The following is a 144,179-nucleotide window of genomic DNA, read 5'->3' as shown; positions in this document are numbered from 1 at the left end:
AGCTTGAAGTGCCCACCTTCATTATTACTGGTGGTTCCTAGAGTCACAGCTTCAATGTCAAACGTGACAGTGGACCCAGAAGTAACTGCGGGTAACTGATTTGTCATTTCTTTTCCATTGACAAAAACTGCACCTAAAATGTTAAGGTAAAGAGTCATTTACATGTGAGCAATAACTAAGAGATCTGAAATAGTTTCTAGATTACTGGTAACACAGCTCATTTCCTAATTCAGATTTTAAAAAATCAGGAATGCCAACTGGACATAGATTTTAAGAGTTCTGTCCAGGGTTGTACTCTTCCAGCAGAGACTATGAGTTTCCCATATCAATGTCATCAAAAGAAACTTGACAGTGTTACAAAATTACCTCCTGTGAAATAGCAAGACTGTTTCTTATGGAATAAACGAGAAAGAATCTTGTTCTACCGAATTCTTGACTCACCAACACAATTTTTTTTTTTTTGGAGACAGAGTTTCACTCTTGTTGCCCAGGCTGGAGTACAGCGGCATGATCTGGACTCACTACAACCTCCACCTCCCAGGTTTAAGCAATTCTCCTGCCTGAGCCTCTCGGATTACAGGTATGCACCATCACGCCCAGCTAATTTTTGTATTTTTAGTGGAGACGGGGTTTCACCATGTTGGCCAGGATGGTCTCGATCTCTTGAACTCGTGATCCACCCACCTTGGCCTCCCAAAGTGCTAGGATTACAGGCGTGAGCCACTGTGCCCAGCCAACAACACAAAATATTAACATGTCTTGCTAGTGAATTTTTTTTTTTTTTTTTTTGAGACGGAGTCTCACACTGTTGCCTGGCATGATCTCGGCTCACTGCAACCTCCGCCTCCCAGGTTCAAGTGATTTTCCTACCTCGGCCTCCCAAGTAGCTAGGATTACAGGCACCCGCCACCACACCTGGCTAATTTTTTGTATTTTTAGTAGAGACGGGGTTTCACTATGTTGGCCAGGCTGGTCTTGAACTCCTGACCTCGTGATTTGCCCACCTCGGCCTCCCAAAGTGCTGGGATTAGAGGCGTGATCCACTGTGCCTGGCCTCTGGCTAGTGATTTTTAAAGAGCACTAGGGATGTAGACTGAATGATTTATTATTTGTAAAGAGTTTAGAACAATGCCTGGTACATGGTAGTCACATAAATTATGTCATTAAGACCAAAACTTTCAGCCAGCCAAGGTGGCTCACGCCTGTAATCCCAGCACTTTGGGAGGCCAAGGTGGGAGGATTGCTGGAAACCAGGAGTCAAGACCCACCTGGGCAACAACTTATCTTTACAAAAAAGTAAAAATAAAAAAAATTAGCCAGTTACGGTGGCATGCACTTGTAGTCCTGGCTACTTGGGAGGCTGAGGTGGGAGGATGGTTTGGGCCCAAGAATTTGAGGCTGCAGCGAGCTATGATCATGTCACTGTACTCCAGCCTGGGTGATGGAGTGAGACTTCATAATAAAAAAAAAAAAAAGAAAAAGAAAAATACCTAAATTTTCTCATCTCCTACTAAAAATGTATGAAACTGGAACAGATTCATATATTACTAAAATAATTCATATATTTCCAAGAGAATGACAGTTATTTATCTTACCATTTGTACTAATGCACACAGCTTGATCCCGCTGCAGAGAGTCATATCCATCCTGTTTTTCTGCACACACTCCTATACTGTCTCTTCTGTCTGGTTGTCCCACAGTTTCAACTCTGTAAATGAAGCAGAAAGGTCATTTCATACTTTTAAAAATATAACATGAATGATACCTAACAGCCACCAGCTTAAAAAGAGCAATCTCACCACAATTGTTTTTTTCTAAATAGTAACAGCAACCATGATTGAGTTCTTGCTATACTCCAGGCACTGTTCTAATTATTTCATATCTATCTATCATTCTTACAGCAATCTATGAGGTAGGTGCTTTTTCTTTTTTCTGAGATGGAGTCTCGCTCTGTCACCCAGGCTGAAGTGCAGTGGCGCGATCTTGGCTCACTGCAACCTCCGCCTCCTGGGTTCAAGCAGTTCTCTGCTTCAGCCTCCCAAGTAGCTAGGATTACAGGTGCCCACCACCACACCCGGCTAAGTTTTGTATTTTTAATAGAGATGGGGTTTCACCATCTTGGCCAAGCTGGTCTTGAACTCCTGATCTTGTGATCCACCCGCCTCGGCCTCCCAAAGTGCTGGGATTATAGGCATGAGCCACTGCGCCCAGCCGGTAGGTGCTATTTTTAACATACCAATTTTATAGGTGAGGAAAATGAGGCACAAAAAGAAAAAAAGATTAAAAATGGCTAAATAACCTGATCCTGATGACCTGGCTGATGACTGGTGGAACCAGGACTCAAACCCAGGCATTCTGACTCTAGAATCAATCAATCAATCTATCTATCTATCTATCTATCTATCTATCTATCTATCTATCTAATCTAATCTAATCTAATCTAATCTATCTTTTTGAAATGGAGTTTCATCCTTGTTGCCCAGGCTGGAGTGCAATGACGCATCTCAGCTCACTGCAACCTTTGCCTCCCAGGTTCAAGCGATTCTCCTACCTTAGCCTCCTGAGTAGCTGGGATTACAGGGATGCACCATCATGCCTGGCTAATTTTGTATTTTTAGTAGAGACGGGGTTTCACCATGTTGCTCAGGCTGGTCTTGGAACTCCTGACCTCAGGTGATCCACCCTCCTTGGCCTCCCAAAGTGCTGGGATTACAGGAGTGAGCCACCGTGCCCGGCCTAGAATCTACATTCTTAACCATTTGTAGCCATAATGGCACACTTCTATTTTATATTCTAGCTCTAGACACATAGAAAGTTTGTCATAGTTGACATTACAATTTATGTAACTATTGCTGCCAGCGCCTAAATCTTCCATATAAGAATTTGCAATGATTTGATTACTATTTGTTAAGTAAATAAAGCATTTAAAAAGAACTATTATAATCCTAAAAAAACCCATTATGGTTATGAAGACACTATTCAAGCTTGAAGAACTTTCTATGTGGCAAGTTTAAGCTTTTCCTTTTGTGTTTTCATTTCAGATGTCAATACTTCGTGTGCTCTTGAAATAGGAAACGTACAGATCCCTATTGCCAGACACATCATTCTCTCCATCCAGAAAGCCAACTTTGCAAGGACCAAAAAAAAAAAAAAAATTAGTGTGAAACAGAATGTGGCTTTTCCAAAGACAGATGTGATTATTTATAGTCAATGTGGCTTCAAAATGTCATTGATTGTGAAATAGCAAACATGCAGGATCATAATAAATATTTGGGTAGGTTTCTGAAGTTATTTCATATCTGAGCAGTCTAAAGAAGTATGGGGAGGAGGGGCCGGGCGTAGTGGCTCACACTTGTAATCCCAGCACTTTAGGAGGCTGAGGCAGGTGGATCACGAGGTCAGGAGATCGAGACCATCCTGGCTAACACGGTGAAACCTCGTCTCTACTAAAAATACAAAAAATTAGCTAGGTGTGGTGGCGGGCACCTGTAGTCCCAGCTACTTGGTAGGCTGAGGCAAGAGAATGGCTTGAACCCGGGAGGCGGAACCTGCAGTGAGCCGAGATTGTGCCACTGCACTCCAGCCTGGGCGACAGTGAGACTCCATCTCAAAAAAAAAAAAAAAAGGTTTTGGCCGGGCGGGGTGGCTCAAGCCTGTAATCCCAGCACTTTGGGAGGCCGAGGCGGGTGGATCACGAGGTCAGGAGATCGAGACCATCCTGGCTAACACGGTGAAACCCCGTCTCTACTAAAAATACAAAAAATTAGCCGGACGTGTTGGCGGGCGCCTGTAGTCCCAGCTACTCGGGAGGCTGAGGCAGGAGAATGGTGTGAACCCGGGAGGCGGAGCTTGCAGTGAGCTGAGATCGCGCCATTGCACTCCAGCCTGGGGGACAGAGCATGACTCCGTCTCAAAAAAAAAAAAAAAAAAAAAAAAAAAAAAGGTTTTATGGGGAGGAGGAAGACGTCAGCAAGAGAGAAGAGGAAGTCTCTCAGCCCTCGTTCTCCCACAGAAACACTGATTTAACGTATACAAACCTAAATACTTTCATGAGAATTCCAAAATCTAGTTAAAAAGTTGCACTTCCCAGCTGGGCGTGGCGGCTCACGCCTGTAATCCCAGCACTTTGGAAGGCTGAGGTGGGCAGATCATTTGAAGTCAGGAGTTCAAAACCAGTCTGGCCAATATGGTGAAACCCTGTCTCTACTGAAAATACAAAAATTAGCCAGGCGTGGTGGTGGGCGCCTGTATTCCTAGCTACTCAGGAGGCTGAGGCAGGAGATTCCCTTGAACCCAGGAGGCGGAGGTTGCAGTGAGCCAGGATCACGCCACCGTACTCCAGCCTGGGCAACAGAGCAAGACACTGTCTCAAGAAAAAAAAAAAAAAATTTGCAGTACCCCAGACAAGCAGAAAGCCAAGCACGGCAAATTGACACAGGTAACAATAATAATTTTAACTTTCTCGATTAACCCCTCCCCCACACCAGCACAACTCATGGCCAGGCCAGAACACCTGAGCTTATGACTTCTCCCTCAGGAGGGAGGGAGAATAGCAGAGCATGGCGACTGGTGTTCTCGCTCTCCAGAGGGCTGGCTGAGACTCGTTTATGTCTTGCCTTTCTTGGAGCACTGATGGAGCTGGCAAATTTTGGATCCCTGAGGGTTGCTGAGAACAAGGAAAAGTGGGCCACAGCTTGCTGCAGCCAGCATGACTCGATGAGGCTGACAAGATCTGGAGAAGGGGCACAACTTGAAGTTTCAATATCAGGAGAGCGAGACGGTGGAATGTGCATCAGGCTCTCTAGCTTTCCAGAAGACTGCCCGAGGGACTGGTAGCTTTCTCACATGACTTGAACTGACAGGGAGCCAGCATACTTTGGATACCTGGTGGCCACTGAAAATGAGAGCGGGGTGGCTTGCTGCTACAGAACCAAAGAACTTGTAGTGCCACAGACAGACACCAGAAGGAACAAGAAATTACAAACTTCCGAAAAAGAAACTACCTAGCCTCTTGAATACAGAAAATGCAGGCAGAGGCCCAGAGAAATCATACCTGCCAAAAAAATTTCAGAGACCCCCCAGAACATCCAATTGGGCTGACTGGTGAAGGTGACTGATCATACAGAGACTTTCCCAGTACAATGCTAGTCCATAAACACTGGGAGAGATAGCTATTCTTTTTAAATTTTTTAAATTATACTTTAAGTTTAGGGTACGTGTGCACAATGTGCAGGTTAGTTACATATGTATACATGTGCCATGCTGGTGTGCTGTACCCAGTAACTCGTCATTTAACATTAGGTATATCTCCAAATGCTATCCCTCCCCCCTTCCCCCAACCCACAACAGGCCCCGGTGTGTGACATTCCCCTTTCTGTGTCCATGTGTTCTCATTGTTCAATTCCCACCTATGAGTGAGAACATGCGGTGTTTGGTTTTTTGTCCTTGCGATAGTTTGCTGAGAATGATGGTTTCCAGCTTCATCCATGTCCCTACAAACGACATGAACTCATCATTTTTCATGGCTGCATAGTATTCCATGGTGTATATGTGCCACATTTTCTTAATCCAGTCTATCATTGTTGGACATTTGGGTTGGTTCCAAGTCTTTGCTATTGTGAATAGTGCCACAACAAACCTACATGTGCATGTGTCTTTATAGCAGCATGATTTATAATCCTTTGGGTATTCTTTTTTAATTTTTAAAATTTTTATAGAGATGGGGTCTCACTGTGTTGCCCAGGCTGGTTTCAAACTCCTGGAGTCAAGCAATCCACCCACCTCAGCCTCCTAAAGTGCTGGGATTACAGGTGTGAGTCACTGTGCCCAACCTGATAGCTATTCTTTCAAATGTGCAGGCCAGGTGGGGTGGCTCATGCCTGTAATCCCAGCCTGTTTTATGAGAATTATTAATAAGTATGGAAGGGTCTATATTTTTAATATTTTGGACAATTATTTTGAGAAGAAATCTGGACAAAAATGACCTCAAAGAAGTCTAGAATTTTGCTAGGCATGCTGGGCACAGTGGCTCACGCCTGTAATCCCAGCACTTTGGGAGGCTGAGGCAGGTGGATCACGAGGTCAGGAGATTGAGACCATCCTGGCTAACACGGTGAAACCCTGTCTACTAAAAATACAAAAAAATTAGCCGGGCATGGTGGCGGGCGCCTGTAGTCTCAGCTACTCGGGAGGCTGAGGCAGGAGAATGGCGTGAACCTGGGAGGCTGAGCTTTCAGTGAGCTGAGATTGTGCCACTGGACTCCAGCCTGGGCCAACAGAGCGAGACTGTCTCAAAAAAAAAAAAAAAGATTTTTGCTAGGTACAGTAGTACATGCCTGTAGTTCCAGCTACTCAGGAGGCTGAAGTGGATCACTCGAGGCTAGGGGTTTAAAGTCAGCCTGGACAACACAGCGAGACCCCGTCTCTTTAAAAAAAAAAGGATTTTACAAGATGTTGCAGAATATAGCTATTATCAGTAAGTAGAGAATTTTATAAACCTCTAACAAGCATCATTCAATTTCCTCTTTCTAATGATTTGACTACTTTAGATACTTCATATAAGTGGAATCATGCCATATTTGTCCTTCTGTGACTAGCTTATTTCACTTAGCATCATGTCCTCAAAGCTTATCCATGTTGTAGCATATGACAATCAATAAATGAATGGGAAACAAACAATCCAAAAGAAAAACAGGTGAAGTATATAGTCAGGCAATTCATAGACACACAAACCAGTATGGCCAAGAAATTCATGAAAGATTTATGACCTCACTGAAAATGGGAAAATAACAAATACAATGAGATGCTATTTCCCACCTACCCAGACAAAATTTCAAGAAGGACCACCCTTACATACTTCAGTAAATGGCAATTCTATCCTTCCAGTTACTTAGTCCAAAAATCCTGAGGTCATACTTGACCCTTTTCTCACATCCTACAAACAATCTGTCAGTAAATCCTGTCAGCTCTTCCTTCCAAACATATCCAGATTTTGACTGGAAGCAGTGGATCACGCCTGTAATCCCAACACTCTGGGAGGCTGAGGTGGGCAGCTCAGGAGTTCAAGACCAGCCTGGGCAACACGGTGAAATCCTGTCTCTACTAAAAATACAAAACTTAGCCAAGCATGCTGGCATACCCCTGTAATCCCAGTTTCTAGGCAGGGTGAGGCAGGAGAATTACTTGAACCCAGGACACAGAGATTGCAGTGAGCTGAGATCGTGCCACTGCACTCCAGCCTGGGTGACAGAGTGAGACTGTCTCAAACAAACAAAAAACATATCCAAATTCCGACCACTTACCATTACTTCCACTGCACCCTTCTGGTCCGAGCCACCATCGGGTCTCACCAAGATTATTACATAGCTTCCTAGTCTCTCCACCTGTATGTGTATCTTTTTACAGGCTATTTTCCACACAGCAACTAAAATGACTTGCAAAATGTCAGATGATGTCATTCATTTGCTCAGTATCCTCCAATGGCCTCTCATCTCACTCAGAGTCAAAACAGAGTCCAAACAGTCCAGACAGTCAAGATTTGAATCTCAGCATCACTATTCATGATCTATGTAACCTCAGACAAGTTGCTTATTTTTATTTATTTATTTTTTATTTGAGACAGAGTCTTGCTCTGTCACCCAGGCTGGAGTACAGTGGCGCAATCTCAGCTAACTGCAACTTCTGCCTCCTGGGTTCAAGCGATTTTCTTGCCTCAGCCTCCCGAGTAGCTGGGATTACAGGCACATGCCACCACGCCCGGCTAATTTTTGTATTTTTAGTAGAGATAGGGTTCCACCATACTGGCCAGGCTAGTCTCAAACTCCAGACCTCGTGATCCACCCGCCTTGGCCTCCCAGTGCTGGGATTACAGGTGTGAGCCACCGCGCCCGGCCTAGTTGCTCAATTTTTAAATTTTTTCTTTTCTTTTCAATACAGATAAAGTCTCAGCATGCAACCCAGGCTGGTCTCAAACACCCCAGCTCAAGTGATCCTCCTACTTTGGCCTTCCAAAGTGCTGGGATTACAGGCAGCCACCATACCTAGTTATTAACTTTTAATTTTTTGTAGAGACAGCATCTCACTATATTGCCCAGGCTGATCTCAAACTCCTGGCGTCAAGCAATCCTTCCATCTTGGCCTCCCAAACCACTAGGATTACAGGCATGAGCCACGGAGCATGGTCTGGTTGCTTAATTGTTTTATGTCTGTTTCCACAACTAAAAAAATATGTCTGACTCATGAGACTGTAATAAGGATTTACAAGCATTAACTTAGTTAAGTACTTGGAACTGACACATAGTAGGGCTCAAAAAATCCATCTGGCTGATATTATTTTGCATAGTTTAACTTTATGAATGCATGAGAAGTCACATACATAGGATGACCCCTAAAACTATGAAAACTGATTTAGTTTTACTTGGTGAGGCTATTGAGCCTTTCGTCAGGGAAAAAAAATGATCTCTGTCTCATGGCACCTCAGCTGGGCAAAAAGAAAAAATGAAAGATTTCTGTATGTGGTATCAAATGTCCCCCTTATAAGTGGGCATAGGTGACCTCCAAAAGAGGTATTTCCTTCAGGAATTGAAGAAATATACACAGCCTGTCCAGAGAACATCCTACTTTTCTAGGTTTCTCTTCGACTTTACTCCTTGTCTCTATTAACCCCATCCAGACTCAGTTCTTGCTGTTCTTTGCAAATTTTTTTTTTTTTTTTTTTTTTTTTTTTGAGACGGCGTCTTGCTATGTCGCCAGGCTGGAGTGCAGTGGTGTGATCTCAGCTCACTGTAATCTCTGCCTCGTGGGTCCAAGCCATTCTCCTGCCTCAGCCTCCCGAGTAGCTGGGATTACAGGTGTGCACCACCACACCCAGCTAATTTTTGTATTTTTAGTAGAGACGGGGTTCCACCATGTTGGCTAGGATGGTCTCGATCTCCTGACCTCGTGATCCGCCTGCCTCAGCCTCCCAAAGTGCTGGGATTACAGGCATGAGCCACCGCACCTGGCCATGCATTTTCTCTATCTCCATAACTTTGGTTCCTGCTTTTCTGGCCCCACCAACTGTCCTTTCCAGCTCCACTTCAGATAAAGACTTCACCAATTGTTGATCTAGAAGTAACCTTTCCTTCTTCTATATTCCACAGCAGTCTGGATCTTTCTTACATTAATTTACAAACTGCTTATTTGCTATTGAGCCAAAGGTTCTGCTTTTTTTTTTCTCTTAAACTTTGCATTCCCTACAATAGCAGGTACTATAAATACCACCTGCGTGGAATAAGGGTTGAACAAAACAATCAGCTTCATGCAAAGAGAAAAGATTGGAGTTAATGAGGAGAACTGTCCTTACATTTTAGAAAAGTAGTTTTGGGCCGGGTGCAGTGACTCACGTCTGTAATCCCAGCACTTTGGGAGGCGGAGGTGGGTGGATCATGAGGTCAGGAGATCGAGCCTGGCCAACATGGTGAAACCCCATCTCTACTAAAAATACAAAAATTAGCCAGGCGTGGTAGCAGGCGCCTGTAATCCCAAGGAGGCTGAGGCAGGAGTATCGCTTCAACCCGGGAGGCAGAGGTTGCAGTGAACTGAGATCGTGCCATTGCACTCCAACCTGGGCAAGCGAGACTTCATCTCAAAAAAAAAAAAAAAAAAAAAAAGTAGTTTTGACTGGGTGCAGTGGCTCATACCTGTAATCCCAGCACTTTGGGAGGCCAAAGCGGGCAGATCACCTGAGGTCAGAGGTTTGAAACCAGCTTGGCCAACATGGTGAAACCCCGTCTCTACTAAAAATACAAAAATTAGCCAGGCATGGTGGCGGGCCCCTGTAATCCCAGCTACTCGGGAGACTGAGGCAGGAAACCACGTCAACCTGAGAGGTGAAGGTTGCAGTGAGCCGAGATCATGCCATTGCTTTCCAGCCTGGGCAACAGAATGAGACTCCGTCTCAAAATAAAAAAATAATAAAATAAAATATAAAATAAAATGAAATGAAATGAAATGAAAATGAAATGAAAATGAAATGAAATAAAATGAAATAAAATAAAACAGATATGATAGAATACTAAATCAGTTTCCAGTCCCAGGTTTAAGAAACTGGCATCTTATACTTCCTACCTCTTAGCATGCTCATTTTTGGAGTCCAGTCACCATGAGGTAAGAAAGCCCAAACAGCCCACAGAGAGGCCCACACGGAGAGGAACAAAGAATCAGAACCAATCTGCCAGCCATGTGAGTGAGCCATCTTTGAAGCAGACTAGAAGACTAGTCATCTCTAGTTAAACTACTCCACCTTATAACCACATGAAACAGAGACGAGGTGCCTTCACCAAGTTCTGCCCAAACTGTAGTTTCCTGAGCAAAATAAATGCCTATAGTTCTTCTAAGCCACTAAGTTACGAAGTACTTACACAACAATAGGTAACTGGAACATCAACTTTTTAATGTCCGTTGAAGGAAAAAGTTAATGAAGAATAGCCTTATTCTTCCTTTGATTTCCCACCTAACATTGTTAGTGAGAGGTAGGTAACACAGTGGTTAAGAGCACAGACTTTGGAGTTAGACTGCCAGGATCTGAATCCTGACAAGCCACTTAGTGTCTCTGCTTTCATTTTTTCATCTGTAAAAGAAAGACAGTAACAGCCTACCTCCTAGAGTATTAGGATTAAAGAAGGCTGTTAGCACCTAAAGCACCTTCCTTCTTTTTTAGAGACGGGGCGTCACTGTCACCCAGGCTGGAATGCAGTGGCACAGTCTTGGCTCACTGCAGCCTCTGCCTCCTGGGTCAAGCGATCCTTCCACCTCAGCCTCCCAAGTAGCTAGGACTACAGGCGCATGCCACTTGTAACGACAGGCTTTCTCTCTCTCTCTCTTTTTTTTTTTTCGAGATGAAGTCTTGCACCGTCGCCCAGGCTAAGGGGCAGTGGTGCGATCTCTGCTCACTGCAACCTCCACCTCTCAGGTTCAGTCAATTCTCCTGCCTCAGTCTCCTGAATAGCTGGGATTACAGGCGCACACCACCACACCCAACTAATTTTTGTAGGCTTTCTCTCTTTTTTAGAGAAAAGCAGTGGTAAAGAGAAAGTAAAAATATGGTTAAAAAATAAGATTGGCTGGGCGCAGTGCCTCACACTTGCAATCCCAGCACTTTGGGAGGCCGAGGTGGGCAGATTACTTGAGGTCAGCCTGGCCAATATGGTGAAACCCCCGTCTCTGCTAAAAAAAAAAAAAAAAAAAAAAATTAGCTGGGCATGGTGGCACACACCTGTAATCCCAGCTACTTGGGAGGCTGAAGCAGGAGAATCGCTTGAACCCGAGAGGTGGAAGTTGCAGTGAGCCAAGATTGTGCCACTGCACTCCAGCCTGGGAGTCACAGTGAGAGTCTGTCTTCCAAAAAAACAAACAAACAAACATATATCAGGACCAGGTGCGTTGGCTCCCGCCTGTAATCCCAGCACTTTGGGAAGCCGTGGTGAGCAGATCACTTGAGCTCAGGTGTTTGAGACCACCCTAGGCAACATGGTGAAACCCCATATCTACAAAAAATACAAAAATTAGCTGGGTGTGATAGTGGCTCCTGTAATCCTAGCTACTCAGGAGGCTGAGGTGAGAGGGTCACTTGAACCTGTGAGGTGGAGGTTGCAGTGAGCTGAGATCATGCCACTGCACTTTAACCTGGGCGACAGAGCGAGACCTTGTCTTAAACAAAAAGAGGGGGAGAGCTGGGGAGGGGAATGAGAAAGAAAATAGGCCGGGCGCAATGGCTCACGCCTGTAATCCCAGCACTTTGGGAGGCCAAGGTGGGTGGATCACGAAGTCAGGAGATTGAGACCATCCTGGCTAACACGGTGAAACCCCGTCTCTACTAAAAATACAATAAATTAGCCAGGCGTGGTAGCAGGCGCCTGTAGTCCCAGCTACTCAGGAGGCTGAGGTGAGAGGGTCGCTTGAACCTGAGAGGTGGAGGTTGCAGTGAGCCAAGATTGTGCCATTGCATTCCAGCCTGGGCAACAGAAGGAGACTTTGTCTCAAAAAAAAAAAAGAAAGAAAGAAAGAAAGAAAGAAAATAAACCTTTAAAAAAAATCAGAAAATCTTAGAAGCAAGGAAAGAGCAGGAATGTTCACATAGGAAGTGAGGGAGACCTGGAAGGAGGGGGTTGCTAGCAGACCTGGGCATCTAATGAGAGTGGGTCTGGAGACTGTTACAATCCAGCCAGTATCAGAGGTTTCTCTGGCTTCAGCAGCTCCAAGCCTTCCAGAAGCTTCAGCAGGGACTGACTGGGATAAATAACAAAGTAGTGCCTTCTTTTTTTTTTTTTTTGAGACAGCATCTCACTCTGTTGCCCCGGCTAGAGTACAGTGGTGCAATCTCGGCTCACTGCAACCTCCGCCTCCTGGGTTCAAGCGATTCTCCTGCCTCAGCCTCCTGAGTAGCTGGGACTACAGGCACGCACCACCACGCCCGGCTAATTTTTGTATTTATAGTAGAGATGGGGTTTCGCCATATTGGCCAGGCTGGTCTCGAACTCCTGACCTCGTGATCTGCCCACCTCAGCCTCCCAAAGTGCTGGGATTACAGGCGTGAGCCACTGCGCCCGGCTAAAGTAGTGCCTTCAAGAGTATAGTCTCCCTTCTAACTACTAGGCCCTTAAGTACCCTCAAAAAACTAAATATTGTTTCTCTTGATTCAAGTAGGCCCACTTGCTCCTCCCTTATGCCCTTATGCATGGAGTCCCCCTTGCATTCACATCTCTGGCTTCACTGCTGATGCCTGAAATTCCTTTAGACAAGGGGAGAAAACATTTCATTCCACAAAGAAAAAAATGACAAAAATGCAAAAGGTTGGCTACGATTATATTGAGTTTAACTGAACTTCAGTTAATCACCCTGCCAAGTGGGGCCTTGTGATGCATCTTTAGGAGAGGCCAGACAGACTCAACAGTTTATTGAGACCTAATGTGTCTTTCACATCATGGTCAGCAGAGGTGAATTTAAGTCAATTTGTATAATTTCCAATGTCTTAATAAATATTTACTGAATGACCTAAGAAATAAACCTAACTATGCAATCTATCAGACATTACTCTGTGTCCAAGGAGGAAGAATTTAAAAAGCAGGAGAGCATCAGATCAAGTGGTAAAAGGTCCTAAGAGGTAAAAGTTAAAGAGCTAAGGACACAGTAATAGAGAAACTGTAGACTTCAACACTAACTAGAATTGTGTCAACTCTCCCATGAAAAAGATGAAAAAGAAGCAATACAGACCAGTCTAGAGTCGAACTGCCTGGATTTAAACCCTAGTTTTGGCATTTACTAGCTGTGTGACACTGGGTAAATAACTTCTCTATGCCTCAGTTTCCTCATCCCTAAAATAAATAACATCTATCTCACTGGGTTACTATGAAAATCAAATGAGTTAATACAAGTAAAATACTTAAGACAGTACATGGCACATAGTAAATACTGTTTAAATATTAACTGCAATTATTATTATTATTATCATCATTATTGCAGTCTGAGATATCTGGCCTGAATTTATCAAGTTAGGAAGCTCTGTCATTGCACAGAAATACCTTGTTCTCAGGAGAGTCACTAACTGAAGTGTTTCTGTAAACAAGGGATGTAAGCAGAGAAGGGGTATGTAAGTACAGAAAACTCATGATTACCTGGGGAATAATTAAATAGATTTTAGGTATTGGTCTTTTTTTTTTTTTTTTCCTCTCTCTCTCTCTCTCTTTGTTGGTATTTTTCTGTTTACTGAGTCATTCTTTCTTCATTAAGAGGTGAGAAGAGGTGTCAAAAATTAGACAAAACATAAACTAGTATAATCTGACAACTGCTGACAATTCAAATTACTTAGCTGGAAAGGAATACAGCAACACTGGCTTAGATAAAATATTCAGATATTCTCCATGCCTTAAATAATAAGGGCCTGAGAACAACAGGAACTTGGGTCAAGCATTCACAATAAAATCCCATCTCAAGACTTAAAACTTAGAGGAGAGCTTGTTACACTAAGGTGAGTATGGTGAAAATCAGGCAAACTTTACTTCTCTAAGTCAAAACTGGTCTTTAGTTTCTACGAAGAGCTATTCAGAAACATGACTATAAAGAATACATCTCAGATAACATGAAAACAAGAAAAAAGAAATGGGTAGAGAAACAACATTAATTAGTGGTAGGGGAGGCTTGCTTTCAGTTTTACTTTAGAGAGTAGCATATACATAATATATTTACAGCGTTGTCTCTTACAAAGACTTGCTGTTAATGATTCACAAACGACAAAACAAATTCTTGGCCGGTAAACTTTTTTGCTTTTTTTTTTTTGAGACGGAATCTCGCACTGTCTCCCGGGCTGGAGTGCAGTGGCGCGATCTCTGCTCACTGCAACCTCCACCTCCAGGCTTCCAGTGATTCTCCTGCTTCAGCCTCCCAAGTAGCTGGGACTACAGGCGCACCCCACCACACCCAGCTAATTTTTAGTATTTTTAGTAGAGACGAGGTTTCACTATATTGGCCAGGATGGTCTCGATCTCCTGACCTCGTGATCTGCCCACCTCACCCTCCCAAAGTGCTTGGATAATATGCGTGAGCCACTGCGCCCAGCCCATGCTTTTTTCTTTTTTTTGAGACGGAGTCTCGCTCAGTCACCCAGGCTGGAGTACAGTGGTGCAATCTCAGCTCACTGTAACCTCCGCCTCCCAGGTTCAAGCAATTTTCATGCCTCAGCCTCCTGAGTGGCTGGGATTATAGGTGTGTGCCACCATACCCGGCTAATTTTTTTTTTTTTTTTTTGAGACAGAGTCTCGCCCTGTTGCCAGGCTGAAGTGCAATGGCTCACTGCAACGTTTGCCTCCCGGGTTCAAGTGATTCTCCTGCCTCACCCTCCCTAGTTGCTGGGATTACAGGTGTGCGCTACCACATCCAGCTAATTTTTGTATTTTTAGTAGAGATGGGGTTTCACCATGTTGGCCAGGATGGTCTTGATCTCCTAACCTCGTGATCCACCCACCTCAGCTTCCCAAAGTGCTGGGATTACAGGCGGGAGCCATTGCGCCTGGCCTAATATTTGTATTTTTAGTAAAGATGGGGTTTCACCATGTTGACCAGGCTGGTCTCGAACTCCTGATCACAAGTGATCCATCCGTCTCGGCCTCCCAAAGTGCTGGGATTACAAGCGTGAGCCACTGCGTCCAGTCTCTTGGCCTCTAAAATTTTTTTTTTTTTTGAAACAGAGTCTCGCTGTGTCGCCCAGGCTGGAGTGCAACGGCGTGATCTCGGCTCACTGCAAGCTCTGCCTCCCAGGTTCACACCATTCTCCTGCCTCAGCCTCCCGAGTAGCTGGGACCACAGACACCCACCACCATGTCCAGCTAATTTTTTCTATTTATAGTAGAGATGGGGTTTCACCGTGTTAGCCAGGATGTTCTCGATCTCCTGACCTGGTGATCCGTCCGCCTCAGCCTCCCAAAGTGCTGGGATTACAAGTGTGAGCCACCGTGCCTGGCCAGGCCTCTAAATTTTTAAGATTTACTTTTTAATTTTGTGTGTGTGTATATATATGTGTGTGCGTGTGTGTGTGTGTGTGTTTGAGACAGAGTTTCGCTCTTGTTGCCCAGGCTGGAGTGCAATGGCATGATCTCAGCTCACTGCAACCTCTGCCTCCTGGGTTCAAGCAGTTCTCCTGCCTCAGCCTCCCAAGTAGCTGGGATTACAGGCATATGTGCCACCATGCCCGGCTGATTTTGTATTTTTAGTAGAGATGGGGTTTCTCCATGTTGGTCAGGCTGGTCTCGAACTCCCGACCTCAGGCAATCCACCTGCCTCGGCCTCCCAAATTGCTGAGATTACAGGCGTGAGCCACTGTGCCCAGCCTAAGATTGACTTTTGAGAGATATTCTATTTACCTCTACTTACCAAGAGGAAAAGAGATATAAACATATTAAATAACAAGCATTTTATATACATTTCCCAGTTAATCTACGTAATAACCCTATGAATACAGATGAGAAAACTACAGCTACAGGAAATAAAGAAGCCTTCCCACAGTAACACTGCCTATAAATGACGGAATAAACTCCGGATGTTTTGAATTCAAAGCTCATGTATGCTCTATGCACTTCACTCTGCTTCCTGAGGCAGGTGAGATGTTTTAATATCTACTTGCCTGAATGTTAATGTCTGCCCACAGAAATAAGTCGGAGCTCTGGAGTAGAGAACACCCGATGATTCAGAATCGTTCCGGAGTGCTATATTTCTTCGACTGCTCAGACTGTACCCCTCAAAACCAGCTGTCCACTCTTTTTCAAAGCAAAGATATTGAAAACTGTTAGAATCTCTTGAGGGATATCTTCAATACAGACACGTTAAATAAAATGTGGAAATGGGAGACTACTCCTGGGGCCATGGTCAAGTTCAATAAAATAAAAGATTCCATTAACAGGGTATCATGATCAGTCCCACAAATTACAAAAAAGATTTTAGTATATTCCTGCATAATTTTGACATAATAAACAAGTGTTATCTCTTATCTAATAAAATCATGGTACAAGCATAATTGCTTGAACTTATTCCAACCTGATAAAAATCTAATTAATAAATGAGTCTACATCTTCTAAAAAAGAATGCAGGAGAGAGATCAATTTCAAATCATAAGACTTTTTTTTTTTTTTTTTTTTTTTGAGACAGAGTCTCGCTCTGTTGCCCAGGCTGGAGTGCAGTGGTGTGATCTCGGTTCACTGCAAGCTCCGCCTCCCAAGTTCAGCCATTCTCCTGCTTGAGCCTCCCAAGTAGCTGGGATTACAGGTGCCCCATGCCTGGCTAATTTTTGGTATTTGTAGTACAGACAGGGTTTCACCGTGTTAGCCAGGATGGTCTTGATCTCCTGAACTCGTGATCCGCCTGCCTTGGCCTCCCAAAGTGCTGGGATTACAGGTGTCAGCCACCATGCCCGGCCCTCAAATCATAAGACTTTTAAGAAAATGTCTCTCTCCAGGTATTTTTTGAGGGTTTGGAAAATCAGCATCAGCTGGGCACAGTGGCTCACGCCTATAATCCCAGGACTTTGGGAGGTCAAGGCAAGAGGATTGCTTGAGCCCAGGAATTTGCGACCAGCCTGGGCAACATAGCAAGACCCAGTCTCTACAAAAAAATAAAAAATTAGCCAGGTGTGATGTGCATGCAGGCGGTCCCAGCTACTTGGGAGGCTGAGGCAGAAGGATCTAGAGGTCAGGCTGCATGATTGCACCACCACACACCAGCCTGGGCGACAGAGTGAGACCTTGTCTCAAAAAAACTAACTAAATAACATTAAAATATACAAAAAAGAAGAAGAAAAAGGAGTATCAGTGTCCTACGTAATATTTTCAATCTTTGGTTTTCAGTGAGGCTAAAAATCTTGTCCAGCATTTTTTTTGGACTCTGAAGATAAGAACTGATGAAAACAAAAATCACATGAGGTAATCTGAGTAAAAGACATGGTGCATGTTGTTCTTATCAATTCAGCATCTATGCTTAGAATAGCTGGTTGTCAGTGTGCTGCCCTTAGCACAGAATACAGGTATTCTAATATATAGTTAGGCTTCAGGAGAGAAAAGGTTAGCAGCATACCATGAGGCACCAATGTGGAATGACCTATCTGGGGGACACTCCAAGGACTCCACTCCTGTCGGCCATCTCCTCGGGCGCAGACTCTGAACTGGTAATCAACGTTGGGGTCTATGTGCAATACTATGAATTCAGTTTCAGAACCTACATATACATCCTCAAAATGATTTGAAGTACATTTACGAAACTGGAGCCTGTAATCTTGGGCTGTAAAGTCATCATCCACCTAGGGAGAAAAGCTTTATGTTAGGTAAAAAACAGAAAATGACTTCTCTCAGCATCACTGCTTAAAAACTTTGAACAGAGCCATTTTGGACCAAGCAGACAGGCCCACATGCTGAATATGGGGTATTCTTGGGAAGGCCATAGAAAATATGCCATCACATCATTATCTGTCTTCTTTTTTTTTTGAGACAGGGTCTCACTTTGTCACCCAGGCTGGAGTGCAGTGGCGTGATCTCGGCTTATTGCAGCCTCCACATCCCGGGTTCAAGCCATCTTCTTCCTTCCACCCCCCAAGTAGCTGGGATTTCAGGGGCACACCACCATGTCCAGCTAATTTTTTGTATTTTTTATAGAGACAGGGTTTCACCGTATCTCAGATCTTTAACTCCTGAGCTCAAGCAATCTTCCCGTCTCAGCCTCTCAAAGTGCTAGGACTATAGGCGTGAGACACTGCGCCTGGGCTCCCTTCTTTTCTTTATTGAACCATGTGTTCTATATTTCCCACTCTGATATAAAAAAGTCTGCCTCCTTTGAAGAAATGGCATGTTTTTTAATCAATGCCAAAGATAAAACATTCAAGATTCAATAAGGTTCCCACAACCATACGTCATTCATAATAACCAAGAGATAATTAACATACAGTATACAGAACCCCCATTAATTTTTAGGGGTCCTGCATATATTCTGTATGTTAATTAGCCACCCAATAGAAAAATGGGTAAAAGACATAAATAAGCATTCTACAGGAGAAGAAATATAAATAGCCAAAAATATATATTATAAATATTCAACCTAATTTATAATATGGCAAATACAATCTAAAACCACAAGGCCAGACATGAAGGCTTATGCCTACAATCCTAACACTTTGGGAGGCCAAAGCGGGTGGAGCACTTGAGCCCAGGAATTTGAGGCCAGCCTAGGCAACATGGCAAAACCCCATCTCTACAAAAAATTACAAAGCTGGCTGTGGAAGCACATGCCTGAAGTCCCAGTTACTTGGGGGCTGAGGCGGGAGGATCACTTGAGCCCAGGAGGTTGAGACTGGAGTGAGACATATTGTGCCACTGTACTCCAGCCTGGGTGACAGAGTGAGACCCTGTCTCAAAAACAAACAAACAAATAAATAAAATAAAACCACAACAAGGTGCATTTAGGCAAAAATATAAGGTCTCACAATGCCAATTATTGGTCAACATATGGAATAACAGAAACTCATATACTGTTTGGAAGGCTAAATTGATACAATCATCTTGTGGAAAGTTTGTTATTACCTATCAGCGTATGGATCCAATACTCTTAAGAAGACCTCATAATTTTACAGCTAGGTAAATATTAATATTTTACAAACTTCACATATGTCCATAAAGAAACACAAGTAAAAATACTTATAGCAAAAAACTGGAAATAACTAGGTCCACTGATAGGAAAAATAATAAAAATGGAATGACAGTCCCGTTAGGAAATAACAACAGCACGTTTACAAAAAAAGAAAAAAAAATTTTCCTTTTAAGAAAATCTCAGCTGGGCACAGTGGCTCACACCTGTAATCCCAGCACTTTGGGAGGCCGAGGTGGGCAGATCACCTGAGATCGGGAGTTTGAAACCAACCTGACCAACATGGAGAAACTCCACCTCTACTAAAAATACAAAAATACTAAAAATACAAACTTAGCCAGGCGTGGTGGTGCATGCCTTAATCCCAGCTACTTGGGAGGCTGAGGCAGGAGGATTGCTTGAACCCGGGAGACAGAGGTTGTGGTGAGCCAAGATCGTGCCATTGCACTCCAGCCTGAGCAACAAGAATGAAACTCCGTCTCAAAAAAAAAAAAAAGAAAATGTCAGCCAGGCGGAGTGGCTCACACCTGTAATCCCAGCACTTTGGGAGGCCAAAGTGGGCAGATCACCTGAGGTTGGAGGTTGCATCGCTGCACTCCAGCCTGGGCGACAGAGCAAGGCTTCATTTAAAAAAAAAAAGGCCAGGCACGGTGGCTCACACCTATAATCCCAGCACTTTGGGTGACCGAGGCGAGTGGGTCACCTGAGGTCAGGAGTTCAAGAACAGCCTGGCCAACATGGTGAAACCTCGTCTCTACAAAAAATACAAAAATTAGCCAGGTGTGATGGCAGGTGCCTATAATCCCAGCTACTCAGGAGGCTGAAGCAGGAGAATGGCTTGAACCCGGAAGAAGCGGCAGGCGGGGGAGGGCATGCAGGTTGCAGTAAGCCGAGATCACGCCACTTCACTCCAGCCTAGGCGAAAGAGCAAAACTCTGTCTCAAAAAATAAATAAATAAAATAAAAATAAAACTGAAAGAGCTACCTCAGTGTTCCATGTGACTTCATTTTAACTGTAAAGTAAAAGAGATTTTTGTTTGAGAAGAAAAGAATGTATTTAAAAGTAGTCAACGAAAAAATCTGAAAGGCCCCCAAATCTCAAACCCATAATGTGGAAGTCATTTCTAGAATTCTGAATTACATACCTTACACCATCGTACAATGATGCCTCCAGGTTTCTCTATTAGTTCTTCTATCTGTACTGGTGGGCGAGATGCTACTGTTCCATGCTTAAAAATGTGGTCTTTCACTATGTTAAGAATTGAGTCATCCAACTGAGCAGATAAACAAGGCACATCAACCAGTAAAGGTACTTCTGGTAAGCTGAGGAAACAAAGCTCATGTGTTATGACACCTCTAACTGAGAGTTAAAAAATACAAGAAATATTTTAGAGCAGTCACATGCTTGAAAGATCTTGAAGCCCCCAGTAAGTAATTCTCATGGCAGTAGGGGATTTGCAAGATGTTACACAAAGATTCTCTTTTCAAATAAATATAAGTAAGACAGAAAATTGGTAGGATCATAACTGTCCAGTTTATGCCAAATGATCTGGTTTACTGGAATATGACTCCGTTTCAACAATACATTGAGAATTTCTAAAATTTAACAATTCTTTTATATATTGGATTGAAAAAATGTGTAGTAATACTATACCAAGGATTATAATCACAACTATTTCATTAGTAACAGTGGTAGTGGGCAGTGAAACGCTTTTTTTTTTTTTTTTTTTCAGACAGAGTCTCACTCTGTCCCCTAGGCTAGAGTGCTGTGGCACGATCTCAGCTCACTGCAACCTCCACCTCCCCAATTCAAGTGACTCTCTTGCCTCAGCCTCTCGAGTAGCTGGGACTACAGGCACACGCCACCATGCCCGGATAATTTTTTATTTTATTTTATATTTATTTTGAGATGGAGTCTTGCTCTGTTGCCCAGGCTGGAGTGTAGTGGTGCAAACTTGGCTCACTGCAACATCTGTCTCCAGGGTTCAAGCAATTCTCCTGTCTCAGCCTCCCCAAGTAGCTGGATTACAGGCATGCCCCACCATGCCCGCCTAATTTTTATATTTTTAGTAGACACAGGGTTTCAACATGTTGGCTAGGCTGGTCTCACAACTCCTGGCCTCAAGCGATCTGCCCGCCTTGGCCTCCCAACGTGCTGGGATTACAGGTGTAAACCACCACGCCCGGCCTGAAAACCTTGAAATATATATTCTCTATCTCCCTTAATCAGAATATTGAACAGAGGGAGGAAAAAAGCAGAGTTTAAATGCTTAAAAGTAAGTCCAAAAGGCACAAACTCTTTCACCTGTCCAACTGAATGTGCGAGGCCTTTTTGGTAAAGCTCCACAGTTTCTCATTCTCTTCTCCCACACCACCAAGCATGGCGATCTCACCTACAATCAAGAATAAGAGAACTAGAACAGTGAAAATGGTCACATATAAAGTAATCAACACAACTCCTGTCTGGGTGGGTCTCTAGTGCTCTTGCAAATAGTTCTTAAGTGATGCCACAGTCAAATTCCCAAAAAGTTAAAGTAGAAACTATTTTAGAAGTGACTCTAAGATCAAATCCAAGAGGAAAAGGGATATACAGTGGCAACATTTTGCCAGAGATGAAAAATCTATCTACTCTATACAAGGAAATCAACCAATTTTAGGCAAAGCAGAAAGCCCAGGGACTTCTTTCCATCTCTCCTACAGAATCATTATGAACTTCAATACGAGCCAGTACAAAATATTGTCCTGAGAGGAGCAATAGGGGATAGGGTGCTTTTTTTTTTTGAGACTGGGTCTCGTTCTGTCGCTCACGCTGGAGTGCAGTGGTAGGATCATAACTCACTGCAGCCTCGAACTTCCAGGTTCAAGCAATCCTCAGCCTCCCAAGTAGCTGTGACCACACGTGCATGCCACCATGCCCGGCTATTTTTTTTTTTTTGGTAGAGACGGGGTCTCACTATGTTGCTCAGGCTGGGCATAGGGCTTGAAAAGCCAAATGATGCATCTGTGCTTTCCTAAAAGAGTATCATATATCAGATTACAAATTATTCAACAACAATAAAAAGAAAATGTCAGGCTGGGCACAGTGGCTCACGCCTATAATCCCAGCACTTTGGGAGGCGGAGGCAGGTGGATCACGAGGTCAGGAGATCAAGACCATCCTGGCCAACATGGTGAAACCCTGTCTCTACTAAAAATACAAAAATTAGTTGGGTGTGGTGGCGGGCGCCTGTAGTCCCAGCTACTAGAGAGGCTGAGGCAGGAGAATCGCTTGAATCCAGGACGTTGAGGTTGCAGTGAGCTGAGATCGTGCCACTGCACTCCAGCCTGGGCAACAAAGCGAGACTCCATTCCCCCCCACCCAAAAAAAAAAAGTTACATAGAGGCATATGATATGAAAATGACCAACTTCTATTGTCCTTCCACAGCCCTGAAGAACACTGCCAGAACTCTTTTCCATCTGAATGTACCCTGTAGTTACTCAAGTTTTTTGAGACCATATGACCTTCTCCTTCACCAAAAGAAAAACAGAGACATGGCCGGGTACTGTGGCTCATGCCTATAATCTCAGCACTTTGGCAGGCTGAGGCTGGTGGGTCACCTGGGGTTGGGAGTTCAAGACTAGCTTGGCCAAAATGATGAAACCCCATCTCTACTAAAAATACAAAAAGTAGCTGGGCATAGTGGCACACTCCTGTAGTTCTAGCTACTAGGGAGGCTGAGGCACTAGAATCGCTTGAACCCGAGAGGTGGAGGTTGCAGTGAGCCAAGATCGCGCCACTGCACTCCAGCCTGGGCAACAGTGTGAGACTCTGTCTCAACAATAAATAAATAAATAAATAAATAAATAAATAAATAAATAAAATCCTCAAAATTCCGTAAGTTTCTATCCCTCAGGAGAATAGGAAAGAGTTTGACATTAAAAATATTCCTGAAGTTTCCTTCTGCTGCTGAGATGTATAATAATTTTTTTTTAATTAAAAAACATAGGCCAGGCACAGTGGCTCACGCCTGTCATCCCAGCACTTTGGGAGGCTGAGGTGGGCAAATCACGAGGTCAGGAGTTCCAGACCAGCCTGGCCAACATGGTGAAACTCTGTCTCTATTAAAAATACAAAAAATTAGCTGGGCGTGGTGGCGGGTGCCTATAATCCCAGCTATTCGGGAGGCTGAGGCAGGAAAATCACTTGAACCTGCGAGGCGGAGGCTGCAGCAAGCCGAGATCGTGCCACTGCACTCCAGCCCAGGCAACAATGCAAGACGCCATCTCAAAAATAAATAAATAAATTAATTAAATTAAATTTTGGACATACAAAAACGTTCAAGTATCAAATGCTATAACACTCACACTGCCTCAAAGGGATTTTTTCTTTTTGAGACGGAGTCTCACTCTGTCACCCAGGCTGGAGTGTGATGTATACTCACAGCTCACTGCAACCTCAAACTCCGGGGCTCAGGGGATCCTCCCGCCTCAGCCTCCCAAGTAGCTAGGACTACAGGAATGTGCCACTATGCCCAGCCAGGATTTATCTTTTTTTTTTTTGAGATGGAGTCTCGCTCTTGTTGCCCAGACTGGAGTGCAATGGTGCAATCTCAGCTCACTGCAACCTCTTGCCTCGGCCTCCCAAGTAGCTGGGATTACAGGTGCCCACCACCACGCCCAGCTAATTTTTATATTTTTAGTAGAGACAGGGTTTCACTATGTTGGCCAGGCTGGTCTTGAACTCCTGACCTCAGATGATCTGCCCACCTCGGCCTCCCAAAGTGTTGTGATTACAGGCATGAGCCACCACGCCCGGCCAGGATTTATCTTCTAAAATAAAAACAAATGATCAGTCCTCAGGATGATGAGTATACACTCCTGGCCCGTGGTGCACTGCTTCTGGGTTTGTTTCCAAATGCAAAGCCACCAAGGAAAGACATTTCATGGTACTGCTAGAATTTTCTCAAAAGCACTGTTATGGTCAGTGGCAAATAAACACTTCTCAGGCCGGGCACGGTGGCTCACGCTTGTAATCCCAGCACTTTGGGAGGCCGAGGCGGGCGGATCACGAGGTCAGGAGATCGAGACCACGGTGAAACCCCGTCTCTACTAAAAATACAAAAAAATTAGCCGGGCGTGGTGGCAGGCGCCTGTAGTCCCAGCTACTCGGAGAGGCTGAGGCAGGAGAATGGCGTGAACCCGGGAGGCGGAGCTTGCAGTGAGCCGAGATCGCGCCACTGCACTCCAGCCTGGGCGACAGAGCGAGACTCCGTCTCAAAAAAATAAAAAATAAAAATAAACACTTCTCATTGAAGACAAGACAAAAATGTAACCAGCAATGTCAAGATAACACCCGTACTATATTCTAAGTGGGACCAAAAGAAGATTAACTTCCAGGTGGAGTGACAGCCTTGTGAATCATCCACACTTTTTTCCCACACCACTCCCAGCACTCATTCTGCAGAAGGGATGGAATTCAGTCTCCTTCCTTAGCTCCTTTTCCCTCAATTGACTTTTAAATGTTGGTGCCCCTTAGCGTTCTAATCTCTTTCATCTGCTCTTCTCACATGACACAGTGTCCCTTGATGATTGTACTTATTCCAGTGGATTCAGATTTGATATATATGCCATTAACTGCCATACTGACATCTCCTGGTATGATCTCTCTCCTAAGAATCATACCCGTATTTCCACCTCAAGCACCTCAAACTCACCATGCCCAAGCCAAATGCCTAACTATGTACTAAGCACCCGCCTCCTCCTTCAATTCCTTTGTCAAAAACAGCACCACTATTTACTCAGAATCCAAAAGTAGGCTGATTTTTGTCATCACAAATCCTTTCCTTTCCCCTCCATCACATATGTAAGTAATCATCTACAGATAACAGTCACTGCTCAGTAAAATCATCCATAATTCTATATCTAAAAAAAAACAACAAAAAACTCTGTCTTGTTTTTTTGCTTTTATTTTTAAGAGACAGGGTCTTGCTCTGTTGCCCAGGCTGGAGTGCAGTGGTGCAATCATAGCTCAAGCTCTCCCACCTCAGCCTCCTGAGTAGTTGGGACAACTTGTGTGTGCCACCATGCCTGGCTCATTTTTTTTTTTTTTTTGAGACAGAGTCTCGCTCTGTCGCCCAGGCTGGAGTGCCATGGCACAATCTCGGCTCACTGCAAGCTCCGCCTCCTAGGTTCATGCCATTATCGTGCCTCAGCCTCCCGAGTAGCTGGGACTACAGGCGCCTGCCACCATGCCTGGCTAATTTTTTGTATTTTTAGTAGAGACGGGGTTTCACTGTGTTAGCCAGGATGGTCTCGATCTCCTGACCTCGTGATCTGCCTGCCTCGGCCTCCCAAAGTGCTGGGATTACAGGTGTGAGCCACTGCGCTCAGCCAGCCTAGCTAATTTTTTTAAAAAAATTAGAGACAAGGATCTCACTATGTTGCCCAGACTGGTCTCGAACTCCTCGTCTCAAATGATCCTCCTCTCCTGTCTAGCCTCCCAAAGTGCTGGGATTACAGGTGTGAGCCATTGTGCCTGGCTCAAAATCTCTTAAAATCAGCCCTGCCTCATCTTTACCAGCCACCACCTTTACCATTCCTACCTGGATTACTTTCTAATAACTTTTTTTTTTGAGATGGGGTCTCATTATGTTGCCCAGGCTGGTCTTGAACTCCTGGGCTCAAGTGATCCACCCGCCTCAGCCTCCCAAAGTGCTAGGATTACAAGCATGAACCACTGTGCCCAGTTTCTAATAATTTTTTTTTATTTTGAGACGGAGTCTCGCTCTGTTGCCCAGGCTGGAGTGTAGTGTTGCGATCTTGGCTGACTGCAACCTCCGTCTCCCAGGTTCAAGCGATTCTCCTGCCTCAGCCTCCCAAGTAACTGGAATTACGGGTGCCCACCACCACGTCTGGCTAAATTTTGTATTTTTAGTAGAGATGGGGTTTTACCATGTTGGCCAGGCTAGTCTCAAACTCCTGACCTCAAGTGATCCTCCTGTCTTGACATCCCGAAGTGTTGGGGTTATATGTGATAGCCTGGCCTCAGCCTCTAGTAACTTTTTAATCAGTCTCTTTTCCCTCTAGTCTTATAATCTCTAACGGAGTCTCCAAATAGGCAGGGTCATTTTTTTTTTTTTAAATGCACATCTGATCATGTCACTCTGCTGCTTAAAATGCTTCAACTAATCCTTGAATATGCCATTCACTCCACTTATGATAATGTTACTTCTGCTTGAAATCATGCTGTTACCTCCTCTTTTTCCTGTCTGCTTGATGAATTGCTTCAAGCCTCTGTGGAACTCTTCCTACAGAAAGCTATCCTACACTATTCCAGACAACTAGAACTTCCTCCTCTATGCTCCAATAAGATCTTGATCCCTTAGCATGTATCTCTCTCTCACTGGGCTCTGAATCCCAAAGGAAAGAACTCTCACCTATTTTATTCTTTTCCTTTTTTTGAGAGGGAGTCTCACTCTGTCACCAGGCTGGAGTGCAGTGGTGCGATCTCAGCTAACTGCAACCTCCGCCTCCCCAGTTCAAGCAATTCTCCTGCCACAGCCTCCCGAGTAGCTAGGACTATAGGCACGCGCTGCCACGCCCGGCTATTTTTGTATTTTTAGTAGAGACGGGGTTTTACCATGTTGGCCAGGATGGTCTTGATCTCGTGACGTGATGATCCGCCCACCTCGACCTCCCAAAGTGCTGGGATTACAGGCGTGAGCCACCGCGCCCAGCCTTTATTCTTTTTCTTATTTTATATTTTTTGAGACAGGGTCTCACTCTGTCACCCAGGCTGGAGTGCAGTGGTGCGATCATGGCTCACTGCAGTGTCAATCTCCTGGCCTGAAGGGATCCTCTCACCTTGGCCTCTCAAGTAGTTGGGACTCCAGGTGCATGCCACCATGCCCAGCTAAGTTTTTTTTTTTTTTTTTTTGTAGAGACAGGCTGTTGCCCAGGCTGCTCTTAAACTCCCGACCTCAAGTGATCCACCTGCTTCAGCCTCCCGAAGTGCTGGGATTACAGGTGTGAGCCACCACACCTGGCCTCCTTGTTTATGTTATGTGCCTGACAAAGATCTCTGTTGAAGGAAGGTGGTAGAATGAAGAAAGGAAGGCAGCAGGGCATGACTCAATGGAAATAATTGGCAAAGATAGGAGTAAACACCAATCACATTTTTTTAAACTTTCTAAATAAAACAATGGAGACTGTAATTGTGGTGACTCTCGCCTGTAATCCCAGCACTTTGGGAGGCCAAGATGGGAAGATTGCTTGAGACCAGCAATTCGAGACCAGCCTGGGCAACATGGTGAAACCCTGTCTCTACTAAAAATACAAAAATTAGCCAGGCATGGTGGGACGCGCCTGTAATCCCAGCTATTTGGGAGGCTGAGGTGGGAGGATCACCTGAGCCAGGGAGGTCAAGACTGCAGTAAGCTCTGATAGTGCCACTGCACTCCAGCCTGGGCAACAGAGCAAGACCCCTGTGTCAAAAAAAAAAAAAAGTATAATTTGAATGTTTGTAACACAGAAGATAAATGCTTGAGAGGATGGATACCCCATTTTCCACAATGTGATTATTACACACTGCATGCCTGTATCAAAACATCTCAATGTGCCCCATATCATTTATTCTTTCTTGTTTTATAACTAATTATAACTAACACTTCAGCTGCACTTGCCATGGGATACCTAACTGTATATCTGTCATCCTATATTACAAACTGTCTCTAGGTAAGAACATTCTAAGAACCCCACAGCTGGCAAGATGCCTGCTGCTATCCTGAGAAATCAGCAAAATGTCAATCTGAACAAACCACATTTAACCTGTGATATAATTTGGCTCTGTGTCCCCACCCAAATCTCATCTCGACTTGTACTCCCATAATTCCCATGTGTTGCAGGAGGGACCTGGTGGGAGATAATTGAATCATGGGGGCAGTTTCTCCCATACTGTTCTTGGTAGTGAGTAAGTCTCATGAGATCTAATGGTATTTTAAGGGGAAACCCCTTTTGCTTGGCTCCCATTCTCTTCTCTTGTCTGCCGCCATGTGAGATGTGCCTTTCACCTTCTGCCATGATTGTGAGGCCTCCCCAGCCACATGGAACTGTAAGTTCATTAAACCTCTTTCTTTTGTAAATTGCCCAGTTTCGGGTATGTCTTTATCAGCAGTGTGAAAATGGACGAATGCACTAATGCAACAGGCTCCCTGGTCTCCCACCTTCTCGGACTAAGTCCTCTGCAGTGTTGACTCCGTGTTCTATGAGCTTCTGGCAGTCATCTAGTGGTTTAATGGTCTCCTGTTCAATGGTATCCACCTCTTGCAAAAGGGTCACCAATCGCTCATCCAGGAGCTTTCCGAGGGTTCCCTTTAAATCATTAAAATGCTGTTTGAGAACATCCCTTGTCTGTGATGCACTTTCTTTGATCTAAAAAGAAATAACAAAATACTCAAAATCAGAATCTTTAAAAAAGGCTAATCCAAAGGTATAATTCACATTAATCTAAAAGCACTGTATAACCATCATCTTCAATTTAGTAAAAAAAGATTAATTGAAATTATATTTAAGGTGTGATATTTTGATACACATATACATAGTGAACTGTTATTATAGTCAAGCTAATTAACATGTCCATCTCTTTACACGGTTACCTTTGTGTGTGGTGAGAACACTTATGATCTCTCCTAACACATTCCAAGTATACATTACACTATTATTAACTATTGTCCCTATCCTGTACTTGAGCTCTCTAGAATTTACGCATATTAAATAACTGAAACTTTGTACCCTTTGACCAACATCTCCCCATCCCCAACTCCATCCTTGGCAAGCACCATTCTACTTTCTGCTTCTATGACTTCGACCTTTTTAGATTCTACATATGAGATCATGCAGTATGTTTATTTCTGTATCTGGCTTATTTCACTTAGCGTAATGTCCTTCAGGTTCATCCATGCTGTCACAAATGACAGAATTTCCTTCTCTTTTAAGGTTGAATAGCATTCCATTGTATATATACATCTTCCATTCATTGATAAACCAAATGTGATTCATTTGCACAAACAGGCAGAAGTACACAGAATTGCCCTTCAAGTCAGATAGAATAAGCCAAATCTTGGTTTCATCATTCACAAACTATGTCAATTTGGTTAAGTTAATTAAGTATTCTGTGCCTCAATTTTCTTATTTGTCAAATGAGCATAATAATAGTTATTTCAGCCGGGCGCAGTGCCTCACGTCTGTAATCCCAGCACTTTGGGAGGCCGAGGAGGGCAGATCATTTGAGGTCAGGAGTTCGAGACCAGCCTGGCCAATGTGGTGAAACCCTGTATTTACTAAAAATACAAAAATTAGCTGGACGTGGTAGTGCGGGCCTGTAATCCCGGCTACTTGGGTGGCTGAGGCAGGAGAATTGCTTGAACCTGAGAGACGAAGGTTGCAGTGAGCCAAGATTGCGCCATTGCACTCCAGCTGGGCAACAAAGTGAGACTCTAAATAATATTTACTTCATGGAGTTGCTGTGAGGATAGGTACTACAGTGGGTAAAATAAATGGCACATTGTTATACTCGATAGAAAAAGTTATAAATTATTATTATCTATACAAAGTTGTTCTTGAAAATTGTATGTTTCAATACTAAAAATTGTTTAATTATGAGGGGATTAAAATTCATTTACTGAAAAGCAGCAAAGAAATGGTAGATTAAAAAGCCATGGTCAGCTGGGCATGGAGGCTCATGCCTATAATCCCAGCACTTGGGAGGCCGAGGTGGGTGGATCATGAGGTCAGGAGTTCAAGACCAGCCTGACCAACATGGTGAAACTCTGTCTCTACTAAAAACACAAAAAAATTAGCTGAGTTTGGTGGTGCGTGCCTGTAATCCCAGCTACTTAGGACGCTGAGGCAGGAGAATCGGTTGAACTTGGGAGGCGAAGGTTGCAGTGAGCTGAGATCGCGCCATTGCACTCCAGCCTGGGCAACGGAGTGAGACTCCGTCTCCAAAAAAAAAAAAAAAAAAAAAAAGCAAGCCATGGTCAGGTGCAGTGGCTCACACTTATGATCCTTGCACTTTGAGAGGCTGAGGCAGGAGGATCACTTGAGCCCAGGAGTTTGAGACCAGCTTGGATAACATGGAGAAATCCTGTCTTTACAAATAATACAAAAATTAGCCAGGCATGGTGGCACATGCCTGTAGTCCCAGCTACTTAGGAGGCTGAGGTGGGAGGATCACCTGAGCCCAGGGGGTCGAGGCTGCAGTAAGCTGTGACTGCACCACTGCACTCTAGCTTGGGTGACAGAGACCCTGTCTGTAAATAAAAATGAAAAGCCACAATACAAACAAACAAACAAAAAAACTCATGGATAAAATGCCCTCATTATGCTAAAAGAAAACCAAAAATTATTTAAAAACCAAAGAGGCCTGTAGGAGGCAGAGCTGGGACAATGACTTAATCCTTTTTGAATCATAGTGCTCTTTGTCAATCTAAATGAGAGGTTTATAAAGCCTCTTCCTTTCAAAGTTATTGAAAGAGAAGAAAAAGCCTCTTCCCCCAAAAATAAATAATCTATACCCAAAAAAATTATTCAATTTCAGAAGTTTACAAATTCTCGCAGAGCCAAACCATGGCTTGCCTGGAGCAGTAATTACGAAACTTTGTTTGCAGAAGAATCATGTAGGCTACTTGTTATAATTCAGACTGCAGACTTCCATCCCAGACCTACTGAACCAGAAAATGACAGCAGGGGCTAAAGGAGTGTATGGATGGAGTTCTCATTTTTTCCAAGCACACCTGTGATTCTGTAGCCCACAATTTGAGAAACACTGCCCTAAATCTACAGATCTCAGATTAAGAATCCATATTCTAGGGGATATGACAGGAAAATCTTCACGTCAAATATATTATGAAGATAAATAGGTTGTTTATACAGACACCAGATTTTTCTTATTTTATTTCGGAGACAGGGTCTCACTCTGTTGCACAGGCCGGAGTACAGTGGCATGATCCTAGCTCACTGCAGCCTTGAACTCCTGGGCTCAGGTGATCCTCCTGCCTCAGTCTCCTGAGTACCTGAGCTTATAGGCGCGGGCCACCACACTTGGCTAATTTTATTTTTTACTTTTTGTAGAGACGAGATCTTGCTATGTTGCCCAAGCTGGTCTTGAACTCCTGGCTTCAAGCAATCCTCCCACCTTGGCCTCCCAAAATGCTGAGATTACAGGAGTGATCCACTGCACCTGGTCCAGATTTTTATTTTAAAGACTTCAGATAACAGGCCAGGCATGGTGGCTCATGCCTGTAATCCCAGCACTTTGGGAGGCCAAGGTGGGAGGATCACCACTGCAACCTGACCTGGGCAACAGAGCAAGGCCCTCTTCTCAAAAAACAATTCAGGTAACATATAATTCATTTTCTCTCGTTTAACGGGAAAATTCTAACTATAAGCCACTCTGATAAGTTAAAGCAAAAACATACTTTGCTTTCCAGATATTATTATCTTAGTTTCATATGACATATTGTTTACCACCATAACCCTTTTGTTAACTTTATCTTACCAAGAAAGTTTAAAGTATAAGAAAAATCCACCAAGAAAGAACATATCGAAATATGAATAAAGGACAATATTTCAACAGTTAATAGAGAGATTTAAAAACTTTCTATTTATTCTCTAAATTCTCTCTAAATTTAAAAAGCAGAATACAATACTGTTTCCCAGCAATGTTCACAACCATGTAAAAACAAAAAATGCTCATGCCCAAGGACTAAAACAGAAAAAGAGCAGTATCATTTACTGGGTGGGCAGATCATAGAAACAATTTTCTTTCCTTTTTTTTTTTTTGAGACGTAATTTCACTCTTGTGGCGCAGACTGGAGTGCAGTGGCGCAATCTCGACTCACTGCAACCTCTGCCTTCTGGGTTCAAGAGATTCTCCTGCCTCAGTCTCCTGAATAGCTGAGATTACAGGTGCATGCCACCACACCTGGTTAATTTTTGTATTTTTAGTAGAGACAAGGTTTCGCCAAGCTGGTCTCGAACTCCTGATCTCCGGTGATCCGCCCACCTTAGCCTCCCAAAGTGCTGGGATAAGGCGTGAGCCACCTCATCCGGCCCTTTTCTCTCCATTTGACATTAAATATTTATGCAGTTAGTAAAATAATTCTTTAAATCACAAAGAGAAATCCTAAATTAATTGTTAACTAATTTCTGTAGTTACCAAAGAATTTCTGTGAAATAAATCCAAGTAAAAATTTTAAAAAGAAAGAAAGGAGATAAAACCAAATTGCACATGATTCGGCTCACCATTCAACTATGAGATCTTTGCAAACTGGGCCCTCATCTACATAGCATCTGGCAAACAAATGCTGTTGAGTGAAAACACAGTTAATCATGTGTGTTTCAAAAAACTTTCTAAAAGAACCAAAGAGAGAATACCTTATGATTTTAACACAACCCCGGGATACTGTTAGAAATTCAGAATCTCAGGCCCCACCCAGAACTGCTAAATCAGAACACGAATTTTTTTTCTTTCCTCCTCCTCCCCTAGAACCTGTATTTTTTTTTTTTTTCGAGATGTTTTGCTCTTGTTGCCCAGGCTGCAGTGCAATGGAGCAATCTTGGCTCAATGCAACCTCCATCTCCCGGGTTCAAGTGATTCTCCTGTCTCAGCCTCCTGAGTAGCTGGAATTACAGGTGCATGCCACCATGCCTGGCTAATTTTTGTATTTTTAGTAGAGATGGGGTTTCACCATATTGGTCAGGCTGGTCTCGAACTCCTGACCTCAGGTGATCCTACTGCCTCAGCCTCCCAAAGTGCTGGAATTACAGGTGTGAGCCACCGCACCCAGCCAAACCTGTATTTTTTTTTTTTTTTTTGGAGTCTCGCTCTGTCGCCCAGGCTGGAGTGCAGTGGTGCCAACTCGGCTCACTGCAACCTCTGCCTCCTGGGTTCAAGCAGTTCTCCTGCCTCAGCCCCCCAGTAGCTGGGATTACAGACATGCGCCACCACACCCAGCTAATTTTTTTGTATTTTTAGTAGAGACAGGGTTTCACCACTTTGGCCAGGCTGGTCTCGAACTCCTGACCTTGTGATCCGCCCGCCTCAGCCTCCCAACGTGCTGGGATTACAGGCATGAGCCACCGCACCCGGCCAAACCTGTATTTTTAACAGGACCCTCAGTTGCTTTGTATACATATTACAGATACCAGAATAAATGAAGACCTTGTGTCAGAATGCTGTAATACATTTCGAATGGCCAAGAGGAAATTCTGCAGTTCAGCACTGTGCCTCTGAGGTCCTGTCTTGCTCTTTAGCGGATACAGCATACACAGGAAGTGCATTGGTTAGGTAAAATCAATTTCCTCTTTAGAAAGAATTCAAAAGCTCCTTCAGCTGTTGCAGAGCCTATGTTTTGTTTTTGTTTCAGAACCTCAGAAAAAAGGAAGTATGTGAACACAAAACAGAGAGAGGGCTAAAAAAGTGCGACTCGATTTCCAAATTCACCTCCTGTACTCTCATTGTAAATTTGGTCCCTTTTGCTCATAGAATCCCAACCACTGCCATTTCAAACTTGATACTACCATGGGATCATTTTCTTTTCCTTGAAATATTTCATGATTTAAAGCCTAGTCACCTTTAATCCAATCATGTAATTAATCAAGTTCATTTGCTTGACTTTATGAAACTAATTTAAAAATGCAGCTCCACTGCTGAGTGAATTTCTTCATATTTGATGTGGTACCAATGGTTCCATGTGTTCACTGTTAACTCAATAAATCTTCACAGTACAGTTTCAGAAATTGAGGACCAAAGAAGACAACTTACCCAAGGCTTCGCAGTGCCAGAAACAGTCTAACTCCAAAGACTATGCTCTTTCATTACACCATGCCGTACCTACAGGACACTTTTTTTTTTTTGAGACAGGTTCTCATTTGGTCGTCCAGGCTGGAGAGCAGTGGTACAATCACAACTCGCTGTGGCCTCGAACTCCTGGGCTCAGGTGATTCTCCCACCTTAGCCTCCTAGGTAGCTGGGACCACAGGCATGTGTCACTACACCCAGCTATATTTTGTATTTTTTGTAGAGACGGGTTTCCATCATGTGGCCCAGGCTGGTGTCGAACTCCTGGACTCGAGCAATCCTCCTGCCTCGGCCTCTCAAAGTGCTGAGATTACAAGCATGAGCCACCACGCTCGGCCATAGAACACTATTTTAAAAGAGCTCCCAGATAAATCTGTAAATTATGTATTGGCTAAAGACAGTTCTTGGTATAACACGTAGTATTTCCTGTCCCTGTGTAAAGAATTGTGTGGTGGACAACCAATCAGCTTGAAATGCTACCTAGCCATTCAAGGCAAAAACAACTGTGGTGATTTGTAACAAAATAGATTTAAGAATACAAATGACAGACAAGATTTCAAAAAGGAAACTGTAATATACATTGTTTATGTTGGTTAATAATATTTTGAAATAATCTGCCACTAAAACCTTTAATGTAACAGACCATTAAAACTTACAAAGTTTTGGCCTGGGCCCATTGGCTCATGCCTGTAATCCCAGCACTTTGGGAGGCCGAGGCAGGTGGACCACGAGGTCAGGAGGTCAGGAGTTCGAGACCAGCCTGGCCAACATGGTGAAACCCCATCTCTACTAAAAATGCAAAAATTACCCAAGCGTGGTGGTGCACGCCTGTAGTCCCAGCTACTTGGTGGGCTGAGGCAGGAGAATCACTTGAACCCGGGAAGCGGAGGTTGCAGTGAGCTAAGATAGTGCCATTGCACTCCAGCCTGAGCAATAGAACAAGACTCCACCTCAAAAAAAAAAAAAAATAATAATAATAAAAAACAAAACTTACAAAGTTTCCACTACAGCTGAATATAACCCCAAACCAACTGTTTTAAAATTTTAACATGATTAAGAGCTCACAAAATGCCAAAAATTCATCAAGTTTGTATTTCAATACTAAGCCACCCAAAAGCTTAGGGAGTATTTCCTTCACAACCCTCCAAAACAATAGTGACTGATATATTTTCCTTCAGAGTTTAGTTACTAAAAAGACATATGTAGAGGCCAGGTGCGGTGGCTCATGCCTATAATCCCGGCACTTTTGGAGGACGGATCACTTGTGTCCAGGAGTTCAAGACCAGCCTGGGCAACATGGCAACTTTGTCTCTAGTAAAAAATACAAAAAATCAGCTGTGTGTGGTAGCATGGCTTGTAGTCCCAGCTGCTTGGGAGGCTAAAGTGACAGGATCACTTGAGCCTGGGAGGTTGAGGCTTCAGTGGGTGGTTTTTGCACCACTGCCCTCCAGCCTGGGTGACAAAGTGAGACCCTGCCTCAAAAATAACCAAACAAACAAACAAAAAAGAAAACCACATACATAAAACACAAAACTATTTGCTAACAAGAACATACTGATTAAAAACTGGCCAGGCGCAGTGGCTTACGCCTGTAATCCTAGGATTTTGGGAGGCTGAGGCAGGTGGATTGCCTGAGCTCAGGAGTTTCAGACCAGCCTGGGCAACATGGTGAAACCCTGCCGCTACTAAAAATACAAAAATTAGCTGGGTTTGGTGGTGCCTGCCTATAATGCCAGCTACTGGGAGGCTGAGGCAGCAGAATCATTTGAGCTCAGGAGGTGGAGGTTGCAGTGAGCCGAGATCACGCCACTGTACTCCAGCCTGGGTGAGAGAGCAAGACTCAGTCTCAAATAAACAAACAAACAAACAAAAAACACCACAGAAAAACATATTTATCAAAAATAAAAGACAGCCGGGTACAGTGGCTCATGCCTGTAATCTCAGCACTTTGGGAGGCTGATGCGGTCGAATCACGAAGTCAGGAGTTCAAGACCAGCCTGGCCAACATGGTGAAACCCTGTCTCTACTAAAAATATAAAAAAATTAGCTGGGCATGGTGGTGGGCAACTGTAATCCCAGCTACTCGGGAGGCTGAGGCAGGAAAATCGCTTGAACCTGGGAGGCAGAGGTTGCAGTAAGCCGAGGTCGTGCCACTGCACTCTAGCCCAGGCGACAGTGCGAGACTCCGTCTCAAAAAAAAAAAAAAAAAAAAAAAGGCCTGGTGTGGTGGCTCATGCCTGTAACCCTGGCACTTTGGGAGGCCAAGGCGGGCGGATCATGAGGTCAGGAGATTGAGACCATCTGGCTAACATGGTGAAACCCCGTCTCTACTAAAAATACAAAAAAATTAGTCGGGCTTGGTGGTGGGCACTTGTAGTCCCAGCTACTCGGGAGGTTGAGGCAGGAGAATGGCATGAGCCCGGGAGGCGGAGCTTGCAGCAAGCCGAGATTGCGCCACTGCACTCCAGCCTGGGTGACAGAGCGAGACTCTGTCTAAAAAAAAAATAAAAATAAAAATAAAATAAATAAATAAAGACAAAGATAAAAAAGTCAACTGAAACCGAAGACGCTAATCAACATATTTTTTCTCAGTTTCTGTGAAATGTATACTACATTAGCTATTTGTCTTTGTACTGACACCAAGACATCAGTCATTAGTAATAATGGAAACAGTAACAATACAGCAGCAGCTATCATCTACTGAGTACCTGTATGCCACATAAAACTGTACCTATGGTCTCATTTAAACCCTACCAGAACCCTGTGAAGAGAATCTGTGTAGATGAGTAACATGGGAGTCAGAGAGATGAAACTGGCCATATCACAAAGTTACTGAAGTGGCAGAGATTTTGAATTCGGTCTGACTCAAGAATGGACTTGTAAGCACTGCTATGTTTCTCCTTGTTTCTCTTACACTTAAGACTTTTTTAGAAAAAAAAAAGTGCTTATTTGAGAACTTTCAAACAGAAAATGTATATTATATGATTTGGTAATCTGTTACAATAGTGGCCCCCAATGAACCAGGAATTCACACTTCCAGCTACTCGTGGCCTTGTGTGGTCCTCTCCCCTAGAATCTGGGTTGGGCCTGTGACTAGCAATGCAGTCACACGTGCACAGCAATAGAGTGAAACTGATCCTGTGCCAGTTCCAGGCCTCATCCTTCAGAAGACCTGTCAACATCTGCTTTTTGGAGGCCACCATGAAAGAAGTATGCCTATCTTTCTGGACAGGACAAGGGGAAAGAGACAGGAAGGTGAAAAGGCAGGAAGGGAGGAAGACAGGGAGAGAGATTGGCACCAAAGCCCAGGTATGCCAGTGTTCCAACTGAGACTAGCTAATACTAAGTCTCCAAATATAAGTGAATGTTCTCTGTCAGACATTCCAGCCGCAACTGCAACCACAAGAGTGCTGCCAAGCAAAACCAGGAGAACTACCTATCTGAGCCCCAGTCAACTTCCAGAATTGTAAGCAAATAAAATGGTTGCTTTTTAAGTCATTAAGCTTTGGCACAGTTTTATTACGTAGCAGTAAATAAATCATATAAAAAAATACACGTTTAATTCTTGATTATCTATACTAATAGAGTGCACATCATCAAGACCAAGACGATCGAAAAAAGAATGTCTGCCAAATTACACCCACAACATTCATAAAGGCATTCATTCAACATTTATTGAGGCCTAGTATGTGTCAGAAATTAGGGTTATAAAGATGAATAAAGCATGGTCTTCATCTCAAAAACTCTCATTCTGGTAAGGGGGATGGCAAGCAAAAGTAACTATAATGAAATGAATTATGTTCCTACATATCTGGGGCAGCCACAAACTGCCATCAGAGCATAAAAAGAGCATTATGATGGGAAAGAGAGTAGGAGACATTTAAAGAATAAGTTGTCAGTTGGAGGAGCAGGGGATGTCACCTTGAATAACAATAATATTTAGTATTATCATGGCCGACATTAATCAAGAATGTCCTATGTCCTAGGCACTGTGCTAAGCGTTTTTTTTTATAATTATTATACTTTAAGTTTTAGGGTACATGTGCACAACGTGCAGGTTTGTTACATATGTATACATGTGCCATGTTGGTGTGCTGCACCCATTAACTCGTCATTTAACATTAGGTATATCTCCCAATGCTATCCCCCCCTCCCCCCTCCCCTCACCCAGTGCTAAGCATTTTAAATAAGTTTCTCATTTTAATTCCCACAATGGCCAGGTAAAGCAGATACTATCCTTATGCTCATTTCACACAGAAGGAAACTGAAGATTAGGAAAATGTAGTTTCTCAAGCTTTCATGGCTAATAGGAACAACTAAAATAACTGCAAATATTAGTGACTCACTGATAGCCCTCAATAATAAAAAAAAAGGCTGGGCGGGGTGTGGTGGCACTTTGGGAGGCTAAGGCAGGCAGATCACCTGAGGCCAGGAGTGCCAAACCAGCCTGGCCAACACAGTGAAATCTCGCCTCTATTAAAAACACAAAAATTAGCTGGCCTTGGTGGCGCACGCCTGTAATCCCAGATACTCGGGAGGATGAGACAGAAGAATTGCTTGAATCCAGGAGGCAGAGGTTGCAGTGAGCCGACACTGAGACACTGCACTCCAGCCTGGGTGACAGAGCAACATTCCGTCCCGAAAAAAATAATAATAATAGTAATAACAATAAAAGGCTGTCCTATATTTGTTTGACTTTTAAGATGACAAATTAGTCATATTCTTTACCAGATTTATAGCAATAAGAATAGTTATCGGCCAGGAGCAGTGTCTCATGCCTGTAATTCCAGCATTTTGTGAGGCTGAGGTGGGCGGATCACCTAAGGTTAGGAGTTGGGAGACCAGCCTAGCCAGTATGGTGAAACCCTGTCTCTACTAAAAATACAAAAAAATTAGCCGAGCGTGGTGGTGGGAGCCTGTAATCCCAGCTACTCAGAGGGCTGAGGCAGGAGAATCGCTTGAATCCAGGAGGCGGAGGTTATATTGAGCTGAGATCGTGCCACTGCACTCCAGCCTGGGTGACAGAGCAAGACTCCACCTCAAAAAAAAATAGTTCTCTATCAAAATTATATACATTACAATCTACACTAAAACAAAATCACCGGGCATGGTGGCTCATGCCTGTAATCCCAGCACTTTGGGAGGTCGACGCAGGTGGATCACCTGAGGTCGGGAGTTTGAGATCAGCCTGACCAACATGGTGAAACCTCATCTCTACTAAAAATACAAAATTAGCCGGGTGTGGTGGCGCATGCTTGTAATCCCAGCTACTCGGAAGGCTGAAGGAGGAGAATCACTTGAACCCCCGGGAGGCAGAGGTTGCCATGAGCCAATATTGCGCTATTGCACTCCAACTTGGGCAACAAGTGCGAAACTCTGTCTTTAAAAAAAAAAAAATCTACACACAAAAATATACCTCTATAACATTCACACACATTTTTTTCTTTTTTTTTTTGAGATGAAGTCTTGCTCTGTTGCCCAAGCTGGAATGCAGTGGTGCAATCTCGGCTCAGTGCAACCTCTGCCTCCCAAGTTCAAGCAATTCTCCTGCCTCAAGCCTCCCGAGTAACTGGGATTACAGGCACCTGCCACCATGCCCCGCTAACTTTTTAGGGTTTTTTTCTTTTGTTTTGTTTTTTTGAGAGAGAGTCTCGCTCTGTCGCCCAGGCTACAGTGCAGTGGTGCAATCTCCAGTCACTGCAACCTCCACCTCCTGGATTCAAGCGATTCTCCTGCCTCAGCCTCCCGAGTAGCTGGGATTACAAGCAGCCACCACCAGGCCTGGCTAATTTTTTTATATTTTTAGTAGAGACAGGGTTTCATCATGTTGGCCAGGCTGGTCTTGAACTCCTGACCTCAGGTAATCCACCCAACTTGTCATCCCAAAGTGCTGTTATTACAGGAGTAAACCACTATGCCCGACCAGAAAATGGCTAGTTTCTTTTTCTTTTTTTTTTTTTTTTGAGATGGAGTCCCACTTTATTGCCCAGGCTGAAGTGCAGTGGTGCAATCTCGGCTTGCTGCAACCTCCGACCCCCAGGTTCAAGCAATTCTCTTGCCTTAGCCTCCCGAGCAGCTGGCATTACAGGCGCACCACCACACCCACCTAACTTTTTTGTCTTTTTAGTAGAGATGGGGTTTCACCATGTTGGCCAAGCTGGTCTCGAACTCCTGACCTCAAGTGATCCGCCCGCCTCAGCCTCCCGAAGTCCTGGGATTACAGGTGTGAGCCACCGAGCCTGGTCAGAATGGCTTGTTTTAATTCTCCTTGACCTCCTTCTATATTTCCGAGGAGTTTTAAACTTAACCAGCAGCTTTCAGAGTACCATCTTTAAAGATGATTTCTGTACATCGGTGTTGTTCAGGAAATAAAAAGTTAAAAGAAAAAAAAAATTTGTAGGCCGAGCATGGTGGCTCATGCCTGTAATCCCAACACTCTGGGAGGCCAAGGCGGGCAGATCACGAGGTCAGGAGTTCGAGACCAGCCTGGCCAATATGGTGAAACCCCGTCTCTACTAAAAATAGAAAAAGTAGCGGGGCATGGTGGCATGCACCTGTAGTCCCAGCTACTCAGGAGGTTGAGGTGGGAGAATCACTCGAACCCGGAAGGCAGAGGTTGCAATGAGCCGAGATCGCGCCACTGCACTCTAGCCTGGGTGACAGAGCAAGACTCCATCTCGAAAAAAAAAAAGACAACTTGTGAAAAGATTTATTGGTGAAAAGATTGACTCAAAAACCAATGTAAATATGTGGTCTTTTGCAAACAAATACAGTCAAGCATCACATAACGATGTTTTGGACAATGACAATCACACACATAATGGTAGTCCCATAAGATTATATTACTATATTTTTATGTTTTTACTGTATCTTCTTTCTTTCTTTTCTTTTCTTTTTTTTTTTTTGAGACAGGGTCTAGTTCTGTTGTCAAGGCTGGAGTACAGTGGTGTGATCATGGCTTACTGCACCCTCAGCCTCCTGGGCTCAATAAATCCTCTTACCTTTGCTTCCCGAGTAGCTGGGACCATAGGCATGCACCTCCACACCTGACTAATTTTTAATTTCTTTGTGGAGATAGGGGTCTCCCTATATTGCCCAGACTGGTCTCAAACTTCTGGGCTCAAGAGATCCTCCCGCCTTGGCCTCTCAAAGTGCTGGGACTACAAGTGTGACCCAGCATGCCTACTGCACCTTTTCTATGTTTAGATACACACTTACAATTATGTTACAACTATCTACAGTATTCAGCATAGTAACATGCTGTACAGACTTGTACCCTAGGAGCAATAGAATATACCATATAGCCTAGGTGTGTAGCAGATGATACCATCTAGGTTTGTACAATGACAAAATCGCCCAGTGACACATTTCTCAGAATATATCCCTGTTGTTTTTTTTTTTTTTTTTGAGACAGAGTCTCGCTCTGTCGCCCAGGCTGGAGTGCAGTGGCGCCATCTCTGCTCACTGCAAGCTCCGCCTCCCGGGTTCACGCCATTCTCCTGCCTCAGCCTCTCCGAGTAGCTGGGACTACAGGCGCCCGCCACCACGCCTGGCTAATTTTTTGTATTTTTAGTAGAGACGGGGTTTCACCGTGGTCTCGATCTCCTGACCTCGTGATCCGCCCGCCTCGGCCTCCCAAAGTGCTGGGATTACAAGCGTGAGCCACCGCGCCCGGCCATCTCTGTTGTTTTGACTGTATATGTGTGGCTTTTATTTTTACCCCCCTATTTGCAATTAGTTTTGCTTCCAGTATTTTGGGGTGCCAGAATCAATACATTGCAACTTACTACCAACAAATGTTCCTTTAAGTATCTACAATAGACTCCACCTCTGTATTAAAAATGAGGCTGTGGGACAGGCGCAGTGGCTCACACTTGTAATCCTAGCACTTTTTGAGGCCGACGTGGGTGGACAGCCTGAGCTCAGGAGTTCAAGACCAGCCTGGGCAACATGGTGAAACCTCCTTCTACTAAAAATACAAAAAATGAGCCGGGTGTGGTGGCATGCACCTATAATCCCAGCTACTCGGGAGGCTGAGGCAGGAGAATTGCTTGAACCCAGGAGGTGGCGGTTGCAGTGAACCAAGGTGGTGCCACTGCACTCCAGTCTGGGTGACAAAGTGAGACCGTCTTCAAAAAAAAAAAGCTTTGCCTGGGAAAATATTCTTGTAAATGCTTATGATGTTACCAAAATTCTTATAATGCTAACAAAATGCTTATAATGTTAATAAAAATTAAAAATTGATACAAAGTTGCATATACAGTAGTCTCTCAACTTTGCAGAATAATATGTATAGAAAGATACATCAAAATGTTAACTGCAGGCCGGGCAGGGTGGCTCAAGCCTGTAATCCCAGCACTTTGGGAGGCCAAGGAAGGTGGATCATGAGGTCAACAGATCGAGACCATCCTGGCCAACATGGTGAAACCCCATCTCCACCAAAAACACAAAAATTAGCTGGGCGTGGTGGCAGGTGCCTGTAGTCCCAGCTACTCAGGAAGCTGAGGCAGGAGAATGGCTTGAACCCAGGAGGCAGAGGTTGCAATGAGCCGAGATGGCGCCACTGCACTCCAGCCTGGCGACAGAGTGAGACTCCATCCCCCCTCCCCCCAAAAAAGAAAAAAGTTAACTGCAGTTGTCTGTAAGTAGTAGAATTATAGGTTATTTTAAAATTATTTCATCTGGGCTGAGTGTGGTGGCTCACGCCTGTAATCCCAGCACTTTGGGAGGCCAAGATGGGCGGATCACCTGAGGTCAGGAGTTTGAGACCAGCCTTCACCATGGTGAAACCCCATCTCTACTAAAAATACAAAAATTAGCTGGGCGTGGTGGCGGGCACCTGTAATCCCAGGTACTCAGGAGGCTGAGGCAAGAGAACTGCTTGAACCTGGGAGGTGGAGGTTGCAGTGAGCCAAGATTGCGCCGTTGCACTCCAGTCTGGGCGACAAGAGTGAAACTTCATTAAAAAAAAAAAAAAAAGATTTCATCTGTTCTTGGTTTTCCCTGTATCTGGATTTAACCTTATCTTAGAATACTATAATAGGGACACTTTAAATACTACTACTGTAACAAATTATACTCAGATTTTTGTAGTGTTTTGAAAATGGGTAACAGAAGGGGAAGTGGGAGACAAAAGGAGCAATAACAGCTTTCTTTTCTTTTCCTTTTTTTTTTTTTTTTGAGACAGTTTCACTCCTGTTGCCTAGGCTGGAGTGCAGTGGCACGATCTCGGCTCACTGCAACTTTTGTCTCCTGGGTTCAAGCAATTCTCTTGCCTCAGCCTCCCGAGTAGCTGAGATTACAGGCGCCCACCACCACACCCAGCTAATTTTTGTATTTTTAGTAAACACAGGTTTTCATCATATGGGTCAGGCTTGTCTCAAACTCCTGACCTCAGGTGATCCACCCGCCTTGGCCTCCCAAAGTGCTGGGATTACAGGTGTGAGCCACTGTGCCCAGCCACCAACTAGTATCTTAATTAGGTACCAGGATCTTACCATTTGCTCTTGAAGGAGCAGAGACTTGCTTTTGTCAGTGTCCTGAGAAATACTGAATCAGAATACCAAAAGGTACATGAAAGCCAACATAGTCATTTTATAGTGAACTAGAACACACAGACTAAAATACTGGCATTTCTCACTGTAGACACCTCCAGTACCTCAACTAATTCCCCTCTGATAATGTACAAAGATGAAGTTTTTGGACTTACAAAGCTTAAAGACCAGGCCCTGACTTTGGCAATGTCATCAAGGTGGTGCCACTCTGTGAGGCCTGAGTGGCCAGCTGACATCACTACGTGACATTTTGATCAATTATCTCTACTTATGTTTTTGTTTTTGAGATGGAGTCTCGCTCTGTCGCCCAGGCTGGAGTGCAGTGGTGTGATCCTGGCTCACTGCAACCTCCGCCTCCCTGGCTCAAGCAATTCTCCTGCCTCAGCCTCCCAAGTAGCTGGGACTACAGGCGCCCGCTACCACACCTGGCTAATTTGTATTTTTTTAGTAGAGACGGGGTTTCACCATATTGGCCAGGCTGGATCTCTACTTATAACAAACAGAAAGGCCAATGCTGTAGAAATAGGACAAGTGATGAAAGACATAATAGAAGTGAAATCTAAAAATGAATACACAAATAGAACTTATATTTTTCTTACTTGTTTTGTTTTTAGGGGTAGTAACCTAAGTATCAGCCACCAAAGGAAAGAGGAAAGCATAAATCCATGAGGGCAGTGATCTATTTCCTTGAACACAGAATCTAGGACCTAGAAGTTTCTCAGCCCTACAGTAGGCACCCAATAAATATTTATTGAGTGAATGAACAAATGAATATTTAAGGACAGTGGGAGTTAATTTCTTTGGTATTTACGTCTTAGTACCAAGGACTCCAGCGAGCTATAGAGAACTATTCTTAATGATTTCAACATCAGCTAGGCCAAGTTGGCTGTAAACATTATCTGATTTCCTGAAGACAATGAACAGCTTTCTAGCCTTTAACTTATTCAAACATTAAGAGTTACAGACAATCCTTGCATTCCTACACAGAACTTCCTTTTCTCTGAAAACAGAGGGTAGAGCCCAAACTTAACCACAAGAGGAGAAACTGCTACATTTTGGCAGTTTTGACAGAATAACTTAAAAACATTTTTATTCTTCTTCCTTCTAAATGTTCATACAACATGATTTCTCAACACGAGACAAATTTCATGCTAGAGTTTAAAGGATAAGAAACTAAAGCAAAGATAAAAGGTAGGCCGGATGCAGTGGCTCACACCTGTAATACCAGTACTTTGGGAGGCCGAGGCAAGAGGATTGCTTGAGCTCAAGAGTTAGAAATCGGCCTGGCAGCTGGGCACGGTGGCTCACCCAGGCACAGTGGTAATCCCAGCATTTTGGGAGGCTGAGGTGGGCAGGATCACCTGAGGTGAGGACTTCAAGGCCAGCCTGGCCAACATGGTGAAACCCTGTCTCTAGTAAAAATACAAAAAGTAGATGGGCATGGTGGCAGATGCCTGTAATCCTGGCTATGCGGGAGGCTGAGGCAGGAGAATCTCTTGAACCCAGGAGGCGGAGGTTGCAGTGAGCCTAAGGTTGCAGGGAGCTGAAGGTTGCAATGAGCCAAGATTGTGCCACTTCACTCCAGCCTGGGCAAAAGAGCAAGACTCTGTCAAAAAAAAAAAAAAGAAAAAGAAACCGGTCTGGGAAACACAGGAAGACATCATCTCTACTAAAAAAATCAAACAAAATTAGGCAGGCGTGGTGGTGTGTACCTAGAGCCCCAGCTACTTGGGGATCTGAGACAGGAGGATGGCTTGAGCCTAGGAAGTCGAGGCTGCAGTGAGTTCTGATCATGCCATTGCACTCCAGCTTGGGTGACAGAGCAAGACTCTGGCTCAAAAAAAAAAAAAAAAAAAAGGCTGGGTGCGGTGGCTCAAGCCTGTAATCCCAACACTTTGGGAGGCCAAAGTGGGTGTTCATCTGAGCCCAAGAGGCTGGACAACATGGCGAAACCCCATCTCTACCAAAAATACAAAAAATTAGCCAGGTGTGATGGCACGTGCCTGTAGTCCCAGCTACTCAGCACACTGAGATGGGAGGATCACTTGAGCCTGAGAGGCAGAGCTTGCAGTGAGCCGAGATTGTGCCACTGCACTCCAGCCTGGGTGACAGAGTGAGGTCCTGTCTCAAAAAAAAAAAAAAAAGTATGCCAAGAGTTTCTGAAAAGGTTAAACAAAAAGTTACCATGTGATCCACCAATTCCTAGCTATATTCTAAAACAACTGAAAACATGTCCACACAAAAAGTTGTCTACAAATTCTTTATAGAAGCATTATTCATAATAGTCAAAAGTGGAAATAATCCAAATGTCCATTGATGAATGGATAAATAAAATGTGGTATATCTACATAACAATTATTCAGCCATAAAAAGGTCTAAAGTACTGTTACATGCTACCACATCAATGAACCTTGAAACATTATTCTAAGTCAAAGAAGTCAGTCACAAGGGGCTACATACTGTATGAGTTCATTTATACGAAATGACCAGAATAGGCAAATCCATAGAGACAAAGTAGTTTTGTGGTTGCCAGGGGGTATGGGAGTGACAGCTAAGGAGTTCTTTTGGGGGTGATGAATATATACTTGAATTAGACACTGGTGATGGTTGGACAACTCTATGAATATACTAAAAACCATTGAATTGTAAACTTTAAGGCATGACTTTTATGGCATGTGAATTATATCTCAATAAAAAAGTCACATGCCAGGTAGCACAGTGGCTCACACCTGTAATTCCATCACTGGAAGGCTGAGGTGGGAGGATCTTTTGAGCCCAGGAGTTGGAGACCAGCCTGGGAAATGTAACAAAACCCTGTCTGCACCCCACCAAAAAAAAAGAAAATAAATCATATGCCAAAAAGATATAAAATCAGCAAGTAAAAAATACAGACAACAGGTGGCATCCCTTACTCTCTGCTCTTCTCATGCTTCTCCCATGCAAAATCGTTGACTAAAGTGCCATATATTTTACATAGTTATTTTGAAAATGACTGGAACCCTAAAAATATCCAAACCACCAAACAAAAGCAGCTGCTTATTTTGATAATATTTTTGTACCATAGACTTTCCTTAAAATGCAAGTTGACAGAGGACTTATGCCACAAACCCAAACATGCACAATCCACTACAGTTAGCTTTGAGAGATGCTGTTGTAACTGCCACTGGCACAAAAGACATTCCCAAAGGAGACTCACACTCACAAAAGAGAACTACATTATTACTCAGTCTAGTCAGAAGGCAATGTCATCAGAAACCTAATTGTGATGGATGTTCATTTAGTGTTTTCTGTCTCAAGCCCAAGACAATTGGCCTCAAAAACAAAACAAAACAAAACAAAGCTCATAATAAACTAAACTACAGAAAAGCATGTCCTGTATTTAAATTGTTGGATATAAAACTGAAAAAAAATGTAGGTTTGAAAATTGAATACTGAACCATCTAGGGTGTAATCACATGGTTTTTTTTAATGCATCCAATATCACGAGAAATTAATTACTCCCAGGTGCTAAACTCACTCATTTAGTGTCAACTCTGATTCTTAATTGCTAATACAAAAACAATAATCATGGTCATATATAATACATCTTAACTGACTGAAATGTTAGACGGTATTTTAATATCTTTCTTCTTATACAATGTCTTACATCTAGAGTCCCTATTTCAAAATAGCAGAAGGAATAATGCAGATATTTTCAAAGAGAAATAGAGATGGGTGCATTGAAAGGCCTTGAAAAGTATTCACCAAATCAGCATAATCATATCTAGATTCTGCTTCCGGTTTCGCTACTAAAATACAAATGATGTCTGGCCTACACTGGCTTTACAAATATTTTTAAATATATAAAACCTGGCCAGGCGCGATGGCTCACGTCTGTAATCCCAGCACTTTGGGAGGCTGAGGCAGGTGGATCACGAGGTCAGGTGTTCAAGATCATCCTGGCCAACTTGGTGAAACCTCCTCTCTACTAAAAATACAAAAATTAGCCGGGTGTGGTGGCGCAGACCTGTAATCCCAGCTACTCAGGAGGCTGCGGCAGGAAAATCGCTTGAACCCGGGAGGCGGAGGTTGTTGCAGTGAATCGAGATAGTGCACTGCACTCCACCCTGAGCGACACAGCGAGACTCCGTCTCAAAAAAAAAAACAGATTATATATATACATACTTATATATGTTTGTATATGTTTTATATATATATATATATATAAAAAACCCAAAACACGTTGAGTCCTTAATGATGAGAATATCCAAAGACGCTGTTAGCACAGCACTTTTCTACCATTTTCAGGTTCTATGCAGCAAGGAAGTGCTAAGACGACCATCTAGATTAATATCAAGTATGACCCAGAGAAATTCAGATGGAATCCCACTCACTCAAAAAGCATTTATTAAGCAGCTGCGTTAATAGTAGCCTGAAGATTATCCGTCCTATCTCCAATTGGCAGCGGGTTATATCTTTTTCTATATATGTTCGAGGGTATAGAGAAACCATATGGCTTTCCTGTATCTTTGATAACTCTTGCCCTGTGAAACAGATAACTGCACCACTTGAAAGTATATTTAGCTTTTCCTTTCAGCACTCCTCTCTTAAAATCTATTTTTCCATTTCTCTATACCTTTGTATTCCCTCTCAAGGAAAATGAAATCATTTTCCTTCTGCTCTTCCAACATAGCTTCACCTTCACCTTAAATTTTAAACCTTCTAGAACGGGATTACTCTAAATGATTTTTTTAAAAAGCATTCAAGATCGTATGACATATTATTCAGGCATTAACCGCATTTATTTAGTGTCAACGCTACTGCTTCTCAATCCCTACCTCTCCCTCACTCTCGCCCCTTAGTCCTCCCCTTCCAATATCCATTTTGTCTCCACTTTCAGCTCTTCCAGGTCACTGTCCCACCTTTTCCTCAGACTCTCTAAAATCAATGTCTACCCACCGCAGGTTTCACCAAATAGTCTCCTCCTCCCCCGACTCATCACTACCCGCATGACCCCCTCGGATTCTGCTCTGGTCCCTCACTCTCCCAAACTTCGGACGCCACCGCTACTCCCATCGCTGCCCCACAGTTTAGTGAACGCTCCTCACACCCTCCCTCCACCCCCAAAACTTCCCCTTACGACCTCCCCAACTCCCACTTTCCCCATTCCCAGACTCCACTAGGTCTTCTTTCAAATGAATGCCTCTTCCCTCCTCCAGAGTTTTCGGACACTCCCACCCCTCAAAGCCCTCCCTGCCCTCGACCGGCACCCGCGCCACCCCCGGGCCCACAGCGCCCCTGTGGGTGTGGCCCTCCGACCTGCCTCCGCGCCTCCCGCAGCCCCTCAAGCCGGTGACCCAGCTCCCGCCGGTAGCTCTGCGCTGCCTCCACGTTTTCGCGGGCCTCCTGCAGCAGCAGCTCAGGCTCCAGCTCCATCGCCCCCCTCATCTGGCCGCGCGGCCGGTGACACCTAGCGCGGGTTCCCGACTGTGCCGAGCGCCTCCGAGCGGCCCGGCGCTGCCTCGCTCAGGCGGAAGCACCGCCCCGCCCCGCCGCGCCACGCCCCACGACGACCTTGATTGACGGTCGCACGACGGCGCCTCGCGCGGGTGGCGTCCGGGTCCCAGCGCCGCCCGCCCCAAAGCTCACCCCGCCTCTTCCGTGCTGCGGCACAACGCCGCTGGCTGGGCCTCTTTGGGAAACGTGCTGAGGACTGGCAAGGTTGATAACCAGCACCTTGCCAAGTGCTTCTCACAGCTCATCGCATTCTTGCCTGACCTTCAGCCCTACCTGTATCTCCATTGCTCAGACGAGGAAATTGAGGGATAAAGGGGGGAATCGGCCCGGCGCGGTGGCTCACGCCTGCAGTCCCAGCACTTTGGGAGGCCGAGGCGGGCAGATCCCTTGAGCTCTGGAGTTCGAGACCAGCCTGGGCAACACGGCGAAACCCTCTCTCACCAAAAATACTACTACTACTACTGCTACTACTAGCAACACGTAGTGGAGCACGCCTGTGGTCCCAGCTAGCTACTCGTGAGGCTGAGTTGGGTGGATCGCTTGAGCCCGGGGGCCGAGGCTGTAGTGAGCTGTGATGGAGCCACTGCACTCCAGCCTGGGCGACAGAGCCAGACCCTGTCTCTAAATAAAAAATACTTTTTTTAAATTAACAATTTTAAAAAGTAGCGAATCGACTTTTCCAAGCTGCAAGATTTGAGCCCAGATCTGATGACAAAGCCCCGGTCCTTAAGAGCAGAGCAGGCCTTAGGGGAGGTTATTAAGACCCAGGTGTCAGCGGGGAGCGGTGGCTCACGCCTGTAATCCCAGCACTTTGGGAGGCCGAGACGGTGGATCACTGAGGTCAGAGGCTCAAGAGCAGCCATGGCCAACCTGGTGAAACCTCATCTCTACTAAAAATACAAAAATTAGCCGGGTGTGGTGGTGGGCGCCTGTAATCCCAGCTACTCGAGGGCTGAGGCAGGATAATTGCTTGAACAGGGAGGCAGAGGTTGCAGTGAGCCAAGATTGTGCCACTGCACTCCAACCTGGGCAACAAAACGAGACTCGGTCTCAAAAAACAACAAAACCCACTTGTCACCACCCAGAAGCTCGTGGACGAATGAGGGATCCAAGAGAGAGGCCCAAGAGATGACCAGCAGGACAGCAATTCTGGCACAAGTCCAAGAAGGGTGTTGGCAGGTGTTATCTGTAAGGACCGTAGTGAATAAGCTGGGCTTAGGCTTGCCAGACCAGAAGGTATCTGTCACAATACGTGTGACTGTATGTAATAAAACCTTATGGGCAGGGCGTGGTGGCTCACACCAGTAATCTTGGGAAGCTGAGGCGGGAGGATTGCTTGAGCCCAGGAGTTTGAGACCAGCCTTTGCAATATGAGGAGACCTCATCTCTACAAAAAGATTTAAAATAATAATTAGCCGCGTGTGTGGCGCCCTCCTGTGGTCCCAGCAATTCAGGAGGCTGAGGTGGGAGGATTCCTTGAGCCTAGGAGTTAGAGACCAACCTGGGTAACATAGCAAGACCCTATGTCTACAAAAATAAAAATAAATAAATAAGTAAAATTACAAGGAAAACTTCCATAAAACCAAGACACGAATCTTGGTCTCATTCAACTTTGTTTTCTTAGTCTGATGGAAGGCAAGAAGTGTGTATCTAATATATCTACACTATACCCAAAAACAAAACAAATAAGAAAATTGAAGGAAATATTCTAAAACTGCTTACCCCTAGACTTGACATTTTTAGATGCATTGTTTTTAAATTTAGAGCATGAGTTCCTAAAGAGTAAATGCTCTCGTCCGTCACAGAGAGGAAGCTGGTTTAGAAGTAGATGTCAGCTAGCCATATACAGAGATATCTCCATGGCATCACATTGGTCTAGAACTGACTTTTCAAGTGTACCCAGAGGATTCCAGGGGACAGCCTCTTGCTAATAGGACTCACAAGAAACAAACTAAGCAGCTTGCCAATTTATTTATTTACAATAGGAATATAATTGTTGAAAAAATCACAATAGCTGGAAAATCAAGTTATAACCAGGGAGTTGGATTCAGATCAGAATACATTGGTCATCTGGTCAGCAAAGGCTTTTTCCCTCTCCTGTCTCCAGCCTCTTCTCAGAAAGCTCCTAACTGGGCTGGGCGTGGTGGCTCACGCTTGTAATCCCAGCACTTTGGGAGGCCGAGGTGGGTGGATCACGAGGTCAGGAGTTCAAGAACAGCCTGACCAACAGGGTGAAACCTCATCTCTACTGAAAATACAAAAAATTGGCCGGGCGTGGTGGTGGCATGCACCTGTAATCCCAGCTACTCAGGAGGCTGAGGCAGGAGAATTGCTTGAACCCAGGAGGCAGAGGTTGCAGTGAGCTGAGATAGTGCCACTGCACTCCAGTCTGAGCGACAGAGCAAGACTCCGTCTCAAAAAAAAAAAAAAAAAGAAAGCTCCTAACTGTACTGGACACATAGTTGACAATTTTTTGCTCTCTGACTCCACCTTTCATTCCAGCTTTTTTTTGAGACAGGGGCTCGCCTGTCACCTGTCACACAGGCTGGAGTGCAGTGACACAATCAGGACTCACTGCACCCTTGATCTCCTGGGCTCAAACGATTCTCCCACCTCAGTCTGCCTAGTAGGTAGGATTATAGACACCTGCCAGTAGACCCAGATACTTTTTAAATTTTGTTTGTTTGTTTGTTTGAGATAGAGTCTCCCTCTGTTGTCCAGGCTGGAGTGTAGTGGCACCATCTCGGCTCATTGCAAACTCCACCTCCTGGATCCAAGCAATTCTCCTGCCACAGCCTCCAGAGTAGCTGGGATTACAGGCGCCCACCACTATACCCAGCTAATTTTTGTGTTTTCTTTTTTTGTTTTTGTTTTTGTTTTTTTGAGATGGAGTCCTGCACTGTCACCCAGGCTGGAGTACAGTGGCACGATCTCGGTTCATTGCAACCTCTGCCTCCCGGGTTCAAGCGATTCTCCTGCCCCATTCTCCTGAGTAGCTGGGATTACAGGCACTGGCCACCACGCTTGGCTAATTTCTTGTATTTTTAGTAGAGACGGGGTTTCACTATGTTGGTCAGGCTGGCCTTGAACTCCTGACCTTGTGATCCGCCTGCCTCAGCCTCCCAAAGTGCTGGGATTACGGGCGTGAGCCACCACGCCTGGCTCTAATTTTTGTATTTTAGTAGACATGGGATTTCACCAAGTTGGCCAGGCTGGTCTTGAACTCCTGACCTCAAGCAATCCATCTGCCTTGGCCTCCAAGTGTTGGGATTACAGGAGTGAGCCACTGCACCCAGTCTTAATTTTTTTTTTTTTTTTTTGAGATGGAGTCTTGCTCTGCTACCCAGGCTGGAGTGCAGTGGCACGATCTCGGCTTACTGCAACCTCCGCCTCCTGGGTTCAAGCAATTCTCCTGCCTCAGCCTCCCGAGTAGCAAGGACTACAGCCGTGAGCCACCACTCCCATTAATTTTTGTAGTTTTAGTAGTGATGGGGTTTCCCCATGTTGGCCAGGCTGATCTTGAACTCCTGACTTCAGATGATCCACCTGCCTCAGTCTCCCAAAGTGCTGGGATGATAGTCGTGAGCCACTGCTCCCGGCCTCAGCCTTAAAGTTTTTTTTTTTGTAGAGGCAGGGTCTCTGTATGTTTCCCAGGCTGATCTAGAACTCGTGGGCTCAAGCAATTCCCTGCCTTGGTCTTCCAAAGTGCTCTGATTATAGGCCTGAGCCACCATGCCCCACCCATATTTTTTCTTTATTTTCTTCCTTTAATTTTTTTGAGACAGAGTCTCACTCTCATGTCATCCAGGCTGGAGTGCAGTGGTGTGATATTGGCTAACTGTGACCTCTGCCTCCCGGGTTCAAGTGATTCTCAGCCTCCTGAGTAGCTAGGATTACAGGTATGTGCTACCACACCCGGCTAATTTTGTATTTTTAGTAGAGATGAGTTTTTCACTATGTTGGTCAGGCTGGTCTCGAACTCATGACCTAAGGTGATCCGCCTGCCTTGGCCTTCCAAAGTGCTGGGATTACAGACGTGAGCCACCCCGCGCAGCCAACAATAACGATTTTTAAAAGTAGGTGTTAGACAGATGGGGAAGATAATCTAAAATGACATGGGCACTCTGTAAACTGAATTGCTTTACAATGTGAGAGTTCATTTAGATTAAAATTGATAAAAGCCATGAGCTCCTAAATAAGGGTTGGTAAAATACTATGTATCTAAAAATACTCAGTGGAAATGCTTAACAGCTTAATGCAGTTTAAATGCTTTGTAACTCAGAAGAATAAAAAGCACTAGAGAATACCCTGTATAACCCAACAATCCAATTTCTAGATGTGAATCCTAGAGAAACATTACATGTGTTGAAGAAAACATGGACAAGACTGTTCATTGCCTCAGCATTTGAATAACAGAAAATTGGAGACAATTTAAATATTCATCAGTAAGGAAATGGATACAGGTGGCTCACCTGTAGTCCCAGCACTTTGGAAGGCCAAAGAGGGAGGATTGCTTGAGCCCAGGAAGTTCCAGACCAGCCTGGGCAACATGGCAAAACCCTGTCTTCTACAGAAAATACAAATATTAGCCGGGCATTATGGCGAATGTGTTATCCCAGCAAATTGGGAGGTTGAGGTTGGGGGATCTCTTGAGCCAGGGATGTGGAGGCTGCAGTGAGCAGTGATCGTGCTACTGCACTCCAGCCTGGGTGACAGAGTGAGACCCTGTCTCAAAAAAATAATAATAATACAGCCTGGGCAACATGGCAAAACCTCTTCTCTACAAATACAAAAAATCAGCTGGGCGTAGTGGCACACTCCTGTAGTCCCAGCTACTTGGGAGGCTGAAGTGGGAGGATTGCTTGAGCCTGGAAGTTTGAGGCTGCAGTGAGCAGAGATCATGCCACTGCACTCAAGCTTGGTGACATAGTGAGACCCTGTCTCAAACACAAAAACAAAACAACAGCAACAAAAATGATAATAATAAGGAAATGAATAAATAAAATGTGTTGCATAGATAGAATGCTCAGGAAAGAAAGGGAATGAATCAAATCTATATGTATCGTGGATGGCTTTTGAAAAAAATGTTGAGTGAGGCTGGGTGTGGTGGCTCACGCCTGTAATCCCAGCACTCTGGGAGGCCCAGGTGGGCAGATCACGAGGTCAGGAGTTCAAGACCAGCCTGACCAACATGGTGACCCATCTCTACTAAAAATACAAAAAAAAAAAAAAAAATAGCCAGGCATGGTGGCACAAGCCTGTAATCCCAGCTACTCAGGAGGTTGAGGCAGGAGAATTGCTTGAACCCGAGAGGTGGAGGTTGCAGTGAGCCAAGATCGCACCATTGCATTTCAGCCTGGGCGACAGAACCAGACTCCGTCTCAAAAAAAAAAAAAAAAAAAAAAGTTGAGTGAAAAAAAGCAAATTGGCCGGGCACAGCGGCTCACTCCTGTAATCTCAGCACTTTGGGAGGCCAAGGCAGGTAGATCACCTGAGGCCAGGAGTTCCAGACCAGCCTGGCCAAGATGGTGAAACCCTGTCTCTTAAAAATACAATTAGCTGGGCGTGGTGGTATGCACCTGTAGTCCCAGCTACTTAGGAGGCTGAGGCAGGAGAATCGCTTGAACCAGGGAGGTGGAGGTTGCAGTGAGCAGAGATTGAACCACTGCACTCTGGCCTGGGTGACAGAGCCAGATTCCATCTCAAACAAACAAACAAACAAACAAACAAAAAAGAAACCCAGCAAATTGCTGGTGGGGCGCGGTGCCAGACGCAGTGGCTCAAGCCTGTAATCCCAGCACTTTGGGAAGCCGAGTTGAGCGGATCACCTGAGGTCAGGAGTTCGAGACCAGCCTGGCCAACATGGTGAAACCCCGTCTCTACTACAATACAAAAATTAGCCCCGCGTGGTGGCACGCGCCTGTAGTCTCAGCTACTCCGGAGGCTGAGGCAGGAGAATCGCTTGAACCCGGGAGGCGGAGATTGCAGTGATTTGAGATCGTGCCACTACACTTCAGCCTGGTGCAACAGAGGGAGACTCCGTCTCAAGCAAACAAACAAACAACAACAGCAAAAACGATGCACTCAAATGTAACATGCTATATTTAATGTATTTGCAACTTTAACGTGAAAAAAAAAGAGCTGTTTTACCAAGGACCCGCCAACATGGGGCGCGTTCGCACCAAAACCGTGAGGTAAAGAAGGCGGCTCGGGTCATCATAGAAAAGTACTACGTGCGCCTGGGCAAAGACTTCCACACGAACAAGCGCGTGTGCGAGGAAATCGCCATTATACCCAGCAAGAAGCCCCGCAACAAGATAGCAGGCTATGTCACGCATCTGATAAAGCGGATTCAGAGGGGGCCAGTGAGAGAGAGGTATCTCCATGAAGCTGCAGGAGGAGGAGAGAGAAAGGAGAGACAATTGTGTTCCCGAGGTCTTAGCTCTGGATCAGATCATTGAAGTAGAATCCTGACACTAAGGAAATGCAGAAACTTTTGGACTTCGGCAGTCTGTCCAACCTGTAGGTCACTCAGCCTACAGTTGAGATGAATTTCAAAATGCCTCTGGGAGCTGTTTGAGTCTTTCTGTAATGCTGTAATATTTTCAATAAACCTGGGACAATGAAAAAAAAGAAAAAAGAAAAAGTAAAGGCTAATCAAACCCATGAAAACAATGCAAATGATGCATGAGATCAGAAACCAGCAAACTACTGGTAGGTACCCTGCAAGGGCTGAACGCAGGCCAAACAGATGAAGCAATGACTCGGCTGTTCGAGAGGACGAAATCCACAGAAAGAAATGCCTCCTTAGTCGAATAGGTACTTCGACTTGTATAGGTATAAAAGTCGAATTTCGGATCCTGAGAGGACGTATATTGAGGTAGAAAGCTCGCCCAAATGTTAGCATTTTATTGTGCATGGTAACAATGTAAATGAATTATTTCCTTTTTCTGCATTTTTCAAATTTCGCCTTTAAAGAGGGGCTAGCCTAGGGCGTTAAAAGTCTAAATTTTAATTCTGTCAACAACTGACTAGGTGACTTAGTGAAATCACGTCCTCAACGGTGAAACTGATAGGACAGAAGTTCAAATTTCCAAATTCCCGGGTTGGCTTTCAATTCCACGGTGCAATGGTTCCGCCTCCCGCGAGTTCTCCAAGGGAGTCATTTTGGCCCTCTCGGCTCACCGTCCGCGCAGCCTCATGAAGCAGCCGTAAACTCCGCCCCTTGCGCTCAGGACGGCGCGAAAACCCAATTGACAAGAATTCCCTCCGAATCTCTGTGGTCCGATCTGCAGTCCACTTGCTTTCCCCGCCCGGGCCCGGTCCCGAGCGCTCAGCCTGAAGCGCTGCTTTCGAGGGCACCTTGCATACCCTGGCCGCGCCTCAGGGATCTCGCTGCCCGCGCTTTCTCATTGCCTCTTTCCGTGTTCGACTCGGCTGATCTGGGCCCAGCCTCCTCTCCCGCTCTCTGTCGGTGGGCGCGGGGGAATTCGAAACGGCTCAGCAGAATCCCAGCAGCTTGCTGCTACTGGAGCGGGCCGCCTCCATGGCCTCCATGGCCTCCAGGCAGGCCGGGCTGGACCGCGTAAGGTCCTAGGAGACGGGATTCCGGGAAGCGGGGAGTATGGTGGGGGTCCTGGCCATGGCGGCTGCAGCTGCTCCCCCTCCCGTGAAGGACTACGAGATTGAGGTGAGGTTGAGTCGAGGATCTGTTGAGTTCCTTCCTCTATGTTTTGGGGGATTGGAAGGTGGGTCTTGGGGGAAGGTGATCCTGACTTTCCCTCTGTAAGGGGGAAGGTGGGACATTGTGAGGACCCACAGCTGTGACACATTGTTTGCAACAGTTACCAGAGTGTGTCGTTTTTTAGAGTCGTGACAAGTCCTGATAAACATTTGGATTGTGAGATATTTGCGGGGTCACAGTAAATTGGGGACTTAAGATAACACGGCCAGTTCCCAGATGCCGAAATGGTGGAACGTGATGTTTTGGACTTCCGACATGTCATAGAGGATCCCAGGGTCAAGTTCTGGGTTCGTGATACGGAATCACTGAACTTTAGCGCTGAAAAAGATCTAGTTCAACTAGTTCATACATCCACCTGTGCTTGGAATGCCACTTTAGAATGTCACTACAGAAATCAAGCAGGGTGCTTAAAGAAAACAGTTTCTCACGGCTTAGTATCTGCGGTTAGGAATCGCAGTGTAACATGTTCTTTTGGGTTTATCAGGTTTCAGTGACAGGCACTAAGCGGTCATTATAAAGAGATTCTAATGCCATGAAGTAGTGGGCTAGCATCTTAAGGTAGACTTGTTATATTTTACACCTTTTCATCTCGGACTAGCATTCTAACTGAAGCATGTGTCTTGGCGTCCTTGAAGAGAGTTTAGATGTATGCATGCTAATTTAACTGCGACCAGTTTTTTGTTTTTTTTTTTTTTTTTTTTTTTTTTTTTTTCAGAATCTACTGACTTGTCTACTTAGTTTTTTTTTTTTTTTTGTCTACTTAGTTTTTATGCTGATATTCCTTTGCTAAATCAAGGCAGTTAGTTACTCAGCTTGTCTTCTGGTACTTGATGTACACAGTTCCTGATTTCTATGTGGTCTGTTATATCAATCTTTCCGATACAGTTTCTGGTTTTGGTGCCCTAATGCTAAGAAATGCTATTTCATAATAACAATACTTACCATTTAATATGTTAAGGGTAAGAACCTTAAACACATTATTTTGCTTAATAGCAACCCTGTGATCTATTGTCTGTATTCTACAAATGAAAGAAGGTAAGAAGTAGCTAAAAGTAAGTTAAATTTTTTGAAAAAGTAAATGGAAAAGTTAAAAGTAATTTGCTTAACATTTTACACCAGTAAATGTCAGAGCCACCATTTAACTTAGATTTGCCTGACTCCAGAGCCTATGTATGTTGCCTTTGATACAATTGCAGCTTTATAAATAATAACTTAATGGCGTTTTTCTAATACATGTATGATTTCTTTCTTTTTTTTTTTTTTTGAGACAAGGTCTTGCTCTGTCACCCAGGCTGGAGTGCAGTGGCACAATCTTGGCTCACTGCAACCTCTGCCTCCCAGGTTCAAGTGATTCTCCTGCCTCAGCCTCCAGAGTAGCTGGGATTACAGGCGTGCACCACTACACTTAGCTAATTTTCTGTATTTTTAGTAGAGACGGGGTTTCACCACGTTGGCCAGGCTGGTCTCGAATTCCTGACCTCAAGTGATCCACCCGCCTTGGCCTCCCGAAGTACTGGGATTACAGGCGTGAGCCACTGCGCCTGGCCTGGTTTAACTTTAAAGCTTATTTTCTTTCTAATATATCATGTTTTTCACCTAAAGGAGGCTTCCTTTTTTTAATCCTATTACGTAAACTATTAGATCCATGTTTAAAATTTATATTCTGTATTATATTGCTTGAAATAAGTGCCTTTTTCTCTTTTAAATTGCCAGCCATGCAAAAAGCGAAAGAAAGATGATGACACATCTTCCTGCAAAACAATTACAAAATATTTATCACCATTAGGGAAGACTAGAGACAGGGTTTTTGCTCCACCAAAACCTAGTAATATTCTGGATTATTTTAGAAAGACTTCACCCACAAATCAGAAGACACAATTGGGGAAAGAGTGCAAGATAAAGTCATCTGAATCAGTACCTGTTGACAGCAACAAAGACTGTACGACACCTTTGGAAATGTTCTCAAATGTAGAGTTTAAGAAGAAAAGAAAGAGGATTAATTTATCTCATCAACTAAATAATATTAAAACTGAAAATGAAGCTCCAATTGAAATTAGTAGCGATGATAGCAAAGAAGACTATAGTTTAAATAATGATTTTGTGGAAAGTAGTACTTCTGTTTTACATTACAAGAAACAAGTAGAGGTACTTGCAGAAAACATTCAAGATACAAAAAGTCAACCAAATACTATGACCTCCCTGCAAAATTCTAAAAAAGTAAATCCTAAACAAGGGACCACAAAAAATGACTTCAAAAAGTTGAGAAAAAGGAAGTGCAGAGATGTAGCAGATCTATCTGAAAGCTTACCCTTGGCAGAGGAACTAAATTTGCTTAAAAAAGATGGTAAAGATACTAAACAGATGGAGAATACTACAAGCCATGCAAACTCTAGAGATAACGTAACTGAAGCAGCCCAGTTAAATGATAGTATAATAACTGTCTCCTATGAGGAATTTTTAAAAAGTCACAAGGAAAATAAAGTGGAAGAGATACCAGACTCTGCAATGTCAATTTGTGTTCCTTCTGAAACTGTTGAAGAAATAGTCAAAAGTGGTTATATAAGTGAATCAGAAAACTCTGAAATTTCCCAGCAGGTACGCTTTAAGACAGTTACTGTTCTTGCACAGGTTCACCCTATTCCACCCAAAAAGACAGGGAAAATACCCCGAATTTTCTTGAAACAAAAGCAATTTGAAATGGAAAATAGTTTCTCTGATCCCGAGAATGAACAGACAGTTCAGAAAAGAAAATCTAATGTGGTTATACAGGAGGAAGAATTAGAATTGGCTGTTTTGGAAGCTGGAAGTTCTGAAGCTGTGAAACCAAAATGCACTCTAGAAGAAAGACAGCAATTTATGAAAGCATTTAGGCAGCCAGCATCAGATGCACTTAAAAATGGAGTTAAAAAGTCTTCTGATAAGCAGAAAGACCTCAATGAAAAATCTCTACATGAAGTAGGAAGAGATGATAATTCTAAAAAAATCATGGAAAATTCTGGTATCCAAATGGTTTCAAAAAATGGCAATTCACAGTCACACACTGATAAAGGAAGTTTTCTGAAGGAGAACAATAAAAAGCTAAAGAAGAATAAGAAAACATTAGATACTGGGGCTATTCCAGGCAAAAACAGAGAGGGAAACACTCAAAAGAAAGAAACAACCTTTTTCTTAAAAGAGAAACAGTATCAAAATAGAATGAGTTTAAGACAAAGGAAAACAGAGTTTTTCAAAAGCAGCACTTTATTTAACAATGAAAGTCTTGTTTATGAAGATACAGCAAATGATGACCTTCTAAAGGTTTCCTCTCTGTGTAACAATAATAAATTGTCAAGAAAAACCAGCATACCAGTTAAAGATATTAAGCCTGCACAGTCTAAAGCTGAATCTGAAGCCAGCTTGCTAAATGTTTCTACGCCCAAGTCAACCAGAAGATCTGGAAGAATTAGCAGCACACCTACTACAGAAACCATTAGAGGTATTGATTCTGAAGATGTACAAGATAATAGTCAACTAAAGGCTTCCACTCCAAAAGCAGCCAACTTACCGGAAAAGCACAGCTTATATACAGCAGAATTAATAACAGTACCCTTTGATTCAGAGAGCCCTATTAGGTAAGGTTTGTTTTTGTTCTAACATTCTAGTATTCTGCATGTATTATTAGCTGGGGACAAAAATGCTTCAAGTATTGGAGGGTATTTTTTTTTTTCTAGAACACAGCTGTTTAAAAGAAAAAGAACTGGATTTCTTTTTTTTTTTTTTTCTTTGAAATGGAGTCTTGCTGTGTCACCCAGGCTGGAGTGCAGTGGGGTAATCTCGGCTCACTGCAACCTCCACCTCCCAGGTTCAAGCAATTCTCTTGCCTCAGCCTCCCAAGTAGCTGGGACTACAGGCACCCGCCACCATGCCCAGCTAATTTTTGTATTTTTAGTAGAGATGGGGTTTCACCATGTTGGCCAGGCTGGTCTTGAACCCCTGACCTCAAGCAATCCACCCACCTGGCCTCCCAAAGTGCTGGGATTATAGTCGTGAGCCACTGCACCTGGCCTGGAAGAAAAAGAACAGAGCTTCAAAAATGCTTCTTTGTTTGCCACATGTAATTAAAATTTTTTTTTAATTTTAATTTTTTATTTTATTTTATTTTATTTTATTTTATTTTGAGATGGAGTCTCACTCTGTTGACCAGTCTGGAGTGCAGTGGCACGATTTCAGCTCATGACAACCTCCACCTTCTGGGTTCAAGTGATTCTCGTGCCTCAGCCTCCTGAGTAGCTGGGATTACAGGTGCATGCCACCATGCCCAGCTGATTTTTGTATTTTTAGTAGAGACGGGGTTTTACCATGTTGGCCAGGCCAGTCTTGAACTCCTGACCTCAAGTGATCTGCCTGCCTCGGCCTCCCAAAGTATTGGGCTTACAGGTGTGAGCTACCACACCCGGCAAGTTTGATTACTTTTGAATCAGTGGTTTGAAACTGATGGAAATTATTTTTTTCCTCCTGTTTCAGAACATTCCAAAAATTGGAGCCCTAGTTGGTTCTTACCTATCTATTTATCTGTCTATGCATCTCTATCTATGTATCTGGAAACAAGTTCTCACTGTGTTGCCTAGGCTGGTCTTGAACTCCTGGGGTCAAGCAATCCTTCCATATTAGGGTCCTGAGTAGCTGGGATTACATGCAGATGCCACTGCACCAGCTCTATTTTATCTATATTTAATTGAGATTCTTGTGTATGTTATAATCATGAAAATGTTTCTGAATACTTTATTTTTATTTCAGAATGAAATTCACCAGAATTAGTACTCCCAAAAAATCTAAGAAAAAATCTAACAAAAGATCTGAGAAATCTGAAGCAACTGATGGAGATTTTATTTCTCAGACTAGAAAGGTAATTAAAATATTAGGGAGTCCTATAAGTGCCATTCTGTTTCCTTAAAAAACAAACAAAAAAACCCCACATTACTATGGGAAGTAATGAGCCAAAATAAAATTCATGTGTTTCATAAATTGGTTAACTACAACCCTATGATATGTTTCACTATTATCCCATTCCTCTAGTTAATTAAGATGTCTTATTGTGAGGTGAAAGTAATTGATAAAGGCAGAGTATAATTTACTTATAAAAAGCTTTCTTAGTGAGTTTACATCGTGATCATTTTCCCTAACACTGCCGATCTTAGTTTGGGCTCCTGTAACAAATTACCATAGACTGAGTGGCTTAAACAACAGAAATATATTTCTCACAGTTACGGGGATTGAGAAATGCATGATCAAAGCATCAGCTGATGCAGTGTCTGGTGAAGCTGTCTTGTTGTCTCGCATGGTAGAGAACAGCTAGAGAGAGGGGGCGCCACCCTCATGACCTAATCACCTCCTAAAGGCCCTACCTCCTAATACCATTACATAGTGGGTTAGGATTCCAACATATGAATTTTCAGGGGATATATTCAGTCTGTAACACTGCCTATAGGTCATGATTGAATTTTTCATTTATTTCTATAGATTAGAGACGGAAAAGCAGTTTCTCAACCTTGCTATTATTGACATTTTGGCTGGATAATTCTTTGCTGTGGAGGGCTGTCCTGTGCATTGTAGGATGTTTAGCAACACTCTGGCCTCTATCCATAAGATGCCAGTAGCACCCAACTAACTCCTGTATAATGACAACCAAAAATGTGTCCAGACATTGCTAAATATCCCCTGGAGGGGAAAATAATCACTTCCACTTGAAAAACTACAGCTCTAAAGGGAGAGATAAGATATATAAGAATGGTTTAGTTGTTTCTGCAAAATAAGCTCCTTGTCCCCACCATGGCAGAATTGGAGTAGGTACAGGTATATGTGTTTCGAAAAAGCCACCAAGGTGACTCTGAATTAATCCTTGAGTGAAAACCACTGCTACATTGGTGTCTCCTTTGATTTTATTTAACAGCTGTCATTTTTTGGCATCTTACCACATTCTAGGCAGTGTGCTTAGTACTCACATCATTAATCTCATAAAGTAAATATTATTTAACCCTTTTTTATAGATGAAGAAACTTGCTGTTAGTTCATAGGGTGAGGAAACGTTTTTATTTGTGATTCTGGGAAGTGTCTTTCCTAGAGTTATACAACTATAAGCAGTTAGAAAGATGGTCTTTAGTCTGTTGGAAAACATGCGAGATTCCAGCTGATTGTACTACAGCTAAAGGTTAAAAGTCTCTGTGATGAACTTTGTCCCACATATTTTATTCTTCTTGATTTAATTCTAGAGGACAGCTTCAATTTTAATTTTTTTAGACATGATTACACCTTGGTTTGCCTCATGTACTACTTAAAATTGGGATTTAATAGTAAATTTTCCAGCAAGAGAAGTCTCAAAATTAAATGTGTCCAAATTGGGACCTTTATCCAAACTTACTTAGATCAGTTATTTTATCTCATACTGTCAATGAACCTCTTACCACAGGGCCCTTGTTGTTCACTGAAGACTTATCCAGGCTTGTGTACTAGCTCTAGGGGAAAATCTTAGTAATTTTGGGGGTGAGATTTTTCTTTTTTATTTCTTTTTTCTTTTCGTTTGTTATTTTTGTAGAGACAGAGTCTTGCTATTTTGCCCAGGCTGGTCTCGAACTGCTAGCCTCAAGCAATCCTCCAGCCCTGGACTCCCACAGTGCTGTGCTGGTATTATAGGCATGAGTGACTGTGCCTGGCCAGATTTTTAATGTTTCTATGAGAATAAGGAGTAAACTGGTTCTCCTAAGAGCCCCATATTCATAACAGCTTATTGTTTTTGCTTTCAGATAATAGTTTAATAGTTAGATTTTTTTCTCTCCAGACATTTTTTCTCTGCTTAAATAGATATATCTTTTTTTTTTTTTTTTTGGAGACGGAGTCTCGCTCTGTTGCCCAGGCTGGAGTGCAGTGGCATGGTCTCGGCTCACTGCACTCTGCTTCCCGGGTTCACGCCATTCTCCTGCCTTAGCCTCCTGAGTAGCTGGGACTACAGGTACCCGCCTCCATGCCCAGCTAATTTTTGTATTTTTAGTAGAGACAGGGTTTCACCGTGTTAGCCAGGATGGTCTCAATCTCCTGACCTTGTGATCTGCCCACCTCAGCTTCCCAAAGTGCTAGGATTACAGGCATGAGCCACTGCACCCGGCCATCTTCTTTTTTTTTTTTTTTTCGAGACAGAGTTTCCCTCTTGTTGCCCAGGCTGGAGTGCAATGGCACGATTTTGGCACACTGCAACCTCGGCTTCCTGGGTTCAAGCAATTCTCCTGCCTCAGCCTCCCAAGTCGTTGGGATTACAGACACCAGCCACCAAGCCCAGCTAATTTTTGTTATTTTTAGTAGAGACGGGGGTTTCGCCATGTTGACCCAGGATGATCTGGAACTCCTGACCTCAGGTGATCCACCCACCTTGGCCTCCCAAAGTGCTGGGATTAGAGGCGTGAGCCACTGTGTCCAGGCTCGCTCTTCTTTTTCATATATAAGAAGCTTGAGGCTGGGTGTGGTGGCTCACGCCTGTAATCCCAGCACTTTGGGAGGCTGAGGCAGGCAGATCACCTGAGGTCAGGAGTTTGAGACCAGCCTGGCCAACGTGGTGAAACCCCATCTCTACTAAAAATACGAAAATTAGCTGGGTGTGGTGGTGTGCGCCTGTAGTCCCAGCTACTTGGGAGGCTGAGGCAGGAGAATTGCTTGAACTCGGGAGGCAGAGGTTGCACTGAGCCGAGATCATGCCACTGCACTCTAGCCTTGGCAGCAGAGCTAGACTCCGTTAAAAAAAAAAAAACAACAAACAAACAAAAAAAAACCTTGAGACCAAGGTCCATGTATTATAATACTGTTTTCTTTATAGTATCCAGCCTAGAGCCATTCATATAGTAGGCTGGGTAACTGTTTGGATTTGGAAAGTACTTTGCCTGAATTTGGTGACTAAAATTAAAAAATAGATTGCCAAGTCTATACTACAGACATCCTCTTGGGTGTTTTGCTCACATGTAAATATATTTACCTGGATGATTTCAAGTAAGAAATAAAGGCAAACTAATAATAACTAGACACATTTCAATTTAAGGTCCCTGGTAAGTTTGAATAACCATTTCTTTGTTGATTATTTAATGTGATTTGTGATTGTATTTTTTTCTGTTGTTAAATATAAAATATTTTCTTGTGATGTAAATTAATATTTCAATTTTTTGTCTAGGCAAGCAATGCTTCAAAAAACATATCAAAAGCAAAACAATTGATTGAAAAAGCAAAAGCTTTACACATCAGTAGGTCAAAGGTGACTGAAGAAATAGCGATACCCTTAAGGCGCTCCTCTAGACATCAGACACTTCCTGAAAGGAAGAAATTGTCAGAAACAGAAGTAAGTATTATAAATATCTGTTGGTATAAATTCTCTCCTATTTTGCTGTTTGGAGTGGGAGAAGGAAACCATTATAAAGTTATAAGGTAGGTTTGTGTGATAGCTTGAAGTGGTAGAGAGAATATCATTTTCAGTTTTGCTTTAAAAGCCTTCTGCTTTTTTTGTCTGCAGAATACAGTTTGAATCCTTCTTAAGTCACTCAAGATCTTTCATAAGCTGAACTACCTCTTCCCTTTTTTTTTTTTTTTTTTTTTTGAGACAGAGTTTCGCTCTTGTTGCCCAGGCGAGAGTGCAATGGCTGGATCTCGGCTCACTGCAACTTCTGCCTCCTGGGTTCAAGCGATTCTCCTGCCTCAGCCTCCCAAGTAGCTGAGATTACGGGTGTGTACCACCATGCCTGGCCAGTTTTGTATTTTTGGTAGAGACGGGGTTTCACGGTGATTGGCCAGGCTGGTTTCTAACTCCTGACCTCAGTTGATCCACCTGCCTTGGCCTACTAGAGTGCCGGCCCTCTTCCCTTTCTTCAAAATGACTCTTTGCTCTAGTCACACAGAATTGTTCATTTCTCCCTAAATGGTGCAGTTTTCACGGTATTCGTTTTATTGTTATCAGCTTGAAATACACGTTCCAGGTACTCTCTTCTATGTGAGGAATTCCTACTTAAACTTTGAGATCCTGCTAATTGTCAGTACCTCTTTCTTTTTTTTCTTTTTTTTTTTTTTTGAGACGGAGTCTCGCTCTGTCGCCCAGGCTGGAGTGCAGTGGCACAATCTCGGCTCACTGCAAGCTCCGCCTCCTGGGTTCACGCCATTCTCCTGCCTCAGCCTCTCCGAGTAGCTGGGACTACAGGCGCCCGCCACCACGCCCGGCTAATTTTTTTGTATTTTTAGTAGAGACAGGGTTTCACCGTGTTCTCGATCTCCTGACCTCGTGATCCGCCCGCCTCGGCCTCCCAAAGTGCTGGGATTACAAGCGTGAGCCACCGCGCCCAGCCGTCAGTACCTCTTTCTAATACAATAGTTTGAGATATAATTCACATATATGCATTTCACCATTTAAAGTGTACAATTCAGTGACTTTTGTATATTGACAGAGTTGTGCATCCATTGCCATAGTCAATTTTAGAACATTTTCATTTCCCCAAAAATAGACTCTTTTCTTCTTGGTTGTCACCCCCCAATCCCCTCATTCCACCAGCCATAGCTAACTACTAACCTGCTTCTGTCTCTGTAGATTTGCTTGTTCTGGACATTTTATATCAATGGTATCGTATAGCATGTGGTTTTTTGTGTCTGGCTTCTATTACTTAGGATGTGTTTTCAAGATTTATGTTACAGCCTCGGTATTTCTTTTCTTTCTGTTGCCAAATATCCCATTCATCACCTGATGGACATTTGGGTTGTTTTCACTTTTTGGCTATTCTGAACATTTTACCTCCTCCTCTTCAAAGCTGTGCTTGTATTCAAGACTATTCTGGTTGAATATATAAAAAGAAAAACTGAAAACAAATTAAAAAAATAAAATAATGGGATGGGCACAGTGGCTCACACCTGTAATCCCAGCACTTTGAGAGGCCGAGGCAGGAGGATCACGAGGTCAGGAGTTTGAGACCAGTCTGACCAACATGGTGAAACCTCATCTCTACTAAAAATACAAACATTAGCCGGGCATGGTGGCGCAAGCCCGTAATCCCAGCTACTCAGGAGGCTGAGGCAGGAGAATCGCTTGAACCTGGGAGGCAGAGGTTGCAGTGACCCGAGATCGTGCCACTGCACTCCAGCCTAGGCAACAAAGCTAGACTCACAAAAAAAAAAATGGCTGGGCACTGTGGCTCACACCTGTAATCCCAGCACTTTGGGAGGCCGGGGTGGGTGGATCACGAGGCAGGAGTTCGAGACCAACCCGGCCAATATAGTGAAACCCCATCTCTACTAAAAATACAAAAATTAGCTGGGTGTGGTGGCAGGTGCCTGTAGTCCAAGCTGCTCTGGAGGCTGAGGCAGGAGAATCACTTGAACCCGGGAGGCGGAGGTTGCAGTGAGCTGAGACCACACCATTGCATTCCAGCCTGGGTAACAGAGTGAGACTCCATCTCAAAAATAAATAAATAAATAAATAAATAAATAATAAATAAAATAAAATAATGAAAACTGTGCTTGCTGATGCCTTCAAGACAAATATTTTCTTTTCTGATACGAACTTTTGTATATTTTTTTGTGTTGATGGTGCACTCACCATGCCGTATTATAACTAGTTAAACTGTCTGCTCATGGGCTAGCTCTCCCTCTCTCCCCTACATTCAGATTAACATTTGATGCCAATTCTTGAATTTTGTCTGTGTATACATTTCTAGGATGTACAGTTCCAACAGGGCTATAACCAGACTTTTTATAGCTTGGTCATATTGACTGTTTTATTTGGAGTACAGTCTGTTAGTTGCTTTTTAAAAAATTTCTGCATATGAATACCAGGTCGTATGTTAGTTGCTTTTTTTTTAGATAGAGTTTTGCTTTTGTTGCCCAGGCTAGAGTTAATGGCGCGATCTCGGCTCGCTGCAACCTCCGCTTCCTGGGTTCAAGTGATTCTCCTGCCTCAGCCTCCGGAGTAGCTGGGATTACAGGCATGCACCATCACACCCGGCTAATTTTGTATTTTTAGTAGAGACGGGGTTTCTCCATGTTTCTCAGGCTGGTCTTGAACTCCTGACCTCAGGTGATCCCCCCCGCCTTGGCCTCCCCAAGTGCTGAGATTAGAGGCGTGAACCACCGTCCCGGCATTAGTTACTTTTTCAAAAAAGAAATCCCTTTTGGGCCTGGTGGCTCATGCCTATAATCCCAGCACTTTGGGAGGCCAAGGTGGGAGGATTGCCTGAGCCCAGGAGTTCGAGACCAGCCTGGTCAACATAGGGAGACCCTGGCTCTACAAAAAACACAAAAATTAGCCAGGCGTGGTGGTGTGCACCTGTAGTCCTGGCTTCTTGGGCAGCTAAGGTGGGAGGATGGCTTGAGATCGAGAGTTTGAGGCTGCTGTGAGCCATGATCATGTTACTGCACTCCACCTTGGGTGGCAGAGTAAGACCCTGTCTCAATTTAAAAAAAAAAACATGAGGCCAGGCGCGGTGGCTCACTCCTGTAATCCCAGCACTTTGAGAGGCCGAGGCAGGCGGATCACCTGTCAGGAGTTCGAGACCAGCCTGGCCAACATGGCGAAACCCCATCTCTACTAAAAATACAAAAATTAGCTGGGCGTGGTGGCACGCACCTCTAATCCCAGCTACTTGGGAGGCTGAGGCAGGAGAATCACTTGAACACGGGAGGCGGAGGTTGCAGTGAGCCAAGAGTACACCACTGCACTCCAGCCTGGGCAACAGAGAGAGACTCCATCTCAAAAAAAAAAAAAAAGAATAAAAATAAAAAAGAAAGCCCATGGTTATAATAAATGTACCCTGATACCATATAAACTTGTTTGATGTAAGCATGGACTCCTGCTATTCTATCGTGTGTTTTCTGTTTCAATGAGATAATATCTGATGGGAGGTGTATGGAGCTGCTAATTATGTTTTCCATGGTTTCTATCACTGTGATTCTTTTGAAATTTCAATGATATTAATTATATGATTTAATTAAATTTTTTTCCTTATTTTGTCTTAGGATTCTGTTATAATAATAGATTCAAGTCCTACTGCTTTAAAGCATCCAGAGAAAAATCAGAAGAAACTTCAGTGTTTGAATGATGTGCTAGGAAAAAAACTTAACACATCCACTAAAAATGTACCTGGTAATCAGATTTAATAATATTTATGATGTATATTAGAATGTTTTGGGGTTTTTGTTTTGTTTTGTTTTTGTGTTCTGGGGTATTTATTTATTTATTTTTTATTTTTTTGAGACGGAGTCTTGCTTTGTCGCCCAGGCTGGAGTGCAGTGGCAGGATCTTGGCTCACTGCAACCTCCACCTCCCAGGTTCAAGCAATTCTCCTGCCTCAGCCTCCTGAGTAGCTGGGACTACAGGCACCCACCACCATGCCCACCTAATTTTTTTGTATTTTTAGTAGAGACGGGGTTTCACCTTGTTAGCCAGGCTGGTCTCGAACTCCGACCTCGTGATCCGCCTGTCTTCGCTTCCCAAAGTGCTGGGATTACAGGCGTGAGCCACTGCGCCCGGCCTGTGTTTTGAGGTATTATTCTGAATGTGCTCATGATTGAAATTTAGTATCTTATGTAAAATTTTAACTGTATTATATTTCTATTTTAGTAAGTAAAGCTATGGTATAGAGAAGAGTTTTTCTTTTTTTTTTGTGACAGAGTCTTGCTCTACTAAAATACAAAAATTGAGCTGGGTGTGGTGGCAGGTACCTGTAGTTCCAGCTACTCGGGAGGCTGAGGCACGAGAATCACTTGAGCCCTGGAGGCGGAGGTTGCAGTGAGCCAAGATCATGGCACTGCACTTCAGCTTGGGCTACAGAGTGAGATTCCGTCTCCAAAAAAAAAAAAAAAAAAAAAGAAAGTAGCTGAAGGTGGAGGTGGTAAACATTGATACTAACCTAAGTATTTATTTTTCTAAGGAAAAATGAAAGTCGCTCCTTTATTTCTTGTCAGAAAAGCACAGAAAGCAGCTGATCCTGTCCCTAGTTTTGATGAAAGCAGGTCAGTCCAATACAAATTTTTAAATGCCAAAATATTTTATGGAATGTGTTTGTATTGATGTGTTTACTTTGATGAGAAAGCATGTGAATTATCATTTGAAGCTCTAGTAAGTCAGTCCAGTTTCAAAGTTGACAATATTGACAATGCTGCAACTGCTATTTGAATATCTTGGTTTTTTGCAAGTGCTTTGGCCATTGCTAGACAAAACAGCATAATAAGCAAACCAAAAATACAAAAAAGCTGATAATGAATTTTATTCAGTAAATATTTAAATACCTACTAGTATGTACCAGGCACTGTTTTTGGTATCAGAGATATTATGGGGATAAGACAGGACACATTCCCTGTCCTCATGTGGCTTAAGTGGAGATGGAAGATGGTCTATGATTAAACATTCATTGGGCCAACAAATGAAAAATTGCAGTTGTGCTAAGGAGAGGTATAATTCATATTGAGGAGGTTTGGTCTGATTAAAGAAGACTTCAATGAGGAAATGATGTCTGAACTGAAGTCTGAAGGATGAGCAGAAGTTCATCGGGAGGAGGAACTGTGTTTCAGCCAGAGAGAACTGTCTATGTAAAGTCCCTGTAGCTGGAAGGAGCTTGCTAAATACCAAAAACTGATAGAATGCTAGTGTGACTAGAGCACAGAGAAGGGTGAGAGGTGGGTGCCAGCCAATGTAGGACCTAGGAGGCCATGTTAAGGGATTTTATCATTATATTCAGAGCAAATAAGAAGCAGCCAAAGGGTTTTAAACATAAATATAGACCTAAACAGATTTGGATTTTAGAAGTTTAATTGGCCTGCTGGATAAAGAATGGAATGGAATGGAAGTAGATGTAGGAGTCCAGGTATTGTGAGGTGATGGAGGTAAGGACTAGGTTGTTGGAGATGACATACAAAAGGATTTTAGGAGATGAATTAAAAATCCCTTGATGATTAATGAGATTTGTGGGGGTGAGGGTGTGGGAGAGGAAGGTATAGGATGACATGTAAGTTCTAGTTTATGCGCCTGGGTGGCATGATGGAAGATCAGGTCTAGGAGCAACATGGGTTCAGATTATCTTTTTTTTCTGTTCAAGTTTTACTGAGGTGTAATTATATATTGTTAAGCACACACATCTTAAGTATGCAGTTTTGACAAGTGCATCTTATCAAGAAATAACAATCTTCCTTTTAGCTCAGAAAGGTTTTGTGTCCTCTTTCCTATTATCCCCACCATCACCATCACCACAAGATTACCAAAATATTCTGATTTCTATTTCCATCAATTAGTTTGATTTCTATTACCATAGATTAATTGTGTCTATTCTAAAACAGCACATAAACTTCATATATATATTCTTTTGTGTCTGGTTGCTTTTGCATAGTATACACGCCCACAAACACATGCACACATACATATTTTGAAATCAACTTCATTCAGATATATTGTCCATATAATAATATGTGCCTATTTTAAGTAAACAGTTTGAGGTTTTTTTTTTTTTTTTTTTTTTTAAGACAGAGTCTCACTCTGTCGCCAGGCTGGAGTGCGGTGGCGCGATCTCGGCTCACTGCAACCTCTGCCTGCCGGGTTCAAGCGATTCTCCTGTCTTAGCCTCCTGAGTAGCTGGGACTACAGACACACACCACCACGCCCAGCTAATTTTTGTATTTTTAGTAGAGATGGGGTTTCAACATATTGGCCAGGACTGTCTCGATCTCTTGACCTTGTGATCCGCCCGCCTCGGCCTCCTAAAGTGCTGGGATTATAGGCGTGAGCCACTGTGTCCGGCCAACAGTTTGAGTTTTATTTTCTCTCTCTCTCTCTTTTTTTTTTTTTTTTTTTTTTGAGACAGAGTTTCGCTCTTGTTGCCCAGGCTGGAGCGCGATGGTGTGATCTCGGCTCACCGCAACCTCCACCTCCCAGGTTCAAGCGATTCTCCTGCCTCAGCGTCCCGAGTAGCTGGGATTACAGGCATGCGCCATCACGCCTGGCTAATTTTGTATTTTTGGTAGAGATGGGGTTTTTCCATGTTGGTCAGGCTGGTCTCTAACGCCTGACCTCAGGTGATCCACCCCCCTCAGCCTCCCAAAGTGCTGGGATTACAGGCGTGAGCCACCGTGCCTGGCCCACAGTTTGAGTTTTAACAAATATATATATCTGTAATTACCACCACAATAAAAATATAGAACATTTTCATCACTCTCAAAAAGTCTTCTTGTGCCTCCTTGCAGTTAATTTCTGCCCAATCCCATGCAATCTCTTATCTGCTTTCTGTTGATATAGACTAGTTTGCCTTTTCTAGACTCTCAAATAAATGAAATCCTGCAGTAGATATACTTTTGTCTCTAGTTTCTTTGGCAAGGTAGCATATCAGTTGTCTGTTCTTTTTTGTAGTTAAGTAGCACTCATATGAATATGCCGAGATATATATATATATAAAATTATTTTTTTCTTTTTTTTTTTTTGGAGACAGAATCTTGCACTGTCACCCAGGCTGGAGTGCACTGGTGCGATGTCCGCTCACTGTAACCTCCGCTTCCTGGGTTCAAGCAATTCTTCTGCCTCAGCCTCCCAAGTAGCTGGGATTACAGGCATCTGCCAACACGCCCAGCTAATTTTTTGTATTTTTAGTAGAAACGGGGTTTCACTATGTTGGCCAGGCTGGTCTTGAACTCCTGACCTTGTGATCCGCCTGCCTCGGCCTCCCAAAGTGCTGAGATTACAGGCGTGAGCCACTGTGCCTGGCCTACTGCAATGTTTTTTATTTATTCTTTATTAATGGGCATTTGGGTTATTTTCAGAATTTGGCTGTTATTAAATAGACTGCTATGAACTTTTTTTTTTGAAATGGAGTCTCACTCTGCCGCCCAGCTGGAGTGCAGTGGTGCAATCTAGGCTCACTGCAACCTCTGCCTCCTGGGTTCATGCCATTCTCCTGCCTCAGCCTCCCGAGTAGCTGGGACTACAGGCGCCTGCTGCCACGCCCAGCTAATTTTTTTGTATTTTTAGTAGAGATGGGGTTTCACCGTGTTAGCCAGGATGATCTCGATCTCCTGACCTCATGACCCACCCACCTCGGCCTCCCAAAGTGCTGGGATTACAAGCGCGAGCCACTGTGCTCGGCCTGACTGCTATGAACATTCTTATACACATGTACAGACAAGTGTTCTCATTTTTCTTGGGTAAATAAATACCTAGAAGTGGAATTGCTTTGTCATTAGGGAGGTACATGTTTAACATTATAAGAACCTGGCAAACTGTTGTCCCAAGTGGTTGTTCGGTTTTACACTCCCACCAGCAATGTGTAAGCGTTCTAGTAGCTGCCTATCTTTGCCAACACTTGGCATTATCAGGCTTTTTTTTTTTTTTGAGACGGAGTCTCACTCTGTCATCCCCAGACTGGAGTGTAGTGGTGCAATTACAGCTTACTGCAGCCGTGACCTCCCAGGGTCAGGTGATCCTCCCTCCCACCTCAGCCTCCCAAGTAGCTGGGACTACAGGCATGTGCCACCATGCCCAACTAATTTTTTGTATTTTTTTTTTTCTTTGATAGAGACAGGGTTTTGCCATGTTGCCCAGGCTGGTCTCAAACTCTTGGACTCAGGTGATCTACCCACCTTGGCCTCCCAAAGTGTTGGGATTACAGGCGTGAGCCACAAGCAAGGTCAATTCTATCAATTCAAAGTGTGTATTTTGGTGAGCTTTGTAAGTTGTACACACAGTGAAACCACCATAATCAAGATACCAAGTTATTTCCATTACCTGCCTCGGACTTGTCATGCTCTTTTGTAGTCCGTTCTCTATGTGGCCCCAACCCAGGCAAATGCCAGTCTCTTTTCTTTATACTAATTTATATTTTCTAGAATTTTATATTAATGAAATAGTATATGCTCTTTTGTGTCTGGCTTCTTGTAGTTGGCATGATGATTTTGAGATTTATTCATGTTGTCAGATATATCATTAGTTTTCTTTTTCTTTTTTTTTTGAGACAGAGTCTCGCTCTGTCACCCAGACTGGGGTACAGTGGCATGATCTTGGCTCACTGCAGTCTCTGCCTTCCAGGTTCAAGTGATTCTTGTGCATCAGCCTCCTGAGTAGCTGGGACGACAGGCCTACCCCACCATGCTCGGCTAATTTTTGTATTTTTTGTAGAGACGGGGTTTCACCATGTTGGCCAGACTGATTTTGAATTCCTGACCTCCAGTGATCTGCCTGCCTCGGCCTCCCAAAGTGCTGGGATTACAGGTGTGAGCCACCATGCCTGGCTATATTTTTGCTTAGTAGTATTCATTGTATGGATATACCACTTTTTGTCTCTCCATACACCTATTAATGGACACCTGGATTGTTTCCTTTTGTCTTTTCCCTCCACTATAAGAGATGGAGTCTTGCTGTGTTGCTCAGCCTGGCCTTGAACTCCTGGGCTCAAGCAATCTTCCTTCCTCAGCCTCCTGAGCAGCTGGGACTCAAACGTGCACCACTGCACCCAGCTGTTTCCAATTTGAAGTTATTGGGAATAAAGCTGCTATGAACTTTCATGTATAAGTCTTTGTGTGGATATACATCTTCATTTCTCTGTCTTTTTAATTTTATCTATTTGAATGGCTATGTAGGCATATCTCATAGTTTTAATTTACATTTTTCTCATGTCTACTGATGGTGAACATCTTGTGATTATTGGCCTTTTGTATATCTTCCTTAGGGAAATCTTTTGCCCCTTTTCTTATTGACTTGTCTTTCTTTTTGTTGAGTTGTGAGGATTCTTTATATATTCTGACTACATGTCCTCTGTCAGATACATGTTTTGCAAATATATTACCTTGCCTTTTTATTTGTTGTGTCTTTTGAAGTACAGAAGTTTGATGACGTCCGGTTTATGGGTTTGACAAGCCTAACATTTAAAAGACACAAAGAACCTAGAATAGACAAGATAATCTTGAAAAAGAAGAAAAATTTGAAGGCCTCTACACTACCTGATTTCAAGACAATGAACAAACCTACAGTAATAGAAGTGTGTTGTATTGGTATAAAAACAGAAAAATACCAGCCTGGGCACCATTGTGGGGCTCCATCTCTTTAAAAAAGTCAACAACTAGCCAGGCATGGTGGTGTATGCCTATAGGCCCAGCTACTTGGGAGTCTGAGACAGGAGGATCACATGAGCCTGGGAGGTCATGGCTGCAATGAGCTGTAATCATGCTACTGCACTCCAGCTTGGGTAACAGAGCAAGACGCGGTTGTTAAAAAAAAAAAAAAAAAATTTTTTTTTTTTTGCTCTTCTTCAAAATTTGAAAATATATAATAAATTTTTGTTTATTATGGTGACCATATAGTACTGTAGAACACTTGAAGTTATTCCTCCTATCTAGCTATACTTTTATATCTGTTAACCAACCTCTGACTATGTCTCCCTCTCCCCTCCCCTCTCCTACCTCTATTAACCACTATTCTACTCTCTACTTCTATGAGATTTCTTTTTTTTTTTTTTTTTGAGGCAGCAACTTGCTCTGTTGCTCAGGCTGGAGTGCAGTGGTGCGCTCACAGCTCACTGCAGCCTCGACCTCCTGGGTTCAAGTGATCCTCCCATCTCAGCCCCTCAAATAGGTGGAACCACAGATGTGCACCACCATGTCCAGCTAATTGTTTTTTTAGTAGAGACAAGTTGTTGCTATGTTACCCAGGCTAAGGTTAACTTTTTTAGCTTCCACATAGGAGTGAGAACATGGGGTATTTATCTTTCTGTGTTCAGCTTATTTCACTTAACATAATATCCTCCAAGCTCTAAGACATCTCTTATTAGAGGTCCTGGATAGTTCAATTAGGAAAGAAGAATATATAAAAGAACATAAAGGTTTGGAAGGGGAGAAGTAAAACTATCCTTATTTGCAAATGATATATTAAAAAATCATTATTTTAAAGAAATTATTATTTTAAAATATATATATATACATATATATTTTTGAGACAGAGTCTTGCTCTGTCAGCCAGGCTGGAGTGCAGTGGCACGATCTCGACTCACTGCAACCTCTGCCTCCCGGGCTCAAGCAATTCTGCCTCAGCCTCCTGAGTAGCTGGGATTACAGGGGTGTGCCACCACGCCCAGCTAATTTTTTTTGTATTTTTAGTAGAGACGGGGTTTCACCACATTGGCCAGGCTGGTCTTGAACTCCTGACTTCAGGTAATCCACCCGCCTCGGCCTCCCAAAGTGCTGGTATTATAGGTGTGAGCCACCGTGCCCAGCCCTAAAAATATATATTTAAACATTCTGAGCCGGGCGCGGTGGCTCACACCTATAATCCCAGCACTTGGGAGGCTGAGGCGTGTGGATCATGAGGTAAGGAGATCGAGACCATCCTGGCTAACACGGTGAAATCCCATCTCTACTAAAAATACAAAAAATTAGCCAGGTGTGGTGGCGGGCACCTGTCGTCCCAGCTACTTGGGAGGCTGAGGCAGGAGAATGGTGTGAACCTGGGAGGCGGAGCTTACAGTGATCCGAGATCCCATCACTGCACTCCAGCCTGGGTGACAGAGCAAGACTCCGTCTCAAAAAAAAAAAATCCTAAGGGTAGGCCAGGCATAGTGGCTCACACCTGTAATCCCAACACTCTGGGAGGCCGAGTTGGGCAGATCGCTTGAGATCAGGAGGTCAAGGGTCAAGACAGGAGGACTGCTTTGGAGTACAATGGCACTATCTTGGCTCACTGCAACCTCCGCCTCCCGGATTCAAGCGATTCTCATGCCTTAGCCTCCCAAGTAGCTAGGATTACAGGTATGCACCACTACACCTGGCTAATTTTTGTATTTTTAGTAGAGACGGGTTTTGCCATGTTGGCCAGGCTGTCTCAAACTCCTGGTCTCAAGTTATCTGCTCACCTTAGCCTCCTAAAGTGCTGGGATTACAGGCATGAGCCACCTTGCCTGGCCTCTTTTGCTTTTTTAAAAATAGAGACTAGATCTTACTATTTTGCCCAGGCTGGTCTTGAACTCCTGGCTGGGGTTACAAATATGACCCACCCACCTGGCCAAATGCCAAAATCTTATTTCTCATCAAGCCTGCAATTATGGGCCTTAATATTGATGAATTCCAATGGAATTAACCACATGATGATGGTTTCCAAATGGTGATTCTCCATTGCAGTCATTCTTTCTTTGTTAGTCGGCTGCTATAAGGAAGAGCTTTTTTGTCTCCTCAGTTTATCTGTTCACTTATTTCTTCATTTTTATTTTATTCAGTGGATTGTAATCCATTCATATTACTTATTTCGATGCTCAAGTTGTTTTTAATTTGGCCAGTGTGAGCTCTTCAGCTTGGTTTCTATATCCCTTTGACATGTCCTCATAATTTATGGAGCATTTCTTAATTTCTGGAACAGGAAGATATTCTAGGCTTCTATTTTACTTGCCCTGTCTCAGCTCTGCAGTTAGCCATTTCTCTATGGACCCCTGGTTCCTTTTCGTGGAGGATGGTATTTAGAGACGAAGGTCTAGCATTAAATTCATTGCTCCTGATGTGGCAGTGATTCTAGGCCTTTTCAGTAGATAAAGTTAGGATATTGTGTTTGTCTGTTTTGCATTCCCATAAACGAATACCTAAGACTTGGTAATTTATAGAGAAAAAGAGGTTTATTTGGCTTACAGCTCTGTAGGTTGTACAAGCATGGCACCAGCATCGGCTTGGCTGTTAGTGAGGCCTCAGGAATCTTTAACTCATGGCAGAAGGTGAAGGGAGAGCAGGCCTGTCACATGGCGAGAGAAGTAGCAAGAGAGAGGAGGAGGTACCAGCCTCTTTTAAACAACCATCTCTTGGGTGAACTAATAGATTGAGAAGTTACTCATTACTGTGAGGACAGCACCAATCCATTCATGAGAGATCTGCCCCCATGACCCCAAACACCTAGGCCTGCCTCCAACATTGGAGGTTATATTTCTTTTTTTTTCTTTTTTTTTTTTTTTTGAGACAGAATCTCCCTCTCTCGCCCAGGCTGGAGTGCAATGGCATGATCTCGACTCACTGCAACTTCTGCCTCCTAGGTTAAAGCGATTCTCCCTGCCTCAGCCTCCCAAGTAGCTGGGATTACAGGCGCCTGCCACCACAGCCAGCTAATTTTTGTATTTTTAGTAGAGATGGGGTTTCGCCATGTTGGCCAGGCTGGTCTTGAACTCCTGACCTCAGATGATCTGTCCATCTCAGCCTCCCAAAGTGCTGGGATTACAGGCATGAGCCACTGCGCCTGGCCTGTATTTCAATATGAGATTTGGAGGGGACACACATCCAAACCATACCAGATATATATGTATGTATATGTGTACACACATACAAACATTTAAAACTATTTATATGTGTGTAATATATGTATATGCATGTAATATATACGTAATATATGATACATTATATATAATATGTATATTTTTTATTAGTACCTGTACCCCTCTCCTTAACACCTACCTTCTGCTATAGAGACATACTAATTTAACTACAACTTTACCCATCTTTTCCTCCTTCCCTCCAATTAACAGTTAAAAAAAATGCACTTCCTCTTTTCTAAAAAAGAAAAGAGATAACTCATTTAGTATCTATCTGGCTTCATAGCTTATTTTCCCTTCATTTCACTCAAAGAGGAAAGGAAAACAGAAATACAGAAAAAGTTTTTGTAGTCTCTTTTGAATTACCAGCCCAAATATCTAATTGCATAGAATATTGCGAGTCTGGTTCTTTCTACAGGCAGGCTAGGAAGGACATATAAGCTGTGACACAGCATCTTCCACTGCTCCAACCTCCCATTCTCCCCACCTTTTTGTCTCTGTCCCACTCCTACCACTGTAGTCAGCCTCCCTATGATTTGCAATCTGAAGATAAACTGGGCAAAACTGAGACAATAATTAGGACCCTACTCTTCCTCCTGTTACATTGGGAACAATATTACATCAGAAGTTCTTGTATTAACTTTTTGAAATATGACAGTGATTTTTTTTTTTTCTGATTGTTTAGCAAGAAAACAAAAGACAAGAGGGAAGAAACTCACCTACCACCCAAAGATAGCCCCCGTTAACATTTTGGTGGATGTCCTTTAAGTCACTTTTTTCTATACATATTTATTTTTATTTAATTTCTTAACATGGGTAGACTTTCATTTTTGTGATAAGCAAAAAAGAATTTGACCAGCTAATATTTTAGGTAATTTTATTACCTAAATGTATTAAATCAATTTAATAAAATTAATATTTGTCAATATTTTATATAAAATCTAAAACAAAATTTTTATATAATTATATATAATATAATTGTATTTTATACATAAAGCTAATATTTAAGTATTTTATATAAGTTACCTAATATATATTTTATATTTAGGTAAATTTATTACCTAAAATATTAATTTATTGAATTTATTTAATGCATTTTATTAAATTAATGTATTTTTTTTTTAATTTTTTATTTTTGAGATGGAGTCTCCCTCTTTCACCCAGGCTGGAGTGAAGTGGCATGATCTCGGCTCCCTGCAACCTCCGCCCCCCGGGTTTAAGCCATTCTCCTGCCTCAGCATCCTGAGCAGGTGGGATTACAGGCACCCGCCACCATGCCCGGCTAATTTTTGTATTTTTAGTAGAGATGGCGTTTCGTCATGTTGGCCAGGCTGGTCTCAAACTCCTGACCTCAGGTGATCCACCCTCCTCAGCCTCCCAAAGTGCTAGTATTACAGGCGTGAGCCACCGTGCCTTGCCAATTTATTTAATTTTTAAAAATTTAAGGTGTTTCTTCTCTTTTCTGTTTTTTTGTTTTGTTTTGATTTGTTTTTTGGTTTTTGTTTTTGTTATTTTTTGAGACAGTCTCACTCTGTTGCCCAGACTGGAAGGCTAGAGAGAGTACAGTGGCGCGATCTTGACTCACTGCAACCTCTGCTTTCCAGGCTCAAGCGATTCTCGTGCCTCAGCCACCCGAGTAGCTCGGATTACAGGCATTTGCCACCACACCTGGCTAGTTTTTGTATTTTTAGTAGAGATGGGGTTTCACTATGTTGACCAGGCTAGTCTTGAACTCCTTGCCTTAAGTGATCCGCCCACCTCGGCCTCTCAAAGTACTTATATTACAGGCATGAGCCACCATGCCCAGCCCTAAAAATGTTTATTTTCCAGATAGTTTATTCCTTTAAATGTTTATAACCTTAGCTTTTCTTTTTCAAATCATTTTCTTAAAAGTCAAGATACATCTGAAAAATCTCAGGATTGTGATGTTCAATGTAAAGCAAAGCGTGACTTCCTAATGAGTGGTTTGCCAGATTTGTTGAAACGGCAAATTGCAAAGAAAGCTGCTGCGTTGGATGTGTACAATGCAGTGAGTACCAGTTTCCAGAGAGTCGTACATGTACAACAAAAGGATGATGGTAAGTTTGTTTTTTATTATTGAATATTTACTCTTCAGCTGTTAGCAGGAACATTAAACTATGTAAGTTTCTTAAAGATGAGGCTGAAGTTTAATTATCATTCTTATGGTGACTTTAGTGGGAATTTTAAAGACAATTTCTCTCACTATCCATGGAGTTTGATTCCAGGACCCCCTTGTGGATACTAGCACTCATGGATGCTCAAGTTTCTTGTATAAAATGGTGTAGGCTGGGTGTGGTGTCTCATGCCTGTAATCCCAGAGCTTTGAGAGGACAATGCGGGAGAAGAGCTTGAGCCCAGGAGTTCGAGACCAGCCTGGGCAACACAGCAAGATCCTGTCTCTAAGTGAACTAACTAAATTAATTAATTAATTAAAATTTGCTGGGCATGACGGTGTATACCTGTAGTCCTAGCTACTCGGGAGGCTGAGATGGGAGGATCACTTGAGCCTGGGAGGTCAAGGCTGCAGTGAGCCGTGATCATGCCACTGCATTCCAGCCTAGGTGACAGAGCGAGACCCTGTCTCAAAAAAAAAAAAAAAAAAAGTTTAGCCTTTCTTCTGTACGTGGGAATTTCCCAGCTAGTCTTTTCAGTAATTTATTCTTCTTTTTCTTATTTCCCATCTCTGCCACTGGCCATTCAATTGATGAAGGCTTTCTTGTTATTTTTACTAGTACAGCTTTATATAGCATTTTCGAATAGTATGTTCAACTGTAGAAATTAGTTATGCTTTTCTTGCCTCATTTTGATAAACTCATTTTCACAGGAGTGCTGCTATAAAACTTAGCATATCTATTTGTAGATGAGCAGAGAGGCAAGCACAGAGGGAACCTCTCTCTCTTACAACCTTCAGAATTATTGAACACTTACTATTGTCTGGAATTCTACTGAGCAATTCATATACATATCTAGTTTAATCCTGATAACAACTCTAAGAGGTTGAGTATTATGATTATCACCCTCACTTTGAATGTAAGGATGAAGAAACGAAGATTTAGGATTTCACCAGTGCTCACAAGGTTAGTAAGTGGCAGAGGTTGGGTTTGAATCCAGGTCTAACTTAAAAGTTTAGATTTTAGACCAGGATGCTAACTGCCTCCTAAAAAGTTTTTTTTTTTTTAGACAGAGTCTTGTTCTCTTGCCCAGGCTGGCAGTGATGAGATCTCAGCTCACTGCAACCTCTGTCTCCCGGGTTCAAGCAATTCTCTTGAACCTAAAAATGTTTTAGGGATTGCTGGTCTCAAACTCCTGACCTCAAGTGATCCATCTGCCTTGGCCTCCCAAAGTGCTGGAATTACAGGCGTGAGCCACCAGGCCTGGCCCTCCTAAAAGTTTTAACCGGAGTATCAAGGTTGATTTGAAAAGAAAGGAAAGTTTGTTAATATTTCTTTGTTTTAAACAACTGGGAGGGAAGTCTAGGTGATTTTTATTAATTCTATTTGTTGGAGGGTAGGATTTTGTTCCCTATATAGGCATGTGGTTTTTGGTACGTTTGTGTTAATTATGTAGTTGTCAAGTCTTTTCATGTTTACATATTTGACATTCAGTAAATGGATAGTGTATAAATAAGGTTTATTAAGATATTTTTCTATTTTTCTTTAGGGTGTTGTTTGTGGCATTTGAAACCACCCTCTTGTACTTTCTTAACTAAATTTAAAGAACTGAACACTAAAGTAATAGATCTCTCAAAATGTGTTATTGCTCTTGGTGAATTTTCAACATTGAATTCAAAGTTGAAAAGCAGTAACTCTGCTGCTGTGGTAAGTATTAAATAGTTCATCCATTGTAGAGTGTTTCCCTTACATCTTGCAGAGGAAAAACATTTTTAGGTATCTACTCTTATAGCCTCGAGTGTTGTCCTAGAGTTTAATTTTTTTTCTTTTTGAGACAGAGTCTCGCTGTGTTGCCCACGCTGGAGTGCAGTGGTGCAATCTTGGCTCACTGCAACCTCTGCTTCCTGAGTTCAAGCAATTCTGCCTCAGCCTCCCGAGTAGCTCGGACTACAGGCACACACCATCATGCCCGGCTAATTTTTGTATTTTTAGTAGAGACGGGATTTTTCCATGTTGGTCAGGCTGGTCTTGAACGCCCTACCTCAGGTGATTCCCCCGCCTCGGCCTCCCAAAGTGCTGGGATTACAGGCGTAAGCCACTGCACCCAGCCTAATATTTAAAAATAAATCCTAATTTAGTACACATTTCTTTTAAATACCCATAGAGCTTTAAAAACATTTTAAGAATTAATGATTGCCAGTTCTGAAAGAATGTTAGATTACATAGCACATTTAGATACTTGATAAGTAGGTCATATAATCTAATAGATATAATTAGTTAAAAGGGAAAAAATTAAATTAATCCTTCATAAGCCTTATATGTAGTGACTAAAGCTAATTTTTTTTTTTTTTTTTTTTTTTGAGACGGAGTCTTGCTCTGTCGCCCAGGCTGGAGTGCAGTGGCGCAGTCTCGGCTCACTGCAAGCTCCGCCTCCCAGGTTCACGCCGTTCTCCTGCCTCAGCCTCTCCGAGTAGCTGGGACTACAGGCGCCTGCAACCACGCCCAGCTAATTTTTTGTATTTTTAGTAGAGACGGGGTTTCACTGTGGTCTCGATCTCCTAACCTCGTGATCGACCCGCCTCGGCCTCCCAAAGTGCTGGGATTACAAGTGTGAGCCACCGCGCCCGGCCTTTTTTTTTTTTTTTTTTTTTTGAGATGTAGTCTCGCCCTCTTGCCCAGGCTGGAGGGCAGTGGCACGATCTCGGTTCACTGCAACCTCTGCCTCCCAGGTTCAAGCGATCCTCCTGCCTCAGCCCCCCTAGTAGCTGGGATTACAGGCATGCGCCACCGTGCCCGGCAAATTTTTGTATTTTTAGTAGACACGGGGTTTCGCCATGTTGGCTAGGCTGGTCTCAAACTCCTAATTTCAGATGATCCACCCTCCTCGGCCTCCCAAAGTGCTGGGAGTATAGGCATGAGCCACCATGCCCGGCCTAAAGCTAATCTTATGTTGATACTGATTTATGATGGACAGACAGTGGTTGGTAGTATCGTAATTAACATGAATAGATGATGTTGGTCTGTTATTGTGCATTTTATTCTTTATTGCAGTTCATGAGGACAAGGAAGGAATTTACTGAAGAAGTAAGAAATCTTTTGCTTGAGGAAATTAGGTGGTCAAATCCTGAATTTTCATTGAAAAAATATTTTCCCTTACTCCTAAAAAAACGAATTGAGCACCAAGTACTTTCTTCCGAGTGTCATAGTAAACAAGGTTAGTGATAATTATTATCATTTATGTTAACATACCAGTTTTGGGTTTTTATATTATTTATTATTTTATTTTTATTTTTATTTCTGAGACGGAGTTTTGCTCTTGTTGCCCAGGCTGGAGTGCAATGGCACAAACCTGGCTCACTGCAGCCTCCGCCTCCTGGGTTCAAGTGATTCTCCTGCCTCAGCCTCCTGAGTAGCTGGGATTACAGGCGCCCACCATGATGCCTTGCTAATTTTTGTATTTTTAGTAGAGATGGGGTTTCACCATGTTGGCCAGGCTGGTCTTGAACTCTTGATCTCAGGTGATCCACCTACCTCTGCCCCCCAGAATGCTGGGATTACAGGTGTGAGCCACTGTGCTTGGCCTATTTTTTTTTTTTTTTTGTTTTAGACAGAGTGTTGCTCTGTCACCCAGGCTGGAATGCAGTGGTGCAACTTTGGCTCACTGCAACCTTCGCCTCCCGGGCTCAAGTGATTCCTGTGTCTCAGCTTCCCGAGTAGCTGGGACCACAGGCTTGCGCCACTGCACCTAGCTTATTTTATTTTTAAATTTTTACTTATTCTTTTGAGACTGGGTTATGAGACTGGCTAGTTTTTGTATTTTTGGTAGAGACCAGGTCTTGCCATGTTGCCCAGGCTGGTCTTGAACTCCTGGGCTCAAGTGATCCTTTCACCTTAGCTTCCCAAAGTGCTGGGATTACAGGCATGAGCCACCACACCGGCCTAACATGTCAGTTTTGAAAACACTAAGACGTAACCATTGGCACTTGGAAGTGTTCATCACAGACAACATTGCTTACAGTTGGCAGGGAGAATTGTTCAGCTGAAGTAAAAGTATCTTGTACAATGCAATGTGCAACGTTAATCCCTGCCACTTTCCAAAAATGCCAACTCAAAGATAGCTTTAATTATGTTAAAATATTATTTATTTAAGGAATGCCTTAGATAATTTTAGCCTATATAGCTTGTATAGAAGACAGTCTAAGTATTAAAATCTCCAGCTTGCTTTCAGTATGTTATATTTGATTCTTGCCTTTTTATTTTATTTTATTTATTTATTTTTTGAGACAGAGTCTTGCTCTGTCACCCAGGCTGAAGTGCAGTGGTGCGATCTCAGCTCACTGCAACCTCTGCCTCCCAGGTTTGAGTGATTCTGGTTCCTCAGCCTGCCTAGTAGCTGAGATTGCAGGCGCCTGCCACCATGCCTTTCTAATTTTTGTATTTTTTAGTAGAGATGGGGTTTCACCATGTTGGTCAGGCTGGTCTCGAACTCCTGACCTCAAGTGATTCACTCGCCTCAGCCTCCCAAAGTGCTGGGATTATAGGCATGAGCCACCATATCTGGCCTATTTGTTTGTTTATTTATTTATTTATTTTTATTTTTATTTTTTGAGACGGAGTCTTGCTCTGTCGCCCAGGCTGGAGTGCAGTGGTGTGATCTCGGCTCACTGCAGCCTCAGCCTTCTAGGTTCCACCAATTCTCCTGCATCTGCCTCCTAGGTAGCTGGGATTACAGGCACATGCCACCAGGCCTGGCTAATTTTTGTATTTTTAGTAGAGATGGGGTTTCAACATGTTGGTCAGGCTGGTCTTGAACTCCTGACCTCAGGTGATCCACCCACCTTGGCCTCCCAAAGTGCTGGGATTACAGGTGTGAGCCACCGCACCCAGCCTATTTATTTATTTTTTAAGAGACAGGCTAACATGGTGAAACCCCGTCTCTACTAAAAATACAAAATATTAGCCGGGCTTGGTGGCGGGCGCCTGTAGTCCCAGCTACTCAGGAGGCTGAGGCAGAAGAATGGCGTGAACCCGGGTGGTGGAGTTTGCAGTGAGCCGACATCACGCCAGCCTGGGCGATAGAGCGAGACTCCGTCTCAAAAAAAAAAAAAAAAAAAAGAGACAGGGTTTCACTTTGTCACCCAGGCTAGAGTACAGTGGTGTGATCATGGCTCCCTGCAGCCTCGATCTCCCGGGTTCATGTGATCCTCCCACCTCAGCCTCCCAAGTAGCTTGGACTACAGGTGCACGCCACAACTCTTGGCTGATTTTTGTATCTTTAGTAGAGATGGAATTTCCCCATGTTACCCAGTCTGGTCTTAAATGCATAGAATCGAGCAATCTGCTCACCTCAACCTCCCAAAGTTCTGGGATTAGAGGCCTGAGCCACTGCACCTGGATTGGCTTTGCATTTTAAAGTTACAAGACTATTGGATACTTGGAAGTGATATTAATATTACTGGTTTTTGTTGATTAGTAAGCACATGCACTTCTTTAATTCTCAAAGTAGAACTAGAGGCTGATGTCAGCCATAAAGAAACCAAAAGGAAACGTGTGGAAGCAGAAAATTCTAAGTCAAAAAGAAAGAAACCAAATGAGTATTCAAAAAATCTGGAGAAGACCAATAGGAAGTCAGAAGAACTTGGCAAAAGAAACAACTCTTCTGGGATAAAGCTAGATTCTTCCAAAGGTACATTTTCTAAAATATCCCAAAAGAAATAGATTGCTTTGAGTACATGCAAAGTGGAAACCAAAGCAGTAGAAAATTTTGATATTCTTTTTAAAAAATTTTAATTCAATTGTATTTTATTTATTTATTTACTTTATTTTTTTTTTGGAGACGGAGTCTCGCTCTGTCACCCAGGCTGGACTGCAGTGGCGCGATCTCGGCTCACTACAAGCTCCGCCTCCTGGGTTCACTACAAGCTCCGCCTCCTGGGTTCACGCCATTCTCCTGCCTCAGCCTCTCTGAGTAGCTGGGACTACAGGCGCCTGCCACCACGCCCGGCTAATTTTTTGTATTTTTATTAGAGACGGGGTTTCACCGTGGTCTTGATCTCCTGACCTCGTGATCCACCCGCCTCGGCCTCCCAAAGTGCTGGGATTACAAGCGTGAGCCACCGCGCCTGGCCTTCAATTGTATTTTAATTTTAGATTTTCTTTTTCTTTTTTTTCTTTTTTTGAGACACAGTTTCACTCTTGTCACCCAGGCTGGAGTGCAATGGCACGATCTTCACTCACTGCAACCTACCTCCATCTCCTGGGTTCAGGTGATTCTCCTCCTTCAGCCTCCCGAGTAGCTGGGATTACAGGCACCCACCTGCACACCCAGATAATTTTTTCTTTTTTTTTGAGATGGAGTCTTGCACGGTCGCCCGGGCTGGAGCCCAGCACCACGCGCAGCTAATTTTTTGTATTTTTAGTAGAGACGGGATTGGCCAGGCTGGTCTCGAACTCCTGACCTCATGATTCACCCACCTCAGCCTCCCAAAGGGCTGGGATTACAGGTGTGAGCCACCGCGCCTGGCCACGCCCAGGTGATTTTTATATTTTTAGTAGAGACAGAGTTTAGCCATGTTGGCCAGGCTAGTCTCGAACTCCTGACCTCAGGTGATCCACCCCTGCCTTGGCCTCCCAAAGTGCAGATTTTGATATTCTAATAGTTAGATGATGACAGTCTGCACCAGAAATGTTAACATCTTCCATTCCTGGTAAATTCGAGTTTTTCCTTCTAGTCCTAGAACTCTTTTGTTTTTTAACCTTTCATTCTTTCTCCTTCTCTTTTTTCTTTTGCCCATTGCAACTTTCAAACAATAAATATGTCTTTGAAATAAATAGAACCTCATGGATTATGGGCTTACAAATGACCATATTAACAGATAAGTGTTCAGTCTTTGATTTATGTGCTTCCATAAATATATGTGCTTTTATTTTTTTATTTTTTATTTTTTGAGACAGCATCTCTCTCCGTCGCTTGCCTGATCTCAGCTCACTACAACCTCTGCCTCCTGGGTTCAAGCGATTCTGCTGCCTCAGCCTCCTGAGTAGCTGGGACTACAGGCACACACCACCACGCCCAGCTAAATTTTGTATTTTCAGTAGAGACAGGGTTTCACCATGTGGTCTGGGCAGGTCTTAAACTCCTGACCTCAAATGATCTGCCCGCTTTGGCCTCCCAAAGTGCTGGGATTACAGGCATGAGCCACTGCGCCTGATATATGTGCTTTTAAAAAAATCTGGTATTGTGCTCGCTTCGGCAGCACATATACTAAAATTGGAATGATACAGAGAAAATTAGCATGGCCCTTTGTGCGAAGATGACAATTTTTTTTTTTTTTTTTTGGTATTTTTAGTAGAGATGGGGTTTCGCCACGTTGGCCAGGCTGGCCTCAAACTGACCTCAAGTGAAGGAATGACAATTTTAAAATTAAAAAGTTAAAAAAAAAAAACCTAACACAGTGGCTGGGCGCAGTGGCTCATACCTGTAATCCCAGCACTTTGGGAGGCCGAGGTGGGTGGATCACCTGAAGTCAGGAGTTCGAGACCAGCCTGGCCAACATGGCAAAACCCTGTCTCTACTAAAAATACAAAAATTAACCAGGCGTGGTGGCGCGTGCCTGTAATCCCAGCTACTTGGGAGGCCGAGGCAGGAGAGTCACTTGAACCCAGGAGGCGGAGGCTGCAGTGAGCCAAGATCTGGCCACTGCACTCCAGCCCAGGCGACAGAGCAAGACTCTGTCTAGGGAAAAAAAAAAAAAGGTAACAAAGTAAAAAAAAATCTGGTATTATCCCATACATATTATTTTACACCATGTTTCACATATCTCTGACATGTTCCCATTCAGTTTATTTTATTTATTTACTTTTTTTGAGACAGTTTCGCTCTTTTTGCCCAGGCTGCGATGCCATGGCATGATCTTGGCTCATTGTTGCAACCTCTGCCTCCCGGATTCAAGCGATTCTCCTGCCTCAGCCTCCCGAGTAGCTCGGATTATAGGCTTGCGCCACTACGCCCGGCTAATTCTGTATTTTTAGTAGATACTGGGTTTCTCCACGTTGGTCAGGCTGGTTTTGAACTCCCGACCTCAGGTTATCCACCTGCCTTGGCCTCCCCAAGTGCTGGGATTACAGGCGTGAGCCACCGCACCCAGCCCATTCAGTTTATATAGCTTTTCCAAAGTATGCTATTGATTTAATTTCATTTATATAGCTTTATACAGGATGAGTATCTCTAATCCAAAAATCTGAAATTTGAAATGCTCCAAAATCCAAAAACATTTTGAGTGCTGACATGGTGCCATAAGTGGAAAATTCCGTACCTGGGGCCAGGCACCATGGCTCATCCCTATAATCCCAGCACTTTGAGAGGCCAAAGTGGGAGCATTGCTTGAGCCCAGGAGTTTGAGGCCAGGCTGGGCAGCATAGGGAGACTACACCTTTACAAAAAAAAAAAGAAAAAAAATTAGCTAGGCATGGTGGCACATGCCTGTAGTCTCAGCTCCACAGGAGGCTGACGTGAGAGGATCACTTCAGGTTAAGCTGCAGTGAGCCATGATTGCACCACTACTCCAGGCTGGGTGACAGAGCAAGACCCTGTCTCAAGAAAAAAAGAAAATTCCACATCTAACCTCTGGTCACAGTCAAAATGCAGTGAAAACTTTTTTTCTTGTACAAAATTATTTAAAATATTGTATAAAATTACTTTCAGGCTGTGTGTATAGGTGTATATGAAACATAAATGAATTCCATGTTTAGACTTGGGCCTCATCCTAAGGATATCTCATTAAATTCAATTGGAAAACTTCTGGTCCCAAGCATTTCAGATAAGGGATACTCAACCTATAGCATGTCTTAGTATTTGATATGGCAAGTCTCTTATCATTATTTTTAAAATAATTTTTATGTATTTGCTTTATTCAGTGGACTACAGGTTACCTTACCCCATAAATCCCGTTGAGATTTTAATTTTACAATTATCTATAGATTAATGGAGAGAAGTGGCATCTTTACAGTAGTCTTCTCAATTGGGAGTGTGGCATCTTTCTCGATTTTCCCAGGTTGACTTTATAGGATGTTTTAATGTTTCTTTTCAGGGTGAAAAGAGGGTCCAATGGGCCGGGTGCGGTGGCTCATGACTGTAATCCCAGCACTTTGGGAGGCTGAGGTGGGCGGATCACAAGGTTAGGAGATCGAGACCATCCTGGCTAACACGGTGAAACCCTGTCTCTACTAAAAATACTAAAAATTAGCCAGGCATGGTGGCGGGCGCCTGTAGTCCCAGCTACTCGGAGAGGCTGAGGCAGGAGAATGGTGTGAACCCGGGAGATGGAGCTTGCAGTGAGCCCAGATCGTGCCACTGTACTCCAGCCTGGGCAACAGAGCGAGACTCTGTCTCAAAAAAAAAAAAAAAAAAAAAAAAGAGGGTCCAATAAGACTATGCCACCATTGTTCTGTAGATTATTGTTTTGTTCTTTTTGAGATGGATTCACTGTTTCCCAGGCTGGACTGAGCTAGCATGATCTGGACTCACTGCAGCCTCCACCTCCTGAGTTAAAGCAATTCTTCTGCCTCAGCCTCCTGAGTAGCTGGGACTACAGGCGCCCACCACAATGCTCGGCCACTTTACTTTTTTTTTTTTTTTTTTGAAACAGAGTGTCGCTCTGTTGCCCATGCTGGAGTGCAGTGGCACGATCTCGGCTTACTGCAAGCTCCGCCTCCTGGGTTCATACCATCCTTCTGCCTCAGCCTCCCGAGTAGCTGGGACTACAGGCGCATGCTGCTACGCCCAGCTAATTTTTTGTATTTTTAGTAGAGATGGGGTTTCACCGTGTTAGCCAGGATGGTCTTGATCTCCTGACCTTGTGATCCACCCGCCTCAGCTTCCTAAAGTGCTGGGATTACAGTTGTGAGCCACCACGGCTGGCCTTTTGTTTTTTTTTGTTTTTTTTTTTTTTTTGAGACAAAGTCTCGATCTTCACCCAGGTTGGAGTGTAATGGCACGATCTTGGCTCACTGCAACCTCCACCTCCCAGGTTCAAGCTATTCTCCTGCCTCAGCCTCTTTAGTAGCTGGGACTACAGGCGTGTGCCACCACGCCTGGCTAATTTTTATATTTTTAGTAGAGATGGGGTTTCACCATGTTGGCCAGGCTGGTCTCGAACTCCTGATTTCAAGTGATCCACCCACCTCGGCCTCCCAAAGTGCTGGGATTACAGGCATGGGCCACTACACCCAGCCCGATTATTGGTTTTATGCCACAAATTATTTCTCATCGTTCATGTTTCTTCAGTGGTTATTAAAAATTTAAATACTGCTGTTTGTGGTGGCTCACATCTGTAGTCCCACCTACTCAGGAGGCTGAGGTGGGAGCTTGAGGCCCGAAGTTCAGGAATGCAGGGAGCTGGGTTTGTGCTTGTGAATAGCCACTGTAGTCCAGCCTGGGCAGCATAGCAAGACCTCATCTCTTAAAAAAAGAAAAAAAACTATTTATTTTTAATTTTCAACTCAAGGAGCACGTGTGCAGGTTTGTTACATGGATACATTCCATGATGCTGAGATTTGGACTTCAATTGAACCTGTCACCCAAATAGTGAACATAGTGCCCAATAGATAGTTTTTCAACCCTTGTCCTCACTTTTTCCCTCCTCCCTTTTGTAGTCCCCAGTGTCTTTTTTGTTGTTGTTAAGAGACAGGGTCACAGTATGTTGCCCAGGCCAATCACGATCTCCTGAGTTCAAGTGATCTACCTGCCTTGGCCTTCCAAAGTGCTGGGATTATAGGTGTGAGCCACCACACGTGGCCTCCAGTGTCTTTTGTTCCCATCTTTATGTCCATGTGTACCCAGTGTTTAGGTTCTGCTTATAAATGAGAACATGCATTATTTGGTTTTCTGTTTCTGCATTTATTCACTTAGGATAATGGCCTCCAGCCGCAACCATTTTGCTGCAAAGGATATGATTTCTTTCTTTTTTATGGCTTTGTATTATCCCATGGTGTATATATGTCCTACAAATTCTTTATCCAATCCACCATTTTTGGACACTTGGGTTGATTCCATTTTTGCTTTTTTTTTTTTTTTTTTTTGAGATGCACTGTCACTCTGTTGCTCAGGCTAGAGTGCAGTGGCACAATCCTGGCTCACTGCAACCTCCATCTCCCAGGTTCAGTCTCTTTGCTGTTCTAAATAGTGCTGATAAACATGTGAGTACATGTGTCTTTTTGGTAGAACAGTTTATTTTCCTTTGGGTATATACCCAGTAATGTGATTGCTGGGCCAGATGGTAATCCTAAAAAAAAAAAAAAAAAAAAAAAAAATGTTCAAGTGTGCGCTTTAATATTTTAATAAGATTATGGTGGTTATTTTTTTTTAGGGGGAAGGGTTTGGTGTGAAGAATTTTAAATGTAATGTTGTTTTAAAAGTACCTCTGGCATTTTGTAAATATAAATATTTCTGCAAATACCTACTGTGATATTGTAACAATAATGTAAATGACTAATAATTCATATATGTTTATGTCAAGGAATGAACACCTTAATTTTTTTTTTTTTTTTTTTTTGCTTTAGATTCTGGAACTGAAGACATGCTTTGGACAGAAAAGTATCAACCTCAGACTGCCAGTGAACTTATAGGAAATGAGTTAGCTATAAAAAAGTTACATAGGTTGGTAATATGTGTAAAGGAATTGAGAAATAGTTTACAAACTTAGTTTTACTATTTTTGTTTTGAAATTATAGTTACAAAGTAATATATCTCATGATAAAATCTTCAAAAAACTGGTAGAAGTTTAAGTGAAAAGTAGCCCTCTTTTCTTACATTTCTACTTCTCTCTTTTTTTTTTTTTTTTTTTTTTTTTTTTTGAGACGGAGTCCCACTCTGTCGCCCAGGCTGAAGTGCAGTGGCGCGATCTCGGCTCACTGCAAGCTCCGCCTCCCGGGTTCACGCCATTCTCCTGCCTCAGCCTCCCGAGTAGCTAGGACTACAGGCGTCTGCCACCACGCCCGGCTAATTTTTTGTGTTTTTAGTAGAGACGGGGTTTCACCGTGTTAGCCAGGATGGTCTCGATCTCCTGACCTCGTGATCCGCCCGTCTCGGCCTCCCAAAGTGCTGGGATTACAGGCGTGAGCCACCGCGCCCGGCCACATTTCTAATTCTCAAAGATAATCATTGAAAATTTTTTGTAAAAGCTTCCAGAAAAATATTTTTTATGCATATGTTAGTTCCTTCCTTTCTAACAAATGGGATCACATTACTAATTCAGGTCCCCAGTCCTTCATCTTCAATTCTCACATCCAAAAAATTCTGAATAATGAAAGTTTATTGACTTTATTACATGAAATTTGTTATACCTTTACACTTAGTAGAATTTACTAATTTTTTTTTTTTTTTTTTGAGACAGAGTCTCACTCTGTCGCCTAGGCTGGAGTGTAATGGCACGATCTTGGCTCACTACAGCCACTGCCTCCCAGGTTCAATAGATTCTCCTGCCTCAGCCTCCTGAGTAGCTGGGACTACAGGGGTGCACCACCATGCCAGGCTAATTTTTATATTTTTGGTAGAGACAGTTTTGCCATGTTGGCTGGTCTCAAACTCCTGACCTCAGGTGATCCACCCGCCTTGGCCTCCTAAAGTGCTGGGATTACAGGTGTCAGCCACTGCGCTTGGCCAGAATTCATATATTTTTTAATAAAAATATTAAGTGATGGCCCAGCGCAGTGGCTGACACCTGTAATCCCAGCACTTTGAGAGGCTGAGGTGGGGAGATCACTTGAGGCTGGGAGTTCGAGACCAGCCTGGCCAACATGGTGAAACCCCATCTCTACTAAAAATACAAAAATTAGCTGGGTGTGGTGATGCATGCCTGTAATCCTGGCTACTGGAGAGGCTGAGGCATGAGAATCGCTTGAACCCAGGAGGCGAGGATTGCAGTGAGCCGAGATCGTGCCAGTGCACTCCAGCCTGGGCGACAGAGTAAGACTCTGTCCCAAAGCAAAACAAAAAAACAAACCAAACCAACTTAAGTGATTATGGGTGTACTGCCTAGACCCCATTAGGCGTATTATGTAATATGCAGTATATGTACCAAATAACCTTTTAAGTATCTGAAAAATTAATTCTAAAACAGTCTGGCCCAGTGGATTTCATGTAAGGATTTACGGGCCCATAATTACAGTTAATAGCATGTACTTGGTACTACTGTTCTAAGTACTTGTATTGTTCTTTCTTTTTTTTTTTTTTTGTACTGTTCTTAATTCATTTTATCCTTAGAACAGTACTGTGAGCAGTTGGGTACAGTGGCTCAAGCCTGTAATCCCAGTGCTTTTGTAGGCTGAGGCAGGAGGATTGCTTGTGGCCAGGAGTTTGAGAGCAGCCTGGGCAAAATAGGGAGACCCCATCTCTACAAAAAATAAAAAAAATAGTCGGGAATGATGGCACCCACTTGGATTCTGAGCCACTCAGGAGCCTGAGGTGGGAGGGTCACATGAGTTCAAGGATTCGAGGCTGCAGTGAGCTATGATCGCACCCCTACACTCCAGTGACAAAGCAAGACTGTCTCAAAAAAAAAAAAAAAAATACTATGAGCATAAATACTGTTGTCCTCATCTCATAGATGAAGAAACCAAGGCCTAGAGAGGCTGAGTTATTTGTCCAAAGTCACACAGCTAGAAAGTGATGGAACTGGGATTTAAACTCAGGCATTCTAGCTCCAGACTAGACCTTAATCTTTCTGTTGTACATTGTATATTAGACATCTTTCATGTAATTACACAATATACCACAGTTCTTTTTTTTTTTATTTTGAAACAGGGTCTTGCTCTGTTGCCCAGGCTGGAGTGCAGTGGTGGAATCTTGGCTCACTGCAACCTTCGCCTCTCAGGCTCAAGCCATCCTCCCACCTGAGCCTCCCAAGTCTCTGGGACTACAGGTGTGCACCAACATGCCTGGCTAATGTTTTTTGTAGAGACAGGTTTCGCTGTGTTGCCCAGGCTGGTTGCAAATTCCTGGGCTCAAGCAATTCACCTGCCTCTGCCTTCCAAAGTGCTGGGATTACAGGCCTGAACCACTGTGCCTGCCCTGCCACCTCAGTTCTTTTTAATTGCTGTATACCAGTTTCTAAGTGAGTGTACTATAATGTATTTTTCCCCAGTGGTGTATTTTTATGCTTTTCCTGTTAGAGGCTAATATGAACAATGCTACAGTGAATATTCTTACACATATATAGTCTTTTGGCAGAAACTACTTCATTTAAAAATGTTCATGTCCATGTAAAACTATTTTACTCTTTAGTCGATTCACAAGCACTATGGAGTGTTTAGAAACTAACAACATGCCATATAAAGCTGTACTAGTAAAAATAACAAGAAAGCCTTCATCAGTTGAATGGCCAGTGGCAGAGAAACTAACAATATGCCATAACTTCCCCGATAATCATTTCAACATAAAGCCTAAGGCATAGCTATATTCTGTGAATTATTTTTATTACATTTTCTTGTGGCAGTTGGTTGAAAGACTGGAAAAGAAGAGCTGAATTGGAAGAAAGGCAGAATCTGAAGGGAAAAAGAGATGAGAAACAGGAAGGTATTTTGTGTCTTTTTTTTTTTTACCGTTTCATTGAACATTTTTAGAGTTACATTAACTAAAACTTTCTATAAAATTTCTTTTTCTTAACATTTTATTTATTTATTTATTTTTGAGACAGAGGCTTGCTCTGTTTCCCATGGTGGAGTGCAGTGGTGCAATCTCGGCTCACTGCTACCTCCGCCTCCTGGGTCAAGTGATTTTATGCCTCAGCCTCCTGAGTAGCTGGGACTACAGGCGCCTGCTGCCATGCCCGGCTGATTTTTCTATTTTTAGTAGAGATGGGGTTTTACCATCTTGGCCAGGCTGGTCTTGAACTCCTGACCTCATGATCCACCCACCTCGGCCTCCCAAAGTGCTGGGATTATGCAGTGGCTCCTGGCCTATAATATTTCTTAATTGGTATTTTATATTTGATTTTCTACTTTTTTTTTTTTTTTTTTTTTTTGCGATGGAGTCTCACTGTGTCACCCAGGCTGGAGTGCAATGGTGTGATCTCGTCTCACTGCAACCTCCGCCTCCCGGGTTCAAGCGATTCTCCATCTTAGCCTACCGAGTACCTGGGACTACAGGCATGTGTCAGCACACCCGGCTAGTTTTTGTATTTTTAGTAGAGATGGGGTTTCACCATGTTGGCCAGGCTGGTCTCGACTCCTGACCTTGTGATCTGCCCGCCTCGGCTTCCCAAAGTGCTGGGATTACAGGCATGTGCCACCACACCCGGCCTGTATAAAGTAATTTTTCAGCATTTATTGCAAGAAGTTTGTGGGATTTGATCATCGGGTTTCATAAGGTAGAATTGCTTCCTCAGCAATTGTCATTTTATATGCATTTGAATAATTTTTCAGATTTCTCGGGTGGCATAGACTTTAAAGGCAGTTCAGATGATGAAGAAGAAAGTCGTCTTTGCAATACTGTCCTGATAACAGGGCCAACAGGAGTGGGAAAAACTGCTGCAGTGTATGCTTGTGCCCAGGAGCTTGGATTTAAGGTAGTAACAGCTATGATGAGAGAACGTTAATGTAATAATTACCCTTGGATTAAAAGGAAACATAAACCATTCTCCCTTCATTTTTTCTTATATTCTTCTTTTAGATATTTGAAGTGAATGCCTCTTCCCAGCGCAGTGGTAGACAAATTCTATCTCAGTTGAAGGAAGCTACTCAGTCCCATCAAGTAGACAAACAAGGTGTAAACTCACAAAAACCCTGTTTTTTTAATAGCTACTACATAGGCAAGTCACCAAGTAAGTATATTATTTTCCTTAAGCCATAATGTTTTGAAAAAAACAAAATCTAAGAAAATAATGTTAATTATCAGCATTTTGCCATTTATTTTTTATCTTCTACATGTACACATGTTCCCTGTCCACCCCTGCCAGATTATTTTAAAACAAATCTGAAGACCATCATATCATTTCACCCATACCTTCTTCAATATTTATCTCTATCTGATAAGGACTTTTAAAAAAGCATAACTATAATATCATAATCAGACCCAACAGAGTTAACAACCAGCCTAAGCAGCATAGTGAGACCTTGTCTCTACAAATAATAAAAAAAAAAGTAGCTAGGTGTGGTGGTGTATGCCTGTAGTCCCAGCTACTCTGGAAGTTGATGTGGGAGGATCACTTGAGCCTAGAAGGTTGAGGCTGCAGTGAGCTCTGATTGGGCCATTGCACTCCAGCCTGGGTGACAGAGTGAGACCCCGTTTCCAAAAAAAATGATCTATTAACTGTATTCCTTCATATCATCTCATACACAGTCTAATGTCAGTTTTCTATTGTTTCAAATGATTTGTTCAAATCTGGATCCAAACAAGGTTAATACCTTACATTTGATTCAGGTCTCTTAACTTTCTTTTAATCTAGCTAACAATTCACTCACCTTTTCATGTCATTAATTTGTTGAAGAATCTGAGTCATTTGTCATGAAATTTTTCACATTCTGGATTTGTCTGCTGATTATATCCTCATGGTATCAGTTAACATAGTCCTCTTCCTTATATTTCTTGTAAACTGGCAGTTAGATCTATGGGCTTTATTAGATTCAGGTTCTGTTCTGGGTCTGGCATACATATACAGGTGGCCTGTGTACTTCCTGTGACATAGCAGATTATCCATTGTAGATTACAAAATGATAATTTTATAATTCTCTTTTTTGCATTTATTAGAATTTTAAAAGGAAGTGCTATTCCCATCACCTCTTTGGATGCTTTGGAATACAGTTTGTAGGCACCAGAAATGCTTCATTCTTTCCTTTATTTATTAGTACTTAGAGTGATGGTGTCCTAGCAACCTTGACAGTTGACCAGTGAGTTTTTGTGTAGTTTAATTTTTAAGTGTTACTATGAACTCATGGATTTTTATATATATATAATATGTTTCACCTCTTTATGTTTATTATTTCTTTGTTGCTTTGAAGATTTTCTCACTGGTTTTAAGTAATTTGATTATGATGTGCCTTGGTGTACTTCTCTTCATGTTTCTTGTGCTTGGGATTTGTTGAGTTTCTTGCATATATGAATTTATAGTTAGGGGAAGATCAAAGTTGATAAAATTTCAACCAGTATTTCTTGAAATATTTTTTCTGTCCTCCCCATTTCCTTTGGCAACTGCAGTTGTTATTATAGGTATTTTAGACCGCTTGAAATTGTCTCCTGGCACACTGATGCTTTGTTCAATTTTTCAGTCTTTTTCCTCTTTTTGTTTCAGTTTGGTTAGTTATTATTACTATTTATTCAAGTTTACACATCCTTTCTTCTGTAGTATCTAGTATGCTGTCACTGCTATAAGTTTAGTTTTCATTTCTAGAAGTTTGATTTGGGTCCTTTTTATATCTTCTGTGTTTCTACTTACCATGTGCCCAGTCTTTCCTCTAGGTTTTTGAACATATGGAATACAGTTATAACAACTGTTTTAATGGTCTTGGTTACTAATTCTATCATCTGTGTAATTTTTGTTTTTTTGAGACAGAGTCTCGCTCTTGTTGCCCAGGCTGGAGTGCAGTGGCACAATCTTGGCTCGCTGCAACCTCCACCTCCCAGGTTCAAGTGATTCTCCTGCCTCAGCCTCCCGAGTAGCTGGGATTGTAGGCACCCGCCACCACGCCTGGCTAATTTTTTTCTATTTTTAGTAGAGACAGGGTTTGACCATGTTGGCCAGGCTGGTCTCGAACTCCTGACCTCAGGTGATCCACCTGCCTTGGCCTCCCAAAGTGCTGGGATTACACGCATAAGCCACCACACCCAGCCCATCTGTATCATTTCTGAGTTGTTTTTTCAATTGATTGATTATTCCCTCTTTCATTATGGATTGTATTTTTCTGATTCTTTGGATGCCTGATAATTCTGACTGCATGTCAGACTTTGTACAGTTTACCTTCTTGGGTGCTGGATATTTATGTATTCCTGACTGTTCTTTTTTTTTTTTAAATTTATCAATCCTGCACTTTCTGTACCTATAACTGTTCGTTAACTTTCTTCTGTGATGTGGTTAAGTTAGTTGGAAAAAGTTTATCTTCAGGTCTTGTATGTGTTTGTTTTTGAGACAGTCTCAATCTGTTGCCAAGGCTGGAGTGGAGTGGCACGATTATGCTTCCCTGCCACCTTGAAGTGGGCTTGGGCAATCCCCCCACCTTAGTCTTTTGAGTAGCTAGGATTACAGACCACCGCACTCAGCTAATTAAAAGAAATTTTTTTTTCGTAAAGGGGGTCTTGCTGTGTTGTCAGGCTAGTCTCAAACTCCTGGCCTCCAGCAGTCTTCCTGCCTTAGCCTCCTGTAGTGCTAGGATTACAAGTGTGAGCTGTCACCATGCCCAGCTTTTTCAGGTCTTTTAAACTGTAGTAGGCAAAACAGTAGCAGCATTTAGTCTAGGGCTAATTTTGCCCCACTCCTTAGGCAAAACCTTTCTGAGTGCTTCAGTACTCCATTAGTTAGGTTTGCCAGTCTACCTGATGGGAAGACGAATCATTCACAGCTCTCTGCGAGCCTCAGAGATTGTTTCCTCTGATCTTTCACTGAAGAGTACTCAATTTTAGACTTGAGGGGGACTCTGCAAATTTCCAGAGCTTTGCCCAGCTGTTTCTTCTGTATTCTTCCCCACATCTCTGCTTGGCCTCCTCAGGTTTCTCTTTCTTTTTTCTTTTTTTTCTTTTTGAGACGGAGTCTCACACTGTGGCCTGGGCTAGAGTGCAGTGGTGCGATCTTGGCTCACTGCAAGCTCTGACTCCCAGGTTCAAGTGATTTTCCTGCCTCAGCCTCCTAAGTAGCTGGAATTACGGGCGCCTGGCGTCATGCACAGCTGATTTTTTTATATTTTTAGTAGAGACAGGGTTTCACTATGTTGGCCAGGCTGGTCTCAAATTCCTGACCTCGTGATCCACCCGCCTCGGTCTCCCAGATGTGAGCTACCGCACCCAGCCAACCTCCTCAGGTTTCTAGTGCAGTCTCAACTCAGAAAACATGGATTGACTTTCCCCTCACTATGGAAATTTTCTCAGGGCAATAGGCTGGGCAATCCTAGTGTTCACCTTATTTGTTTTTTGTATCTCAGAGATTACTGTCCATTGTTGCATCATGACAGAAGTCTTGAAAAGTGTTATTTCATATATTATGTCCAGTTTTCTTGTTCTTATTTATGATGGGAGGATAAATCCAGTGCCAGTTCTATACCTTGACTAGAAGCAGAATCCCATCTTATTTTCTTTTGGTGCTCATATTTTTCCATCTTTGACTAGCAAGGAACTATTTTAATTGGTTTGTGTCCTTTTGACATAACAACAATAGTTGATATTTTCCTTGCTTTTTGGCATGTCAGGATGTCCCAGACCTACAGTTAGCTGTTTCTGCAAGAAGGTGGTTCTTTTGGTGTGAAATTTCTTTCTTTCTTTTTTTTTTTTTTTTTTTTTGAGATGGAGTCTTGCTCTGTCACAAGGCTGGAGTGCAGTGGCGTGATCTTGGCTCACTGCACTCTCCGTCTCCCGGGTTCAAGTGATTCTCATGCCTCGGCCTCCTGAGTAGCTGAGACTAGAGGTGTGCGCCACCATGCCCGGCTAATGTTTGTGTTTTTAGTAGAGACAGGGTTTCACCATGTTGGCTAGGCTGGTCTCGAACTCCTAACCTCAGGTGATCCATCTGCCTTGGATTCTTGAAGTGCTGGGATTACAGGCGTGAGCCACTGTGCCTGGCCAATTTTTTTAGAAAGAATATATTGATACAGTTAAGCCAACTACTCACGGAGTATCTTAAAATAAAAACTGCCTTTTTTTTTTTTTTTGAAAAGATGGGGTCTTCCTCTGCTGACCAGGTTGGATTGCAGTGATGCAATCATAGCTCACTGCAAACTTGAACGCTTGGGCTCAGATGATCCTCCTGCTTCAGCCTCCCAGAGTGCTGGGGTTGCAGGTATGAGCCACTGCACTTGGCTAAGCATGTATTTTTAAAACCAGTCTTTGGGCCAGGTGCAGTGGGTCACGCCTGTAATCCCAGCATTATGGGAGGCCGAGGCAGGTGGATCACAAGGTCAGGAGTTCGAGACCAGCCTGGCCAACATGGTGAAATGCTGTCTCTACTAAAAGTAGAAAAATTAGCCAGGCGTGGTGGTGCACACCTGTAATCCCAGTTACTTGGGAGACTGAGGCAGGAGAATTGCTTGAACTTGGGAGGTGGAGGTTACAGTGAGCTGAGATTGTGCCACTGCACTCCAGCCTGGGCGACAGTGTGAGACTCAGTCTCAGAAAAAAAAATAAAACCAGCCTTTGGACTGGTATTCATACATGATCAAGCAGTCCTTGATCTATATCAAAATAAGAAAAATAAGGACAAAGGCTGGGCACAGTGGCTCATGCCTGTAATCCCAGCACTTTGGGAGGCCGAGGCGGGCAGATCACGAGGTCAGGAGATTGAGACCATCCTGGCCAACATGGTGAAATCCCGTCTCTACTAAAAATACAAAAATTAGCTGGGCATGGTGGCGTGTGCTTGTAATCTCAGCTACTCAGGAGGCTGAGGCAGGAGAATCACTTGAACCCGGAAGGCGGAGGTTGCAGTGAGCTGAGATTGTGCCACTGCACTCCAGCCTGGTGACAGAGTGAGACTCCATCTCAAAAGAAACAAAAAAAAAAAAAAAAAAAAAAAAAAGAGGACAAAATGGTGAGTGTTTTTTATAAATTGGTATCTGTTCAACATATATATATATGTTGATAATAAGTAAATATATATATATATATATATATTTTTTTTTTTTTTTTTTTTGAGATGGAGTCTTGCTCTGTCGCCCAGGCAGCAGTGCAGTGGAGCGATCTTGGCTCACTGCAGCGTCCACCTCCTGGGTTCAAGTGATTCTCCTGCCTCAGCCTCCCAAGTAGCTGGGATTACAGGCACCTGCCACCATGCCCAGCTAATTTTTGTATTTTTAGTAGAGACAGGGTTTCACCATGTTGGCCAGGCTGGTCTCGAACTTCTGACCTTGTGATCTGCCTGCCTTGGCCCCCCAAAGTGCTGAGATTACAGGCGTGAGCCACTGTGCCTGGCCAAATATTTTTATATTTTAAGATATTGCATCTCTTACCTGTGGTGTTGAAATGTTCTATATTTTTGAAATGATGGTCATGTCTGTGGCAGCTTTTTTAACCTCGAGATTTTCAGTAAGCTTATTGAACACCTCTAATATACAACAGCTATGATAAGATGTATGGGCCGGGCACGGTGGCTCACGCCTGTAATCCCAGCACTTTGGGAGGCCGAGACGGGCAGATCACGAGGTCAGCAGATCGAGACCATCCTGGCTAACACGGTGACACCTCGTCTCTACCAAAAATACAAAAATTTAACCGGGTGTGGTGGTGGGTGCCTGTAGTCCCAGCTACTCGGGAGGCTGAGGCAGGAGAATGGCGTGAACCTGGGAGGTGGAGCTTGCAGTGAGCCGAGATCGCGCCACTGCACTCTAGCCTGGGGGGCAGAGAGAGACTCTGTCTCAAAAAAAACAAAACAAAACAAAACAAAACAAAAACCAGATCTATAGAGACAGAGGGTACAAAAAAAGAATAGGACACAGATATGGAACTGTGATCATGAGATGGTATGTGAGGAAGATCCTGTTCTGAGGCCATACAGTAATTAGGATTTGTAAGGACTAAATCCAGGTACCTAGAGCGGAAGAGAGGATATATTCTGTGGAAAAATGCCATGGGGCTTCTGGAGAATAGAGGTGAACTATTTATTTTTTAACTTTGTATTTATCTTCCAAAGCATCTCTAAAAATACATATTATTGGCTTGCAATATTAATTTACTGCAGGTCTAAATTAAAGTTGAACAACAAAGTTCTGTAATGTGCTCAGTGTATACTGTTATTTTCCCTCCACCGTCTTCTTTCTTTAAGCATGTGTAGAAGAAAATGAACGGAGGGACTGTGAACGGTATTTGTTGTAAGAATGTGTATTTCTGGCCGGGTACAGTGGCCCACGCTTGTAATCCTAGCACTTTAGGAGGCTGAGGCAGGCGGATCGCTTGAACTCAGGAGTTTGAGACCAGCCTGGACAACATGGCAAAACCCATCTCTACTAAAAATACAAACGATTAGCCAGGCGTGGTGGTGTGCTCCTGTAGTCCCAGCTACTTGGGGGGCTGGGCAGGAGGATCACTTGAGCCTGGGAGGTGGAAACTGCAGTGAGCTGAGATCATACCACTTCTCTCCAGCCTGGGTGACAAAGTGAGACCCTGACTCAAAAAAAATAAAAAAGAATGTGTATTTCTTTGGAGTAGAGTGCCTTTTCTAAATGACTGGCTTGGCCGGGTGCGGTGGCTCATGCCTGTAATCCCAGCACTTTGGGAGGCCAAGGCGGGTGGATCACAAGGTCAGGAGATCAAGACCATCCTGGCTAACATGGTGAAACCCCGTCTCTACTAAATATACAAAAAATTAGCCGGGCATGGTGGTGGGTGCCTGTAGTCCCAGCTAATTTTTTGTATTTTTAATAGAGACGGGGTTTCACCATGGTCTCGATCTCCTGACCTCTTGATCCACCCGCCTCGGCCTCCCAAAGTGCTGGGATTACAGGCTTGAGCCACTGTGCCTGGCCGATTTTTGACTGTTAAGAGTAGAAATACAGAATGTGGCTAACTATCTTGCTACCTGTATGATTTTTAGAATATTTATCTTTAAATGCAATTTGTTTTGGGCAGAAAAAGTAAGCTCCCCTAAGAAAGTCGTTACATCACCAAGAAAAGTTCTTCCACCATCACCAAAAAGTAGTGGACCAAAGCGAGCACTTCCTCCCAAAACCTTGGCAAATTATTTTAAAGTATCTCCCAAACCTAAAAATAGTGAAGAAATAGAAATGCTTCTGGAATATAATAAAGGTAAGACATTAAATTGACAAATTTTATATTTTTTAATAATAATGACCCTTATACCTAAAAATGTGAATATATTTTACAAGTTCCTGTTGCTGTTTATTAAATCTCAGCTACACTGAAGGTTCTACTTATAGAAGTGTTAATATTTTGTTTCCATTTTTTTTTTTTTTTTTTTTTTTTTTTGAGACAGAGTCTTGCTCTATTGCCAGGCCAAGCTGCAATTTTGGCTCACTGCAAACTCCTCCTCCTGGGTTCAAGCAATTCTTCTGCCTCAGCCTCCCGAGTAGCTGGGATTACTGGTGCACACCACCACTCCCAGCTAATTTTTGTATTTTTAGTAGAGACGGGGTTTTGCCATATTGGTCAGACTGGTTTTGAACTCCTGACCTAAAGTGATCCACCCACCTTAGCATCCCAAAGTGCTGGGATTACAGACATGAGCCACCACGCCCAGCTTGTTTCAGTTTTTGTTTGTTTGAGACAGAGTCTTCACTCTTTCATCCAGGCTGGAGTGCAGTGGTGCAATCTTGGCTCACTGCAACCTCCGCCTCCTGGGTTCAAGTGATTCTCCTGCCTCAGCCTCCTGTGTAGCTGAGATTACAGGTGTATGCCACCACACCCAACTAATTTTTGTATTTTTAGTAGAGTTGGGATTTCGCCATGTTGGTCTCGAACCCCTGACCTCAGGTGATCCACCTGCCTCGGCCTCCCAAAGTGCTGGGATTACAGGCATGAGCCACCGCGCCCGTCCTGTTTCAGTTTTGATAATGGATTTCAGTTTGAGCTTATTCTGTGGACATATCCAATGCCTTAGCAAAAGTTGATTTTACCTAAAATATTAATATTGTATTTATGCAGGAATAAAAAATTCTTTTGAACAGAAACAAGTTACTCAGACTAAATCTACAAATGCAACTAATTCAAATGTCAGAGACGTTGGAGCTGAAGAACCCAGCAGAAAAAATGCAACATCTCTTATTCTTTTTGAGGAGGTAGGCTTATAGAAGTATACATTTGTAAGAGCTCATGATAAAGACTTACTTTAAAGAATACTATATGTTTTCTTATAAAGAATTGTAAAATAGCTAAGGAGGTCAGGAATCCGTGTATCTATTTGAAATTAAAGCAAATGGAACTGTCCACTCTAGAATAATTTTTCAGGAAGATGATTAATGTAATACACGGCTGCTAATTATTGTTAAATGATTGTATAAATTATTCTGATTCATATCTGTCTAGTTACAGGTGGCTGCGTTTGTTTTTAACATTTGATAGTTGATAATTTTAAAATTCATTATAGTGTATGACATAAACTTTCAACATGAGCTGAATTCACACTTCATAAATTCATAAATTTTGTCTCTAACAGACATATAGAATATTTACTATGTATACATAACTGATATTAGTAAGTGTATTAATACATTAATATTCTAATAAACTGTAGGTTGATGTAATTTTTGATGAAGATGCTGGGTTTTTGAATGCAATCAAAACATTCATGGCAACGACTAAACGACCTGTAATCCTTACTACAAGTGGTAGGTAACAATGATTTTACTTCAGTTAAACAGTTACTCAAATCTGTAGTTCATCTGCAGACTGGAGTAATTATAATTAACTCACAAATAGCAATTACTTTTTAAAAATGGATACTACTTTGGGTTACTGTGTTGGGTGTTAGATATTTAGGAAGTGGAGAACAATCTCTAGAATGCAAATAAGAGATCTAGTAAAGGTATTTTGGTAGGGAAAATACTAGATTCTTCTCCTGGTGTCCTTATCATACCTATAATTAGATCACTAAATCTGATTTAATGGTCAGGATTTTTTATGGAACCCAACCTTTCTGCTGTTCCTTAATACTGAACTTAGCCACTCTTTTGCCCCCGATAACACTTTCTTATGGATTATTGTATATTTAGCTATCATCAGCCTAATAGAATTGATCCATCTTCTAAAGAATTATCACAGAATGTTTCATTTTAAAAACTTATTCAATTTCTTTTTCAAAAAATTGGAAATACTATAATAATATTCTAATATTTTTCCAATTATAAATATTCATGAGGCTAGGCTCTACTTACAAATTAATGCCCATTTGGTAGTGATTGTACTCTTAAAATATTGAGAAATATCTTATGAATCACAAGTTAGGTGGTGGTTTTTTTTTTTTTTTTTGGAGACAGAGTCTCACTCTGTTGCCCAGGCTGGAGTGCAATGGTGCCATCTCAGCTCACTGCAACCTCTGCCTCCTGAGTTCAAGCGATTCTCCTGTCTCAGCCTCCTGAGTAGCTGGGACTACAGGCACACACTACCATGCCCAGCTAATTTTTGTATTTTTATTAGAGACAGGGTTTCACCATATTGGTCAGGCTGGTCTGGAACTCCTGACCTCATGTGATCCACCTGCCTTGGCCTCCCAAAGTGCTGGGATTATAGGCATGAGGCACTGTGCCCAGCTGGTAGTTTTATTAGAAGATCATAGTTGGCCAGGTGTGGTGGCTCATGCCTTTAATCCCAGCACTTTGGGAGGCTAAGGTGGGCACTTGAACCTGGGAGTTTTGAGATCAGCCTGGGCACCATAGTGAGACCCCCATCTCTACAAAAAAACTTAAAAATTATCTGGGCGTGGCAGCTTGAGCTTATAATCCTAGCTGCTTGGGAAGCTGAGGCAGAGGATCACTTGAGCCCAGGAGTTTAAGGCTGCAGTGAGCTATGACTGCACCACAGCACTAGGCGGTGTGGGGAGGGGGCTGCTGAATATTGGAAAAAGTTATTTAGTGGTCTTACTGTTTAAGAATGTTTTTTTTTGTGTGTGTGTGTGTGTGTAGACCCAACATTTAGTTTAATGTTTGATGGCTGCTTTGAAGAAATCAAGTTCAGTACTCCTTCCCTGGTAAGTTTTAAATTTTGATAACCATAAATTACATATCACAATCATGTAAAAGTAGTTTATTATTAAATACAGCTATAATTTAGCCAGGTGTGGTATCACACCTGTACTCCTAGCTACTTGGGAGGCTGAGGTAGGAAGATCACTTGAGCCCAGGAGGCGGAGGTTACAGTGAGCTGAAATTGTGCCACTGTATTCTAGCCTGGTCAATCAATCAATCAATCAATAAGGCCAGGCACAGTTGCTCATGCCTGTAATCCCAGCACTTCGGGAGGCTGAGGAGGGCAGATTGCTTGAGCTCTGGAGTTCGAGACCAGCTTGGGCAACATGGCAAAACCCTGTCTCTACACAAAAATGCAAGAAATTAGCCAGGTGTGGTGGCACATGCCTGTAGTCCTACCTACTCAGGAGGCTGAGGTGGGACAATTGCTTGAGCCCAGGAGGTCGAGGCTGTGGCTGCAGCGAGCTGTGATTGTACCACTCGCATTCCAGCCTGGGTGACAGAGCAAGACTCTGTCTCAAAAAAAATAAATACCAGGCCGGGTGTGGTGGCTCACGCCTGTAATCCCAGCACTTTGGGAGGCCAAGGAGGGTGGATCACCTGAGGTCGGGAGTTTGAGACCAGCCTGACCAACATGGTGAAACCCCGTCTCTATTAAAAATACAAAATTAGCTGGGCGTGGTGGCGCATGCCTGTAATCCCAGCTACTCGGGAGGCTGTGGCAGGAGAATCGCTTGAATTCGGGAGACGGAGGTTGCGGTGAGCCAAGATCGTGCTATTGCACTCTAGCCTGGGCAACAAGAGTGAAACTACGTCTCAAAAAAAAGAAAAAAAAGCTATAATTTAAATGTGGTTTCTAAGGAATATGTTAAACTTTTTAAGTTTTAGGAAACTTCTGATTATTTCTCTTTTTTTTGTTTTAAAAATGTTTTTTCTTAAATTTAAAATAATCTTTACTAGGCTCCAATGTTCACTAGGCTTTTTGCCTAGTAAAAGTGCTTTTCTGAGGTAAAAATTTAAATGAAGTTAAAATGCCCTTACATGAATAACCTAATGAATATATTTTGTACATATAACATATGTAAAAATCAGTGTCATCATTATGCAGATCAGAATATAGAGCATTTCCATTACCTCCTAAAGTTCTCATGGACCCTTTCTAATAAGAATCCCCTTTTCCACCAGAAATAACCACCTTTTTTTTTTTCTTACGATGATGAACAAGGCACTTTTTTAACCTTTAAAAAGAAAGTGTTTTTGTGTCTTTTTTTTCTTTTTTTTTCCTTTTTCTTTTTTGTTTTTCATTCTTCTAAAAAAAAAAACATTTTTAAAATTAACATTGAGTTGCTGGGCATGGTGGTTCATACTTGTAATCCCAGCACTTTGGGAGGTTGAGGTTAGAGGATTGCCTGAGGCCAACAGTTCCAGGCTGCAGTGAGATATGATTGTGGTCAGGTCAATTTTACTGTATGGGTTATTTTATTTTTTTAGGTGAGGTCTCACTCTGTTACCCAAGCTGGAGTGTAGTGGCACAATTGCCCTGTTGCCCAGGCTGGAGTGCGGTGGCACGATCTTGGCTCACTACAACCTCCAACTCCTGGGTTCAAGCAATTCTCCCACCTCAGCCTCCCTAGTAACTGGGACTGGAGATGCACACCACCATGCCCGGCTTATTTTTTTTGTATTTTTAGTAGAGATGGGATTTCACCATGTTGGCCAGGCTGGCTTTGAACTCCTGACCTCAAGTAATCCACCCAACTCGGCCTCCTAAAGTGCTGGGATTACAGGCGTGAGCCACCACGCCCGACCATGTTCTTACTTTTAAATTGTGTTTCTTAGCTGGAGGCAGTGGCTCACACCTGTAATCCCAGCACTTTTGGGAGGCCGAGGCAGGCAGATCGCTTGAGTCCGGGAGTTTGAAACCAGCCTGGGAAACGTGGTGAAACCCTGTCTCTACAAAAAATTTAAAAAATTAGCTGGACGTGGTAGCGTACACCTGTAGTCCCAGCTACTTGGGAGATTGAGGTGGGAGGATCACTTGAGCATGGGAGGCAGAGGTTGCAGTGAGCCAAGATCATGCCACTGCACTCCAGCCTGGGTGACAGAGCAAGACCCTGTCCTCCCCCCCCCAAAAAAAAAATTGTTTCTCTTAAATAACACATAATTGAATATTTTTAAAAAGTTGTCTAGGCTGGGCGCAATGGCTCATGCCTGTAATCCCAGCACTTTGGGAGGCTGAGGCGGGTGGATCACCTGAGGTCAAGAGTTCAAGACGAGCCTCAACATGGAGAAACCCTGTCTCTACTAAAAATACAAAATTAGCCGGGCGTGGTGGTGCATGCCTGTAATCCCAGCTGCTCGGGAGGCCGAGGCAGGAGAATTGCTTAAACCTGGGAGGCGGAGGTTGTGGTGAGCCGAGATCGCGCCATTGCACTCCAGCCTGGGCAACAAGAGCAAAACTCTGTCTCAAAAAAAAAAAAAAAAAAAATTTGTCTAGACAGGCTGGGCGCTGTGGCTCATGCCTATAATCCTAGCACTTTGGGAGGCCAAGGTGGGTGGATACCTTGAGCCCAGAAGTTTAAGACCAGCCTGGGCAACGTTGGCGAAATCCTGTCTCTACAAAAAGCACAAAAATTAGCTGGATGTAAGAAGAATAAAAAAAAAGAAAAAAATTAACTGGGTGTAGTGGCATGTGCCTGTAGTCCCAGCTACTTGGGAGGCTGAGGCAGGAGGATTGCTTGAGCCTGGGAGGTAGAGGTTGCAGGAAGCTGAGATTGCACCACAGCACTCCAGCTTGGGCAACAGAGCGAGACTCTGGAAAAAAAAAAAAAAGACAATTTGTGTAGACCATTCTTCCTTTTCTGCAGTCTTTTGGATTAACCAAGTATATTATTTCATTTTACCTTCACTGTTGGCTTTCAGCTATATGCTAATATGGTCTCCACTACCCAAATGAAGCTATTGAGCTTTTAAAATGTGGCTAGTCTACAGTTAATAAAAGATCACATTTTATATGATAATAATTGTATGAAATGTCCAGAATAGGCAAATTTATAGAGACAGAAAGTGGATTCATAGCTGCTTAAGGCTAGAGGAGCTAGGTAGAAATAGGGAGTGACTGCTGATTGGTCTGGGGTTTCTTTTGGGGATGATGAAAATGCTGTGTAATTAGATAGTGGTAATGGGTGCAAAACTCTATAAATATACTAAAACCATTGAATTTTACATGTTAAGTGGGTGAATTGTATAGTATATGAATTATATCTAAATACGGCTTATTATATATTTTTAAAATGTGGTTAGACCCCTGTCTCTACTTTGTGCTAAAGTGTAATATAAACACCAGATTTTTTTTTTCTTTGAGACAGGGTCTCACTCTATCTCCTAGGCTAGAGTGTAGTGGCTCAATCTCAGCTCACTGCAACCTCTACCTCCTGGGCTCAAGCAGTCCTCCCCTCTCAGCCTCCGGAGTTGCTGGGACCATAGGCATGTGCCACCACGCTCAGCTAATTAAAACATTTTTTTTGTAGAGATGAGGTCTCACTATATTGCCCAGACTGGTCCTGAATTCCTGAGCTCAAGTAATACTCCTGCCTCAGCCTCCCGAAGTGCTGGTATTACATGCATGAACCACAGTGCCTGGCTAACACCAGATTTTGAGGACTTAGTGCAAAAAATAGGAATGTAACACCTCACTAATTTTTATATTGGTTACATTTTGCAATAATATTTGGATATATTGTTGTAAAAGAAATATAGTAAAATTAATTATTATTATTATCATTTTTTGAGATGGAGTCTCGCTCTGTCGCCCAGGCTGGAGTGCACTGGCACAATCACTGGCTCACTGCAAGCTCCGCCTCCCAGGTTCATGCTATTCTCCTGCCTCAGCCTCCCGAGTAGCTGGGACTACAGGCGCCTGCCACCATGCCTGGCTAAATTTTTTTGTATTTTTTAGTGGAGATGGGGTTTCACCGTGTTAGCCAGAATGGTTTTGATCTCCTGACTTCGTGATCCGCCCACCTCAGCCTCCCAAAGTGCTGGGATTACAGGCATGAGCCATCGTGCCAGGCTGTGACTGGCTTATTTCACTTAGCATTAACATCCTCGAGGTTCATCTAAGTCACAGTATGTATATAGCTTACAGTGTTTTACTTGCATTATATTTCTTTTTTCTTTTTTTTTTTTTTTTGAGATGTAGTCTTGCTCTGTCACCTGCACTGGAGTGCAGTGGCATGATCTCAGCTCACTGCAACCTCTGTCTCCTGGGTTCAAGCAATTCTCTTGCCTCAGCCTCCCGAGTGGCTGGGACTACAGACACGTGCCACCACGCCCTGCTAATTTTTGTATTCTTAGTAGATATGGGGTTTCACCATGTTGGCCAGGCTGGTCTCGAACTCCTGACCTCAAGTGATCCGCCCGCCTCGGCCTCCCAAAATGCTGGGATTACAGACGTGAGCCACCGCACCTTCCCCTTTCCTTATATTTCTTTTTTTTTTTTTTTTGAGACGGAGTCTCGCTGTGTCGCCCAGGCTGGAGTGCAGTGGTGCAATCTCGGCTCACTGCAAGCTCTGCCTCCTGGGTTCATACCGTTCTCCTGCCTCAGCCTCCCGAGTAGCTGGGACTACAGGTGCCTACCACCACGCCCGGCTAATTTTTTGTATTTTTAGTAGAGACGGGGTTTCACCATGTTAGCCAGGATGGTCTGGATCTCCTGACCTTGTGATCCACCCGCCTCTGCCTCCCAGAGTGCTGGGATTACAGGCGTGAGCCACTGTGCCCAGCTGCCCTTGCCTTATATTTCTAATGGACAGTACTGCTGTAGGTTCTAGATGTTCTTTTCCTTTGTCCTTGCTAAATTCTCTTATTAGTTATAGTAGTTATTTTGTTGGTTTCTTAGGTTTTTCTTTGCTTTTTTTCTATTTTTTAAATTTTTATTAGAGACAGGGTCTCTCTGTCACCCAGGTTGGAGGGCAATGGTGTGATCATAACTCACTGTAACTTCAAACTCCTAGCTTCAGGCGATCCCCCCACCTTGGCCTCCCAAAGTGTTGGGATTACAAACATGAGCCACCACAACTGTCAGTTTCTTAGGTTTTTCTATGTACTCAATCATGTTATCTGCAAACAGAGACAGTTTTCTTTCCTTTGTTTTTTCTGCCTTTTATTTCTTTTTGTTGCCTTATTTCATTGGGTAGGACCTTCAATATGATGTTAAGTAGAAGTGGTAACAATGGATATCCTTAGCTTGTGCTTGATCTTAGATGGAAAGTGTTTACTACTTTACTGTTGAATACAAAGTTAGCTATAGGCTTTTCATACCTTCTTTTTATCAGATTAAGGAAATTTCTTCTATTCCAACTTTCTTTTTTTTTTTGAGATGGAGTTTCGCTCCTGTTGCCCAGGCTGGAGTGCAGTAGGGCGATTTCGGCTCACTGCAACCTCTGCCTCCTGGGTTCAAGTGATTCTCCTGTCTCAGCCTCCCAAGTAGCTGGGATTATAGGCAAGTGCCACCATGTCTGGCTAATTCTTTGTATTTTTAGTAGAGATGGGGTTTCGCCATGTTGGTCAGGCTGGTCTTGAACTCTTGACCTCAGGTGATCCACCCGCCTCGGCCTCCCTAAGTGCTGGGATTACATGTGTGAGCCATGGCCCCCGGCCTATTCCAATTTTCTTAGAATTTTTATCGAGAGTGGGTGTTGGATTTTATCAAAAGCTTCTTTTGCATGTGTTGAAATCATATTTTTTTACTTTTATCTATCTATATGGTGAATTATACTGATTTTCTAATGATAAACCCCACTTGGTCATGATGTATTACCCACTTTATATATTGATGGATTAGATTCATGATTAATTTATTAAGGATTTATATGTTTATTTTCTTGCAGAATACTACTTTGTAACTTTTTCTTTTTCTTTTTTTTTTAAGAATTGTCTTTGTTAGCTTTAAGTATTAAGGTTAAGCTGCCCTCAAAAAGAGTTGAGAAATGTTTCCTTCTCTTTTTTCTAAGAGTTTGTATAGGGTTGATATTCTTTATTTGTTGGTATTTGATATACTTCATCAGTGAATTTACGAGTTTTCTTTGTGGGAAAATCTTTGATAACTTGAATTATTTTATTTATTTATTTATTTTTGAGACAGAGTCTTGCTGTGTCGCCGAGGCTGGAGTGCAATGGTGTGATCTTGGTTCACTGTAACCTCTACCTCCCAGGTTCAAGTGATTCTCCTGCTTCAGCCTCCCAAGTAGCTGGGATTAGAGATGGGGTATCACCATGTTGGGCAGGCTGGTCTCAAACTCCTGACCTCAGGTGATCCCCTTGCCTCAGCCTCTCTCAATTTCTCAGCCGGGCACAGTGGCTCATGCCTATAATCCTAGCACTTTGGAAGGCTAAGGCAGGAAGATTGCTTGATGCCAGGAGTTTGAGACCAGCCTGGACAATATAGTGAGACCCCGATCTCTACCAAAAAACAAAAATTTAATTAGCTTTATGCACTCATTAGTGCAATTTCTAACCTGGTTTTTAAAAAATGGTGTATTTTTCAGTGTTATAGTATTCATATTTATAATTTTGTTGTAAGATATTCTATCAAGCTATACTGTTACTTAATCCTAAGGGGTTTTATCAAGGTTTATAAAACTGCCTTCAGTGTTCAGGTTGGAGAATCTCCTATAAAAGTTTCCTTGCTGTCTTGCACAATATACAGTTAATAAAAGAAATACATGTAAATTCTTTTAATTTAGTAGTATATTCCCTTATATTTTTAAAGCAGTTTCATCCTCAAGAAGAGCATTTAAGATAATGTGAATTTTAGCAAAATTTGTCTCACTTTTAGATACTATTTGTATGTATTATTGCTGTATCTATTTGAACTCAGCAGTTAACCACATTTCTCTCTCTGTTTCGAAGCTAAATGTTGCCAGCTACCTACAAATGATTTGCTTAACTGAGAATTTTAGAACTGATATAAAAGACTTTGTAACCTTGTTAACTGCAAATACTTGTGATATAAGAAAAAGTATCCTTTACTTACAATTCTGGATTAGAAGTGGAGGTGGAGTTTTAGAAGAACGACCATTAACCCTTTATCGTAAGTTGATTTGTTATTAAAGAAATTTGTATTATGGGACCCTATTTAAAAATCTGTGCTATGGCTGGGTGCAGTGGCTCATGCCTGTAATCCCAGCACTTTGGGGGAGTGAGGTGGGAGGATCTCTTGACGCCAGGAGGTCCAGATCAGTCTGCTGAACATAGTGAGACCCCTGTCTCTACAAGAAAATTTATGGGAGGCCAAGGTGGGAGGATCACTTGAAGCCAGGAGTTCAAAACCAGCCTGCGCAAGAAAGCGAGACCCCTGTCTCTACAAAAAAAATGTGTAAAAATTAGCCGGGCAGGGTGGCATGTGCCTGTAATACTGGCTACTCAGGAGGCTGAGGTAGGAGGATCACATGATCCCAAGAGTTTGAGGCTGCAGTGAGCTATGATTATGCCAGTGTACTCTGGCCCGGACAATAGAGCAATACACCATCTCTGAAAAAAATATATATATATTTATTTTTTTTTTTTTGAGATGGAGTCTCGCACTGTTGCCTGGGCTGGAGTGCAGTGGTGCGATCTCGGCTCACTACAACCTCTGCCTCCCAGGTTCAAGCAATTCTCCTGCCTCAGCCTCCCGAGTAGCTGGGATTACAGGCCCCCACCATCACGCCCGGCTAATTTTTTTTGTCTTTTTAGTAGAGATGGGGTTTCATTATGTTGGCTAGGCTGGTCTCAAACTCCTGACCTTGTGATCCACCTGCCTCGGCCTCCCAAAGTACTGGGATTACAGGCGTGAGCCACCGAACTTGGCCCTAAAAAAAATTTTTTTTTAATTAAAAAAACTCTGTGCTATACTAGAATAGTTCAAAGATTATAAAAATTTTAAGCAACTTGTTATATTAATCTTCAAAATAAATATGCACATGTCAACTTTGTTCATAAAACATTTTGGCCTGGCACAGTGTCTCGCAACTGTAATCCCAGCACTTTGGGAGGCCAAGAGGCGTGGATTCCTTGAGCTCAGGAGTTTGAGATCAGCCTGGGCAACATGGCAAAACCCCATCTCTACAAAACATTGGCTGGGCATGGTGGTGCGTGCCTGTGGTCCTAGCTACTTGGGAGGCAGAGATGGGAGGATCGCTAGAACCTGGGAGATCGAGGTTGCAGTGAGCCAAGATCACGCCACTGCACTCCAGCCTGGGTGACAGAGTGAGACTCTGACTAAAAAAAAAGTTTTGCAGTCAATGTGAGTAAATAGAATTAAACTGCATCTAGAAAGTTGGAGTTTTCTCCTGGCTATGCTACTCTTTACAATTAATATATAAGCTCTAAAATTCACTTCACCTTTTTGAGCCTGTTTTTTCACCTCAAAAATGAGAGATCTGAACTAATCTGTAAGTTACTTATTCTTTTATAGTTGCGCTTTTAAGATGATCTCATTGTTTAATTTAAAAAAAAAAACACACACACACAGGCTGGGTGTGGTGGCTCACGCCTGTAATCCCAGCACTTTGGAAGGCCGAGGCGGTTAGATCATGAGGTCAGGAGATCAAGACCATCCTGGCCAATTTGGTGAAACCCCATCTCTACTAAAAATACAGAAATTAGCTGGGCATGGCGGCACGTGCCTGTAGTCCCAGCTACTCAGGAGGCTGAGGCAGGAGAATTGCTTGAACCCAGGAGGTGGAGGCTACAGTGAGCCAAGATCACACTATTGCACTCCAACCTGGGCGACAGAGTGAGACTCTGTCTCAAAAAAAAAAAAAAAAAAAAAATTTAAAAAACATACACAAAAAACCTCCCACCCTGTTCCCCTTTCCTCTTAAAAGTTTTTCTTTTTTTTTTTTTTTTTTTGAGGTAAGGTCTCGCTATATTGCCCAGGCTGGAGTATGGTGACTATTCATGGGCAGGATCATAATGCAGGATAGCCCTGAACTCCTGGGCTCAAGTGATCCTCCTGTCCTAGCCTCCTGAGAAGGCCACTGTGTCCAGCGTCCTCCCCAGAAATTTGACTCTTAAATTTTCAAACTGTTACTTATACATGTATTAACATATAAGTACTTATACATATATAAGTACTTATAACATAGTACTTATAAACAAATGATACTATAATTATTTAACAACTTTTTCACTTACTAAAAACAATGATTTTTCTACGTGAGTATGTATATATATAGATATATAGTATTCTTATGTAACTATAATGTACAATCACTTTTAGCTTCAGGAGTCTTTAAATTCTATCTTTCCTAAATACTATATTATTTCAGAAATATTTTTCTTATTTTTTTTCAGTCACCATTGTTACCTAATTCAAGTGAGTACCTTCTCCATGCCAGGTCCTGTGTTTACATGGTTAAGACATGGTTCCTTGCCTGAAGAAGTTTTAGTTTAGTTTCCATGCTCCATAGTCATGGTTCTCTAGTTACAGATCCTATTCTGGTAAATACACAAATATTTCAAGGAAACCAATATTAAGGTAATACTAATCCTCATCAGTTTTTTCTTTTAATTGGTTTAACATTTTAATGTATTCTTTTTTTTTTTTCTTTTCTTTTCTTTTTTTTTTGAGACAGTGTCTCATTCTATTGCCCAGGCTGGAGTGCAGTGGCTTCAGTGTACTGCAGTGCGCTCCAGGCTGGCAGTGCAGTCATGGCTCACTGCCACCTCAATCTCCTGGACTCGAGCCGTCTTCCCCACTGAGCCTCCTGAGTAGCTGGGACCACAGGCGTGCACCACCACACCTAATTTTTTTTATTTTTTGTAGAGACAGGGGTCTCACTATGTTGCCTAGCCTGGTATTGAACTCCTGGGCTCAAGTGATCCGCCCCACCTCGGCCTCCCAAAGTGCTGGGATTACAGGCATGAGCCACCTCACCCGGCTTCATATTATTCTTTTTCAAGGTAGATACGCTTATATATTCTATTCAGTGTAAGCCCATAGGTTTAACCATTTCTCAAAAGTAAATATAACACATAACACATGGAAAATATCCTGGTGTAACAAATTAGTTAATAACTTTTTGATATACCACTAGATATAAATTGTTACAGCAAGAAACTTTAGAAGACAGAAAATAAGTACAGCAGTTTCTCTTCTTTTTTTTTTTTGAGACGGAGTCTGGCTCTGTCACCCAGGCTGGAGTGCAGTGGCGTGATCGCGGTGCACTGCAACCTCCGCCTCCTGGGTTCAAGGGATTATCCTGCCTCAGCCTCCCGAGTAGTTGGGATTACAGGCGTGTACCACCACGCCCAGCTAATTTTTTGCATTTTTAGTAGAGATGGGATTTCACCGTGTTAGCCAGGATGGTCCTGATCTCCTGACCTTGTGATCCGCCTGCCTCCCAAAGTGCTGGGATTACTGGCATGAGCCACCGCACTCGGATGGGGCCAGTTTCTCTTCTTAAAGATCTTTTTTTATATACATTTCATTCCTGCCTTTAAAAAAAAAACACAGATACATAAAACAATATTCCCCTACTTCTTGAAAGTAGCCACAGTTAGCCCTTTATGCATATGACATAAAGATACATACTTATTTAGCAAAATTAACCAGTATTATATATGTTGTTAGTTATTTTTAAGTTTATTGTCAGCACATGCGGTCCTATCCCACTGTTTTTCACAGCTGCATGCTTTTCTATAGAATAGAATGGATGTACCATAATTTAACCATTACTTACAGACATTTACATTATCTTCAATTTGTCATTAAAATACAGTGAATATCTTTATACATATATCCTTGAAAATGTCTGCAATATTGATGGAGAGACTTCTAGAAGTATGACTGCTGGGTCACAAACGGTGTATATACTTTACATTTTGATAGTTGTTGTCAGACTGCCCTCTGATGATAATTGTACCAACTTATGCTCCCATGAATAGTATATGATGGTTTTTTTATGTGTACTGCTGACAGAACTACATTATAATTCTTTTAATTTTGCCAATTTAAAAAGTGAAACATGTACAGTATCTTATTTTAAAATTACATTTCCATGCTTAGTGGTGAAATTGCATCTTTTTATTAGGTCTTTGAAATTATTATTATTTGAGACGGAGCCTCGCTCAGTCGCCTAGGCCAGAGTACAGTGGCGTGATCTTTTTTTTTTTTTTTTTTTGACGAGTCTGCTCTGCCCAGGCTGCAGTGCCTCTCGCTCCTGCCCCCCTCCCTCTCCTCCCTCCCCCTCCGTACTGGCCCCCCCCCCCCCGCTATTTTTTTTTTTGTAGACGTTCCCGTGTCTCGATCTCCTGACTCTGACCGCCCCCGCCCCAAGCTGGATACAGCGTGCCCCGCCCGCATAGTGATCTTAGCTCACTGCAGCCTCTGCCTCCCGGGTTCAAGTGATTCTCCTGCTTCAGACTCCCAAGTAGCTGGGATTACAGGCACGCACCACTACGCCCAGCTAATTTTTTGATATTTTTAGTAGAGATGGGGTTTTGCCATGTTGGCCAGGCTGGTGTCAAACTCCTGACCTCAGGTGATCCACCCGCCTTGGCCTCCCAAAGTGCTGGGATTACAGGTGTGAGCCACCTCACCTGGCCTGAAATTAATATTAGGTATTTATTTTTCTTCTGTGACTTGCCTGCTCACAGTCCTTGCACTTTTTCTGTTGGATGGCTTTGAAAGTCCCCCACCATCACCTCACTTAATTTATCTCTTGGTAGAAATAATGCTTATGGCCAGGCGCAGTGGCTCACGCATGTAATCCCAGCACTTTGGGAGGTTGAGGGGGGTGGATCACTCGAGGTCAGGAGTTCGAGATCAGCCTGGCCAATATAGTGAAACCCTGTCTCTACTAAAAATACAAAAAGTAGCCGGGTGTGGTGGCGCATGCCTGTAATCCCAGCTACTCAGGAGGCTGAGGCAGGAAAATCGCTTGAACCCAGGAGGTGGAGGTTTCAGTGAGCTGAAATTGCACCACTGCACTTCAGCCTGGGTGATAGAGTGATACTCTGTCTTTAAAAAAAAAAAAAAAAAAAAAAAAGAATAATGCTTATATTGTACTCTTAATGAATTAAACACATATGTGGAGAACAAAATGGGGGTATTTGTCCAGAAGATGTCAAAGGATCTCAGGCTTTAAATAATTGTTTGATACAATTTGTTTAATATATAGAGAGAGCTAAGATTTTCTTTTATTTTGTAGGTGGAAATAGCAGAAATGTACAACTAGTTTGCTCTGAACATGGCCTTGATAACAAAATTTACCCTAAAAATACTAAAAAGAAACGTGTAGACCTTCCAAAATGTGACGGTGGCTGTGCTGAGACCTTGTTTGGCCTTAAGAACATTTTTTCCCCATCTGAAGACTTATTTTCATTTTTAAAGGTATTTTCAATGTCTGTTTTGCAATGTTGAACTTATATTCCTTTTCATATTCCCAACATTAACCTATCTTTTGAATCTTAAGTTTAACTTAAATATGCCTATAATTTGTATAAGCCTTAGGTCTCTGATTTTAACACATCCGACCACTTTGACAAATGGTGCATAGGCATTGCTCTGAATGCATATTACAGGATTTAGAATAGAATTTAGAAAATTTTTCAGATAGACTATTTCAGAGAAGTGGTTCTAAATAAATGAGCTTCTAATAATATTGGAGTAGATACTAAATACATAGAGAATTTAATTCTCCAAATTAATAGTCTAATTTTTAAACTTAATAGTACTATTTTGATATATTAAATATAGATAAATAAAATTATGAGGGGTAGTGACTCAGTACTTTGAATTTAGAATAGGGATAACACTGTATTCATACAGGTAGAAAAGTATTCAAACTATGTACTGCTGTAACATTTCTTTACTCAAAATTGTTTTTCAGCACAAAATCACAACGAAGGAAGAATGGCATAAACTCATCCAGCTTCTCACAGAATTCCAAATGCGGAATGTAGATTTTTTATATAGTAATCTTGAGTTTATTCTACCATTACCAGTTGATACCATTCCAGAAACTAAAAACTTTTGTGGCCCATCAGTAACTGTGGATGCCAGTGCAGCAACAAAAAGTATGAACTGTCTGGCTAGGAAACATTCTGAAAGAAAACAGCCATTGAAAAAGTCCCAGAAAAAGAAACGAAAGAAAACATTGGTAATATTAGATGATAGTGATCTATTTGACACTGACTTGGACTTTCCTCATCAATCTATTAGTCTGTCCTCTGTGTCGTCTTCCTCAAATTCAGAAGAAAGCAAAGCCAGAGACGAAGAAAGCAAAGCCAGAGACAAAGGAAACAATCCAGAGACAAAGACATCTATTCCTTGTCCTCCCAAAACAACTGCAGAAAAAAAATGTTCTGCCCTTGTTTCTCATTGTTTAAATTCTCTCTCTGAGTTCATGGATAACATGTCCTTCTTAGATGCCCTTTTAACTGATGTAAGGGAACAAAACGAATACGGTAGAAATGACTTTAGTTGGACAAATGGAAAGGTTAAAAGTGGACTTTGTGATGAGTTTAGTCTTGAGAGTAATGACGGATGGACTTCTCAAAGCTCTGGAGAATTAAAGGCAGCTGCAGAAGCTCTCAGCTTTACTAAATGTTGTTCTGCTATTTCAAAAGCACTGGAAACCTTGAATTCTTGCAAGAAATTAGGAAGAGATCCAACCAACGATCTTACTTTTTATGTTTCACAAAAGCGCAATAATGTATACTTTAGTCAGTCAGCAGCTAATTTAGAGTAAGTCTTCCTTTACTTTTTATTTTTTGGTAATAAATGGTAAAGGGGAAATCATTAGAGTTTTTTCTTAATTTAAAAATGCTGTACTATTGATCATGGTAAGCCCTTAACATTAATAATGTAGCTTCTAATGAGACAGTTAAGGAGACCAGCCTGATTGCTGAGAAGAGAAATAATGAGTGATTGGGGTGGATTTAGGTAATGCTTGAATGACCCAGGAAGGAGTTTGGTCTTGCTGTGATAGTTATTGAGATTTTTCAGTATGGGAGTGATTGATGTGTTGACAGGAAATTAATCTGGAAATGTCATCTGGTCTAGACCAGAGGCAAGGAAACGAAACTGGTTGTGATTGGGATTACTGCATTTTTCTTGGGCATTAAAAATTAAAAACAATGCATTACTTTTACAGCAATGCTTGGAAGAGGATATCAGTCATTAAAAGTGTATTTTCGAGTCGATCTCTTCTGTATGTGGGTAATAGACAAGCTAGTGTAATTGAATACCTGCCAACCCTTCGAAACATCTGTAAGACTGAGAAGCTAAAAGAACAAGGAAAAAGTAAAAGAAGGTAAAGGCTTTATTAAAAACAATATTTTAGATAGCTTTTTCAAGATTAATACATATTTTCATAAGATGAAAATGTTAATATTTTTCTTTGTAATTTTGACAGATTCCTGCACTATTTTGAAGGAATTCATCTTGACATTCCAAAAGAGACTGTGAATACTTTGGCAGCTGACTTCCCTTAATGTTCCATACTAACAATGCTTTGTATAGATTATCATGTGGTCCTTAAGATACATTTTTATATTATGTGGATCTTCATGGAAAAGTATATTTCTCAATGTACATTTTAAGCAAACAATTTGTATATTTTTTTATTGGCGGGTAAATATTTAAAATATTTGAGTTACAAATTGTATATATGATTGTAATATTTTTTTCTGAATTTTTTGTATTATCTGATTTAGCTTTGTTGGAGTGTTTTTTGTATGTGAGTAAACTGTTTCTGGAAGGTAGAGTTCATTGAGATGAACTCCCTATTTCAAGTGTTTATATTATATATTAGCTTAATATTCAGATACATTATCTTGGCTGCTAACACTAGTGTCACTGAAGTTGGTATACAATCTCCCACTGCTAAATTTGACTGGCTTTACAAAAAGAAAAAAAAAAAAAAGTAAAACAAAAACATTATCTGGTGAATTATATTTTTAACCCAAAAGTTAAGGATCCTCATATTATAGTTTTTTTGTGTGCTTTTTTTTTTTTTTTTTTTTTTTTTTTGAGACGGAATCTCGCTCTGTCACCCAGGCTGGAGTGCAGTGGCCTGGTATCGGCTCAGTGCAACTTTTGCCTCTCGGGTTCAAGTGATTCTCCTGCCTCAGCCTCCTGAATAGCTGGGATTACAGGCATGTGCCACCTTGCCCAGCTAATTTTTGTATTTTTAGTAGAGACAGGGTTTTACCATGTTGGTTAGGCTGGTCTCTAACTCCTGACCTTAAGTGATTCATCTGCCTCGGCCTCCCAAAGTGCTGGGATTACGGGCGTGAGCCACCGTGCCTGGCCTATATTGTAGTTTTGAACAGTATAGATGCATACCTGTTTACAAATGTGTATGAAGATAGATATTTTTACCTCTTATTTGTTCAATTTACTTTTTCTTGTATTAATTAGTATATTGATCTAATTAAAGGTTAAAGCTAAAGGCTTTATGAAATGTTTAAAAGAGTTCAGATGTAATCATCTTGATAAATATGTATATTGTATGGGTTTGAATATAGGATGTAACTTAAAGATTTCATCCCTGTACAGAAGAGAGAATAAGATCTGAAGTTTTTTTTTTTTTTTTGAGACAGAGTTTCGCTCTGATTGTCCAGGCTGGAGTGCAATGACGTGCTCTCGGCTTACCACAACCTCCGCCTCCCAGGTTCAAGCGATTCTCCTGCCTCAGCCTCCCAAGTAGCTGGGATTACAGGCACCCGCCACCATGCCCGGCTAATTTTGTATTTTTAGTAGAGACAGGGTTTCTCCATGTTGGTCAGGCTGGTCTCCAACTCCCGACCTCAGGTGATGTGCCTGTCTTGGCCTCCCAAAGTGCTGGGATTACAGGCGTGAGCCACTGTGCCTGGCCTGAAGTATTTTTTAAAATATTTTTAAAATACTGTTCTTTTTTTCTCCTCTTAAAAAAAAAAAAAGAAAATAATGGGAGTATTTTCCTCCTTAATATGGACACATATAATATTGTATTTATTTTTAGGTTTATAATAATTCAGGGAAAAAGTCTTTATCTTTTTTTTTTTTTTAAGAGGTCTCACTCTTGATCTCACTCTTATTGCCCAGGCTGGAGTGCAGTGGCACAATCATAGTTCACCGCAGCCTCAAACTCCTGAGCTCAAGTGATCCTCCTTCCTTGGTCTCCCAAAGCATTGGGATTATGGGTGTGAGTCACTGTACCCAGCCTTTTCATTTTTATTTGTTTGTTTGAGATTGAGTTTCCCTCTTGTCCAGGCAGGAGTGCAATGGCATGATCTCGGCTCACTGCAACTTCCACCTCACAGGTTTAAGCGATTCTCCTGCCTCAGCCTCCTGAATAGCTGAGATTACAGACATGTGCCACCATGCCCAGCTAATTTTGTATTTTTAGTAGAGACAGGGTTTCTCTATGTTGGCCAGGTTGGTCTTGAACTTCTGACCTCAGGTGATCCGCCCGCCTCGGCCTCCCAAAGTACTGAGATGACAAGCGTGAGCCACTGCGCCCAGCCCTTTTCATTCTTAAAGATAGTAAATTCCTGTAAGATTTAGATTCACATTTGTGATTATGCCATGTTTCTGTTATGAACAACTAGGTAGTTGGAGAAACTATCAAAATAGAAAACAGTGGCAAAGGAGGTGGTTTGGATGGAAAGAGAATGATTTCCTTTTTAGACATGCATAGTTTGAGGTATCTGTATTTCCAAAGTGGAGATGTTTAGGTACACAATGACATATGTAAATGTAGAAACTTTATTTGTGTGTGGCAACAGGTCTAGAGTGTATACCAACTCTAGGGAGTTGGAGGTGCTAGAGAAGGGAGGGCTTCCATTTCTTGCTTTATGTTTCAGATTATTTGAAGTTTTTTTCAACAAGTATATTTCACTTTTAGATTATAGAAAATGTTTATGTTACAGAAAATATTTAATACTTTTTTTTTTTTAAGAGATGGGGCCTTGCTACATTGCCCAGTCTGGCTTCAAACTCCTGGGCTCAGGTGATCCTCCCACCTCAGCCTTCCAAGTAGCCGGCAGGCATGCACCACTGATAATTTAATACTTTGACATTAAAGAGACAGGTTCATAAAGAAGATATATTGAGGACCTCAACTAATGTAGACAATGGTAAAATGGACATCAAAAGATGGTCTGTCAAGTTAAAATATTGCAAAGTTAAAAAATGAGCCTGCTGGGCACGGTGGCTCATGCCTGTAATCCCAACACTTTGGGAGGCCGAGGCAGGAGGATCACAATGTCAGGAGTTCGAGACTAGCCTGGCCAATATAGTGAAATCCTGTCTCTACTAAAAATACAAAAATTAGCCGGGCGTGGTGGCACATGCCTGTAGTCCCAGCTACTCGGGAGGCTGAGACAGGAGAATTGCTTGAACCCAGGAGGCAGAGGTTGCAGTGAGCCGAGATCATGCCACTGTACTCCAGCCTGGGCAACAGAGCCAGACTAGGTCTCCAAAAGGAGCCTATTAGACAAAGCTTAGTTGTTTGTTTTTGGGTAATAAGAGTTGAACTGATGAAAGTCATCTTTTGGGGCTGGGTATGGTAGCTCACACCAGTAATCCCAGCACTTTGGGAGGCTGAGGCAGGAGGATTGCTTGAGGCCAGGAATTTGAGCCCAGCCTGGGCAACAAGGTAAGACCCTGTCTCTACAAAAAATAAATTAGCCGGGTATGGTGGCATGTGCCTGTAGTCCTAGCTATTCAAGAGATAGAGGCAGGAGGATTGCTTGAGGCCAGGAGGTGCTGCAGTGAACTGTGATTGTGCCATTGCACTCTAGCCTGGGTGATAGAGTGAGACCCTGTCTCAAAAAAAGAAAATCGGCTTTTGGAGGCAGTGTAGCAAACCACATTCTACTTAAGAGAATAAGAGAGGACGATTCTATAAGCTGTATTATCAGTTATCTTTAGCTTTATTCTTTCTTTTTGAGATGGAGTTACGCTCTTGTTGCCCAGGCTGGAGTGCAATGGCACGATCTCGGCTCACTGCCACCTGGTTCAAGCGATTCTCCTGTCTCAGCCTCCCAAGTAGCTGGGGCTACAGGCATGCACCACCACGCCTGGCTAATTCTGTATTTTTTTTTTAGTAGAGACAGGGTTTCTCCACTTTGGTCAGGCCAGTCAAAACTCCTGACTTCAGGTGATCCACCCGCCTCAGCCTCCCACAGTGCTGGGATTACAGGCGTGAACCACCATGCCTGGCCAGCTTTATTCTTATAATAAGTACCACCTAGGAAAACCATTATTCCCTATTTTAACAATATGATAATAATGCAAATGTTTAGTATAGATAGTATTTATTTCTTGTTTTGTCAATTTGGCATCTTACTGTTTCTTTTTTTAATGAAAAATGTTTAAAAATTATGTGGTCTTGCTATGTTGCCCAGGCTGCTCTTGAGCTCCTGGGCACAAGCAGTCCTCCTGCCTCAGCCTCCCACAGTGCTGGGATTATCGGCATAAGCCACTGCACCGAGTCCCATGTTACCGTTTAACACATTAACCTGAGAGGCACAGAATCTCATAAAATGTTTATTGATTTGGTCTTGGCTTATTGTGTAAACCATTTAATAGCCGAAAGTCAGAATTTAAACATCTAAAATACACTCAAAATGTGTGCTTTTCCAATAACGTGGATGTTCACAACAGTTGGTGTTACGTTAGAGCTAATAATTATACATTAATATAACTTTAGCACATGAACCTCAGAATTCTAAGGCTCAAACAAACACTGCTAATTCATAGAAGGCAATAGCTTGTAATAATGAATCATAAAGCTCTTCTACTCTCTGTAGTTCAGTAGATACAAACATCTGTCTGTAGTGGACTAATTTATTTGATGGGAAGAACACCCGAGGATCCGCCTTCAGTACAGAATCGGAGAGAAACTGCTTCACTAGCTCTTTTCCACTAGTCCGGGAGTCACCAATCATCAGTTCAAAATGCTTCCCCACTGCGTTTCGATTCATGCTCAGCACCTGATGCTGCCCATCCTGGGCAAAAGTTTTATTTAATAAGGCATACAGCATGGCTTCCATGATATGAAAATGTAACAGTATTGGAAACAGAGATGAGTTCTGAATGGAAAGTCCTGTTTTTTCCAGAACATAGAAATCTGCTTTAGGCATCTTTGAAATGATCGAGGAAATCTTTTAAAAAAAGACAAAGGAGCAGAAATAATTCATTACATTTTATGTTTGGTCCCCTCTCTGTACCACTTCTATTTAAAAATATTATAATTAGTTAACTTATACTATATCACTATTGACAATTTTGAAATAACTGAAAAAGCCATTTTATGAGCAGTCTGGTTCTGGTCTTGGTTATGTCACAACAACAGCTAAGCTAAGCTGTTTAGTCCTCCTAAGTACCAGTTTCTTGATCTGTACAGTGGACTTTATAATTTCTAAAATATGTATTGGCTTTAAGATTAGACAACTTGAAACTGTTTTATTAACCTTCAAACATTTTCTGGGATAGAGCATACGGTTAGAATAACTAGCAAGAATCAATCACCTCTGCAACTGACTAATCACATCAGATGCTTGACTGAACCACAGATTTCATATGTATATTCAAGGTGGTAATTCCTGACCATTTCACAAGGTTTTGAAAACTCAAGTGAGACAATGTGATGGCATTTTGAAAAATAAGCTTTATAAATAAAAGAGTGATAATGTTCTATAACATTTAGGATGAAATACCATTGATTTTCTCAGTATCTGCCTTTGATGCATAAGGCATTTCTTGAACTAACTAAACGTTGAATTCATGAAAACATAATAGGAACAAGTGAGTAACAAGTATCAGAAGAAAACCCATCTTTACTATTTTATTACATTCCTTTTGGGACCAGAAGATTAAACTACACAAAGAGCTCTAGCAGGTAGGAATCTGGAGGTGCAACTGCCTTACCTCTTCTAAATAGACTGATGATGAGTATGATATTCCCCTCATTAAACTCCAACGGTCACTTTGCTGCCAGTCCAGCACTGTCAATTTACGATCAAGGTGAGCCCAGGCAATTCTTCGAGTACCAAAAACGATAGATATGATACTATTAACTGCCTAAAAGAAAAGACTGATTTAATTAGAAGTATAAACATTTTAGTTTTTTTCTTTTTTTGAGACGGAGTCTTGCTCTGTCACCCAGGCTGGAGTGCAGTGGCGCGATCTCGGCTCGCTGCAAGCTCCGCCTTCTGCTTTCGTGCCATTCTCCTGCCTCAGCCTCCCGAGTAGCTGGGACTACAGGTGCCCGCCACCACGCCCGGCTAATTTTTTATATATTTTTTAGTGGAGACGGGGTTTCACCATGTTAGCCAGGATAGTCTCGATCTCCTAATCTCATGATCCACCTGCCTTGGCCTCCCAAAGAGCTAGGATTACAGGCATAAGCCACTACACCTGGCCAGAAGTGTAAACGTTTTACAGATGCAAACAATCTACAAATTCAGAATGCCTAACTAGTTTATGTAATATAAACTTATTTATAGTTTATGAACTGAGAATTATTAAGGGAATGCAGGAGTAATTATTATTTTGTTTGAGATGGAGTCTCGTTCTGTCACCCAGGCTGGAGTGCAGTGGCACGGTCAGCTCACTGCAACATCCACCTCCCAGATGCAAGCAATCCTTCTGCCTCAGCCTCCTGAGTAGCTGGGATGACAGGTACCTGTCACCACACCCAGCTAATTTTTGTTATGTTTAGTAGAGACGGGGTTTCACCATGTTGGCCAGGCTGGTCTTGAACTCCTGACCTCAAGTGATCCACCCGCCTCTGCCTCCCAAAGTGCTGGGATTACAGATGTGAGCCACCAAGGAGTAATTATTATTAAAAGGTAACCAGCAGCAGTCAGTTTACAGATAAAGGACCTATACTCATTCTCAGCACCTTGCCCAAAGTAGGCATTCAAACTCAAGTGTAGCCAGGGTCTGCACTAGATACTAGGAAACAGCAAACGTAACTGTACATTATAAGAAATGCCACCATAAAACTATTGTAGAGAGAAGTGGTCAGGGAAGGTTTACTGGAGGACTAGGAGAATGAGACGGTAAATGGGAAGTTATTTCACCCAGATGTCTGGAAAGATAGGCTGTTTGACATCTCACACTCTGGCAGTAAAATAAAGACTGAATAGGAAAAGGGCAGAGGACAAGGCAGATGTCTATAAAGGTAAGTAACTTGCTTTATCCTGAGTGCTACAGGGGCCACTAAAAAAACAGAATTTTAAGGAATAACATAAGATTTACATTTCAGAAAAATCACTGATGGTGTAAAAGATGGGCTGGAGGGAACTAAAGGTAGGGATCTGTGTTAGGCATCTGTTATGAGAGTGTTAAGAATTGAAGACAATGACAGAAGGAAAAGAAACAGAGATAGTGGGAGCAGAATTAATACATAGGTTTAATGAGGAGTCTAGAATAATTCCAGTTTTATATCAGTGACTGAATGGCATTAATGATGATGAAGATAGGAGTCACATGACCTAGGGAAGGTGGGAAGAAATTGTTTTGTTTTGGTTTGTTTTTAATGTATTAAGTTTGGGTTGCCTATAGGGCTTCTAAGAGGAGATATATAATAAGTAATTGAATATTTAGATTTTGCTCCCTATCAAGTCTGGGCTGACGATGAAGTACAATGCTATCACCTTTCCTCAACATGGCTCACTTAGTTATATAACAAACTAATATGTTCTATAGATACAGAGGCAAATAAACAGGAACAATTAGTTGTATACCCATCTCCCTTTCATTGCTAAGGACTGGATAAATACCTTAAAGACAAAATAGTATAGATGCCCAAAATACAGACTTCTTTTTGGTTCTTTTCTTTAGCTTGGTGACTCTCAAGTTTTAGTGTGCACAAGCATTACTGAACCAGACTACACACAATACTTCGTGGGCAATCGATTTTTTCTTAAAGGATTTTACTGCATGACTTATGTCTCTATAAAAACTGACTTAAAATCCAGCCCCCTAAATAAGATGCAACTCCACTCTAATCTAGGTATAAATAGTTTTGGCCATGAATTTGGATGAGAATCCTCCCTGAAGAATTTGGTTGAAATATGTTCCAGATCAATTGCAGCAGTTCTACTCGGAGTCCATGAGTGGACGTAACAGAATCTGCCAGTCCTCTGAAACTGTGTAGTATTCTGTGTATATGTGCTATCTTTTTCTATGGGAAGAGGGTCCACAGCTTTCATCAGGTTTTCAAAAGTACTCATATTCCTCAAAAAACTGGGAGCCACTGGTCCAGAAAAAAAATGGTGCTTATGATTTTTATAAGATAATGATTATCAAGCAATGTTACACAGGACATGAGTTCCTCTAAAGTTTAATACTTGAGTGCTGTGGCCAGGCACAGTGTCTCACACCTGTAATCTCAGCACTTTGGGAGCACGAGGTCAACAGATCGAGACCATCCTGGCCAACATGGTAAAACCTCGTCTCTACTAAAAATACAAAAATTAGCTGGGTGCGGTGGCGTGTGCCTGTAGTCCCAGCTACTCAGGAGGCTGAGGCAGGAGAATTGCTTGAACCTGGGAGGTGGAGGTTGTTGTGAGATCATGCCACTGTACTCCAGCCTGGCGACAGCACAAGACTCTGTCTCAAAAAAACAAAATAAATAAAAATTGACTGCTGTGTCAAATATTTCTATTATTTATTTTTTTAAGACAATGGAAAAAGAATTGCTTTTAGAATGTTTTTTTTTTTTTTGAGACAGAGTCTTGCCCTGTAGCCAGGCTGGAGTGCAGTGGATGATCTCAGCTCACTGCAACCTCTGCCTCCCAGGTTCAAGAGATTCTCCTGCCTCAGCCTCCCGAGTAGCTGGGACTACAGGCCCGTGCCACCATGCCCAGCTGAATTTTGTATTTTTAGTAGAGATGGGCTTTCACCACATTGGCCAGGATGGTCTTGATCTCTTGACTTTGTGATCTGCCTGCTTTGGCCTCCCAAAGTGCTGGGATTACAGGTGTGAGCCAGGCGCTTTTTTTTTTTTTTTTTTAATCTTACCTATAGACTTGTGTGATTCAAGATAAAATGCTTTTTAAAGGAGAAAAGGAACAGAAAATAATTTTAAATTCTGCCAGAAAGACTGGTATAATGTTCTAAAGTCACTCCCTGGCCATAACCTATCTTTGCTCCTTCATTTCTCATTAATCCCAACACCACCTTTAGACACAGCCTAGTATCTCCAATGACACTCCTCTTAAATAAGCCTTGCCTAGACCTGCTTCTCAATATTAACTGTTCTTTGTACCTACAATCCCCTCCTCTCCCAGTCAAAGGATCTCTCTTTTAAGATCTAAATTGAGTTCTTCCAGTAAACTTTCCACAACAGTCACAGACCATTGCTTTCTCTCCTCTCAACTGCCAATTTACTATCTATACATCTCATTATTTGGTAGTGATCATATACTTGCCAACTAAACCTGAAGAACCTTGTCTTAGCCACTTCCCAACCCAATGCCCAGAAGAGTGCTTTCCAGAGTAGGTTCTCAAATATTAGGCAGTATAGCAGACATGAAGAATATACCTTAAGTCTTTCTCTTTCTATGTCTGGTTTGAGGAGCTTTCTCAGGAACCGGTTTTCCGGTGACTTTCTTTTTTCCCTTCCAGTCTTTGGACAAAGTATGGAGTTACAAACTTGAACTGTACTTTTATACTTAAACAAGGGCACATTCATTAAACTCTCTAAATTCTGAAATGGCCCAAAGTTTTCTCTGTGCGCTACAATATTGATGGACCTTCTTCCACGAAGCAATCGGAAAGCTTCAAGTTCTTTAGTAGATGCTGTATTCAACACATGCAAGATGGAAGCCTGCTGTTCTGAAGAGAAGAGCTTGTCAAGTGCATTTTCGGGCTCCTTTGCATTTTCATCACAAAAAGTAACATTGGGAGTAATTTTCTTAGGTGTAGTGGATTTTTTCCGACAGCAGAAATTATGTAAGGCCCAGAACAGGGATGACCTCGACGGGGCCAGAAAGCATCTCCACCTCTCTAAAAGGAAAATTTAGCAAAATATAAGTTGGATGTCCTACTTCCTTTAGGGTTAGTTGCAAGCTTGACTAGATCCTTCGCAAAGTCACAAATACTTTCCTGGAATTTAAGAACTAGTAAAGGACAATATTAAATTGTCCTGGAGAATCTTTTTTTTTTTTTTTTTTTGAGACAGAGTCTTGCTCTGTGGCCCAGGCTGGAGTGCAGTGGCGCAATCTCGACTCACTGCAAGCTCCGCCTACCAGGTTCACGCCATTCTCCTGCCTCAGCCTCTTTGAGTAGCTGGGACTACAGGCGCCTGCCACCACGCCCGGCTAATTTTTTGTATATTTAGTACAGATGGGGTTTCACAGTGTTAGCCAGGATGGTCTCCATCTCCTGACCTCGTGATCCTCCCACCTCTGCCTCCCAAAGTGCTGGGATTACAGGCGTGAGCCACTGAGCCGGCCCAAGAATCATCTTTAAAAGAGGATTAGTTTTTAAACTATATTATATAGAGTTTTAAATAGAGCTTTTGTTGTTTTCAAGTCACGAGAGATGTCTTCCGATTTTTATGGATCAGTCCGAAGTTTTACCACCTAGAAAATTGTATTTTATACCCATCAGGAAGCAAGTAGTTGAAATAATTATTCCAACTGCTTAACGTTTTTGATATCTTTAATTTGGAGGAATCTTTTTGTAACTAATATTTCCTATTAAGGTTTGTCTTAGGCCGGGGCGGTGACTCACGCCTATAATCCCAGCACTTTGGGAGGCCGAGGTGGGCGGATCACCCGATGTCGGGAGCTCGAGACCAGCCTGACCAACATGGAGAAATCCTGTCTCTACTAATAATACAAAATTAGCCGGGCGTGGTAGCACATGCCTGTAATCCCAGCTACTCGGGAGGCCGAGGCAGGAGAATCGCTTGAACCCGGAAGGCGGAGGTTGCGCTAAGCCGAGATCGCACCATTGCACTCCAGTCTCGGCAACAAGAGCGAAACGCTGTCTCAAAAAAAAAAAAAAAAAAGGCCGGGCGCGGTGGCTCACGCTTGTAATCCCAGCACTTTGGGAGGCCGAGGCGGGCGGATCACGAGGTCAGGAGATCGAGACCACGGTGAAACCCCGTCTCTACTAAAAATACAAAAAAAAAAAAATTAGCCGGGCGTGGTGGCGGGCGCCTGTAGTCCCAGCTACTCGGAGAGGCTGAGGCAGGAGAATGGCGTGAACCCGGGAGGCCGAGCTTGCAGTGAGCTGAGATTGCGCCACTGCACTCCAGCCTGGGCGACAGAGAGACTCCTTCTTAAAAAAAAAAAAAAAGGTTTTGTCTTCACTTCCATTTTCACATTTTAGTATCTCATCTGGTGGAACTAAATAAAATTAAATTTTATACGTTTATAAGAAATGTTTCAGCTAAGTCGTAGATTTAAGGGCAGTTTTATTTTCTTCGGTACGCTTTTCAAGACTTCTACCACGACGTTTTTGCAAGTATGAGAAACACCATACAATGCATAACTTTGTAAAACCAGTGGGAAGTCACTCTAACATCGCAGCCACAGTAAAGTAATGCGGCCAGAGGTAAGCAAGCGGCTATGCGAATCTGAAACATCCGCCCACTCTGAGGAGCAACCAGTGGACCCTGAGGCCAGGGAAGCACAAATGTTCCGAAAACCGCCCCGTCAGCTAGGCTGGGGCTCCAAGAGAGCGGCCTGAACAAGGGACATGAGGAAGGAAACACTCTAGGACATGAGAGACATGAGGAAGGAAACACTCCAGGTTCCTCCAGAATACCTCCAGCCGTATTCCATTAGCCTCTAGGGTCAGAGGCTAATGACAGACGGGAAATTACCCCAGTGGTCCAAGCACCCTACCTCCCGCCATGAAGAGGACAGAGCCGCTCATCTCCAAATTGAATCAGTAGGTCCAGTCTTCCTCCATTGACTTCCGGTTCCTGCGTGCTGCGCCCAAAAGCGCTCGGCCTGCACTCGGCGGAAAAGTTGTTGTCCAAGCGGCGTTCCGGGGCAAGGCCCGAGGTGTGTCCCGCTGAGCAGTGGGTCGTCCGCGTCTGGGCTGCAGGCTTAGGGGCGGGCGCCTGCCGAGGCCCTGTCCCCGGATCCCGAGTCCCTGGCTGGCCCGCAGTCTTCTTCCACTGCACCGGGGAAACGTTCTTGCCCCTACCGACTCCTGAGAGCCGCTGGGCCGAATCTCCAGGAAGGCGATTCCGAGGCCAGTTTTAGTCTGCAGTGGGCAAAGTCCCTCCTTCGTGGAGACTCCCTGGGTTTCTCCTAGACACTTAGATTGAGGAGCTCCTGTTGGGGCCCAGCCTGTGGCGCCGGGAGCGGGATCAGGTGGGAGCAGCGTAGACAAGGTCCTCAAATAACCTTTTCACCAGGTAGACTGGAATAACGGGGAGAGATGCAAAGTGTTTCAGGAGCTCAGCGGGGAAACAGGGCAGGCAAGGGATTAGGGAAAGGCAAGGGAGGAGGAGATTGCGTTGGCCCTGGAGCGGTATTCCTCTTATAAGGGATAAAGGGAGATGAATGTAGGGCCGAATTTAGTTGGTCCTTGAATAATGGGTGGAGCAGTTGAATACTCCACCAGGTAGGAAGCCTGAAGTCCCCGAGGTTTATGATTTGCAGAGTCAGACTGGAGAGTGTTTCTAGAAAATTGGCCATATACTGTATAGCGAATGTGAGGCTGGATTGGAGGTGAAGTGCCTGGGAGCAATGAGAAGTCGCGAAGAGAGTGTATCTTCTCAGGTGAGAGGCAAGCGTAAGGAATTTTTTTTTTTTTTTTTTTTTTTTTTGAGCAGTCTTGCTCTGTCACCCAGGCTGGAGTGCAGTGGTGCAATCTGGACTCACTGCACACTCCGCCTCCCGATTTCAAGTGATTCTCGTGCCTCAGCCTCCCGAGTAGCTGAGATTACAGGCACGCGCCGCCACGCCTGGCTAATTTTTGTATTTTTAGTAGAGACAGGTTTCACCATGTTGGCCAGGCTGGTCTCGAACTCCTGACCTCAGGTGATCCGCCCGACTCGGCCTCCCAAAGTGCTGGGATTACAGGCGTGGGCCACTGCGCCTGGCCAACCGTAAGGAATTGAACCTGGGAGATGTAAGGAGAGTGGAAAGAAAAGAATTCTTTCTGGAAGATGGGGAGCCAGTTTTGTGAAAAACGGGGAATTCAGGAGGGAGGGAAAGGTGATGAGTTTGTGTTTTTATGAGGCAGCAATGGGTTGATTGTTGTGTCTGGAAGGCAGTGGGGATGTAGAGGAATCATAAGTATTAATAAAATGTGCTGGTCGGGAGCAGTGGCTCGCGTCTGTAATTCCAGTACTTTGGGAGTCCGAGATGGGTGGATCGCTTGAGCTCACGAGTTCCAGACCACCCTGGGCAACATGGCGAAACCCCGTCTCTACGAAAAAATTAGCAGGGTGTGGTGGAGCACGCCTGTTATCCCAGCTACTCAGGAGGCTGAGGTGGGAGAATCACCTGAGCCCGGGAGGTAGAGGTTGCAGTGAGTGGAGATCGTGTCACCACACTCTAGCCTGGGGGACAGAGCCAGACCTTGTCTCAAAAAAAGAAAAAAAAAATTGCTCATAGGAAGTCTAGGAACCTTGGCAGTTTCTGGGGAACTTAGGAATCTAACAAGAAATAACATCAACTTTTTTCTGCAAAATCCTCCAAATCAGGAGGAAATAATTTCCTCAACTGTAGGGCTTATTCAGCTTACTGAGATGTTATGATTGAATTGCACCCCTCAGAACAGATTTGTTGAAGTCCTAACCCCCAGTACCTTATTATTTCCAAATAAGGTCATTGTAGATGTAACTAATTAAAATGAGGACATGAAGGCCGGGCGTGGTGGCTCATGCCTGCAATCCCAGCACTTTGGGAGGCCGAGGAGGGTGGATTACGAGGTCAGGAGATTGAGACCATCCTGGATAACACGGTGAAACCCCGTCTCTACTAAAAAATACAAAAAATTAGCTGGGCGTGGTGGCGGGCACCTGTAGTCCCAGCTACTCCAGAGGCTGAGGTAGGAGAATGGCATGAACCCGGGAGGCGGAGCTTGCAGTGAGCTGAGATGGCACCACTGCACTCCAGCCTGGGCCACAGAGCGAGACTCTGTCTCAAAAAAATAAATAAGTAAATAAATAAAATAAAATGAGGACACGCTGGACTGGGGCAGGGACTAATCCAACATGGCTGCTGTTCTTATGAGAAGATGGCCCTGTGAATGCCATGAAGATGGAAGGGGAGATTGGAGTGATGCATCTACAAACCCAGGAAGGCCAAGGGTTGCCGACAGTCACTAGAAACTAGGAGAGAGGCATGGGCCAGAGTCCCCTCAGAGCCCTTTGAAGGAACCAGCCCAGATAACACCTTGATGTTGGGCTTCCAGCCTCCTGAATGGGAGAGAATAAATGACCAGTTGGTGGTCATTTGTTCCAGCAGCCCTAAGAAACTAATACAAGAGGCCATAAGGAGTCCTGGTGATGCTTTCAGAGATGGTCTGGTTCACTAGCAAGACAACAGTTTATCACTTACTAACTGCACACCATAGTCAGTTTCTTAGCCTCTCTGAAACTCACCTTCCTCATTTGTCAAATGGAGTTAATGGTACCTACCTCACAGGGCTGCTTGGAGGATGAATGAGAAACTGGATGCAAAGAACCCAGCATAAGATAAGAGTTCAATCAATGTGGTTTTGCCCAGTAAAGCATCCCCCCTCTTCTTGAGAAATGATTATGAATGACCTATAGGGGAATCACCCTCCTTCCTGAAAGCATTTATTCAGAAATATGCTTTGACCAGAGCCAGAAATACAAAGGAAAGAGACAACTATTGCCTGATTTACTGTAAACCAGAATTGATGCCTCCAAAATGAGTCACTGTCTTCGCCGAGAAACTAGCTCCTTCTCACTTCCCTGTTTTTGTCACCCAGATGCAGGTGTCTCTGGCTCCTTCTACTCCTTCCATCATTATGTCTAGCCTGTTACCTAGTTTCTGTGTTTTTAAAACTTTTGACTGATCCAGGATACACATGTGAAACAAAAGTTTCATTAAAAAAAAAAAAAAAGGCCAGGTGCGGTGGTTCAACACTTGTAATACCGGCACTTTGGGAGAGCAAGGCAGGCAGATTGATTGAGCCCAGGAGTTCATGACCAGCCTGGGCAACGTGGCAAGACCCCATCTTTACCAAGAATACCAAAAAAATTAGCTGGGCATGGTGGTATGCGCCTGTAGTTCCAGCTACTTGGGAGGCTGAGGTGGGAGAATCCCTTGAGCCCGGGAGGTGGAGGTCGTAGTGAGCAGAGATTGCACCATTGTACTCAAGCCTGGGTGGCAGAGTGAGACCCTGACTAAACGAAAAACAAAAACGACCTTTGTATTTTTGCATATGATACAACCTGATATTTTCTATTTCCTCCTTTTTTTTTTTTAAGTTAGGAGTGCAAAAGGTTTATTGAAAAAAACAAAAACAAACTAAAATCTGTTTTGAAGCCTGCAGGACATTAGGGGGAGATGTCCAATAGACAGAGATGCACATCTGAAGCTAAGGAGGAGCACTGAGCTGGGGTGTAGGTTTGAAGGCCGTCAGCCTGTAGAGATGGTACTTTACTCATGAGAACAGATGCGAGGAGCCAGGGAGAGGGGGTAGGCGTGAGAAAAGCACAGTGAGATAAGGAGAGAACTCTTTGGGAGCACCACCATTAGATGTGGTTAGAGGATTGGGTTTCCCAAGAAGATTGAGAAACAATGTTCAGATTTAAAAGGAAACAGGAGGCTAGGCACTGTGGCTCACACCTGTAATCCCAGCACTTTGGGAGGCCAAGGCAGGCAGATCATCTGAGGTCAGAAGTTCGAGACCAGCTTGGCCAACATGGTGAAACCCCATCTCTACTAAAAATACAAAAATTAGCCAGGCATGGTGGTGGGCGCCTGTAATCACAGCTACTTGGGAGGCTGAGGCAGGAGAATGGCCTGAACCTGGAGGCAGAGGTTGCGGTGAGCCGAGATTGCGCCACTGCATTCCAGCCTGGGCGATAAGAGAGAGACTCCGTCTCAAAACCAAAAAACAAAAAACACCACATTGCAATACCACTACACACCCATGAGAATAGCTACTGGAAATCTCATACATTGTTGATGGAAGTGTGGGTTGGTTGAATCGTTTTGAAAAACTGGCAATATCTACTAAAGCTGAAGATTTGTATATCTTATGCTCCTGCAGTCCAACCCCTGGGTGTATATCCAACAGAATGCAAACAGATGTGCACTAAAGGACATGCAACTAGTGGAGCTATATGTATAAAATTGCCAGTATTTGCCAGTTGTCTATTTGCAAAAATGGCAATTTCACATGGTTAAACCTGATTACAAGAATGTTCATAGCAGCACTATTTGTATTAGCCAAAACCTGGAATATCTCAATGGCAGATTATTGTGTATATATTGAATAAACATTTCACCCAGTAACATGGGTAAATCCCACAAACATGTTGTTGAATGAAAGAAGCCACACAGCTATATATAAAGTACAAAAACAGGCCGGGTGCAGTGGCTCACGCCTGTAATCCTAGCACTTTGGGAGGCCATGGCAGGCGGATCATTTGAGGCCAGGGTTTGAGACCAACCTGGCCAACATGTCGAAACCCCGTCTCTACTAAAAATACAAAAATTACCCAGGCATGGTGGTGCTCGCCTGTAGTCCCAGCTACTCAGGAGGCTGAGGTGGGAGGATTGCTTGAGCCTCGGAGATGGAGGCTGTAGTGAGCCGAGACTGCGTCACTGCACTCCAGCCTGGGCAACGGAGCAAGACCCTATCTCAAAAAAATAAAAATAAAAGAAAATAAAAAATAAAAAAGTTGAAGTCTTCAAATTATTTTGAATTAGATATGTATCATATAAGGTCTGAATGTTCATTTAGTGACATAGTCTACTTTATTTAGTCCTCAAAGTCATTCATCACCTTATATACAGACTACTGAGAAAAGGGCTGCTGATCCTTGAATAGATCATTTGGGGTAGGGAGCACATGATGTATTTCTCTGACTGCTCCACCCCCAACTCTCAGGGATATTTTGTAAAGGAAAGATAATTGTCCTACTAATCTTCGTCTGGGAAAAGTTTTGAATTTTTTTCCTGCTTTTATGTTACATTTTATTATTATTTTTTCAGTATTATACACAACTAAAATTATTAGGCAAATGATCAGAATAAAACACAGCACTCACAATTTGAGACCCAGAATCAGAAAACTTGGCTCATGCTCCAATATTGCTACATATTTCCTATGTATCTCAGTTTATTTCTATAAGAATAGTTTTCTCTTTTGCAAGACAAAATTCAAAGTACCCCTCTTACAAGGTTGTTGTGGAAATAAAATGATGTAAAATAGAAAGTCTTATACAATGAGATTTTTTTTTTTTTTTTTTTGACAGAGTCTCCCTCTGTCACCCAGGCTGGAGTGCAGTGATACCATCTCAGCTCACTGCAAGCTCTGCCTCCCAGGTTCAAGCGATTCTCCTGGCTCAGCCTCCCGAGTAGCTGGGACTACTGGCGCCTGCCACAATGCCCTGGCTAATTTTTGTATTTTTAGTAGAGACGGGGTTTTACAATATTGGCCAGGCTGGTCTTGAACTCCTGACCCTGTGATCTGCCTGCCTCGGCCTCCCAAAGTGCTGGGATTACAGGCATGAGCCACGGCACCCGGCCAAGAGATATTGTTAATTGGCAAATTGATTCTATATATTATATATTTTTTTTTTTTTTTTTTTTTTTTTTTTTTTTTTTTTTTTTTTTTTTTTTTCACCAGTGAGTGCATGCGCTCTCCTCCTCCTCCCTCCCTTCCCCTTCTCCTCCCTCTCCTACTCCCCCCCCCGGCTAATTTTTTTTTTTTTTTTTTTTTTTTGTTTTGGTCTAATTGATTCGTGATTCTATATATTAAAATGAGGTGTGATTGGCCAGGTGTGGTGGCTCACGCCTGTAATCCCAGTACTTTGGGAGGCTGAGGTGGGCGCATCACCTGAGGTCAGGAGTTCGAGACCAGCCTGCCCAACATGGGGAAACCCTGTCTCTACTAAAAATACAAAAATAAGCTGGGCAGTGGTGCATGCCTGCAATTCCAGCTACTCGGGAGGGTGAGGCAGGAGAATTGCTTGAACCCGGGAGGTGGAGGTTGCAGTGAGCTGAGATCACGCCATTGCACTCCAGCCTGGATCCCAGAGCGAGACTTTGTCTAAAAAAAAAAAGAAAAAGGTGTGATTGTCTAAGAGGAAAATACCCAGGTGTTTGATAAGACAATCCCTTATATGATTAATTTTAGGTATAACTAAAGAATATAGAACTTTTGGATTTTGGGTTTTTATTTTTATTTACTTATTTATTTATTTATTTATTTATTTTGTTTGTTTTTTTTGTTTTTGAGACGGAGTCTCGCTCTGTCGCCCAGGCTGGAGTGCAGTGGCGCAATCTCGGCTCACTGTAAGCTCTGCCTCCCGGGTTCACGCCATTCTCCTGCCTCAGCCTCTCCGAGTAGCTGGGACTACAGGCGCCCACCACCACGCCCGGCTAATTTTTTGTATTTTTAGTAGAGACGGGGTTTCACCGTGGTCTCGATCTCCTGACCTCGTGATCCACCCGCCTCAGCCTCCCAAAGTGCTGGAATTACAAGCGTGAGCCACCGCGCCCGGCCTGCTTATTTATTTTTAATAGAAACAGAGTTTTGCCATGTTGCCCAGGCTGGTCTGGAACTCCTGGGATCAAGAGATCCTCCCTCCCCGGTCTCTCAAAGTGCTGAGATTACAGGTATGAGCCACCATGCCCAGCCAAACTTTTGGATTTTTAAACCCAGTTTTAAAACTCAAGTTCCATAAAGGAGCACCCCAGTGTTCAAATCCAATTTACAACAGGTGTCACTCTAACCCTTTCAATTATAGTTGTGCCTAAACCTCTATAACTTCTCATTTAGTGTTGCAGGTAATGATGTAAAATGCAAATAATTATCTTGGGTCTATTTAGGACCTCTTTTCTGGCTCTTCAGTTTTCACAAATGGATACTTCATCTCTCTGGATCTCAATTGGGTCATTGCCTTTTATTCAGAATGCAAACTCCTACAAACTTCTGGACTGCCTGTGTAATGGGGGTCTCAACTCCACTCAGTTCACCACCATTTTAAAACATTGTTGCAAAATCCACATAACAAGAAATTTATATTTTTGGGGTTCAATTCAGTGACATTTAGTACATTCACAATGTTGCGCAACTATCACCATTATCTAGTTCCAGATCTTTTTTTTTTTTGAGACAGGGTCTCACTCAGTTGCCCAAGCTGGAGTACAGTGGCACGATCTCGGCTCCTAGCCTCCACCTCCTGGGTACAAGCGATTCTCCTGCTTCAGACACCCGAGTAGCTGGGATTACAGGTGTGTGCTACCATGCCTTGCTGATTTTTGTGCTTTTAGTAGAGACGGGGTTTCACCACGTTGGTCAGGCTGGTCTCAAACTCCTGAGCTCAAGCGATCTGCCTGCCTCGGCCTCGCAAAGTGTTGGGATTACAGATGTGAGCCACCACTCCCAGCCCTAGTTCCAGAACATTTTTAACGCCCTAAAAGGAAACCTTGCCCGTTAAACTGTCTCTTTCCAGTCCCTCTGCCCCCAAACCCACTCCCTCCACCTCCTGGCAACCACTAATCTGCTTTCTGTCTCTATGGATTTGTCTGTTCTGGACATTTCATAAAACTGGATCAACCAAAATCACTGCACCGGGTCAAAAGTAAGACTTGAATTTAGGCATGGAGGCAGGAGTTTGCTCCACCAACCAATAGAGGCTGGGCTGGAGGATGGTGTAGAGGAGACAGCTGGGGTAGGAGAGGGGGCAGCATAAGCGAGATACAATGGCATAGAGTTGGATAGCTCTGTGTTCAAAGGACGTGGACAGAGCACACACCAAGCACATCGCAGGGCCTTTGCCCTGGTTGTCCCCTTCCCCTAGGACACTCCTCTCTCAGATCGCTGCTGGTTGGCTTGACCCCTTCCTGCAGCTCTTTGCTTAAATGTTACCTGCTCAGAGAGGACTTCCTTGACCTCTCTATTGAAATAGCAACTTTCATTCCTCTCTATCCCCTCACTCTGTTTCTTTTTCTTTATAGCCTGTATCACTCTTGCACTATGTTGTATATATGTATGTTTGTTTCTCCGTTCATTTCCTGTCTCCCTAACTTGAAGGTAAGCCTCACAAAGGCAGCTATTTGCCCAGCTATGTGGCCATATCTCAGCACCCATAACAGTATCTGGCACACAGTAGGTGCCCCATAAATAATGAATGAATGAGCAAACCCTGAGGCAGTACTGCATTGGGGAGTCCCTTTGAGATCTGAGTGGTTCCAGTTGCTGAAGACAAGGTGATATTAAACACACAGATATGCTGGTCAACTCAATCGCACTATTTACTCTGCATGGCTGCTTGTCAGCTGTTTCACTTGCCTTCAAAAGGAATGATTTCTTTCCTTCAAAAAGGAAAATATTTTGTGATCCAAAGTCCTCTCACTTTATTGATTATAATTTTTTACCGATCCTCATTTCTTTGTTTATTTAGCAAACATTTGTTGAATCCCTGCTATGTGGCATGCAGGTGCTAGGGATACGGCAGAGAACGCAACTGACCCAAGCCCTGTCCTCATGAAGCGTAGAAGTGTGACAGACCAGTAAACCAGCAAGCAATTACAGTAGAGTAGTAGAGTATAATGCTTGAAAATACAGTTTTTTGTTTTAGTCTGTTTTGTTTTTTTGAGACAGAGTCTCACTCTGTCGCCCAGGCTGGAGTGCAGTGGCGTGATCTCGGCTCACTGCAACCTCTGCCTCCTGGGTTCAAGTGATTCTCCTGCCTCAGCCTCCCAAGTAGCTGGGATTATAGACACACGCCACCATGCCCAGCTAATTTTCTTTGTACTTTTTTTTTTTTTTCTAGTGGAGACCAGGTTTCACCATGTTGGCCAGGCTGATCTCGAACACCTGGCCTCAGGCGATCTGCCTGCCTCAAACTCCCAAATTTCTGGGATTACAGGCATAAGCCACCGTGCTTGGCTTTTTTTTTTTTTTTTTTTTTTGAGACCCCCATCTCTACTAAAAACACAAAAATTAGCCGGGTGTGGTGTCGTGTGCCTGTAGTCCCAGCTACTTGGGAGGCGGAGGCAAGAGAATCATTTGAACGAGGGAGGCAGAGGTTGCAGTGAGCCGAGATCGTTCCACTATCTTGCACTATCGCCTGAGCGACACAGCAAGACTCAGTCTCAAAAAAAAGAAAGCAAAAAATGGGTATAAAGAGTTGTATGAAAAATGTGGTTCCAATCATATTTAAATATGCATAAAAGATCTGAAGGAAATTCACAAAAATGTTAATGATGGTCAGCAGCAGGATTATTAAAATGCATAATATTAGGGCCAGGCACAGTGGCTTATGCCTGTAATCCCAGCACTTTGGGAGGCTGAGGCAGGCAGATCACTTGAGGCCAGGAATTTGAGACCAGGCTGACCAACATGGTAAAACCTCATCTCTACTAAAAATACAAAAATTAGCTGGGTGTGGTGGCACATGCCTGTAATCCCAGCTACTTGGGAGGCTGAGGAATGAGAATTGCTTGAACCTGGGAGGCAGAGGCTGCAGTGAACCAAGATCGTACCACTGCACTCCAGCCTGGGAGACAGACAGAGACTCTCTCAAAAAAAAAAAAAAAAAAAAAACCATAATGTTAGGTTGAACTTTATGGCATTGCTATTGCCATTTTTGTAAGTCAGTTTCATATGGTTCAACCTAATATATTGGTGAAAAGAGTCCAAGGCCAACTTGGATTCCAGCTTCAGTATGCATGATTCAGTATACAACATCTCAGTTGTGTAACCTTGGACAAATGTACTTACCCTCTCTCTGAGCCACAGTAGTCTCATCTGTAAAATGGGCATAAACATAGTCTGCACCTCAGGGTTATGGCTAAGATTAAATGGAATAATGCATGTAAGGGGTCTGGCGCGCTGCAATCCCAGAATAAATGGTGGCCATAATTGTGGGTGGTGGTTTTTTCTTTATTTACTGTATTTTTCAAATTTCCTATAATATAGTTTTTTAATTCTAAAGCTAATAAACATAATTACTTAATTTTTTTTTGTTTGTTTTTGTTTTTGTTTTTTGAGATGGAGTCTCGCTCCGTCACCTAGGCTGAGTGCAGTGGTACAATCTCGGTTCACTGCCACCTCCATCTCCCAGGTTCAAGCAATTCTCCTGCCTCAGCCTCCCAAGTAGCTGGGATTACAGGCACCCACCACCATGCCTGGCTGATATTTGTATTTTTAGTAGAGACTAAAATAGTAGAGACAGCATGTTGACCATGCTGGTATTGAACTCCTAACCTCAGGAGATCTGCCCACCTCGGCTTCCCAAAGTGCTGGGATTACAGGCGTGAACCACCGTGCCCAGCCAATTATTTAATTTTCAAAGGAATTGTGTTCTATTCCCTGAAGATCTTGAGTGGGGATCTTGAGGCTGTTCCTGGGAATGTGGTTGAGGGCTTTCTTCCAGACCTGCTGTGGCTTGGCTTGGCTGGACAAAGTCAGTGACCTGAGAACAGGGCTAGATGTTGCTGCTTGGTGGGACCCTGGGAGCTTTATTTACAAAGGACATTCTGCTCCACGGCCCAAATTGTTCCCTCACTCCAGCATCTGCTGTATTGACTGAGCCCTTTAGAGAGGGTGCTTTGACCCATCCTGTCCCTCAAACCCTGGGTCACAGTGCTCAGTGTCCACCTTGGTCATGACAGCCTTTGGCATGGTCCTCTTCACTTAGAAGCAGCTTCTGGGTCCTGAGCACAGAAGCTGAGCTCAATTTTCATAATGTCCAGTACCCAGGAGTGGGCTACAGAGTTTTGTTTTATTTTTGAGACAGAGTCTTGCTTTGTTGCCCAGGCTGGAGTGCAGTGGCACGATTGTGGCTCACTGCAACCTCTGCCAGCTGGACTCAAGCAATCGTTCCACCTTAGCCTCCTGCGTAGCTGGGACTACAGGCATGCGCCACCACAACTAGCTAATTTTGGTAATTTTTGTAGAGACAGGGTTTCACCGTGTTGCCCAGACCGGGGCTATAGTTTCTGTTTAGGATGATGCAAAAGTTTTGGAAATAAATAGTGGAGGAAATACAGGGTACAAACTTTCAATTATAAGAAGAATTCTGGGGATCTAAGGATGGGGATGGATGTGCTCATTAACGCGACTGTGGGAATCATCACACAATGTGCACATATGTCAAATCATGTACACATTGAATATACACAATCTTTCTTTTTTTTTTTTTTTTTGAGACAGAGTCTCGCTCTGTCGCCCAGGCTGGAGTGCAGTGGCGCAGTCTCTGCTCACTGCAAGCTCCGCCTCCCGGGTTCACGCCATTCTCCTGCCTCAGCCTCTCCGAGTAGCTGGGACTACAGGCGCCCACCACCACGCCCGGCTAATTTTTTGTATTTTTTTTTAGTAGAGACGGGGTTTCGCCGTGGTCTCGATCTCCTGACCTCGTGATCCGCCCGCCTCGGCCTCCCAAAGTGCTGGGATTACAAGCGTGAGCCACCGCGCACAATCTTTCTTTGTCAATTAAATATTTGTTAAAATATTGGGGATAATTGCACAACATTGTGAATATAATTGAATGCAATCGATGACATGGTATTGTACACTTAGAAATGATTAAGATGGGTGGGTCATGGTGGCTCATGCCTGTAATCACAAAGCTTTGGGAGACTGAGGCTGGAGGATTGTTTGAAGCCAGAAGTTGGAGTCCAGCTTGGACAGCAAAGCAAGCCTCTGTCTCTGCGAAAATAGAAAAATTTAAAAATTAGCTGGGTTTGGTGGTACGCTCCCATAATCCCAGATACTCAGGAGGCTGAAGCATGAGGATCACTTGAGCCCAGGCATTCAAGGCTGCAGTGAACTCTGATTGCACCACTGCACTCAAGTCTGAATGACAAAGTGACACCCTTGTCTCTAAAGAAAAAAATGGTTAAAATGGCAAATTTTGTGTTTAGATTTTATCACAATTTTTTAATTTATATTTTTTCTTTCTCTTTCTTTTGCTTGTTTGTTTGTTTTGGAGCAACCTTATTAACTGAACCACAAT

General features: G+C 43.0%; 3 protein-coding genes and 1 non-coding gene across 4 annotated transcripts in view; 2 read left to right on the top strand and 2 right to left on the bottom strand.

Annotated features, from left to right (window-relative positions):
• CRLF3 (cytokine receptor like factor 3) overlaps positions 1-49,091 on the bottom strand; it is a 49,546-nt gene extending 455 nt beyond the window's left edge. The window contains exons 1-8 of the mRNA XM_003279382.4: positions 48,848-49,091; positions 28,357-28,564; positions 21,461-21,548; positions 20,301-20,478; positions 17,596-17,818; positions 16,154-16,286; positions 1,596-1,708; positions 1-133 (exon numbers count right to left, since the gene is read on the bottom strand). The exon at positions 1-133 is cut by the window's left edge and continues 455 nt beyond it. Coding sequence (XP_003279430.4) covers positions 1-133; positions 1,596-1,708; positions 16,154-16,286; positions 17,596-17,818; positions 20,301-20,478; positions 21,461-21,548; positions 28,357-28,564; positions 48,848-48,976 — 1,205 coding nt within the window. The 5' untranslated portion in view covers positions 48,977-49,091. The remainder of the gene's footprint in view (positions 134-1,595; positions 1,709-16,153; positions 16,287-17,595; positions 17,819-20,300; positions 20,479-21,460; positions 21,549-28,356; positions 28,565-48,847) is intronic.
• A 7,181-nt stretch (positions 49,092-56,272) lies between these two features.
• On the top strand, positions 56,273-120,948 carry ATAD5 (ATPase family AAA domain containing 5). The gene is made up of 23 exons (XM_003279384.3): positions 56,273-56,735; positions 58,503-60,400; positions 61,566-61,674; positions 64,978-65,142; positions 68,793-68,919; positions 69,707-69,788; positions 79,979-80,163; positions 81,767-81,924; positions 83,269-83,431; positions 85,724-85,903; positions 91,777-91,873; positions 94,710-94,789; positions 95,638-95,780; positions 95,885-96,035; positions 102,974-103,150; positions 104,006-104,139; positions 104,595-104,688; positions 105,982-106,046; positions 112,957-113,137; positions 118,242-118,423; positions 118,923-119,779; positions 120,189-120,347; positions 120,450-120,948. The coding sequence occupies exons 1-23, from the start codon at positions 56,670-56,672 to the stop codon at positions 120,526-120,528; spliced, it is 5,532 nt and encodes a 1,843-aa protein (XP_003279432.2). The 5' UTR covers positions 56,273-56,669; the 3' UTR covers positions 120,529-120,948.
• LOC115833554 lies at positions 87,458-87,565 on the top strand. Its single transcript, XR_004028948.1, has one exon. It is a non-coding gene; the product is annotated as a U6 spliceosomal RNA (small nuclear RNA).
• Positions 120,949-124,554: 3,606 nt separating the features above from the next.
• On the bottom strand, positions 124,555-131,993 carry TEFM (transcription elongation factor, mitochondrial). The gene is made up of 4 exons (XM_003279385.4): positions 131,893-131,993; positions 129,579-130,042; positions 125,954-126,106; positions 124,555-125,187 (listed from the first exon to the last, which is right to left on the bottom strand). The coding sequence occupies exons 1-4, from the start codon at positions 131,921-131,923 to the stop codon at positions 124,759-124,761; spliced, it is 1,077 nt and encodes a 358-aa protein (XP_003279433.1). The 5' UTR covers positions 131,924-131,993; the 3' UTR covers positions 124,555-124,758.
• Between the last annotated feature and the right edge of the window lie 12,186 nt (positions 131,994-144,179).

Source organism: Nomascus leucogenys, unplaced genomic scaffold, assembly GCF_006542625.1.
Source record: "Nomascus leucogenys isolate Asia unplaced genomic scaffold, Asia_NLE_v1 Super-Scaffold_249, whole genome shotgun sequence".
Classification (NCBI taxonomy): domain Eukaryota; kingdom Metazoa; phylum Chordata; class Mammalia; order Primates; family Hylobatidae; genus Nomascus; species Nomascus leucogenys.
This window is presented reverse-complemented; position numbering and strand designations above follow the sequence as displayed.

Coding starts and splice junctions, on each gene's coding strand:
- ATAD5 (XM_003279384.3), top strand. CDS start 56,670: ATGGTGGGGGTCCTGGCCATGGCGGCTGCAGCTGCTCCCCCTCCCGTG. Junction 56,736..58,502: donor TGAAGGACTACGAGATTGAG/GTGAGGTTGAGT, acceptor TTAAATTGCCAG/CCATGCAAAAAGCGAAAGAA. Junction 120,348..120,449: donor CAAGGAAAAAGTAAAAGAAG/GTAAAGGCTTTA, acceptor TAATTTTGACAG/ATTCCTGCACTATTTTGAAG.
- TEFM (XM_003279385.4), bottom strand. CDS start 131,923: ATGAGCGGCTCTGTCCTCTTCATGGCGGGAG. Junction 130,043..131,892: donor TGTCCTCTTCATGGCGGGAG/GTAGGGTGCTTG, acceptor TTTTCCTTTTAG/AGAGGTGGAGATGCTTTCTG. Junction 125,188..125,953: donor CATCAGTCTATTTAGAAGAG/GTAAGGCAGTTG, acceptor TTTTTTTAAAAG/ATTTCCTCGATCATTTCAAA.